General features: G+C 45.1%; 7 protein-coding genes and 1 long non-coding RNA gene across 13 annotated transcripts; 5 read left to right on the forward strand and 3 right to left on the reverse strand.

Annotated features, from left to right (window-relative positions):
- The first annotated feature begins 26764 nt into the window (after nt 1-26764).
- On the forward strand, nt 26765-39440 carry pif1 (PIF1 5'-to-3' DNA helicase homolog (S. cerevisiae)). The gene is made up of 13 exons (XM_088597883.1): nt 26765-26865; nt 28157-28725; nt 29114-29243; nt 29708-29833; nt 30470-30623; nt 31048-31162; nt 31510-31616; nt 32861-33000; nt 33840-33946; nt 34227-34314; nt 34585-34730; nt 37541-37732; nt 38377-39440. Exons 2-13 carry the CDS (start codon nt 28165-28167, stop codon nt 38422-38424), a joined length of 1914 nt encoding a protein of 637 aa, XP_088454009.1. The 5' UTR covers nt 26765-26865; nt 28157-28164; the 3' UTR covers nt 38425-39440.
- A 1104-nt stretch (nt 39441-40544) lies between these two features.
- On the forward strand, nt 40545-52327 carry rad54l (RAD54 like). Of its 2 annotated transcripts, none has more exons than XM_088597885.1 (19): nt 40545-40908; nt 41852-41970; nt 42199-42279; nt 42870-42989; nt 43392-43452; nt 43919-44054; nt 44683-44752; nt 45237-45525; nt 45919-46043; nt 46492-46642; nt 46911-47037; nt 47135-47209; nt 47997-48127; nt 48776-48886; nt 49218-49341; nt 49784-49862; nt 50174-50353; nt 50950-51113; nt 51773-52327. In XM_088597885.1, the coding sequence occupies exons 2-19, from the start codon at nt 41968-41970 to the stop codon at nt 51972-51974; spliced, it is 2229 nt and encodes a 742-aa protein (XP_088454011.1). In that variant the 5' UTR covers nt 40545-40908; nt 41852-41967; the 3' UTR covers nt 51975-52327. The 2 variants fall into 2 exon arrangements, with proteins under 2 accessions (XP_088454011.1, XP_088454010.1); XM_088597884.1 differs by lacking the exon at nt 40545-40908 and adding an exon at nt 41384-41738.
- Nucleotides 50528-58309, reverse strand: lrrc41 (leucine rich repeat containing 41). The gene is made up of 10 exons (XM_088597886.1): nt 58004-58309; nt 57467-57553; nt 56900-56970; nt 55614-56511; nt 55108-55338; nt 54561-54722; nt 54203-54301; nt 53620-53742; nt 53321-53396; nt 50528-52723 (listed from the first exon to the last, which is right to left on the reverse strand). Exons 1-10 carry the CDS (start codon nt 58101-58103, stop codon nt 52504-52506), a joined length of 2067 nt encoding a protein of 688 aa, XP_088454012.1. The 5' UTR covers nt 58104-58309; the 3' UTR covers nt 50528-52503.
- Nucleotides 58310-58407: 98 nt separating this feature from the next.
- On the forward strand, nt 58408-61936 carry uqcrh (ubiquinol-cytochrome c reductase hinge protein). 4 transcript variants are annotated; one of them, XM_088597891.1, is made up of 4 exons: nt 58408-58596; nt 60551-60583; nt 61057-61218; nt 61702-61936. In XM_088597891.1, the coding sequence occupies exons 1-4, from the start codon at nt 58573-58575 to the stop codon at nt 61732-61734; spliced, it is 252 nt and encodes an 83-aa protein (XP_088454017.1). In that variant the 5' UTR covers nt 58408-58572; the 3' UTR covers nt 61735-61936. The 4 variants fall into 4 exon arrangements, with proteins under 4 accessions (XP_088454017.1, XP_088454016.1, XP_088454015.1 ...); XM_088597890.1 differs by having other exon boundaries at nt 58412-58596; nt 60551-60586; XM_088597889.1 differs by lacking the exon at nt 58408-58596 and adding an exon at nt 59136-59293.
- A 1155-nt stretch (nt 61937-63091) lies between these two features.
- Nucleotides 63092-68010, forward strand: nsun4 (NOP2/Sun RNA methyltransferase 4). Its single transcript, XM_088597892.1, has 6 exons — nt 63092-63201; nt 64002-64432; nt 64826-64980; nt 65184-65344; nt 65548-65672; nt 66063-68010. The coding sequence occupies exons 1-6, from the start codon at nt 63109-63111 to the stop codon at nt 66337-66339; spliced, it is 1242 nt and encodes a 413-aa protein (XP_088454018.1). The 5' UTR covers nt 63092-63108; the 3' UTR covers nt 66340-68010.
- Nucleotides 68011-70265: 2255 nt separating this feature from the next.
- Nucleotides 70266-83734, forward strand: faah (fatty acid amide hydrolase). The gene is made up of 15 exons (XM_088597893.1): nt 70266-70604; nt 71756-71869; nt 72190-72330; nt 75370-75503; nt 75895-76101; nt 76561-76601; nt 77438-77562; nt 78115-78240; nt 78672-78769; nt 78997-79096; nt 79586-79629; nt 79970-80009; nt 81553-81661; nt 82220-82365; nt 82505-83734. The coding sequence occupies exons 1-15, from the start codon at nt 70392-70394 to the stop codon at nt 82628-82630; spliced, it is 1764 nt and encodes a 587-aa protein (XP_088454019.1). The 5' UTR covers nt 70266-70391; the 3' UTR covers nt 82631-83734.
- Nucleotides 83735-98840: 15106 nt separating this feature from the next.
- LOC148651776 (diencephalon/mesencephalon homeobox protein 1-A-like) lies at nt 98841-110542 on the reverse strand. Of its 2 annotated transcripts, none has more exons than XM_088597895.1 (5): nt 110259-110542; nt 103666-103831; nt 103011-103189; nt 101846-102236; nt 98841-101399 (listed from the first exon to the last, which is right to left on the reverse strand). In XM_088597895.1, the coding sequence occupies exons 2-5, from the start codon at nt 103817-103819 to the stop codon at nt 100987-100989; spliced, it is 1137 nt and encodes a 378-aa protein (XP_088454021.1). In that variant the 5' UTR covers nt 103820-103831; nt 110259-110542; the 3' UTR covers nt 98841-100986. The 2 variants fall into 2 exon arrangements, with proteins under 2 accessions (XP_088454021.1, XP_088454020.1); XM_088597894.1 differs by having other exon boundaries at nt 110254-110542.
- A 6467-nt stretch (nt 110543-117009) lies between these two features.
- LOC148651777 (uncharacterized) lies at nt 117010-117861 on the reverse strand. The gene is made up of 2 exons (XR_015925067.1): nt 117695-117861; nt 117010-117313 (listed from the first exon to the last, which is right to left on the reverse strand). It is a non-coding gene; the product is annotated as an uncharacterized LOC148651777 (long non-coding RNA).
- Between the last annotated feature and the right edge of the window lie 16368 nt (nt 117862-134229).

The raw sequence follows: 134229 nt of genomic DNA on the forward strand, positions 1-134229 counted from the left end.
CTGCTCTGATCAAGACTTAAAAGGCTGCAGTTCATCCAATCTGTCGGTGACAGTCACTGCCAAGTGTCTTACAATCGGAACAGCCCTAAGATGAGAGTGGGACAGGTTCATAATGGAATAAAGCTGAACTCACATTATCTATTACCAGTCTTACAGTGGGAGAGGATAACAATTGTCTCAACTTTAGACATGTGGAAGAATTTACAAGCTACCCAGCCATGCTGTGAAAGTTGATACTTTGGCTCTGTTCAGAAAAAGGGCTGGATAATATAATTGGAAGAATGAGCTGCAATTAACTGTCTCTTTGTTTCTAAACTTTTTTATGTTCCTGTGCTTCTACCTTTATTTAGTAATACTCTCTTCTCTTAGAAGATTATGAACGTTTTGTGTATTATGGGAGAAAAGGTTTGACTGCAAAGCTAAGCCTATCAGTGTAGGATGGATTCAACCAAGTAAAACAATATTTATAAACATGGGGATTTTTAAGTTTGTTTTGGAAATTATTTCAGCTCAGCAGTTTTCCATATTCCTCCCTGATTTTTAACTGTCTACCTGCTAATGCCTTTAAACGTGTTTCATGCACACAGTCAGCTTCTCTTGCCGTGAAAAATGCTTCTGAGCTGACAAAAGCTGCACAGATAATTGTCTTGTTCATTAACAGCCTTTTTGTTAAAACTACAACAAGAAAAATATTAGGTATTATGCTGTAGCTTTCAGGTTCTTTTATTAATATTTGAATTTGAAACCCACTTTCAGCATGGGTTATTAAAAACTGGAACAGTATGTAATGTTCGCTTTGATTATTAGTCCGAGCTGTTGAAAACAAAGGCATAGTAAAAGTATTATTAACTTCCATGCTTCCCATAAGATATATCAAAACATAATTTTCCTCAGGATGTGCTTTATTGGCTTGTGGATGATATCAGACTGTACTGCTTGACTGACATGCCCCGTTACCACATTGGAACATTATTATTGACTTGAGACTGCAGCAAATGTGGAGAACTAGTACACTACTGTGTCAGCACAAAAATATCGGCTTTGTATTGTTCTCATCCTGTCTTTTCAACACTACTTGGAACGTGCCGATTATTCTGCTATGCTCATAAGTGCAAGCATTAAGCAAGTCGTCATGACAGGTGCCAATTATTAATATTAGCAGAGGAGAACTCCGGAACGTTCAGCAGTTTTCAGACGAAGCAGAGGTGGGGTAGGAGATTTTAGCTCTATTAATGTAATTGGCACGTGAAGGGACGATCTTTGATGAACATTCCAAGCTTTGTGAGAAGTATGGCGTTCTTCTTGTTCTGCCTTTCAAAGTCTTTGAATTACATGAAGAAACGTTCCACTGCATTTTCTCTGAGCGGTCTGCTGTGTTCTTCAAGGGCACTTCATTGTTTTATAGAGCTTAACCACAACAGCCTTTTACGGTATCTAATGGGCTGAACAACACTTAAAGCCTTTAATGGTTTGTTTGTGCAAATCTTCCAGCACCATAAATAACAGTCTTTCAGGAGCACTTTGATCTCAAGATGGAGTTTTCAGGATCAGAACGTTTAGCTTGATGGTGTTGTACTGTCACACAGATGGATAAACGTGAAGGTCAATTTGTTATTTGTTTTGGTTTTTATGATAATGCTCCTAAGGCTTAAGAGGCTTCAGTTTTCAATAGAAAGGCATTTATTACTGTTAATCGTACATGATTCGTGCAAAATTGCTCCGGGATCACATGAATCCGCAGGCATGTTAAACTCGTACCAATGGCTTTGCAGATGTATTGTTGTGCAATAGGATGGCGGTGGACTCTGTGAGGAATGTCAGTCACATTCTTGCTGAATTTGGATCTTTATATTGTTTCCCTTCCAGCAGTTCCTGCCCTGGCAGCCAGCAGGTGTGGGGGTGACCAGGTTTGGGTATGTTATCTCTTCTGGCCCTTGATTGGTGTGGCCACTTCTTTGGATTCGGAATCTCTATATTGTAGTGAGATTAAATGGTCACAGATCAATTCGTAAGAGACGAACCAGAGCCAGAATGACACACTCTTTAATTCTAATTATCATTTACACACCTTTTCACATTAGAGAAGACAAACTTGTTGGTCTTCAGTTATTTACTTCAGTCATGTCATTGTTATGGATGGACACAATATTAGTATTTTGCTGTCAATGACAGGTCTTGACTCCATGTTGGAGGTTATTTTACAATCTTTGTAAAAGTTTTGGAACAGAAAAAAAAACCTAAGAGTCGTTTTGCAGAATTTTCTTGCTCTGTATCTTGCAAAACATTGTTTTGAATATTTCTGTATTGGGACTGTAAGTTAGTTCTACAGTAGAGTATCTGCTGTTGGAAGAGATGCAGTATCTCAATCAGCCTCTAGAGGGGGTGTGCACCTTTATTATATTGATTGTCAGTTTGCAACTTCCTTAGCGTTTCAGAAAAATAGTGTTCATGGAAAAATATTATAAAATAGTTGTGAATACAACCTCCCATTTAAAAAGAGATGAATGTTGTATCTCAAATTTTTTTTTGTTTAGAACTCAAATTGTGATAGAAACTGTAACACCTTGAGGAAACCTTTGAGATATGGTTGGAGGAAAAAAAGCAATCTCGCAGGTCACTCATTAAAAACAGAAAAATAAAAGTTGTATTTCCTGGGAAAGACTTCTTCTGGGATAATTGATGATTTATTGCTGATGTTTAGTCAAGTTCATAGCTGGTGAAGGTAGTTCAGGGTGGAGTAAATACAGAGTATGATTTTGCTAAATCCTGTCCTGGGATTCGGTGGTCAGTGAGGATTATTAGTGAGGATCCAGGGATATCAGCACTGTCACCCTGGCTACATCCTGGATGATGCGACAGCAGCCAGAGTGCGCCAGTATGCTCACCACACACCAGCTCTCAGTGGGGAAGAGAACAGAGTAATGAGGCCAATTCAGAGACGGAGATTTTAGAAGGCCATGAGTTTGTTAACAAAGTATTCTGCTCTGAGCTTTCAAAATGTTTTTTATTATCATCGCGCACCTGGCCTTACATTTCTGGACAACTTAAAAGTGCTCTTTATGTTGATGAAACAATATGTTTGACATATAAATCAAGTCATTTTAGCAAACAGTCTTTCATTTACTACATTTAGATCCCTGTGCAGCTGGTTTCCCCAGAGCACCTCACAGAGTTATATAGTGTCACATTTTAAATTATTGTAGAGAAACAGGTGTCATGTGGGCACAGAGGAGAGGAAAAGGAAAACCCCCTGTAGGAACAAAGAAACCTCTGGGGGGGGTCCCAGGAACATTGTTTGCACTCTTCCAGGCAATCAGTTTGATGGGTTTGTGGTACAATAATCCTAATAGATCATGGTTTCTGCAGAGTCCAGGGTTGGGATCCTGCTGTCTGGTTTGTGTTGTCGGGGATATCTCCGTGAAGGAGCTGAGGTCTTCTGGGTCGGCCATGTTTAGGGTGGCGCTCCAGGCTCTGATGTCACAGACCGCCAGGACATGCAAGCGTGGCGTCATATTCCAGTGCCAGAATCCAGGCTGCAGGGAAATAAAAAGATAGGAAAGCGTGTTACAGTAGCTTGACAGAATGTAGTTTTGTGTAAATACACTATATACATTTCCACTCTATTCTGACAACCACATGTCTTGTCTGAGTGCCTTATGTGACATCTACTATTCAGAATTGGCGTCATCTGCTGTTTATACAGGGCAAAAAACAAACCTGATATATAATCTTCTGCAATGACCTTTCATTGCACTCCATCCCAAAGAGACTCTCTTCTAGGTCAGTGCTAAATGGTGTCTTTATATTATAAGATATATATCAACACCAATGTTGCAATGTTGCAATCTTGCGCGAAGGATTGATTTTTCATGGGATATTTTTCTTCCTCCCATGTTTTTCTCTATGTGTCAGGTGTTTATGTTAATTCTTTCAATGACTACCATGGTAGGGTTGTCTCTTTCTTTGTGTTAGTAGGAAAGGCACGTATTGACAGCAGTGTTACCATTGTGTAATGGCTTAGCTTCCTCTGCCACATCTCGTCAGATCTCTGACGCTAATCAAGGCCGGGCCTGGGCGGACCTCTGAGGAAAATGGTGTTTTTGCTGTTAGTGGGTGTGGCATGATTTGGGGGCGTGCCCAGTGTGGAGGCGGGGCCCTGGTAGAAGGGCGGAGCCTCGCCTTTGTAGTCCCGGCTGTCCCGGCTTCTAGATGATGAGCCCCAGCTGGGCAGGTCCTATAAAGACACACTTGGCTTTTTGTTTATTTTTCCACCTCTTTTTGTGTTATTTTTTGTCCCTGCTAACCTCACGCCGGTCCCTCCGTCCCCTCGCCTGGGGCGTTGACTTTGTAGCGTTTTTTTACATGGTGCTGGTGGAACAGTAGGTGTCACTATTCCCTCTGGACCAGAAATTCCATACCAGTACCCTAATATGGTGACTTTGGACACTCTGCTGTAGGAGGTGACGTTCACTGAATGAAACATTATAATGAGACTATTAAAGATCATTTGGCACTGTTCACAAAAGTAGGGCTGTTAAACCCAGTGCCCTGGCTCTTGTGCATTTGCACAATATGGCCACTCTTAAGATTCCCCTTGATTCAAATAGTGAAGTAATTTCCGGCCTCCTGATGCTGATGCAGTGGAGCTGCTGGAGCAGAATAACTCTCAGGCATCACTTCAGTGGGAATGAGCCGGATGCCTACTGCTGCGGAAAGCTCGTTGGGATCTATTGGTACTGTATGAACAGAGCAACATAATTATCAAACATTCATTCATTTTAAGACACGAAGAGCCTCAAAGACACCCCAAGGACTGTTGTCGCGTTGGCATACGTTCACAATCAAAATTGTGTGACTGAACCTGTCACATTGGTGATAATGCAAATATAAGGGATGTGTATGCAGATGTTTTCTGAACTCAGGAGACTGGATAAAAGGAGACTTTTTTAGAATCTAATCTGGGGAAGGAAGCTTGTCTTCCACAGATAATTCCTGTGGGGCTCCTGGAGGGTCACCTGCTGCTTTTCAAGTTTTTACTAATGAAGTACAACATTGGAAGGTCAACCTGCAACGTGTTCAGGATCTAAAAAACAGTCAAACAGCTCAAATTAGTCTTATTATTACGTCGATGAGGAGTTCAGTAGTGTAACTGAGTGCTGGATTGGAACAAAAACCAACCGGTGTGTGGGTGGGCCTGGGATTAGATTAACATGTTAATCTCACAAGATGGTGAACAAAAAAATGAAAGTATCTTTATACCTTTCCCCTTAATACTGTCATTCCTTCTCTAGCTTTTAAATCCATGGATCCTTATTTAAACCTTAAACAGTCACATATGTTTTATTGCTTGAAGCACTTAATTTCTATTATGACTGATTCAGTTCTTGATTGTTTTATTGATTAACACTGGCAGTAATTCTGTAGTTTGTTCTGCATTCGTGCAGCATAAATCCCTTTTGTTTTGTTAAAGAAAGACCGGAAAAACATACCGGTTCATTAAAAAACAGACTAATGCATACTGTTCTCATGCATTTCAGCCATTTACGTCATCAGCCTTGTCACCTGGTTCGGTAAAGAAAGCACTGTTTTGTTTGGCTCACTTTTAATTAGTCCTAGGATGCAGCTGGGTTTGTCGGCAGCTTTTTTAATTTTTCAATTCATCACAACACTTTTGTTGATAGTTTCAGTCTTGCGGGAATCAGTCCTTTTCCTGTCGTGGGAGCCTTTCCACATGAAGATGATAATGAAATTCATTGATTACAATAGCATGACGCAAGCAGACACAAACAGGCAGCGCACCATCCCAGTGGAATGCAGTGATGATCAATGACTTGGGGTAGGAATGGAAAAGCTGCGTTGTCTTGAAAGGACAATGACAGTGCACAGCCTTAAATATCCCAGCACATGGGCAGGCTTTATCAGTAGAAGAACTACAGTACAAAGGAAATCAGATCTAGAGTGATACTCTGTGTCCTATTCACTCCCTTGTTTGATTGTTCATGTCTTTACTGTCCAACGAAGCTTGCTACAGTATGCTGTAGTGCTGTTACACTCCCTGCATCCTTGAATATCTAATGCATGTTAAAAGGTCTTCAACACGCTGTATCCATGAGATTTGCTTTTTCAAGGTAGATGTGTTGCAGTGAGAAAGATGATAAAGATACGAATTTCGAACCTCCCTCTGGCCTTCCGTCTCTTTGGTGAAACAGGAGTTTGGACACTAGAAGACACTAGAAATTTGGGAAAGGGTGATCGGTTAAAAGGAATGAATTAGTTTGCAATAAAAAGGTGATTTCCTCAGCCTGTTGGATTTTATTTTCAGAGGGACAGCAAAAAAAAGACACTTTTCTACAGCCATCCTCTGTGGAAGCACTGTTATTATATAGATGAGCAGATATAAGGTCTTGTTGTGAATTTTTCCATTTCAGTGCCGTCTTCATCTATTTCCTAAAACAAACACTAGTTCACGTTGGAGGGAATTGCAGCTGATATGCCAACCTTTTTTCTTTTCTGCTGAAACTTCTTCCAGCGAAAGCACCAAGGAGTCTGCTACCTTTACAGATAAGTTTCTGAAAATGAATAAACTTAATAACGTGTTTAAAGCAGGCTGCCTCATTTTGCGTTTTCACATCACAGCCCACAACGCTGAAACATAAGCTGTAATTGGTGTGCTCAGACACCGCACGGAGTCATGAATATGCCAGACAATAGAGCTGGAGATTGTGTATTAGAAATTCAATTTGGCTTACAAAATGTCTTTCAACTAGAGATAATTTGATCCTGTATTTCTATGCGTGGTATAGTTTGCAGTCTTCTGATATCATGCACTAAGCCTTAAGGGAATATAAAATGCTAAGAATTCCTCAAGGTCAGGGTCTTTCCTAATATACGCACTCTCTTGTGGAACGCTGGGTGTAAAGGAGACATGTTGTTGAGGCTTACTGTACATCTAAGCCTGAGACCTGACAGCACTGATTAAGACCTGAGATTAGGCGAGTCTCAGCTTTCCACACTTCCATGGAAAAACCTTGTTTGTTGCATTACTAAAATGGGGTGAAATATTTTGAAAAAATAGTTTTTTTATGCATGCCAGAACTAATAAAATGAGCCCTTGGGAGTAACTAAAAGACAAAAACCTATAAGTTTAGACAACAAAAATCTAAGAAATCCAGTCAAAAAGAGAGCATGTTCGTCGCCCTAATAAGTACGGTTAAGTGTTATAATTTCTCAGTATTCATGAGGCGGGGATGCGTGTTTGGAGGGAGCAATGTGCAGACTCAATCTACCTGCTAAATCACTGCATCAGTAAATCATCTCAGATTTCTAAAACGAAAACTGTAATCTAATTCAAAGTAATGAAAGCATTCATCATAGGCAGGGGAAGAGAAGGTTATTTTTTGCAATAGTTGGAGTAAGTAGCAGATTTATCTCTGCGACCAGACACCTTGCTGCCGCCCGTCCTGAGGGCCTTACAGTGTAGTGGGTCCCCCTTTACCACCGCGGCCGTTTTAAAGCCCTGAACCCACAGACAGCAGCTGGTTCTGGTGCAAGAGTCACATCTATAGCAAAAGTCTGTAAAAAGTTCCTGCAATTTAAAACTTTGTCTGTCGTTACCCCTCCCGAAGTTCAGTGAAGCACTTCCATTTAGAAATACCTTCCTGATCAATGATAAACTCTTTGAGAATCAGAGCCTCGTTACTTAATAATCACATATTTGAAGAGAGAAATTTTACTGTGTAAAGGAATATTCCATCACTCTCCTTGTGAGATCTTTAAGCATGCTTGCGACAGGTCACCTCTTTCCTGCAGATGATGCCTTGTCAGTGGCTGGTAGTATTAAGGGGATATTTTATCCCTGTACAGGGAGACAGTGCTTACTGCAAGCTACTCCCAGGCTCTGCATTCCTGTGGAAGAGGTGAATTCAGTCCCTACCTGCACTGAGAGCAATACTGTATCTCTCTCACTCAATCCAACATGGATGGGGACTCATTTTCCATCAGCGTTAGAAGACCTGACCCGGGTCTCCCCGTGCACATGTTTACCTTAATGATTTCTCATTCTGAGTCACATGGCGGTAATCATAGATGAGGGGGAAAAACAGCCATCAATTCTTTCTTGGCACTGGGCTGTGAAATTAGTTCTGTGTTTTACGGGAAGCAGAACTGAAAGAGATAATCCGCCTGCTGAGTGCACAGAAATTGTCTGAGAGTGCAGAGACCTCTGGCTGTGGGGTTTTCTCGTCTTTACAGTGAGTCGTGAGGTACGCCTGTGCCTAATGTACTACTCAGGCAAGGGAGCAGGACTGCGTGTGTATCGTTAACGAACTGAGGGAGATGAAGGGCTTTGCCTTCCTCCTGGGGCCGTAGCCCTTTTGTGTGACTCACAACGCCTGGCTGTTTCACCTGGAACAGGTTCAAAATTTCAAAGTTATTAACTATTATTACTTTTTTAAATGAGGAGGCAGGCTAATGTTATTGCTTACATTTTACTCATGCTGTTATAATAGCTAAATTAAGTGACATAAATTATTGAATGAATCCAAGACCAGCAATAACTGAGTATTTAAAAAAAACAGATATCAATGCAGGATGTTTTAATTTAGGCTTTCACAATCCATATTCCCTCCACTAAAATGATTGAGGGGTGTTTTCATTTTTTACTTGTACAATGAGACAACACACAGTGACAATACACAGTATCAAGCATAGATCAGGAAATAATGTATGTGCAGGTTGGGCTCTGGGCACAAGGTGTGCCTCCCCTGTCTTTTAGATTTCCAGTGTGAAGGTCAGCTTTTTCTGTCTCGTACCCAGTTCTGCCTTCCAGTTTCAATCAGGGATGTCATGCCGTTTAGGTCTGTATGCCATCCCAGTTTTCCTGTACAATAATCCTGTCAAATGCAGTTAGAAAGTTAGCCCAGGAATGTAGACCACCATTTAGAATGTGATGTCCAGTTTAAGAGGTGGCTGGGCATGATATCAAATAAATTGCATGGATTAATCCCAGTGTTCGACAGTAAATATGAGTGTCCTTTGAGCTGGTCTGCACCTTCTGCAATAGCAGAGATAAGACATTTTACTCTTCTTCTTTTTCAGAATGCCATCCTGACTGAAATACAGTACTTTATCTGCTGTGTATGCTGCACTGAACTGTTCTGTCCAATGACAGGAGTTAGGGAAATAGTGCCAGAAGACGGGTACTGAATAAATCAGTAATCACTGTAACAGGGCAATGTAGGACTGCGTAAGTAAGACCAGCCCTCTGCCTTTTGAACTGGTATATCAAGATACTTTGAATTTGATTTTTGGAGAAGCCCAATGCTCATTTTAGAGTTGTGGTTTGGAGTCTGAGGTTATTGCTTGGGTATTTGAGTCATCTAACATTGCCTCTGTGCATGCAGAAAACAAACAACTCCATGACTAGACAAGAGCAAGGGGCCCGGGATGAGAATCCTGAATGAGGAGCTGAAAGGCACACTTCATGGTGCAGAGATGTGTTGAGAAGTACAGTATTATCCATAGAGAAGGAAGCAGTGAGAGACAGATAATGGCCCCACGCACTTGTAGATGCTCAATTATAGCAGAATCAGTGTCTGGAACCAGACATTTTCACCTATAACTCGGTGGTTACAAAACGGCTAAGTGCTTTCAATGGGCACAGTTTGAAAAAAGAACATGACTGCTGTATTTTCAAGGAAGTAATGTCTGCAGACTCTTTCTAAATGGCAGGGGCTTGTCACTTTGCTACTAATGCATGAAAGGTCAGCCCGGCACAATTGAGTAACAGAAGTAATAGGGATGGAAGAAAATTTCGTGCTTTTATATGTTGTCTGTTTATTCGATAAAAATACTTATACTTAGTGCTTATATTAGTAGTGAATAAAATAAAATGGAACCAACACGTTCATGCACACACATTGCAATGACTTGGCATTGTATAGTTTAACAGTATTGCTGGAGTAGCAGGTGGCAGTCCTCTGTCTGGACCTGCAATTGTAAGAAAATTCCCAACTATAGTCCAAGGGACACTGCACTGTATGAGGTGCTGTATGAGTGGCACTGATAACCCTGCTGCGCTGGCTAACTTCCACTCAGGGCTTGTACAATCTGGCTCCCTTACAGCTGTGTTGAGTGCTGGGCCCTATGGTGTAGTCACCTGCTTCCACAAATAGCAAACACGGAGCCACCAAACTGTCTGATCGTGTGACACACTAATGTCTTACAAAAACACTCATAAACCCGTAATTGCCCCCTCAGTTCAAACAGGCACATCTGGAGAGAATGAGTTCTCCTCCTGCAGCAGAATCCATTTCACGGCCTTGTAAAATCAGCATGTTGCTTTTGCATCACATCTGGTCGTTTCATGAGAGACAACAAATGTTACTTATTAGGTCTACAATAATTTCTCCGGGAAATCTTCGGAGGATGACTTTGAAAATGTGCCCCATTTTCTGTAAGGAAAAGCTCCCAGTTTTCCAGTCCAGTCAAGTGAGCATTGTTTTCTTTTCTTCATCGTTATAGTTTCATTTTTCCATAAAATAAAGCCTATTATGCAAATTATATTTAAATGGTTTTAGCTCGTACTTAACTAAAAGGCTTTTTCTACAACTGATTGCCACTGTGCTAATTTATAAGAATTGTCTAAGACGAATTGCTTCTCTTTTCTCAAACACTGCTTTCCTCAACATTTAATTAATGCCTCTAGATGAGAAAGAGTTGGCATGGAGAAAAGCTGAGAAAATTTAACATACATAAACAAGAATTCAACAGTCATTCTGGAGTTTGTTTAAAGCCCCTAAACCAAACTGTAAAATCTAGCCTCCCACAGAACAGACAAGAGGGTGGCGATAGAGCACATGTTAGTAGTCAGTGAAGTCCATGAGGCTTAATTTCAGTCCTTCCCACAGAAAACAACAGGCTAATGAGTCACTTTTGCTTTTGTCCTACTGCTTCTGTGGGCTTCAGAGACCCAGCATGGGCAGAGAAATTTGGCTAGGGGCAGGGTCGTGTCAATAGTTTCAGGGGTAAACATTTTTATATCAAATTTAATTGAAACCTAACTTAAACACAGAGTAACTGTGATTATGGCTTATATCTATAAAATAACGGACCTCATAGAAAAGGCATTGCTACTGTGTTGCAGTAGAAATGATTGCTGCATATGAAATGTTCACTTGAGCTGACATTTTTCTTTTTCAGTTCTGCAATCCAATTGTAGGAGCAGAAAGGAGACTGTACCCTGCAGGTACTTCTGTTGTTCTATTTTTTCCCTAACCTGTTGTAATATTTATGCTGTGTCATTGATTGAGATTCTTAATTGCTCATGTGACTGATTACTTAGCGATCTCTGATTCAATAGTAAAATAGGTCATACCAAAGAGTATGGAAAGCTCCGCAGCCGAAACGTTGTGTTTTCTTTCTTCTCTCTTCAGCGTGGAATAAACCTGTTACTTGTTCCTTTGCAGCCTACGCATGCTGACATAGCTTCCTACCTGAACTATACCAGAGAGTATGGTCTGACTAACTCAACCTGAAAGGAGAGAAAAACAAAGCACAATGTAAAAAACACATGTAATAATATATGAATAAGCACTAATACGCCATTGACACAAATATGTCCTGTTTCAGCTTAATGACATTCAGCATTGTCACACAGACACAACCAATGGAGAGAGAATGTTTAACCTTGTAGAGTCTTTTATTCCTTTTTTGCCTTTTGCTCTCCACAGGACACAAAATACAACAGCAGGCGCCACCAGTTCCCCAGTTGGATTTGAAAGTAGAATTTTACCTTGTTGCTGTGCTGGATCCCCCGGGTCCAATAACACGGACCCTATTTGTCCTGATCTGCCTGCCCTGAGCTGCCTGTCTGGGACTATATCCAGGGCGGGTAACTGGAGAACCCAAAACACAGGCCTGCTGCCATGAATAGTGTTTCCAAATTTCAGCGAGACAAGGATATTCTGTAAGGTCATGTAAACCTGACAGTGCCTGTGCTATTTAAGATATATGTACAGTCACAGTTTTAAGGAAAGCTTCAAAGAACAGTTTCAAGACTTTGCTAACTTCAAAATTCATTGGCAAACCTCTTGCACTGCTCCTCAGTCATGCCCTTGGGTCTTTCTCTTCAATATCATTAGCACACCACACTCTGTTAGCTTGAAGTGACTGTACGCTGTAAATATTGCAAGATAGGAGATCAGTGTTATGAGTGTTTGCTCAGCCTCCATTAGTGCACAGACTGCTGGAATCTCCTCCCTTCATTGTACGGAAGTGTTAGATGTCACAAACCAGCCTCTGACAGCTCTAAGAGCGCATCTGTGCTAACAGGGACCCCTAATGTTGTCTGAGAGTGAAGTGTTAATGAGAACACCCCCCCAGCTTCCAGCCTCAGTGACTTCGCCCCCATGAGCGCTGGGTGATGCTGCTGGGCTTGCTCACACTGGCACTGCGCGCACACAGCCTGCCTTTGAGAAAGGGCAGGTCTGACTCACGGACGACTTTAGGGATCACATTTACACAGAATCTCCACCCCCTGCCCCCCCACCTCGGCTGATTGTTAAAACAAGCCCGCTAAAACACGGGGCTGAGCTTCACAATCTGCATAAAGTGGTTGTGTCTTGTCCCAGTGGCACCGTACTGCAGGTGTTTGTGTGCTCAATCAACATCTCTGAGGAACCGATGTAAAAGTTCTATGCTGGAGGCCTACGTGCGTGTTCAATTCCAAATAATTAACTGCACCTATGTATTATTAAACAATCCATGCACATATGTTTAAATCAAGGCTCTGAAACATTAAGGTGGGAATATCCTACAATACTGGTTTTGGCAATTTAACCTTATTTCAGCACTGAGGCCTACAGTATGTAATGAGACTCATCTATTATTTTGTGGAATATTATCACTGAATAATCAAGAGGGGGAAACCTCTCTGAGCAAGGGTAACTGTGTTTTGGCACAACAAATGTCAAGCTATGCAGCACAGCTATTGTGCACTAAGCAGTATGCCAGAAAATGCAGTTAGTATTTGGAGGTTAACTGCATACACTCTGCCTATATTGAAAGTTTATATATATATTTGGTTTAATTTCTACCATTTTCTAGGATGACATCAACCAAGAGCCAAGAAAAAAACCTGAGGCATTAATTTTCCTCTTGAACATGTTTCATGTGTGCAGAGTTGTGTTGTGATTTTACATTACCGTGAGCACACCGCGGTATTTTCTTGTAACATTTATTAGGATATGTCTCATCTTTTTAGTGCAGGCATGGTGGTGCTCTGGTAGAGCCGCTGTTTCCCGGGCCCTAGGTTCAATGCTGGGCCAGAGAAACTTCTGTGTGGACTTCTAAAGACAAGCTGGCTTGATTAAGGCCGTTTCTACACTGTGCCCCTTGTGTGAGTAAGTCCTGTGGTGGACAGGAGTCCTGTCCAGGAAGTGTCCTGTGCCCTGTGTCTGTTGGGCTCCGGCTCACCATGACCTTCTGTAGGATGAAATGGCAACAGATCCAGCATAGTGGGAAGAGAGTGAGACACCATTAAAGCTATAGGGAACCATAACAACTACAAAGTATGACCAAGTAAAAGTTTAAATGTTTAAATTCAAATGCAAAGCATTCATTGGCTCATTGTTGCTGGTGTGACCACTGGTGTTTAGAGCATGCCACTCCTTTCAGCTCACATCATTGCTGTGCGGGAACCCTTCTTTCTTTCCAGCCCTGAAGACTGAAATGAAGATTATCAGTGAAGTTTCCAATAAGTACGCTGGTGCACACAGGAGCAGGGCTGACCCAGCACCTACAGCATGTGTACCAGAGCCCTCTGTCCCCATATACCCAGCAAGAGCAGGGAGATGGGTCAGCACACTGTCATTTAACTATATTACAGAGACTATCTTAGAGAGCTGTGCTCCATGGGCTGAACAAGGGAAGGCATCCCAGTGTATCTGGGTTTGCCAAATAAATCACCTTCAATCCTCTTGTCCAGATGTCTACAGTTCTGTAGCTTCTCAAGAAGATTTCTGCAAAGAGACTCTGGAAGTCTCCTGTGGTGCAATTTCAAGCACAAAGTATAATGTGTCCACTTTTATTTCTTTCTCTGGAATGAGATTTCCCATCAGTATATTAAGATTATCATATCATTTTCTGGGCACTGAGAACATGATCTGGCCCTGTCTTTTTGAAAATGTAAAAACCTGCAGGTACTGGAAATATAAACCTCTTGTTATCCTCCTGATTATTTTTATAATTTTCTCCTGATTATATAAAAAAATAGATTTGTTCAGGAATTACATAAAATGTATAGATGAGAAGGCCAAGTCCTGTAACAGATGATTAAATTGGTCAAAGTCACGTAGAACAAAATCATATTTATTAGTGGAATCTAAATGTATAATGTAAGAAGTCTTTCATGTCACACGCTATCTTCCATATATCTTCAATTTATTTTACGTTAATGTAGAGAGCAAACAGGTTTAAAAATAAAACATTTTCTTATAAAGTATTAGGTAACCACAAATATGGGGCATTGTTGTGTAACAGATGTACTGCCTCATTTATTTTCCCTTAATTGTAGGGAGATGAAAAACCTCGCAAAGTTGTATAGTAATATAAAGATGCCAACCCATATGGAGTATGGCCACCTGAAGAAGGCTCCACAGCCGAAACGTTGTGTTTTCTTTCTTCCTTTTTCAGCACGGAATAAACCTATGACTTGTTCCTTTGCAGCCTACGCATGCTGACGCAGCTCCCCACCCGGAGTAGAACAGGTTTCCAGAGATTTTTCATTTATTTCGAGGAAGAAGAGGAGTGAGTTGCCTGCAAGTCTTGCCTTCAGGTACAGTGGGCTTCTTAACTCTGTACTGTACAGTATGTGCAAAAACAACATAACACAAACAAACCACCTCCTTCCCAGTAACCCCAAGCCAGAGATCTTTGGAGATTTTAATCATGCAATCCTCATTCTCTCTTGATGGTCTGCCTCTTGTGTGAATAAAATACGGATCAACATGCAGAAGTAGATCAATTCAAACCACATAACTGCAATTGCAAACGAATTACAAGGCCGTGCACTACATTGTCGGTAGGCGTTATTTCTGGGAGTGGAGATGTAATACTTGCTATTTTTTGCTTAGCTGCCCTGGAGAAAAAAGCAACATAAATTTGCACCTTTCTCAGGCAGTTCACTAACCTTATGTGTTCTAGAATGAGGTCCTACCAGAACCATATACATGGAGTTAATTAGTAGGGTTTTTTTTTGCCTCATCTGCCTTAACTCGTAATTATTACTTCCTAAATTTAAAAAAAAACGATGATTACCATAGGGTGGCACACGGTGGCGCAGTGGTCAGCATTGTTGCCTCGCAACGCTGGTGCTCCGGGCCCAGGTCCTGGGAAGGAGGCTGTCCCCCGTGAACTCGGGTCCGAGCAGGAGAAACATCATGTTTCTTGTTGATATCCTGGATGACGGAATTAAACCGAAGCGGGTTTTTGTTTTGTTTTGTTTTGCGGGTTTCGCTTGTTTCAGAGCTGGGCTCATCAACAATTTAATTAACATTACATTGATGGCAGCAGGATGAACGGTTTCCACTGGTGACGGGCAGGTCTGTGCAGCGGGGAAGAGCGGGGGACGGGGCTGTTGAGGAGGTGAAGGACACTGGTTAAATGCCTTTTAACCGCAAAGAGTTGCTGCCTGTAACTGGCAGGATTTGTTAATGCATTCCCATCACTGTGGCTGTACAGACGTAATATGTTATTTCTGAAATAATAAGGCGGTTGGATCTTTATTAATTGACCGATTTAATTTCCTTATTCACAGCAAGGGAAGCCTGCAGTCTCTCAGATGAATTATCTGCTTCTTTATTTGTCTTTCTGGCCTGGCTGTCAGGGGTAATTCAGCCTGAGTTGTTAGCAACTTAATGGGAGGGAACACTGTGCACTTTCTGTCGCTGTCGATCCACGGTGCGAATCTAGTAAAAGGGCAAATATTAACAGACGACTGCGTAAGGGAGAGGCAAAAAAATGAATGGGTAATGATACATAAGTAGCAGATAAACGCTTTGATTGATGCTAGATTAAAACTGACAAGATGCTCTTTTCCCTTTTTCTAGTTACGGTGATTGCTGTACTTTATGTGCTGCTCTGTATTGCAATGCATTAACTTTTCATTGTTTTAATCTTGAAATATGTGGCAAGGAATGTGAGTCAGAAAAATATAATAAAAGGAACGGCATTCAAGCGCCGGTCTAGAGCTGTGATTTACAGAACGTTTCTCATGCAGTACCTAAGCCCGCTACCCCAGTTCTGATCATCCAGACTTGCCTGATTTTTTTGCTATTTGAGTTCTCAAGTAATTGATTCCTTAACTGCACTAATAAGTTGGTTAATTGGAATCTTTTTTATCTATTCGATGGAGATATTAAGTTACTTAACGTTAATTCATCCCATTACTAGTTCAATTAAAGGTTGAATCACATAACAGAAATCATTTGGAACAAGAATGCGGGAGTGGAGGTTCTGAGTATCAGAATCCAGACCCGCTGGCTAATCTGGGTGATTGTGAACTATAAAAATTAAGCAATTTTCTTCAAAGTAATGGGTGGAACAGCCTTTCAGATCAAATAGCTCCTAAGCACGGCAGATGGGCCAAATAGCCTTCTCTGTTAACAGCGCAAACTTCTGTTCTTACGTTCAATAGGGACTTTGTGGATGGTGTTAGCTTTGGCTTGATTAATTGGTTTCACTTCTTTGAATACTAGCTTGGTGAATGCATGCAGTCACCCCTCATCCCGAAGTCCCTACCATACAGATCTTTAACGCCCAGCTTGTGTAGTAGTGCTGAGTCCTCTTCAGATACCGGGAAATACCGAGTATTATCATTGACAGACAACGGCAGCAGGGCAGGACATGTCCTGGTTGGCACGCACACACATACACATGTGCGCACTCAGTGGACAATACAGAGGTGCTGGTCAACCTGGGCATCGTGTCTGGACTGTGAGAAAAAAACCGGAGCAACTGGAACATGGTCAAAAACCCATGCAGCACCTGAAAAGAACATGCAAGCTCTCCACACTCGAACCCGGGACTCAAGAGCTGGCAGCAATGCTAACTGCCATGCCACTGTGCCTTCCCAGCATGTTACATGGGGGCTTTAAGCCGAATAGCAGTTGCATTTCAACCTTTCTTCCAATAGCTGTATATTCCACTTTTGAATTGAACATGCTTGAAGCTGACAGGTACCACCTGGAAATAAAGCAAAGCCATTAAAATACATTACATACTGTATATAGTGAGATTTTTTTGCCTTTTAAAATGATGTTTAATAGACACTTTTTAAGCACCAGTCAAAGATAATGAGAAGAAGTCTTTTCAAAGCCCGGATTAAATCATCTCTCAGTGCAGTTTACAGGGGCTAATTGTCTCTCTCTAACTAGGGCTGGTGCTTTGCTGTCTGCTCAGACACGAATGAAGATGTGCTGAAAAGAAGGATGAGGAAGTTGCATTTCTTTCTGATCAAATGAAATACGGGTTTCGCTGTGGTTATTTTTTTCCGGCAGCAGCATGCTTTTTTGGAATCATAATAATGGGATCGAAAACTTCAGTGTGCGGTACAAAATTACCTATAACCCCACCACAATAAAAAAGTATCCTTTTGTCAATTCAGTCATGGATTTGCAGGGTATTGGTGTGTGACCTCTCTTTTCGAACCATTTATCATCAAGTAAAACGACACAAGGGTGAATCAAAACATAAAATAGACAGAAGTGTGGAACTGTCACTTATCCTATAGATGCATGACAGATATTTCTCGCATTTACCTTTTGTTTTGCAATGTAGTTGCAATTACAGTAATGCTGTTTATTTCAGTATTGCCCAGCCAGCCAGAAGGGTTTTGTCTGCAGAATGTGGTGCTCTGTAAACATTTGAGAAATGCAGGATTGATGGTTTTAATATAGCAATAGTGTCGAACCTCATATAGCTTCTGCTTGAGCCAGGTATTTCATTGCGTTGCCCTACAGCTATCTCTTTTCATACAGCTATTGCCCCTTTCCGTTGCATGAAGTTAGAAAGGGTTTCTTTTGCACAGGGTTGAGTTTGTTTGTTTTTTACCAAGAGCAATATCGAATGAAAAGCTGTTTCAATGCCAGGTGTCATTACTGTTTCAATGAGAAACAATTCTTCATCGGCACATTTACAGCATTAAGGCTAATTTTCGCACAAAGTCAATGGAATGCTGCAGGGAAACATTTGAAAATACTGGTACATCTGTTCAGCAGCTCCACAGTGAGAAATCTAAGCAAATTAAATGTAGACAGAGCTCGTGTATTTCTTGGCATATATAACAAGAGAATAATAGGTAGTGATTGAGATGTGCTTTGTCTGTTCTAACTTTCCTTATGGTGTCTCTGGGCTACAGAATTATTCCTAGCGACGGTAGCAGCAACCTGGGCCCTGTCCCAAAAGGTACAGCAGACAGGGACACTGGGACAGAACATGCAGACTCCTCACAGCAGGTGCCCCAGACTGGAATCAAGGCCAGGATACAAGAACTGAGGCAGCAGAGTGTAAACCCTTCCCCCCCTCCCCCGCCCTGACTCATATAGTGTAAACAGTTTTAAATTACTTTCCAGAATGTCTTACTGTCTAACTCACGGTGACTAAACAATAAAGACATTGACAATAAAATGCATTTCTCATTTCCAGAAGCTTTCTTGACAACATAATGTCTTATACCAAGTTACACGAAATGCTGCTGACTAAAGAGTCTTTTGCTCTTTTTTTCGGAAAATGTATCCTGGATTTAATAAAACCACAGTAAAGTGATAGCTTCCTCTGCCCATCTTCTATTGTAATTACTACTGCAAGTGAAAAAGCTGAGGGAAGCACAGTGATGGCTCGGAATTATCAAGTGCTTATACAGTATGTAGATTCAGCTCCCTCTTGGTGTCGTTGATAAAAGAAACACAGGCTGGGACACACCAGACTGAGGTCCAGGGCGGTGTCTCTGTCAGTGTCATCTACAAAACATGCCTCTGTTACATACAAAGATACAGAAAATGTAACTGCATTTTCTACAATTTGACTGTTTCCTTTAGCCAGGGGACCAGTTATATATGTATTACTTGTTTTGTAATTTCACAGTAATTTAGAAGTAATAGTAGATTAGGCCATCTTATTGAATAGCACTTCCTGTACTTCATACCGTAGATATCAGTGGCCTGTTATATTTTTATCTTACTTTCTACTGTAACTTCTGTATTGTATTATGACAATAAGTGATGTTTAAGGATTTTGATTGCCATACATTCACAATGAAACCCCAAGGATAATATAATGGTAAAAAACATGCTACTGCTTGTTTAAGAAATGATTGAGTTTTCAGCACCATGGATAGTTCTGCTCTCTTGTAATGAGGAGAGCCCCAGAGCTGCAGACAGCTGCAATATTGGGGTTATTATTGCCATCATTTATAAGTGCTGAGATAATATGTTGGATAACAAGAGAAACATTGGCAGTGCTTTATTTGTATGTTTGTTGCATAATGTGTTCATAATCCTTTCACACAACTGCTACACAAGACACAGGGATAATGCTTTGCAGTGACATGCACAAATGACATAAGGTGTGCATAAGAGGTCATAACATTTGTCTTAGCATCATTTCTAGCTCTTGGTACAAGTCCAGAGGTCCAGAGGAAAGACAGCCGCCTACCAACCAATCTACAGCAGCAACCTGATTTTTCCTTAAAGGTGCCTCATGCTCCTACTGTCCAGGCTCAACCTTACTTATCTTCTGAGATCTGATGAGTGCAGATAAGATCTAATGAGCTTCTGCGATCTAAATGGTGTATAAAGAGGAAATAAAATGTTTTATTTTAAGCTTTACATGGAAGAGTCAGCATGATGCTTCCACATGAAAAGGTGCTCATTGATAAAAAGATCTCACGAGATTCTATTTTGTATGCATTTCTATATAATTTGCTTTCTTCCCAACGCAAATTATGTTGGTGATTTAAATGGCAGTGAAGGATCAGGAGATTCATGTTTATGTTTTATTTTCTTTGCCTGAAGATCTTTGCAGTGAGTTTTAAGTCTAGTTCACAACACTGCAGCTGTCCTCCCTATGGTCTTTACCTTTCAACACTGACTTCTGTCTTTTCACTTTTAATTTTCAATCTGGAGAGCTTTGTCATACAGATTGTCATCTTTTCCCTGAGCCTTAACAACCTTCCCATGAAGGTGTGCCATTTTTTCAGTGTGTGTCTTTCTGTTGACTGACCTTGAGTAATGATCGAAAATTAAACATAAGATTTAACAAACTAAGTCCCTTTATACAGTTAAAACTACCCATTATTACATGGTTTATTACATAAACTACTGCCTATGTAACAGGACTTGCGGTAAGACATCAATAAGAATCACTTAGGCATCTCTGGGAGATCATAATGCAACCTCCCTGTGCCTCTGCTACAAAAAATAAGAACAGAGTCACATTACATTTATTCTTACAACCACAGGCAAAAGAGTGTGATGAACTGGTCGCAATGATTTGTGGACGCAGGATTGTCATGTCTTTTTAAAGGTGAAAAAAACTCATTGTTGATTCAGTGACTGAATGTGTACGGTAGAGACCGACTCCCACTTCAAGCCATTGAATACTTTTTTCAGAGTGGGGTGAATCATAAGATCATCAGTTCCTTCTATGGCTCATTACAGGAGTAGAGTAGAATGATAGAAAACCTGTCTAACCCAGAAGGTCATTAATGTAGGCTGAAGGCAGAGGAGCTAGTTGTAGCTTATGAGTGCAGCTTTGTCAGTGACATTTCACAGTATAATTGGGTGTAATGGAATAAGGGCATCTGGCAGATAAACTGAACCAATGATTTGGGTTGCCAGAGACAGATGAACACGTTTTTGAGGTGCAGTTTAATAATGTGCACTCTGCACAGAACTTATATACAAGGGATTTCCAAGGGAATTTAAAACTGAGAACTGGAAGCACCTTTTTGCACAAAGGGTGATGGAAGTTTGTCTGGAACAAACTACCCAGTCATCTCCTCAAAGTTCATATCTTCACCTCTTTCAATGAATAGCTGGTCAAGCATCTGGGATCAATTAGCTACTAAATAACAATAACAACTAAATAACAATAACAGATGGGATGAATGATCTCTTGTTTGCAAGAGGGGCTTACCGTTTGTCTTAAAAAGATTTACTGTATTTACTGTATTGTTATGAACAGGTTAATGGCAATCGCAGACTTATTTTGTGATGCAGAATGGAGAATATGAAGGACTTTATGGGCCTTGTACTCACATAACATGTCTTTTCTTACGCGTTAGGATGCACATTTTGGCAATTTTAAGCAAAGTAGAAATAAAAGCAGACACCCATTCACCTGGGAGGGATTGCACAAGATCTACAGTAAAAAGCTCTTTATAACTGTCCACCTAATTGTGCGTACAGATTGGTACTGTTTGTTGAGGCTTGTTATCATGATTGAGCATGTTTTCGAATGGCTGTATAGTTCTATTCGCTGTGCCTGTGCCAGGGTCACATTCCATGATGTGATTTATTCCTCTCAGAAGAACAACAGATTGTAGCCTCTGAACTGACAGGTTCATGTTTCCATTTAGAAATGTCACCATTTTGCCCTACAGAATGCACAATTTTGGAACACAATTGAGTCCTATAAAATCATTTGGAGATCCAGAAAAGGTATTTTATATTGCATCGATGGATATGAGTATCAGCCCTTAATGATGAGGTCAGAAATATTTGTTTATGACATAATACTTCAAGGTATTTGAACTGGCTCTAAGAAAAGTAATGGAGCCATGAAAACACCACATTTAAACATTGGCTGAACACTGAAAAATGATTCAGTTTTTGTTTAAATATTTTATTGACATTTGATCAGTATTGTGAATAGCCAGAGTTAAGAATAAAAAGGCTGTTTTTTTTTGTGGAGCAGACCATTTTTTTTAATATACCATATTAAAACAATTGCATGATTTGCCTGACGTTGTGGAAAAAAAAACTTTTAATTTCTTCAGTGAGTCATTGGCTGTGATTGAGAGGTTACTGTTCTCGGAGAGAAGCAATATTGTTTCCTTGGGAGCTGACAGCTAAGCTGGTGGTGACTCAGAAGAAAAAGTAAATTGTCCTCTCACTAAAGCAATATTACTCCTTGTTTGTAATATCTTGTTACTGTACTTGTCCAGATTGTAATATTCAAACATATATTTTGAATTTTACTTTTCTGCTCCTTAAACACCTCCATACGGTAACTACAAGATTCAACCACCTTGATCATGTCCTTTAGGTACTGCCACTATCGCATCCCAGTGAAGATTTTAATGAATTTGTGTTAATTGACTTTTTCTTCCAGATTAATAAGCTTCCCATGTAAATGAGATGAATCAAACAACAGAAGAAAATAACAGTTACCCCTCCTGCTCTGACTTAAATAGATGTTAAATATCAGCTGTGTAATTTCTGATCATGATCAAAGAGTTGGACAATAATTTAATGTACACCATTTATATTAAATTTATATGCTGTGTTTCAACTCCCTTGTTCTGTCAAACTCAGCTTACAGCAGACATTTCAATATTTTTTCCTTGCTTCTGTAGGAATGTGTTTTATGTTTTAATTTGGAACGAATATTTTCTTCACACATAAGACCTTTTTTATCAGTTTCCCAGAGAGATATAGTAAACAAATAAAATGGGTCCATCTGTTCTGTGCTCGTTTGAGAAGCTCCTTGCTAGTTTTTGACATTTCACACAAACTATCCGATCTTCTCTGACTCTTAGACGATGCAATGACATCACGCTGCTGAAATATGTAGCTTCAGTTTGGGTTCTCTGCTGCTACAAACATTAACAGTAATGCGTCTAAATGCACTGCTTACAGGAAGGCAAAAGTTTAATTGGAATTGTTGCTAACGGTGTAACTGCTGGCTTACTGACGCGATGTATTCCCAGTAGTGTTCAATAACACAGCTGTCAGTTAAGTCTCTCCTACACGGCCCACTTGTCAGAGAGAATTAATAGCACATAGTGGCTGTCAGTAAATAATTCTGCATGTTGTAATCAATACATTAAAAACCAGCTCTTCCTTGCCTCTGTTCCTGTAACTATGCAATGCTGGCTTTCATCACAGAGGCAGTTGTAAAGCAAATGGGAATGTGTGGCAATCTCTGATCACCCGATGACCTGTTTTGAGTTTCAGCAAGAGGATTCCCGGAAAAGGTCGATATTGCAGGGGGAGATGATCAGTTTACTTTTTTGTTTTTTTATTCAGGAACTGTGTTGGCGTGCTCAAGAGGAAGGGGAAGCTAACAGATGAGCGCAGATCCCAGCCCCTGTTAAGCAGACAACCCAGTAAGGCCAGAGCATGATGGAGATCCACACTTGTCATCTGAACGGAGGCTCAGTGTTCTCACAGCGGGGCAGAAGCAATGGCAGGATCTCCTTGAGGGGTCTCTGCTGGGCGATCACAGGGGCTCTTATTTGTCAGCCACTGCACCGTCCCCTCCTTGGCTCTTTGGTCTGATCGGCTGGCTGCAAGCCTCTGTTCCGCACACGCTGACCTCCGAGTGGACAATCAATACTGATTAGGGGTGAGGGAGAACAAGCCTGGGCACAGACACTCGGCAGAGCTGGCAGGCAGAAGCGTTATGCTCTGCCAGCTGGTGCCACTCAAGCATGTCTCAGCCCTGAACCTTCTGATGATGATTAATGGCCCCTCCCAGGGTCACTGGAGCAGGCAGAGCTGTGCTGTACAGCAGGGCTTACTCTAAAACCTCCTGTTCTGGGCTTTTAAACGCATCCATATTGGCTTACGCTCTGTATATGTCTGCGTCTCTGATGTGACATTCTTTCCTGTAAGGCGTACGTTGTGTGATGAATTGCAGTTTGGCGTGAGGGATTCCTAGCAGGAGAGACCGTGGTGTAGCAGAACGTGACGTTTGAACAGACAGTAAGTCACTCAGTATGGTCCCAGGTGGGCCTGTGCTGCGGCCCCCTTGAGCAAGGTACTCCTCTCAGATTGCTCTGGTCAGTGCTCTGCTGTAGAAATAGGTCTCCAGGGCTTTCACTGTAGAATGGGAATTTGCTCCATGTGACCTATCTAGTAAAATAAGTGAAGCAATGGTGTATGTCCTGTAATACAGTGAGGTGCAAACACACATGACACCACACACGTGGTACACTGGAGCAGACTGGGAGGTGTTAAAAGGCTACAAACCCAACAAGCACCCTGCCCACACACGTTCCCATCACTGTGCTCAGCACGTGTTTCTCTCCTCGGTGTCCTCTACAGCTCAAAGATGCCACGGTACTTTCTGAAAGTAGTGGGGTGTTAACCGTGGTGCCGTGGCTCAGTTCCTCTCTAGGTTTGAACCATCTGGCCTGATTTGTGGGGTGCAGCAGGGCTGCTGTGTGTCACCCGGGGGGCTGCACCCCAGTGTGGGGTTCAAGGGTTGCCTCTCACATGAAGAGCACTTTGGGATCCTTTTGGATGAAAAGCACGATATAAATGCGAGGCATTATCATTATTACACTCTAACCTTCTAACCCCTTTTAAGCGCTTCTGTGTGTTCAAGACTCCTTCCTGGCTTCTCTCCAGCATCAAATTATTTGTTCTGTCTTCAAAGCAGTTTTTATTTACATACGACTTGAAGCCCTTGAAATAATAAATCTACTGCTACTGCACTTGCTGCCAGTTGTTAACGCAAACCCTCCTTTATCTCACAGTGCTAGGCAGTGAGAACAAAGGCTCTGCTCAAAAATGTGACATTCATCAAGTTTTAACATAGCAAATATTTACCTTCAGAAACCAAAGAAAAAACGCAATTCTGTTTTTCAGCTTTTGGCAAGGAAAACAATGTAATTAACAACCGTGTACGAATACTTTTTGTTTTTTTTTTATTAAATGACTGCAGGCTAGCGAGGTCTTTAATATTTGTTTGTCAGCTTTGGCAAAAAGATTCAATACTCCTGATGAATTCAGACCTGGATGCAATCGTGTACGATATTATTTAATCTAACTTCAATAAGGTCAATTACCAAAGAGAATTTCACAAAATGTTTTGAATTCCCTTTCAAATATTCTTTGAAAATTAGAGGATGAATTAAACATTCACTCACTTCCCACCCTGTCATGCAGCTTGTTTATGTTACGTTATGTTATTTCACTGTTATTGTTATTGTGTTACTGTCTATTGTCTTATCTTCTGTTCTATTTATATACTGCACCTGAGTGACTCATGAGAAACACTTTTCGCTATACTATGCACCTGTGTGCATATAATGACAAATAAAGTTGAATTGAATTGAATTTATACACAGCCCATGTTGCGTTTGGCAGATTTTGGTAGAACACTCACACTGCTGCATGTTCGGTAAATGCAATCATGCCTGTGTTTGCACCAGTACAATCAAATCTTCAACATCTTCAAGTGAGCTGAGGAATCCAGTTACTCTGCAGGCACTGCATTGTAAAGAATAGCTCTTGTCACCCTACGATAGCTCAATACAGATGTGTGGCTCAGCCTTTGACAGCCAAGCTCATATTTCACTAAGTAGCCTTGTTCCAACGTCACAGAGCAGTAACCCATTGAAAACCCAATCACCCTGAGAACTCCCATCATTGCCACCATCCCTGCATGATGAATAGTTGCATAGTCCTGAGCAGGGAGCAAATTTGTGCTTCATTCTCCTCTGCTATGCGGTACATTCAATTCAATTCAACTTTATTTGTGATTGTACTTACACAGGTGCATAATATCATAAAAAAAGAAGCAGGCAAGTAGGTAACAAACGCTGTCACGCTGTCCTTGAATTTGGACCAGTGTTTCACTGGCATTCACACCCAGCAGTCGAATAAATCTACAAATCTGCAGCAACAAGATATTTATTTTATCCAGCGCCGTCCGTGATGAAAACAATTCAAAACACTCATTCAAAAAAAAAACATGACAAATATTAAAAGGGTAAAAATAAAAACCTCAAATTAAATTGAAACATTCTGTTTAAAACGCTGATAACGCTCTGTTTCGGACAGGAGCGTTTTTTTAAAGCGTTCAAGAAGAATGTGATTTTGACCGAGCGACTTAACTCCTGTGCAGTCCGCACCCCTCAATAGGGGTCCATACATTTTGAGAAAGGGGCAGTTTCGATTAAATGCAATGCGTTAGGGACAATACATGAATCTTTGCTGTGTCGCATTTTATTTCGAGTGTGTACATCGTGTCTTATTGCGAGTAATGAAGAGTGCTGTGTGGGGTTACCCAGCTGTGGGTGGCTGTGTTCATGACCGTGCAGGTTATCGGTTCCCCTTAATTGGATTCTAGTTATGAGCTGCTTTACTGTCGCCTCTGGACAGCACAGAGCAGAGCTCCTGTCTCGGAATGTGACCTGAAATAACATTTCCCCGCCGGTTACATTAAGGAAATAAAAGCCACGGCAGAAGACAGATGAAGCTCGTGTGAGTAGCAGGGTTATTCCAATAATTTTTTTTTTAATTAAATCCCACAGCTGATCGTTAACAACCCCTACGCAGACGCTCACACCGTAATTGTCTATTACTGCTTTCGTCAGAGAGGAGCGAGATGCGGACTTAAGAGAGCGCAACACTGACGTCATTTATGACGCGTTTGGAGGCCGGGCTGTGTGACGTCAAACACCGCCCCTTCTTAGCCGAACCCCTTTCATTGGTTGAAGGGTCGAACGCCGCCGATGTTCATTGGCCGAGAGTTTAAATCTCCTTACAATTGGTAGATGCGCTGACACCGGTAGATTTGAAAAGTGCTTCTGAGCTCCGAGACAGTGAGCAGCTAGTTTGTGCTAAGAGTGGGCAGGTAAGACAAACTATTAGGAAAAAAAATAATACAAATTGCCAATTTTCTTGCTAGTCGTAGTACTCGTTTTTGAACCGTCGGTCAGCATGTTTTTTCGATTTGTTAAATGCCACTGTAGGTTTCGTTAATATTTTAAACGAAGGTTAAGGCACTGTTGTCTTACCCTCATGCGATATTAAATCTGATCTGGGAACGTGGTCTTGATCTGTTCTCCTGGTTTAACCCCGTTAAATCTGATCTGCTTATCCCGCTTCTAACAATAACGTGGGAGCTTTTGTGTCATTGTTTAATCACTTAAGATTGAGCTGCAGCCAGCTATCGTCCAGAATCGTAAAAAATGAGTCACCTTCGAAAAAAATTAAATTCTTTATTCTTGTTAGCCTACCACACTGCATCAACTGACCGTCATTTGCAAGACTTGGACAAGACGGTTATCTCCGATGATTTCATGTTTCGTTAAAGTGCCTGAAACATAAAACATTCAAAATGTTCTTCTTGTATACTCGTAATTTGGTTTATCTGTAACAGTAACTGTATGCGGTTGGATGCATCGTGAGGTCTTTAATCTCAAACAAGTTACGTTTTTTTTATGTAGGGTGTTCCTATTATTACTATTTCTATTGCTAGCGTTTAGCAGATGCTTTTATTGAAAGAGACTTGCTTTTTGAGCCCGTTAGCATACACGGGCGTTTTCTCTGAGCAATCAAAGGTACAGTACAACGGCAGTATCGCACCAGGACATGAACCCACAACCTGTATCCTGTATGCTGTATCCTCTGTGCAGCACTGCTCTGGTTTATACTTTCTCACAGAACCGCAGTATGCAAAAGGTTTGATATACATTGCTGGACAGCTCCGAACTGGAGGCTGCGATGCGTTTACTTGGACTGTAAGGTGTCCACTGCGCCTGTGCTCAGGTCTTTACTAAGGAATGAACCGGTCTGGTAGTGGTTTGTGGCTCTGGGTCAGTGAAGAGCAAGCCACCCCTCCATCCATTCGTTTTCGAACCACTTCATCCAGTTGAGGCTTGCGGGGGATCTGGAGCCAGTCCATCACAGGGCAGGTGCAGACACACACGCACTCTCCCACCAGTGCCAATTTCCCCCCCGACGCCAGTTATCCTACAAGTGTGTTTTTGGACTGTGGGAGAACCCAGAGAGAATCCATGCAAACTCTGCACATATAGCACCCCAGATCTGGATTTAAACATGGGGCTCCGGCAGTGGAAGGCAGGAGTGTTGATAACTGTGCCGCCCTGAGAACACATTTATCCATTCCTTCCTCAATACAGGTCCCACGATGCTGCCGGGAGCAGAAAATGCCGAACTGCGGTGCTGTTGCGCCGTGGAACAGCTGAACCCCGCGGGGCAGGCCACCAAGCGGCAGGTCATCCGCAGGGCGGGGGTCACTCTGGGGCGCAACGAGTTCCAGGAGCTGGTCCTGCGCGTGGACGACGGCCGGGCCCCCCAGAGCTTCCTGCTGCGGGAGATCCAGCTCTTCACCCGCTTCGCCCGGGACGGCAAGAGCACCGTCCGGCTGGTCCCGGACAACGTGCAGGTCCTGCTCTCCGACTGCCCCCCCGACCAGCTGCGCGCCTTCCTCAAGACCCTGAGCATCAAGCACCAGGCCTGGCAGCAGGCCGGCAAGCCCCTGGGGGTCCGCGCCAAGCTGCTGGCCGGCTTGCCCCGCAGTTTTGAGACCATCAGCCCCGTGCAGCTGAAGGACGTCCAGCAGGCCAGCAGGCTGCGGGAGCAGGCCGCCGCCCGGCCAGCCGCCAGGGAGCTGGGGCACAGGTCGGGCAACGGGGCCGGCTCCTTGCAGGTGAAGCGCAGGAGGCCCGAGTCGACAGACGGCAGCCCGGTGAGGGGCCCGTGGCAGGGGTCCGCGGCCCCTGGGGGGGGGGGGATGACCTCAGCGTTGGTGTCCACGAGTGGCAGGGGCTGTGCTCCTGCCTGATCAAGCAGCACGGTTTCAAGAGCTTGGAGCGGGAAGGGTTGTCCTGCTGGTTTTCAGGCCAGCTGAGCTTAATTAGTTAACTAAGCTGTAACTGAACCACGAAGGAATTACCCGATGGGGAATTTTTTTGAGGCTTGTAACGCCGCTCGGACGTCTGGCTTTTTATTTTATGTAGGGCATGCAGTCCTCAAAAGGCCACTTTCTCCACGTTTAAATAAACACTCGGGTGAACTGAATCTCAAAGCCCGCTCCAGGGGAGCCCTGTTTTATTCCCCTATCCTGTGTGCCCCAGGTGAGAGCCCTCCATCCAGCCAAGAAGCCGATCCTGACCCTGCCTGTCGGGAGGAAGCTGTCCAAGGAGCAGTCGCTGGTTCTCAGCGCTGTCCTCAGCGGGAAAAACGTCTTCTTCACAGGCAGCGCAGGTACCGGCGCTCTGGTCAACCCTGTCTGCTGTCCCCACTTCACACGCAGAGCAGCTGAATGAGCCTGCCCAGGTCTCAGGGCTGCATCTCCCGAGCTCCAGCAGTGAGGTGGACCAGACACTGTCAGATATTCTTACAAGCACCAATGAACACCTTCCAGAAATACTTCCACTAGAATGAACAAGTTTTTTAAAAAACTTGACTGTTTATGTGTCAACACATCTATCTCCATTACTGCATATTGACCAGTGTCTGATTCACATTTCCAATTGTTCTTCAAATGTTAATTGTAGCACTTTCTCACTAGTTTATTACAGTGTACCTCAAGAAATAACATTTTTCATAGCGTCTGAATTTATCACATAAGGTGTGCTATCATGGAAAGACGTGTTTTTTGTTTTCACGTTTCTCTAAATTATTTTCTGAAGCCCCAATATGAGCTCATATTTTTTTTTCTTTCTCAGGTACAGGAAAATCCTTCTTGTTGAAGAGGATTCTGGGATCCTTGCCCCCCAAAAGCACCTATGCCACGGCGAGCACTGGCGTGGCCGCCTGCCACATCGGCGGAACCACTCTCCACGCCTTCGCAGGTGGGGGAGGGTCTGGGGGCGGAGTCTCTCGGCCAGGCAGTGCTTCCCGAGATCGGGGGCTGGGAGATTCAGCACTGCGCTGGTACGGTACAAGACCACCTGCTGTGAGGTTTACCACTTAGGCCCAGATTACCTCCAAAATTTCATCCCCCTTGTAACCGATGGGGATGATCAGGCAGCGGGAAGATACCTCAGACCCAGTCTTTATTAACTGGCACTCGGCAGGATAGATAAAGGTTATGGACAGTGCCTCCGGAGTGCAGTTTGCAGGTGGATCGCTGTCTGGTGCTTCAGTCCCCTCCCACCTCCCAGCATGATGCTGGCTAGCTGGCTTGGCGGCTCTCCATGTTCCCTTTGTACTGGGCAGAATCCTGCATTGTGCCCTGGGTTACCACGATAGACGCCCTTGTTAAAGTTACTAATTATCTTCTTGTGGCTTCTGATTCTCTACCTGTCCTAATTCTCCTTGACCTCAGTGCTGCTTTGACACTGTTAATATCTGACCAAGTGGGAACATGTACTGTAGATGCTGAATAGCATCAGTCCGGCTTACTGTGACCCTCGCCGGGATCTACAGTAAGCCGGTTCGCTCCCTCGGTGTCTCACCGTCTCCCCGTGCCTTCTGCTGCGTGGCAGGGATCGGCTCCGGGTCCGCCCCCCTGGAGCAGTGCCTGGAGCTGGCCCAGCGGCCAGGGGTCCTGCAGCACTGGACCAGCTGTCGCCATCTCATCATCGACGAGGTCTCCATGGTGGAAGGGGAGCTCTTCGACAAGCTGGAGGCCATAGCCAGGTACCTCGGTCCGCGCCAGGCTTAGGGGTCACTCGTGCTTCTATTATTGCCAAACACGCAGTGGTTACTTCCACGCTGGAGAAACTCAAAAGAACACGCAGTGCATCGCTTGAAGAAGGCGGAGAGGGGAGTGAATATTCACTTCTTCCTTTGCAGCCTACACACACTGACAGAGCTCCCCACTCGAGCCCTACAATGCGTCATTACATTGAGGCAGCCAATCCAGTTTTATGGAACTTATCGGCTGTAGGAGTTCATCAGCCTCTGGTTTCACAAGCCTCGGAGTCTTTTTGAGAAATGTCTCGTTCCTTTGTGTTGAAATAAGCGTCCGGGCTGGCGAATCATTGGATCAAGCTGCTGCGTGATGGGCTCTTTCCATGAGCAGACTGTTCACGTTCTCCCTGGCTCTTGTGTGGGCGTCTAGGTCCATCCGGAGGTCACCAGAGCCCTTTGGAGGGATCCAGCTGATCGCGTGTGGAGACTTCCTGCAGCTTCCTCCTGTCACCAAAGGCAAGGTGAAGCCCAAGTTCTGCTTCCAGGTGAGTAGCCTAGGGGCAAGACGGCAGGAAGTGGTCTTGCCATGGTTTGCATACTCTAGAGTTTCACAGGGATTTTAAACAGGGCGACTCCTTCTGGATCTGTCGGAGAATGGATCTGTATTGATTTCCTTTACTCGGGATCTTTATTCTTTAAAAGCATCTTGCCATGAGGTCCGTCGATCTCCCATCTCGATGTGACGCTCTGGACTAGAAGCCAGTGAAACCCGACATGAGCAAGACTGGTTCTCCAGCCACTACAGCTAAAACGTTTTCAGGGCGTGCCGCGGTTTCAAGGTGGCACTTGAGAGGAAAGAAATATCGGAAACCGGAAATGATTTTGGTTTCAGGCAAGAAGCTGGAGGAAGTGTTTCCACCTGAACATGGAGCTGACTGAAGTGCGGAGACAGACGGACAAGACTTTCATCTCTTTGCTGCAGGCTGTGAGAGTTGGCAAGTAAGTGCGGAGGAGGGATCTTAATGGTTTATCCAAGTATAGAAAGGCTATACTTTCTACAGAGAAACGGCCAGATTCCATGATGCATAGTCCCATCTTTCTTTGAGAATGGGTAAATGCTTTTCCAGCTTTGACTTCGACCTGTTGTAATATTTCACTTTTTTAAGTTTATTTCACTTTAAGTTCTGTTGAATCTTTTACGATGGTTGTCTTCAATCTTCTGGAGGTGCGGTCGTTTTTGTCTGCATCAAACGTACTGTATGCACTGCGTATGGCAGTCGTTCTCTAGTCCTGGAGATTGGAGAGTGTGATGAGAAGCTGTCTGCGGAACTGCATTAATCTGCTTCGGATTACTGGGTTCATGAAAAGCAGGCGTAGTGGTTAACCCTTTCGTCCAACAGATATTGGAATACAGACTCCCTCTCTATGAGTTTCATGTGCTGCAGATGTTTTTAAACAACACAAAATTCCATTATTAGTCTCTTTCCCCCTGTCATGACAGGTTCAGAAGAAACTCAGTTTTGGGCTCTTTCAACTGGGAAGTTACTTCCTGTTAATACTGCAACAAGAAGCTTTGGCTTGTGATGCATTCGTGCTGGACTAATGTTTTATTGAAATCGCATCCTCCCTTTCCTTCATAGTTTTTCACCCTTTCAATACGTTACCTGTGAAACATTAGGATTCCTCAAGTTCATTTACTTGAAAATCATTTTTCACCCCTTTTCCTTAAAATAAAAACACAACTTCAATTAACAATAGCCTCAAAACTCTCCTTAGCTTGCTTGCTCGCCAGGGCTTGCACGTCAAAACGGTCGGGCATCTAGGTTAGATTATTCTAGCTCTCCTGCATATTGATGGAACTTTAATTACATTACAGCTCCAAGCAGAAATCGATTCCAGAAAGGGCTAATGGAAAATTAAGTGCCGAATCAGGACTGGGAATAAGTTGCACTTCTTTCATGCAGAACTGCCAAAGCTAGGCTGTAGTTGTTTATACAATAGGCTTTCAGGAAATGGAATGGCTTTCTTAGGTTCTTTTAATCAATAATAACTAGGAAATGACCAGCACTGCTCACTTCTCATCTTTATATACCTTCTCTTCCAAGCCAGTAGAGACAGGATACAGACCATTCTCTTGACACTGGGGCAAGGTGGGGGGGAGGTCTTAATATTTTGGCCGGTGAGTGTATATATACTCTTTAAAGAAACTAAGTTACAGGAATGATTTCTTCTCTTTGTCTCAGGATGACCGAGGAAGTCACAGCCCAGTTGATGAACACTGCCTACCACCGTATCGAAAGGGATGGTATCCTAGCAACTAGGCTATGCACACACAAAGATGATGTAGAACTGACCAATGAGACAAAACTCCAGCAGTTACCAGGTAGGTTTGGGCAACTTTGCCAGATGGCATTGATTCTTTTTTTTTTTTTAAGTCATCAGTCCCTGCTGTGTCATCTTCTGTCTGTGAGATGCGATGTTAATGACTAACGTAGCCTCCAGTGTGGAACCAACGGCCTAGAGTACATCCTGGACCTTTCCCCTGTCACAACGGCCATCGCACAGAGCCCAGAAGAGATGAAGGTGTATTATTGTGCTTGAAAAGCCATGGTGATCTGCAGAATTGAGATGCACAGAGTTCCTGTGTGATCCTTTCAGCTGATGAACCACTTGAGCTGTAACAGATGAGAGGAGTCTCTCCGCTGGCAGGACGGGATAAAACTGAAAGCAGGTCTCCTGGCAGCAGCTTTGGCACAAAGAGCAGGTGTTTGTGGCAGAGCAGTAATTCACAGCGATCTCTTTATCACTTCCACCCTTGTTCATTCCTGGATTGAAAGCGTGGTACCTCTCACTTAATCAGCCCCCTGGAAGATGCAAACTGCTTTTTTTCTGGCCGTGTGTCGATAATAATAATAATTGCTTACATTTATATAGCGCTTTTCTGGACACTCCACTCAAAGCGCTTTACAGGTAATGGGGATCCCCTCAACCACCACCAATGTGCAGCCCCACCTGGATGATGCGACGGCAGCCATAGTGCGCCAGAACGCTCACCACACATCAGCTATCAGTGGGGAGGAGAGCAGAGTAATTAAGCCAATTTATAGAGCTGCAGCACTATAAATTGATGTGCCGTGTTGACCTCGCGCCCTCCGTTGGCGTGTCTGAACGGGCGCGCCTGTACCCCCCTCCCGCCATCTGCTTCTCCTGTTCCCCTGGCAGGAGCGGTGAGAACCTTTGAGTCCGCGGACAGCGACCCCCAGCTGGCGACGCTGATCGACGCCCAGAGCCCCGTGGGGCGCGTGCTGCAGCTCAAAGTGGGGGCGCAGGTGAGGCAGCGTTTCTGGGCCGACGGCTGGAGCTGAACTCAAAGCGCCGTGCGTCTCGTACGGGGGGGGGAAAAATACAGCTCATTTTCCCTAGAGACGCAGAACTGAGCCTTCATCGAATTCGAAGATTTTTGTGTTAAAGTAGCCATACCAGGACTACCTCTTGATATAGAATTGATGAAACCCACTATCCCGTAGTGGGACTGGGAGACCTCGGCTCTGTATTCGGTGCCCCGGCTGCAGGCCGGAGCAGTCCTTGAGCGTCCCGTTTCTGCTGCAGGTGATGCTGACGAAGAATCTGGACGTGCAGCGAGGCCTGGTGAACGGGGCGCGGGGAGTGGTGCTGGGGTTTGAGCCTGGGAGCAAAGGTAGGCGGGGGACTCGGGGAACTGGAGGGTTTTACTGAGTCCACGCTACGTCTCTGTTGACGTAAGCTGGTGATGGAACATATTGAGATTCGTCTTTAAAACCTGGCGGTTTGGTCACCTTTACTCCACCACTGCTGAACGACCAGGCAGCGTTCTTCAGGCCAAGGGGAGCTTAAATGTTGTACCCCCGTTGTTTTTGTCGTTTCCTACACCCGACGAGGCCGCTTTCCTTTGCCTTGCCTGAGCTGTAGCCCCTCTCTGCCCCCCCAGGTCTGCCCCGCGTGCGTTTCCTGTGTGGGGTGACCGAGGTGATGAAGCAGGAGCGCTGGATGTTCAAGGCAGGAGGTGGGGTGTACCTGAGCCGTCATCAGCTGCCCCTGAAGCTGGCCTGGGCCATATCCATCCACAAGAGCCAGGTCAGCCGACCTCCTCTCTGCAGTGTGGAGAGACTCCCCCTCTTGGGGAGCCGTGTGTATAAGGAGCTCTTTATGGCTTTCTGGGTCATCTGGTCTGTGTGCAGCACGCTTGCAGAACTCTTAACTTCCTTGACCTAACTGTGTGTGGCAGTGTCTGGTGTTGGACAAACAGCAGCTTTTGTTTTTTTGCATTTAGCCGATTGGCAGCTCTTTGATCACTTGAATTGAACACACAGCGTCGTTTTGTACCTGAACTGTTGCTTTTGTCTGCAATTGCATTAATGCCCAGGAGCCAGAAAACCTGGGCATCTCAATCTGCAAAGTGAGCTGCAATTGCAGTAGTGTTTTGGAGCTGACCAATTACTCAGCCATGTCAGCCAAATGAGACACTTAGTTAAGTCATTTTGGGAGGGGGCTGTATTGTCTGTTTTCAGATCCTTAAAAATAAAAGTACAAATCAATTCCACAGTGTACAATTCCGGAACAAAAGCAACAAAATAGTCCAAGTAAAGACTGAGGGAGTATTTGCATACCTGCTACCTTACCCCAGCTAGGGAGCAGCTGTCCTGCAGGAGAGAGAGACTTCAGTCGTGAGGATTTTGTTTATTGTATGAATGTCTGTGAACCAACGACTTTGTGGACTTTGGGTGGAGGAGAGGAAACAGCTCATTGTCATGTATAACCTTGGGAGGTAGATAACAAAATGCCACACTCCAGTATAAATTATACCCCCAGATATATCCAATATGCCCTATTACATAATGTTATGGGGAATGGTTTAGGTCATGTCATTTACAGGAGGTGTTGCAGTTTACTGTGAGTCTTTGGCGTGCTTTTGGCAGAGCAAGGGTTAATCGTCTGATTGGTCTTTCACCTGTCTGCCCAGTCGCTCTTAGCTCTTTTAATTCCTGCGGTTGTGCTCGGTCAGGGAGGTTTAATACCTGCCCTTGCCTGCAGCCACTGGGAGATACGAGTGCGATTCGTTCAGCCCCTGGGAAGTCCGATCTGGGTGTGCTCTGTGACCACACTGGGCATGAGCCCTGCTTCTTGCAAATCCACTTCCTGCAAACGCTGAGCAAGCTCATGGGGTGACTAGGAAATGGAGAGGATGGGAGCAGAGTGTTTGTGACCACATCCCAGAAACCCTTCTGCTTTCCTGTAAGCCAGTGTAAATTCTCGGCACTGTTAATGCAGGGGCCTTTTATTTGAGTGGCTGATTATCCAGGCTAATCTGTGTTGTGGTGTGATTGAAGTTACGGCCATTTCAATTTGGTATCTGCTGTCACTTCACAGCACTCCATCAGTGAGCTATGCTGTTAGCTTCCTAATTAAATAGGAAAGGCTAAGGTGGTTATTTTTGCTCTGCTGACAATAACAGGGTATTAAGTGCTCAGTGCCAGAACTAAGCAGACAGAAACACAACAGATGTGACTTGACATCACAGTACTAGAGTGTGTGGCTGTAAAGAGAATGAGCCTTAATAAAGGAGATGTAATGTATATAACCCCCCCCCCGTATTTCAATAATAGTTCTGAAAGTCTGAGTGCAGTCTTTTGAATGGGGCATTCTATCCTTTGAAATTGGAAACTTAGGAAGGATTTTGTTATGGAATATGACCTGCGAACACAAATCTATCCTCATTATTACTCGTAAAACTTAATATTGCTACGTACTTGAAATTTCGAGCTTTTTCTTGTGGAGGATCATTTGTCCTGTTTGTAGCAGCATCTTTGGTATATATGATGTGATCTAACAGAATGACTTTCTTTTCAGTTATAAACACAGGCATAACCACTAATTGGCCTTTAGGGCTTTTGTCTGTTCCTGGTTTCAAAGAGCCATGTTGATCAGGACACTGCTGCTGTTGTGAATATTCATTAGTTGTCCTGCACTAATGAAAAGCCAAGGCAAACTCATTTTTTTTTTCTTCGCTGCGCAGGACTGTCTAAACATTAGAGCTGCCTCAAGGCTTCTAAAATTAGGGAAAATAATTGCAAGCAATTCAGCAAACAATATTTGCTTGATTGCTTTGGTATGCATGCAGGTGTGCAGTGATGGTGTGAGTGATCTAATTAACTTTTTCACTTTAGTGCCATCTTCTCCAGCTTCAAATGAGAAGCCTAAGCTATTAATAACCCGAATCAAAATCGCAATGAGTTAAATGTTCTCCTGGGAAAGAGAGCTTCCAAGGCGGGAGAGATTTTTTTTTTACCATGTTATATTACTGTGTGGTTAATGGACATTTTTAAACTCTAGTAGTTCAGGTGGGTAGCTGCGTCAGCGTGCGTAGGCTGCAAAGGAACAAGTAACGGGTTAATTCCATGCTGAAAAGAGAAGAAAGAAAACGCAACGTTTCGGCTGTGGAGCCTTCTTCAGGTGTGAGGGCTTCTTCACAGCTCACACCTGAAGAAGGCTCCACAGCCGAAACGTTGCGTTTTCTTTCTTCTCTTTTCAGCATGGAATAAATCTGTTACCTGTTCATTTTAAAACCCTGCTTTTCGGTGAACACTTTTCAGAGCGGCTGTGCATGTCTCCAGTCTTGGAGGGCCGCAGTATCTGTGGATTTTCTTTCCCCCTCTGCTCTTAAAGGTGGAAATGGGAAATGTTCATCCCTGCTTTAGAGTGATCAGCACAAAAAAAAAAGCTTAATTTCTTAATAATGTTTCCTCTCAGCGGCATCAATGATAACATAGCTTCCAGCATGAAAACGGGGGTGTTTGTCTGTTTTGTTCAGCCTGTCCTGAATTGGAAGTGCGTGTCGTGTACAGTAGTGGCGCTGGCGTAGGGGCTGACTGCCGGTCTGTGTGCAGGGGATGACCCTGGACTGCGTGGAGATCTCTCTGTCGCGGGTGTTCGAGAGCGGCCAGGCGTACGTGGCCCTGTCCCGCGCGCGCAGCCTGGAGGGGCTCCGGGTCATGGACTTCGACCCCCGTGTGGTCTGGGCCGACGCCCACGTGCTGCAGTTCTACAGCCGGCTGAGGAAGGAGCGCCTGCTCGCGCAGGTAGGAGGGGCGCGTTACTCCCGAGACGGGCGCCAGGCTTCTGTAGCGTCTTCCCTGGAACTGCTGGGATCCAAGGAGTTAAGGCAGGGGTAGGAGAAGGAGACCCCCTAGCTGCAGGTTTGCAGGCTCCCTCTCACGTGATGCTCAAATCTCCTAGTGAGCACTAAAGCCCTGTGTATTGCTAATGCAGCAGCAGTATACGAAGTATATTGGTGTCTCTTTAAGTTAGGTGGGGAGCTGCGTCAGCATGCGTAGGCTGCAAAGGAACAAGTAATAGGTTTATTCCATGCTGAAATAAAGAAGAAAGAGAACACACCTGAAGAAGGCTCCACGGCCGAAAAGTTGTGTTCTTTCTTCTTTTTTTTTCAGCATGGAATAAACCTATTACTTGTTCTTTTTAAGTTGGCATTTCACATCTATGCACCATTCTCCTCGACCTTGTTTTGGGGTCTTTTCCTCCTGCATTTCCAAGCAGGAGCCTGTTCCGTATCCCTGCCGGAGCTGCTGGCCTGTGTTGGAAGCCCTCCCAGTTCGGTCACACGCCCTGCCTGCCCAGAGTTCAGTATGATGGGGGACCAGTGTTGTATAGGGCGATGGTGGCTCCAATAGTTAGTGCACTACACCTGCACCTCTTTGTCTTCCAGGCCTCGATGGATGAGTATCTGAGCAGCGAGAACAAGGAGAATCGATGACGACAACCACGGCTGCCCTGCACTTTGTACGCCACTCCTGTTCCAGGAGCCTGCAAGACCCGATCCTGGAGAGTCGCCATCTCGCAGTACAGTACAGGCAGCCTTAAAAGAACACTGAGCAGAGATCTGGCACATGTGGTAAATTCAAATGAAGCACTTGGGTGAACAGTTAGGTCTCTGAGCTCAGAAGGAATGAGGACAAGAGGATAGGGTGGCTATCCTGGACCGGAGTTGGAGACCCATGTCCGACACTGATGAACAATATCTTTGCATTGTGTATACTGTATATATATACTGTATATATTTTTCAGTTTTCTATGCCTTTTTATATCCATGTTTCAGTGTAGGCAATTCTGCTTTTCCTTGTAAGTATTTATAGTAGGGATGCTCAGCTTGCTACCTATCCATTACAGATCTTGGTCACAATCAGCTCCTTTTAGTTGGTTGTTGGCATGACTGACATGCCAATTAAAGAGCTGGTTGCATGAAAGTGCTGACATGAACTGGATTGAAGAGGTCTGAACATGAATATCCGTTATTTATCAGTATTGATCAGTGTCGTGACATATTTTAAATGGTGGAAAAGGCATCCATTTCCAGTCACTGTACATGGTAGTCCCAAGATGAGGACCTATGGTCTTTCTGTCCATTGTAATTAAACAAAGTGTAAACGAGGAAGTCTTGTGAAAAATGGTATTCTACGGTGGTGCAGAATAACCCAGGGTGTACCCTGCCTCGTGCCCATTGCTTGCTGGGATAGGCTCCAGCTCCCCCACAACCCTGTACTGGATGAAGTGGTTAGAAAGTGGATGGATGGAAACTGTCTTGACTTGAGGTTCTGCATTATTTGTTGTCGAATATTTAAATTCTGGAAACTTTCTTTCTATGAAAGATTTAGAATGAGTGTGACAGTTCAATTGTACATTGAATGAAGATATCCAACACAACCTGACGGTTTAACTTGGAAACCAGACTATGTGGAATAAACATGCTAATAAACTGAATATTTTAACCCATCGCATTTTGTTGTTTGTCTAGAGCTGTTGCACCGAGAAAATATTGGTGTAAAACGTGTCGCGGAGCTAACTTGTAGGTTTTGTGAACATTATGGTGCCCTGTAGTGGTGTAATTAGAAAGGGAAATAACCTTCCTTATTCAAACCATTTAAAGCCTTTTCTGTCGGGTAGCTGATTTCAGGTTACTTCTACAAGGCTGAAATGTCCCGTTTCATATCTGGGACTAATGAAAGCCTTACCTGAACTGAACTGCCCAACCTCTAGTGACATGAACACCATAGAGGACATCGCAGCCCTCCAAAGCCCAGGACTGCAGAACCCTGGGTTAACTAGATCAGTTCTTGACAGGAAACCTTCATGCTAATTAAGCACATTGGTTTGTTATTGTCAACAGGGGGACAATTGATCAAGTTTTCTAATTCTTTGGCAGCTGCTACTTGAAAGAGGCCCAGGATAGCACCAGAGGCCGTAATCCTTCAGGACCAGTTCCACAGACTTGATTTAGATTCGTTCTGCCTGTCTGTTCTGAAACGTCTCTGAATTAGTAAGCAAATATTCGTTCACTAATTAAAACGCTGTGTTGGTGAGGTCAAAGCAGAAACATGGAGGATGCAACTTAAACCACATAGGGAGATCTGTCAGTATTTTACTGCTAGTGCCTGTCTCCAAGGCATAAGTAATATAAAATCCAATCCTATGTAAGAAAATTGATATAAAAGGTATTTTTCTAACCTGGAAGGCATAACATCTTTTGTGTGGGTTTTATTGATGATTTACAGCGTGAACTCTTCTGATGTTCTCTAAATGAAATGAAACGTGTCACTAATTTCCTTGAGGTCATGTACGCTGCATTTGAAATTACTTGAACGAGACACTTCCTGTTAAGACTCCTGTACGAGTTTTTTTTTTAACTGAGGGGATTGAGAGAAACTTGACTTTTTGCTGGGGTTCAATAGCTGCTACTCAGCACGCCCTTTAAGTTGTTTTCAACAAAACCGGACGTCTGCTGCCACCTTGTGAAGACAACATTACATAACATCCCCAAATTCTGACGTTTTTTTTTGTACTTCTCTCCACAAACAGAATTGAAGACCGCGAACGCGGTTGTTTATTCATCCGGAGAAGGACTATTTTTACTTCAGTTTAGCGGCGTTAACACTTCATTTGAAATTCAAACCCAATTCAGCAGCAAATGAACGCAGCCCGTTGTGCTTTCGTAAAGCATGAAGTTTCGAAATTCGCGGAGAAATCATTTCAAATGTCAGAATAAATTAGATTCACTACGTCCTTGATGCAGTGCTGCGGGTATCAGCGGGGCGCATTGCAATGAAAGGAAATGGGGCGACTCCCGTTTTGCACCTGCACCCGGGCTACGGCCGGGTCCGACCTCTGTTCACTTGCTGCTTGTGCTGGGGTCCTGGACTGAGGTGTGCCAGTCACGGCGCTCAACAGCTCTGCGGAACACGAGGTATCATCATCATCTACCTCTGCAAAACGGTGTCTTGTAGTGTCTGATTTCATTGACACATTTAGAGTCTATTAATACCTCCAGCGTTCTGACGCAAAGTGCAAAATCTGAACAGGAAGAGGGCCAGAGCAATAAACCTCATGACCTGCATTTTTACCTTCTTCTTTAGAAGAGCCTTTACTTAACTGGTGCTGTTCTTTACCCCTCTGCTCCTACTGTATTCAGTGCTCCCATCTACTGTCTCCTCTCACTGTGTATTCTAATTGTGCATGTCTATTTTTTATTGTTGTTGTCATTCTGTAAAGTGCTTTGACAAGCCCACTTTAATATATAAAAATAATATATAATATATAAAATACAGCCTTGCAGCCTAACACACCAGCCACAGCATAGACGCGGATTTTGAAAACGCTGTCAACGGTTTTGTCCTTGTGCGCTTTCCGTACGGGTAGGTGCTACGTCACCAGCGCGCGGAATGTTCAATAACTGCACAGGGAAACAGAGTGGCTGTGTCCCGGAAAACTTAAAATATCGACTATTTTTATTTAATGATCGCTGTGTCAAGCGGTGTACATAAAATTATATGTTAACACCGCCCGGTCAAACGTCAGCGAGCAAGGAAACCAGATATAACCTGGAAGTAGGGTTATAAAAGGCTTTCCGATGCTGAATTAGGAATTAAGTCGTCTTATTTTAGGTTGTTAATGTTGCTGTTGACTTGTTGAACTCCATGTGGGGATCGAAATGCCTTCATATTTTTATTAAGAAGGCTGGTCTTCAATTTGTGGACAGACGCATTATTAACGAATTAAAACACTAGATGTGAACAGGTTAGTTCTAGTGAAACCCATGCAAGCTTCGTTTTTTTAAACTTTAAATTAAGATACGTCTTGCGCTACACATTTATTTTTCGTTTCATAATAAGATGATGTTTATGTTTCAGACGAATCCAAAGCCAGTCCTAGTTGGCAACACTGTGGTGGAGATTCTCTGATTGCCCAGGAAACGATGCAGACAGAAGTCGACATAAAATCGCGTCAAACCTAGAAGAAAGAGACAATGGTAAGTGGAGCTGCTGTAAAACGTTGCGTATTTTCCTTCGCTTGTTGCACGGGGCTGCTGTTCTTGACGTCCAGTTCAAACATCCCTGATCCCCAACAATCCCCAAACTATGCTGTAGCTGAAAAGGTGCCAGCGATGCCGGCCGCCTGCTTGAATTCAGAGCTCAGCTTTTATGTACAGCTGTGAAACGCTGCATTTACCCGTCTGACTCGCCCGCTCTCTGCACAGAGACGGAGCCTCGCTCCCAGTCAGCTGGCCAAGAGGAAGCAAGGAGATTCCTCTGAAGATGAGGACTGGCACCCGGAGGCGGTAAGTAATCATGACAATAATGAACTTGAACTTTATTGCCATATGTAACCGGCACATGTACTGGTACAAGGGGATTCTTACTGACAGAAAGTCTCTCGATTGTTAAAAAGTGTAAAAACACACATTTCAGACAGTGCATCAAGACAATGTACAAACACTTGACAATGTACAAGTAAACAGTTTGAATGTAAACAATGCAGACATGTAAACAGTGACTGCAGATGTGCAATAAATAAGAAATCATGATGAGGTAGATGGTGTAGGTGTGGTCCGAGGGCCGTGGTCAGATGTGTTCGCCAATCGCACTGCTTGTGGCTAGAAGCTATTGAAGAATCTGGTGGTCAGTGGCCAGATGCTCTTGTATCTCTTGCCTGAGGACAGTGGGGTGAAGAGCTCAGGCCCGGGGTGGTGACTGTCCCCTGTGATGGCCAGAATTCTACCACGGCAGCGGTCCTCGTAGAGCTGTTTAATCTCTGTGAGACCATGGCCGAATCGGGTTCCAGGTTCGTTACCTTTCGTTACCTTTCCCGAGAGACGAACGTGACTATTCAAGGAGTGTCGTTCCGGGTGTGTGCTTGGTGTTTTTCCAGACCCCGAAGCGCAGGAGAGGTGGGAGTGTGAGTGGAAGAAGAGAGAGCTACGTCTCCCCTTTCCGTAAGCCCCTCACCCCGCTCACCAACCAGCCCGTCTGTCTGGACAGCAGCGCACATGTGAGTTCTGCTTCTGACCTGCTGTTACAATAACCCAGTATGGACATTGTTTCCCATGGATCTCCATCATTCCTTCATTCTTTCAGCTGAAAATGTGAGGTGTTGAAAAGTGAGAACTTGTACTGTTTATGAAAGGTACACAAGCAAGTAAAGGCCAATGTACGTCTCAGCTGCAATACAGCTAATAGCAGGGATATCATAAGAATCTGCTTTTAGAAGCTTCGATGCTCCTTTCAGATATGAAAGTGAAAGGCACAGATTTCTGGCTACCTATATTTGTCACTGAGCCTTTTGTAAACTATAGTTTTGTGCCGTGATTTGAATCCTGTCAGTGATTTTAAACCATACCTGCTTCCAGGAACAATCTTTGCTCTACAATGTCGTCTTGTTGTGTATTTGCAGGAAGCCTTCATTCGCTGTATTCTCTCAAAGCCGTTTAAAGTTCCCATTCCAAATTACACTGGTGAGTTGCTTGTGTTTGTCACCGCAGGTCCTTCACCTATCATGCAGGGTGGATACTCAAATTAGTGTGATGTAATTAGTGGACTAGCTCAAGGATCTTCGTGAACTAGACTGTGGTAATTGGCTCTATTAACTATTAAGCGCCAAACAAGCCAGATCGGCCTCCTCTTACCATCATCTCTTTTGCAATTCATGAGAGATGGTGTTGCTTCACCTTAACAACACACATAAGCCCCCATGCTGACCTGGTGCTCACTCCAAGCGTTCCATGTGTTTAAGCCCAGACATTTCATCTAATGAAAAAACTTACCTGAGCATCAGTTCATTAAATCATTCCTGGCTTCACAAACTGTTTCAGAGAACTTACAGAGTAGAAGGCAACTGTGCCTTGATTGTAGCAGACGGTGCTGTGTCTCTGGCCAGCTTGAGATCGTTCCCAGCCCGTCTAGTGACTTATCTCTCTACAGGCCCGCTTGGTATCAGAGCTCTGGGTTTGAAGCGAGCTGGAGTCCGGAAGGCACTTCATGACCCCTTTGAAGAAGGAGCGCTGGTGTTGTATGAGCCTCCCCAGCTGAGTGCTCATGAATTGATCAAGGCAGACAAGTGAGTGTAAATCTGATTTATTGGTGAAACAGCCACTCAATGCACATACGTTCCATACGTTTTACTGCCAAGAACAGAAAATGCTTTTGTTTTATTAACTACATATTGAGTGGCTAAGCATGCATTACTGTTACAGAACTCTATAAATACTTCTGTCGTAACTGGTTTTACTGGTTTTCGTCTTGTTGAAACATTAAAATTTCAAAATGCATACCTTTTATTTACTTTGGATCAAGTTCAGCATCTTTCACATAAGCTGAAAAGCGTCCACTTTGCATCAGATTAATAAAACAGATCTCAGATGTAACGAATGGTAAATGAATATGTCATTTCATCAGAAATATAAGTATTGGTTGTGTTTTGTGCACAAAACTTGTTTAGTGATCAATAAAATTCAGAGGATGTCTCTTAAGTAATCAGCTGCTGTAATAGATAGTACAGCTTTCTTTGTTTTCTCACTAGGGCACAGAAGTAAATGAGTAAATTCTGGTCTGTACTTTAATTCTGTTTGCGGTTTGAGAAATGGAATTTCCATGATCATTCAATCAATGATGTGGGTGACAGTATATGTGGCAAACAACATCTTCTTTTTTTGTAATCTTTATCAACTATTCTCTTTTTTTAAAAGGGAGAAACTCCCTGTGCATGTTGTTGTGGATCCCGTGTTGAGTAAAGTGTTGAGACCCCACCAGAGAGAGGTGAGTCTGGGAACAACAGCTTATAAAAATATAGTGTTACAGGAGCACTTTGTTACCATAAATACTGTTTCTAGAAGTTTCTAATCTCAAGTGTTCGGGTTTCCAATAAAACATGGAGGTAAATATTCATCTATTGGGAAAGGCTAGCTGTTTCTGGGTACAGATATTGGCATGCTTGGATTGCTGCCTCACAGCGCTGGTCAAACAGGAAATCCATTGCTCGGGTTAAGGTAATGGGAAATCGTACTACATGCGTCAACATTCTGAAAACATAACCGTGTCAGGCTGAAAAAGATGTTATCCATCGTCTCTGGATGGTTGACAAATTTTACGACGAACGTCCCTGCCTCCCATTGAGGTTTACAGAACTCGCAGCTGTAGTGGAGCACTACTAAGGGCATCCCCCAAGCTGAGCTTCAGGCTGGGAAATGTTCGTAATGGGATGTGAAAAGTATTTCGCTGAAGCAAACGCTGTGCTCCGCAGGGGGTGAAGTTCCTGTGGGACTGTGTCACGGGCAGGCGCATTCCTCAGAGCTACGGCTGCATCATGGGAGATGAGATGGGGCTGGGAAAGACCCTGCAGTGCATCGCGCTGATGTGGACCCTGCTCAGGCAGAGCCCCGACGCCAAGCCGGAGATCGACAAGGCCATCGTGGTGGCGCCCTCCAGCCTGGTGAGGAACTGGTACAACGAGGTGGGGAAGTGGCTGGCAGGGAGAATCCATCCGGTGGCCATCGACGGGGGCTCGAAAGAGGAGATCGACCGAAAACTCGGTAAGCGCCGGTCGTGATGCCAGCGTGACGCTCCACTTCAGCGGTATGTTTTAAAATATCTCCCACATGTCGCCTCGTCCCAGCCGTGGACGTGTTCAGGCAGGGTCTGGTCAGTTCCCATCAGAGGGAGTCACAGACCTGACTGGAGTCACTCTGTTTTGAGCTCAGTTTGCCTGGTTGTAATAAAAACACTTGAGCTCACAAGTGAGATTCTTGTTTGTGATGTCTTTGACATATAAAACAAAACAAAACAAAATACGGTAGGCCTTGCTTTTAATTGTGTTTGATGTTCTTGTGGATTTTCTATTTATTTAGCACAACAAATCCAAAACGTGATTTTTAAAATGCAATGGTGCAGATCGAACCAACAAAGTCTCGTTTGTCCATTGGCAGTCAATTTCATCTCGCAGCAAGGCCTGAGGGTCCCATCTCCTATCCTGATCATTTCTTACGAGACTTTCCGTCTGCATGCTGCTGTCCTGCACAAAGGCAAGGTTGGACTGGTCATCTGCGATGAGGTAAGGGAGTCCTCAGCTCTTCTTAGAACTGTGCAGTATCGTTCGCTTTGCACGGCTGCCACCACAGGCAGGGTTGGAAATCAATGTAATCGATTTGGTGTGTTGATTCACAGTGCGGCGTAGATCCATTGTTTTTCTTTTAACTTGTGTTTAACTACAGTTAGGCACCCTAGCATTCCTACGCACTCTCTAAAGCCAGGCGATCTGTGGACACAACTTCAAGAAGCATTCTGAAAGTATAGCAAAACTCCTATAAATGAGATGGGTGAAGACTGGACCCATTGCTTTTGAGAGAAAACTTCCAGGCTTGTGCACGGATTAGTTTTCCAATGGAATGCCGCATTTGTGTAGTGCGGTTTCAGCTGTCCTTCAAGATTTTAACTTTGTCCTTTTTTCCCTTTCTAATTCTGCACGTAGTGACTCACAGATCTGCCTCTTTGCTGTCCAGGGTCACCGTCTAAAGAACTCGGAGAACCAGACGTACCAGGCTCTGAGTGCCATGAGTTCCCAGCGCCGTGTCCTCATCTCCGGGACGCCTATCCAGAATGATCTGCTGGAGTACTTTAGCCTGGTGCACTTCGTGAATGCTGGTATCCTCGGTGAGAAAGCATTGGTGTTCACTCTGCTTTTCAAAAGATCATGCAGGGCCAAAGTACAGGAGAACTGTGTTGCAGCCAAATCTTTTTTTCAGGCTTTTAAAGAAGAGGAAGATGTATCCCTAAGGTGCTGCACAGAGCATCTGCTTTTGTGCTGGTCTTCCTTATAAAATACTGTTGGAGCTTAAGTAACTCACAACCTAATCAATTACCGAGACTGTGTCCATTTCAGAACACACCCAGACAAGGTTGCTTTGCTCTGTTTCTTCAGGGACTGCTCAGGAGTTTAAGAAGCGCTTTGAAATCCCCATCTTGAAGGGACGTGATGCGGATGCCAGTGACAAAGACAGGCAGTGTGGGGAGGAGAAGCTCAAAGAGCTCATCTCCATTGTCAACAGGTTGGAAGCAATTTGCAGTTCCTTGCCGTCTCTGTAGGTTGGTAACTGAATTGTCACCAGTGTCCAGTAAGAACCTTCTTCATGTTTTTTTTTTCAGGTGTTTAATCAGAAGGACGTCGGATATTCTTTCGAAGTACCTGCCTGTGAAGATCGAGCAGGTCGTCTGCTGCAGGTACGGGCCAAAGGCACATCCGAAAATGTCATACTAGGTTTGCTAGGTATTGCCTTTGTGGAAAGATCCTTGATAATCCCCAGCAAATGCATTTCACTAGGCCTACAGACAACACCTTTACATGGCGAACCCGAGACACTTAGGAGTGTGAAGATGATCGTCGTCCCTTGGGTTGCTGTGGTATCAAGTGTGGGGCTCTGTTTAACAGAGGTGCCTACGCTTCAGTGGGTGCTGAACCTCCTGGGTGGGGCTGTGTAGCCTGTGATGTTTGGAAAGATGAATGGTTTGAAGGTGGGCGTGTCCGAGGAGTCGGCGTTCAGTTCCTCGATTTTCCCCCCCGTGTGTGGCTGCAGTGTTCAGGACTGTGAGTCGGGGAGCAAAAATCATTGAACATTGAAAGAATGTTTTTCAGTTGAGGAAATGAGCTGCAGTTGTACAGGGCTCATATAAAACGCTTCTTGTATAGGGGGTGAGACAGTTTATTCCCTGGAGCGTGGCTCCTGTCTGGGTGGCGTACAGCACAGCAGATCAGGCAGGGAAGTGAGAATTGCTTCCTCGGTAGGATTAAGGGGGCGATGCTTAACGCTACACAGTGGCCCCAGTCACCACACTGGGGCCCAGGTTTGAACATGCTGGTCCGGGGGGAACAGCGCCACCTGCTGGTACACCAACAGCAGCTTCAACCAGGTCTGGCAAGTTGGTAACCCTGATGGAATTGCGCAGTTTTATATGTTTATGTACTGTATATACGCACAAACGTGGTTTTGTGGTGATTCTGTGCGGCCAGGCTGACCCCTCTGCAGACAGAGCTGTACAAGCTGTTCCTGCAGCAGGCCAAGCCTGAGGAGGAGCTGCAGACGGGCAAGATCTCCGTGTCCTCGCTGTCCTCCATAACCTCTCTGAAGAAGCTCTGCAACCGTGAGTCCCCACTGCTTACTGCTGTCTTCCTACATGGAGTTAATCTATGGGATCTCTTTCCTAGCAGAAGCTGAATGTATGCGGCCCCACTTTTCATGTATATTCAAACATCCCAGTTTGAAAAGGAGAGGACGTTGTACAGCCAGTCTAGTTTTCAGTATATGTTAGTGGCAAATTCATTGGATGATCTCGTCCAGCTGTATCTCGAAAGAAACTGTTAACTCTGTCAATGATCTGTCTTGGTAACTTGTTCCAGATTTCCACAGCTGTGGAAAAGTGCCTTAGTTTACATTTATGTCCTCCAGTCCATGTGTCTCTGTTTAACCTGAATTTCATTGAGTTGAAATAAAATAACTCACTTGGCAAGTGCACAGGTTCATATTAAAAAAGACTGCAGTGTACACATAAGCAAGCCATTGAAGAAACTTAATGAACTTAACAGAATAACTTCTGACATTGGAAACAACACAGCACAAGTTTTATTGTGTGATTAAAGTTGATCAGTATATACAGTCATCTGATAACTTTATATTCCTTAGCTAAACTTTTCTGTGTAGATTTTATGGTATACATAATGTCCTTGTTGAAAAGAGAAGTTAATTTCAGAACAGGCAGAGATATTTATTCAAGACCCTTTGCTGTTTCCAGACCCGTCTCTTATCTATGACAAGTGTCTTGAAGGAGAGGAAGGCTTCGATGGTGCCCTGGAGCTGTTCCCCCCAGGGTACAGCCCTAAGGCTGTGGAGCCACAGCTCTCCGGTAAGCCAGCAGTGATCAGGTCCTGCACATCTCAGCCTCGCCTGTTCAGTAAATCAGTAACACTGGGCCAGTGCCAGTACCAGCAATACCACTGCTCTCTGGGGCTTCCATCCTGTGTGAAGTAACCTTGCGTGTACTGTCTCTTGGTTTGTGTGTATCCAGGAAAGTAAACCTCAGTCATTAAGGGATTAGAAGACGCTTTTCTCACACTCTGGTTTCAGACTGAAATGTTTACTTATTAGGTACATGAAAAATGCAACAAGAGTTCTAGACAGATGTCTGCCTGTACCTCACTGGAAGCATTTTCTTGAAGGGCTGTGTTGTTTTTTAGGGAAGATGCTTGTGCTGGATTATATTCTGGCCATGACAAGAAGCACCACCAGCGATAAAGTGGTTCTGGTATCGAACTACACTCAGACTCTGGACCTCTTTGAGAAGCTGTGCCGATCTCGGAGGTGAGAGCAGTCAGCATCAAAGCACACCGATCGCACTGTCAAGCAACTGCTGCAATGTTACTTAATGCTACATTCTAGAAAAAATATCAAATTAATTAATGTTTCATGTGATGTTGATGGCACTGTTTTTTCATTGCTAAATGAGTTATTGCTAATTATCCACACCGTTTCCTTTATTGTAAAACCTCCGGCCATCAGAACCATCAGTGCTTTATGAATGCAAGTAGTTTAAAGTCCCTTCTATTAGCTTTAAATCAAAAAAGGAAGTCTTTTATTACTACCTTTATATTTTGTATAAGATACACATATAAAGATCACCAGTCCTTCATTCAGTTTGGTTTATTTATGTACACGCTGGTTAAGAGATGGAATTTTTTATTTGCATTTTTAATTAGAATAGAAATAGTTCCAACACAGGGCTGTGTTTTTTTGTGTTGGACAGGTACCTCTATGTTCGATTGGATGGTACCATGTCCATTAAGAAGAGGGCGAAAATTGTGGAGAGATTCAACAGCCCCTCTGTGAGTACTGCGCAGTTGTATTGTTCTGTGACTCGTGACTGTTATACAGAGGACAAGCTGTCCTTACAGAAAGATCCATGTGAAATTAATCTATAGGCCTGCAGGATCCGACGGAACAATTTCACATCAGGACTGATGCTGGTACCAGTGCCAGTACCAGCAGGACTGGGGTGACAGGCAGAATAACATTTTGCAGTTGAGTTCAGATGAAATCCGTCTGCAGTATGAAGGCTGACCTGTGTGATTTTTTTTGTCCTTGCTTCATGAGCAGCACGCACAAGGCTCTGTTCTTCTCCTTTGCCTCCACCCAGAACCCAGAGTTCATCTTCATGCTGAGCAGCAAGGCTGGGGGCTGTGGGCTGAATCTGATCGGCGCCAACCGCCTGGTGATGTTTGACCCGGACTGGAACCCAGCGAACGACGAGCAGGCCATGGCCCGCGTGTGGCGAGACGGGCAGAAGAAGACGTGCTACATCTACAGGCTCCTCTCGGTGAGCAGAGGGAGGAGGCGTGGGGCAGGGAGCTGTTTGATGTAACCTACCATGAATGTGAATGACTGACGAGCACGCTTGAACCTGAGAAAAGCACCGCCTGCTCTTGACAACTAACAGCAGCTGACATCCCCTGGTTAACTGGTCAAATTCTCTACGTCACTGCAGGAAGCATTTTGATGTTCCATTTGTTTATTGGTTTCTCAGGGAAAGGAAAGAATATTACATGGTACCATAGACAATAATGAACAAATGTGAATAATGATCATGGCGTGAAAGACCTGGTACCGAAACAATAATATCAAAACAAGGAATAAAGGAGTAGAAACAAGGAAACCAGAGATTTGGAAGGGATAAACAAAGGAAGTCACAGTCCTCATGGTCTTTCATGTGTCTGGGTCGAGCTGCAAGCTCTTAAAGAAGTTTAAAGGGGGCTGCCAGGCAGAATACAATTTTGCAGTTGAGCCACGGTCAGTTCGGCCCACCTTCCTTCTGTGATCATGTCCTCGCTGGCAAAACGGCGCCGGTGCGTTCTCGGCTGGTAGAGCCACCGAGAACAGCGCTGACGTTGGACGTTGGGGTGTGTGTCTGCACAGACGGGGACGATCGAGGAGAAGATCCTCCAGCGCCAGGCCCACAAGAAGGCCCTGAGCAGCTGCGTGGTGGACGAGGAGCAGGACGTGGAGCGCCACTTCTCCCTGGAGGAGCTGCGCGAGCTCTTCTGCCTGCGCGAGGACACGGCCAGCGACACGCACAGCAGGTACCTGCCCGCCTCCGAGACCACGCCTGCGTCCGAGGAACTAAGGAATGGTCAAGCGTTCAACTTTGTTGTTTTTTTTGTTTTTTTTTTAGTCAAGGCGACGGGTAAGTTCCCCAGTTGTGTAGTTGTGTAGTTATGGGCGGAGCGGTGGCTCTGTGGCTAAGGATCTGCGCCTGTGACTGGAAGGTTGCCGGTTCAAATCCCGCGGCCGGCAGAGGAATCCTACTCCGTTGGGGCCCTGAGCAAGGCCCCTAACCCTAACTGCTCCAGGGGCGCCGTACAATGGCAGAGCCTGCGCTCTGACCCCAAGCTTCTCCCTGTCTGTGTGTCTGTGTCTCCATGAAGAAAAGCTGGGGTATGCGAAAAGAGGGATTCCTAATGCAAGAAATTGTATAGGGCTAATAAAGAAACATTAGAATGACATTTATATGTAAAGTCCACAGCATCTGAATTGCTTCATTATTTTAAAAATGAGAGGCTTTCGGTTTTTCAACAGGGTTAACTTGTATGGGTAACCGCGCGGGTGTTTGCATCCACTGGTTTCTAACTTGGCCCCCATGTAAAAGCGATCACCTTGTTGATATTGCAATGATTGGGCGCGTGGGGTTGAACTTTGTTCTTGGGACACGTACAGTGTGACCTAACCTGATGTGCCCTAGGTTCCGCTGCCGGCGCTGTGTGAACGAGCGGCAGGTCCGCGCCCCCCCCGACGCCGCCGACTGCACCAGCGACCTGTCCCAGTGGCACCACGGCTCGGACAGGAGGGGCTTGAGGGACCCGGTGCTGCAGGCGTCCTGGGACGCGGGCGTCTCCTTCGTCTTCCACCAGCGGTCCCACGAGGACCAGAGAGGGCTGCTGTGACAGGCTGGCTCGGCCTTCAGCGGGACGAACCGGAGCAGAGCACGTCTTCCATCTGCCGGCAGGTGCTGCTCTCTCCGACAGTCCTCTCCCCGGGAAGGACCACTCACGCTTTGGACTTGGATCCGCGTTATCCTTACACTTTGAAAGCAGAACGGGAAGATGGGAACTCCGACACCTTTATTTTTAATTTAAAGACAGAGGCATCTCATTCGGACTTAAAACGTTTCTTTTTTGAGGGCAAAAAGGAAATGCCCCTACCCCCATCCCCCCCTTTTTTTTTTAAAGCTTCAACTCTGTGGTGTAAATAGTTTGTGTCCCGCAATGGCACCGTAATAAAAATCAGAACTGTAAGCGCCGCGGTGTTGTGCGTATAATGAGATTCGAAAGGGAAGAGTCTTCCAAACGGTCAACTGAAGAGCACGTCTGACATTTCTGTTGGGGTTGTTAGGTTCAGAAACGAGCACTTCCCAAGATCTCAAATGGTAATGTGAATTAGTGGGTATAAAAACGCCCGCCCAGCTTGCTCTGGTCACATGACACTGATGTGGTCTGCGAAGGTGGTCCTGGAGTTCCAGCAGTCTTTGGTCACGTGGCACAGTGCCTGCAGCTGCCGCATAGCACGCTCGGTTTTCTGGGGGTCTCTGTCCAGGGGGTTCTCTCGCACATCAAGCTTCAGATGAGGCGAGGGGGGGTGTCTTCCCAGCAACCTCCCAAACTCCAGCAGCCCGTCGGGCAGGATGTAGTTAGAGCTGTGCAAATAAAACAGGAATTCACACGGCATCTTGACATTCGCCAGCACTGTCAAAGTTAGAGCACCTGTTGCAGAGCTCTGCAATAATCCTGTTTTGCAAGTTTGTTTTAAATATACAGTACATAAATTACTGATTTCAGTTTTGGTGTGTTTATACCGTACAAGTATGGAAATTCAGTTCTTTAAAGGTAAAATGGGATTAGTGATAAGTATCAACCCTGTACCATTTTCTGAGTTTCAGAACTGCCCTTTTTCAGGTGTGTTGCCTGAAATGTAACCAAACGGAATCTCTACAGTAGGAAAAAATGCTCATTGTGGCTGTGTCATTCCTACTATGGGTGTCACATGCATCATCACTCCAACCTGTGCCTGTTTTTCGTCAATTGATCAATTGGGGCCGTGTACATTTCAGTGTGCTGGTGTAAGGTATTATCGATAGTCAGTACTGACCGAAGAAACAAACTAAATTAAAAACTGAAAAAAGCCAGCAGATCAATTAAAATCATCGACAGCACTGCAGATTTAGAGCTCAGCTGGAATGAAAACCAGCAGACACACAGTTCCTCCAGGACCACGGCTGGAATAATATAATTACCTGACGTTTAAGTGCTGAATTCTGCCCAGAGAATTTTCAGAAAACAGATCAGCAAAGGCTATCAGGCCCTGATTACCTGTTTGGAAAAAAAAAATCAAACAGAAAAGGATTAAAATGTGCAACAGGAGAACCTCAGTCTGGAAGGGAAAAGAACCTGAGAACAGTCACAAACGAAAGGAGGCTGTCAACCTATTTAGCTTATGTGGTAGTTATTGATCCAGGGATCTCATCCAAAAGTTTCCTTGAAAGAAGACAGGGTATCAGCTTCAGCGAAATGGAAAAACTATTCCAAAGCTCACCCAGGCGGTTTTTTGACACAGAAATTGATCTGAGGGATGTCTGTGCCTTTACTGTGTCGACGAAGCGGCCCAGAAACTCCTCTTTGTTCCTTTCAAACAGGCGGCAGTCCGTGAAGCGTACCTCTAAAATGGAAAAAAATGAATCACTGACGACTGACGTCAGAAATTACGATTGTTTTTTTCTGCTATGGCCCATCAATGCCTCAGTTTCCTCAAAGACCTCAGCTGTAATTACTAAAGAAACATCATGTCGGGATATTTTTTAAGTGGTAAATGTATTCAGCAAGACTTTGAACAAAAAAAAAACATAAATGACTGTTTATGAACATGAGCACCAATGTCAGCATGAAAGAAGTCAATCGGGGGGGAAAAAAAGGGCAAAATTAAAAATGTGGGTAACGAAACCTTCAGCGTGCGTCAATATTGTTGACTGTATCGTTAAATAAAGTGCTTGTGGGAAATTGTTGAGGGGAGAGCTACGGCAAATAACATTTTGACACTGTCCGTACACAGAGGTGATGATCTCAAATCCACAGTCGTACAGGAAGTTTTCTTCACTTGTCGCCGACCGAGGGAACGTTACCTTGCAGAGCAGACCTGTTCAGGAGGTGAAGCACTTCATCCTGACAGCCCGAGAGGCAGAGTTCCTCCAGGGACAGGGTCAGCAGGCGGGGGTTTGACCCTACCACACACAAACAGGACAGTTTTCCGTTCAGTCTCCTATCTGCGTTATATAGGCAGCTGCAGGGTTGGGATACTCAATCGAACAACAAGGGACGGTGACATGCCAACACTGAAGGGGTTGAAGTTGTGAATACTCCAGGTCTTGGAACTGCACGAGAAATTTAACCCCGGAACCTCTTTCCCCCTGCAGGGCGGTGTCTAATGGCCATGTTTCATTCAGAGCAGCAGGGCGACAGAGGACCAGAGGCTGTTGGTACCTGGCAGAGCTAGCAGCAGTGCGCTGAGTTGGGGGGTCTTGCAGCGGAGCCCTTTCAGGTGGAGGCTGGTCAGGCTCTGCGCCCCCTGGAGCACGGTCACGAAGCCCTGAAGGTGCACAGGTTCGACTGGGAACTCCACCTGCAGAGTCTTTAGAGAGCTCTCTGGGGAACAAAGGCCATAATCCAGTGTCGGTTTCGTGGTTTGAGTGAATTTGCCCTCGGTTTAAATAGTCTTCAAAATATTCAGCAGGCCCCGTACAGTAAACATACGTGGCTCGTGTGTTTGCCTCTCAATTTAAAATTTTTTTTTTTTAAGTATGCTAGTCATTTTCTATCCCAACTACGAATTTTCAACCAGATACATTAGGCTTGTTGGAGAACACCAGCTCATTTTGATTATTACATTTTGTCTGTCTGGTTTCTGTTGACCAGCGAAGGGCACGCAGTTCCTAACTTTGAAACATTACGACATGCTGGACAGGGCGTACTTCATGTGATGCAGCACAGTGCTGTCGCTCCGAATGGCCCTGAGAAAGACATACGTTACCTATGGGTGCAGGCTGGTGAGAGGAGCTGCTGTTCCCCTCTGCTCCATAGAAACCAAGCGTAAGAGCCTCCAGCCCAGGACAGGCAGAAAGCAGGCGGGCCAGCAGGGTTGCCACAGACATTCTGCAGCAAACGCTGGTGATGGACAGCACTGAGAGGGAGCAGGCTGGGTTCTGGTACAGCAGGCGCAAGGCTTCCACCATCTCCAAGAGGCTGGGCTCCTCTATGGACCCTGCAGGCAGCACAAAACGGGTAAGAAACTGCAACATGGGGATGCAGGCTGAGAGAGCCGAAAGATCCTAAAATCCATTCTTTTCTTTTTTTCCCCGTTTATAACCAAACATATGGCGAGAGCTTATTCCCTCCCACAAACGTTAGCATCTGTACGTGACAGAGCCCTCTTCAATACATACAGAAGGCCAACGGTCTAGCAAAACTGGGACAGCCTTGCTCAGGGGAGACGGACATGTCGGTCCTTGGCTCTGACGCTGGAGCTGCCCTACTCACATTCACACGTCACCTTTAGGGAGCAAAGACAGAACCAGGAAGAGAGAAGGGGCGAGAGAACTCGGGAGATGACTTCATCGCATACGTCAAGCACCAGAGCAGTGATTCTTCTGACAGGGCAACCTCCCTTCCCTGAGACAAGGGAGGGAAAAGAGGAGAGAGTGCAACCAGGATCCAGGATTTCAGAGTCCACGCACTGGCGGAGTGGTAAATGAGGGGTTCCATCGAATCTACTGCATCCGCCGGGCTCAGCGCCACCCCTGGGCTCCGAGATGTCAAGCCGAGGTAATTTCAAGGCTTTTGCACACAAGTCATCTACCAGTCTCCTTTTCCTGGCTGCACTCTTGTGCTCCTGGTTGCAGCCCTGTGCCTCCTGTGACAGGCCTGTTCCAGCACCAGATGTGTTTGGTCCAAAATCGGAACGCCTCTCATCTTCCAGATCCTGAGTGCGAGATGAAAACGACTGACTGCCCTCCTGTTTCTTGATATCTTGGTGACCAGCGCTCATCCGAAGGATCCAAGTCCAAAGACTGGGGCTGGAGATGCTGCATTTACTCATGACCAGAGTCTGGACCGAGCCGTGGTGGAGGAGGCGATGGATGACGAAGAGCACCGGGCTGAAGTCGTTGTGGAAGAGAGAAAGTCTGATTTCCCGGAGCTTCAGCTGCGTGACGGTGGCCTCCAGGGTCTTCAGGACAGGCCGGAACTCCTCCGAGCTCAGCCGGGACGTCTGCGCCAGGGACCTGGAGAGGATGAGGACCCTGACGTACTTGGCCGCCAGCGAGAGGAGGGAGAAACGGGGGTCTCGCAGACGAGGGTGTTCTTCTTCACTGAAGTGACCGAAAGTGACCATGTGGAAGAGACGCTCCAGGAATTTCTGTCGCCAGTCCTTAATTGGCTGAAAAAAATAAATTAACTGATTAATATATAGAGACTGTATTAGAGGGGGTGGATTTACATGGGGCTGCGTGTATTGTACAGACTGCTGTACATGACCTGCATGCAGAAACCGCTGCTTCACAGATGTCTCTCTAAATGAGAAGGATGTGCAGCTGTACTACCTGTTTATAAGAACACTTTAAAGCTTGTTTGCTTCAAATTAGTCAGATATGGAAGTACGGAGTGTCTCTATCCAAATTTTAAGCACTCCTACAACAAAACCACACTGAAAATGTGTCTTCATTTTTGAAAAGTGCATAATTCGCTGCTCCCTATGTATAATTTTGTATCTATCTTTTTACAAAGTCTAAATTCACTTAAAATAATTGATTCCAAGTGGGTCTGACCTTGTTTCCAGGAGGCCTGATTTTGACCACTTCCATCCAAAGTCCAAACCACACAGAAGCAGTGGACAGGCCTAAAAAGAAAGGCAGCTTTTAACATTTCGTTTAGATGCCTCGCGACACCTGCGCTGATTAGACTGCTTTGCGATAATCCTTTATTTATCCAGTCTGGTCTGTCGAGAACAAAATCTCATTTACAGTCGTAAACCTGGCTGAGCTCACACCACAGCTGCACCGAAAACAGTGAAAGAAAAGGAAAATTGAATAAAATGAAATAAAATACATGCAAAACGGCTCCCAAGGGCTGTCAATATTCTCGTTCCCATGCACCAGGACAGGACAGATTTAGCAAGTGTGGGTGTAAGGCAGTGAATTGCTGACAAACTTGCAACACACATACAGTAGCTACAGAAGTGTTTAGCACGGTCCTCTTAGAATGAATGCATTGCAATTGCTCTGGGTAAGGTGGTGTGTGCTGGCATGTTTTTCCTAAGCCTTGACTCCTATGATAAAGCACAGCTGCACTCCACGGCGTGCCCCAGCCCGCAGAGCAGCCCCGTCTGTACGTGCCTTTGCGAACAGCTACGTCCTCGATCCTCTCCAGGTAGAATATGTTCAAATGCGGCAACAGCTCTTCAATAAGAGAAGACGGTATGTCTGTGGGGAAGGCACAGGGGCGATCAGTAGGAAACAGAAAACAACCAAGCGCATCAATTATAAGTGGACGAATACACCAAGTCCTACCCTTTTACCCTTTTTGTTATTTACTTCTCTGTAGATGTGTAATAACTTGAACGAACGCCGCTTCCCACAGTGAAGTTTACGACGGGAAGGTAACGGCGAGGATCCGCAACTCTGAGCACATTTCGATCACTTGCATTACGTCATGGCGTCAGCGAGACCGTTTCTCAAGTTGCAGGTAGTTCTCACACTTTTCTATCGAGGAAAACTCGCGTGAAAACAAGTTGAAGGACCGCCTCGACGTTTTCAGAATCAGCAATAAACGGTCACCCAGAGATTTAAGTCCTTGTGTCTCAATCACCAGTACTTTAAAGAAAATAAAAGTGATCGATTTTTTCCGCTTTTCTGTTTGATACAGTTTCTTACCCCAGACTTGCTTTTCCAGGACGCGCATGTTTTTGCTGACAGCTTTGATACATATTTTCAAAAGAGGCGCGGCTACATCTGCTTCATGCTTGTTCTCCATTAGTGCACGGCACGTTTATAATAATATATACATACTGTATGTCTGACCTCAGCTAGAAAACTCACATATACTCTGTTCCCCTCTAACCAGCACTACAGTACAGTACATCACTCTCTTCCCAAGTCAACACTGTTTGCACACACCGACTCCAGCAAACACGTGTTCCTCTTCCGCCTACGTCACATGACTCCTCCCCCACCTTATCTGAAATAAAAGGGGGTGTTTGGGTTTGTAAACGATGTTATTATTCTCAAATTACCATGCCATTGCGTGCGACACTTTCGTGGCAGTGTAAATCTGGTTCAGAATTATTCAGTTCATCATACCTTAAAGTAAAGGTGTATTTAACGTATAGTGAATTTATTTTTATTGTGTTTTGAAACTATAGATAACTATAAATGGGGTATAGATAAGATATGAGCACTTTATTGGCCACGATATACACTGATACAAGATCAGAGAGAGCTGAATGCAAATAAGGTTTTACTTTAAGGTAAGTAATTAACTTTATGGAATAAATTGCTCATCTTAATGTTTATATGTGTGTGATGACGGTAACTGTTTTATCAGTACTTGCGAATTACAGAGTTCAGACCAACACGTTTTGCATATTTTATTATTTAAGAAATATCACTTCTTAAATAAAACAACTCTTTTTAAGATGATCTTGTTGTGGATGTGATGTTGTATAATCAGGCAGTCCGTGTTGTGTTTGAACAGTAGGGAATACCTGAAAACATGCCCGGATTTGTGAAAACACGCATTTGAACCTTTAAAAGTAATCGACTTTTTATGAAAGGAAACTTTTTCCAAAGGCCACGTGTTGGCTTTTTTTTTTACATATTGGCAAAATAAGTGTGCGGTAGTTTCCTTATAATTATTACAGAGCAGTACTGAGGTGAAACACCGTGCAATTCTGGAATTCTAAATTGATACCATTTTCATGTCCGACGAGCAAGGAAAGGAAGACGGCGGAAATACGTCAGAAAGCCGGTTGTGCAAAAGCCCTATTGGCAGTATCGCAGCTTCCGGTAGTGTTGTTCGTAGTTTCCGGCGTGTGACCTGAAGGTCCTCCAGACGCACTCGGGTTGTGGTGGAGAGGGAGCGTGATTTAGATCGGTTTGTCACCCCCCACAGTAATCATGGTTTTGACAGAGGAGAAGATGCTTACGAACGGAGAGCCCGACGAGGTACTCATCTGAGATGCGGTTCAATGAAAATAGTTTAAAATGACCGGAAGAGATGTTCTGTAGGCTGTCCGTGAAATGCGTGCGTCCAGTGTCTTCTCGGGCAAGGCCTGGTTACGAAACGGCGTTCAAATGCCGAATGAGGGGCTAGTCCTCTCTTCTTTTTTTAATATATTTTTTTTCAGTGCCTCTAGGATGCCCCGCTGTCTCTGGCAGCATCAGAGCGGCGCCGGCTTCCCTGTGTTTGATGTGTTTGATCCCTTGTCAGTGGGAAGGAGAAGAAAGGGCTGTGATCGTTTTCTCGGTAGTCCGAAAGTCTTGCTGTTTGAAAGCTAAAGTTGTACTAAATGCAAAACAACAAAAAATCAGTGGGGTGGTCTATTCGTGACCGGTACAGTGTGAACTGTTGCATTCCGGATGGTAATTTTAATGTTGAATTCATGGTACCATTACGTGTTCATAGATCTGATTTTGCACATCTCATCCAACTGCTTGTTATCCGCTTTGAAAGCTCATTCGCTCATACGTTACTGCATGCTTCGAATGACATCTGACTAAAGAACAAAGTATGCTTTTTTTCAGTAATGCCTTGTACATGTACAGCGCCTTTCATCCCAAATGGTCTTGTTGCACTTGGCCTGAATTGCACCAACGCCTCTGACAGCCCATTGCCCCCCATTACTGGGCCCCTGGTGTTTGACATTCCAGTGAAGAGCGCCCCCTGCTGGTCCCCCAGCCTGCTTGCAGAAGCTGGGCTTTCCTTCCCAGTTCTCATCAGGCCCGGCCTTGCTTCAGAACCCTGCTCAGTTCTGGGTTATGTCAGTGTCTCCCAGGAAGCATAATGGGGGGAAAAAGAAGGACATTGACTCTCAGCAGCGGAGCACACCAATAAATAAGAAAACTGCAGGGATGTATATTTACTATTGAAACCATGAGCTACTTCTATGCTCAGTGTTGTAGGAGTCTGCAGAAGGCTACCCAGCAGTGCTGTTTATACTGATACCCGGCTTCTTTTAAAGGAACTGCTGGATGGGATCCTTGGGTCTATGGGCTGCTAGCAGTCTAAATGTGGTCAAAACAGGACTCGGCTTCCTGCCATTTCTGAACTTCATGTTCTTGTATCACCACCCCTTTTGTCAGTCGTGGGCTGAGAGGTGGAGCTGCACTGTCTGCAGCAAGTGTTCTGTGGGTGTGGAAGAAAAATGTTGGTGAAGATCTCAAATGTTGTTTTCTCTTAATTGTTTAACACTTTCTCTACAGGTCGAGGAAGAGGAGGAGGAGGAAGAAGAACTGGTGGTGAGTATGCCTCCATTCTTGTCCTTACTCCAGGGGTGAACGCTGATTGATGGCCGGAAGTTCTTCCACAATCTTTCCCCCAGGGGGGCAGTTTGTGTGGCTCTCTCCCTCTCGGTCTGCCTCTGGAGTGCCGACACGCTGGTATAATGGTGTAGCTGGCGTGTTATTATAAATGGGGTGGGGGGAAACAGAAGCAGTAGTTGGCTTCTGCTTTTGAGACCGTTCTTATGTTGAGTTGTGTGCATTTGGGGGATTTTCCCGAAGAATCATTACAATTCGCGTAGCTCTTTTTTTTTTGAGTCTCTGCGAAACCAGTTTATCTCTTTAAAAGACTGTTCGTCAGCACAGTCTGAGGGGGTCATGGCCAGAGGCTCAAGCCTGGTCCAGCCAGGTTCTGGGGATGGGGGGGGGCTGTCTCCTTCTGCGGCAGGCTCGGCGCCCTGACCCCCCCCCCCCCCGTGTCTCTGCAGGACCCCCTGGTGGCGATCCGGGAGCAGTGCGAGCAGACGGAGCACTGCGTGCACGCGCGGGAGAAGCTGGAGGCCTGCGAGGCGCGGGTCAGCTCCCGGTCGCAGACGCTGGAGGAGTGCACGGAGGAGCTCTTCGACTTCCTGCACGCCAGGGACCACTGCGTGAGTCGCTCGCTCGCTCGCCCACCAGCGCGAGCCGCGCGCTGATCGGTGTTTTCCCAGCCAGGGATTTCGTTAATAAGAGCGATCGGAGCAAAACATTCCCGCAGAAAGCTGGGCTTCACTCCCGAACTTGCCTGGCTGGATACTTCCAACTGGTACAGAAAACGGAACGAGCCGTGCAGCTCTGATATCGGAAAGAACACCTGACACACATTCCCATCAGTTTCAGACCAACCCATAATCGTTACATAAGCTCCGAAGTGCTGTTTTTTGTTTGTCTTCTGATCGCACTATTACTTACCTGATTGTAAAGAGAGATTTTCTGTTTTTATTGCCATCAAACATTATCGTTTATGGAACCCTAAAAAAGTCTCCAGCATATCTGGAAGGGGAACTTTATGTGGTAAAATGTGAATACATTTTAAGTTTGAATAAAAGATCTGCTCTGTGCACTGATAACAGATTTTGTTTTTTACCCTGTAGGTGGCGCACAAGGCCTTCAAAATGATTAAGTGAAGTCGGCACAGCTCTGGCGTCAAGCTCCAGTTTCTGTGGTAGATGTCATACAGCTGTGAAGTCTGTATTTAAATAAGAAAACGGCGCCGATCAGAAAAGTTCCTGATGTCCGTTTCTTCCCCATGCAGTTTCAGGAAATGTTTGAAAACCTCAGCTAACTGTGTATGTGTCCACATGTGAATAAAATGACATTCTTTCTGAATCTGCTTTCCTGTCTAAAACATGTGATAGACAACATTTGAAGGACTGACTGTGCGCTTACTTGTGTTATGAAGGTCAGTTTTGAATAATTTTTTTTGGTACGTGACACTCACTGCGTATCATTTGCTTAGAAGATACATACCCAGGGTGACTAAGATCCAGGACAATGAAATGAGGAGTGAGAGCAGCAGGAACAGTAACTATAAGGTGAGTCAAATTAGAACGAGGCCAATACAAGCAGGAAGAGCAGTGCACATGCTCGCCAAACCACGTGAAAGAAAATATACAGTGTGGATAGGAAGCAGTAATATGAACTCGCTTGTACGTATGTTGTGTTTGAGTCAGTGCAATATGGGATGAAGTTGGCAGAAGATAAAGTGAGAGCTGAGAGATCATGGGTCCTGCCTTCCTGAAAGCATCTTGAACCAGTACAGAAAGGTGGTCAGGGGTGGCGATGAAGGTTTTGGGTGATACTCTACAGACCGATATCTTAGCTGGTCTGCATTACTGTGTGCATTGATCCTGTTGCTTATCTGGAGTTTTATCTGACATTGAAAGGCCTAAGCTTTCAGAGTGGGGAAAAGTCTCTGAAAACATCCCAACAGAAACCTGATATCTTCCAAGGATTACAATTAAGTGAGACTAAGAGAATGATGCCATCTTACGCCTTGGAGCATTTCATTATTTATGAGCTTATTAATGCACCACCTTGTGTGATTCGAGTGTCTTGTATTGGTAGACTTATTGTGGCCAGTGCTTTTGAATCTCAAACTTGACAGATTTCTGGAGCTCTCAAATGTTACACTGTTGCAACATCTATAATAAAATGATTTGCATCTGCATAGATCTTATCGTTCCAAAAGACCCCAAAGTATTATATATATATAGGAAAGGACATTTCACCTACCACTGAATGAAGCACCCCCAGCACTGCAGATAAGATAGAGGAGTGAGTTCCTTTACAACTGTACCACTTGTATTAAGAATTTAACCAGAGTATACTGAACATTTCTCCTCAGTGACATATATTGTTTTATGTGTCCATATGTAAGGCAGTAAGTGAATGAGGAGAAAAAATCATTTCCAAGCTCGTAACTCTCAACTTTAACCCGGCGGACCGATCGTTGCGGAAGATTGTGTTTCCCGGGGCATTTTTTTACTGTGGCATTCAATATGGCTGCGCTCACAGACACGAGAGTGTTGCTTCGGAAACTGAAGGGTTTGCCTCATTTTATTCCTTGCAGAAATCGAGTGAAGAAGAAATGGGTAATATAATCCTCAGAGGTCGTTTTATGCCGCTGAAATAGGAAGTCTTCTCTGTTTCGAATTCAGCAAAACGAAGCGCAGACAGGTTTAATTGGACCCGCACTAAACTCTAATGAATCAGATAAATACCCTTGCTATCTTAATGATATTTGCGCGAAATAACGAAAATATTTAGGCAGAACAGCTATGGTCGTTTACTATGACTTATTTAATGTCTATGATATATTTGATTGATTTCTCAGTCAAAAATAACTGTAAGCCTCAATGTCTATTTCCATCCAAGACCGGCGATTTCTTTAGTTTACTATCCCTGATTCTCAAGTGATTTCCGTTTGTCTACTGTAGCAAAATCAAAATTCACTCTACACCTAAAGTAAGCTCACGTAGACTGTACATATAATTAACGGTAACACAGGGAATGCTTTTGTATCGGCATGCGATATATTTGAGTTTTTTTTTATTTAAAAAACATCAAAATCCACAGAAAGTGTGCATGAATGCGCGCTAGGTTTGTTTAGGACTTAGAATGGGCGTATGTTGTGTTATAAACGCCAGCAGGCTATAGTCGTCATAGGGAAAACGGGTGACATTTAAAAAGCAGCATCGTTGCAAATGTGCCGCTCTCAAATTTGGAATGAGAGCACGCTTGTGGAGACGCTTTAAGGTCATTCGGACAGTAAGCAATGACATAAGGACCTCTACGTGTGTTTGCATCTGGTTCTGCATGATTCTTAGCTTCATGTTATTGTCATAGGAATCGGTGCTGAACTGTAAGTCCAGGGTCTCCATTCCCCCGACAGGCTGCCACTCAACCCAAGATCTCCTCCACCAGGCTGGCCTTGCAGATCTTTGACATGACGTACGGCACCCAGTTTGCAGAGCAGTGGCCTCCGGTTCGGGCCAGCCTGCTGTCGGAGCAGAAGTATGGAGCTCTTGTCAACAACTTCTCCACGGCGCAGGAGGTGGTGGCGGGACTGGAGCAGCAGGGGGCGTTCGACTTCGTGCAGGAGGCTTTCAGGAGAGACTGTGCCGCAGGGCCCGGTGTGGACGGGCCAGGCACGAGTCGGGACCCCTCGGTAGTCGCCGGACCTCCGTGCGCTGGAGCCCCGGAATCCAACAGTGAACCCCAGAGTTCAGGATCACTACAGGATGGCAGATTCCCAAGTCTCAGTCCAAATATAAAGTGCTATGTTTTCCCTAAGGGTGACATCACGCGTTTCAGGCCTGCAAGGTGAGAAATTTCTAACCATGCACCAGCTGTGACTGTAGCCTTGTCTTTGTGGTGACAGTGGCCTGCTCCGTGTCTCCAGCACTGATCACAGTAGATAGCCGTTAGTGGTGAGATTGTCTCTAACGTGGGGCATTCACTGCATCTTATCTCACGAAACTGCCCCAGAAATGTAGCTGGATCAGAAAGGAAGTCTTCAAAGTGTCAGCGCTAGGGAGACTTAAAAAGAAAGTTACTGTAGACTGTAGGGCATAGCTCTGCTACATAAGGAGTAGGTGAAACAGGAGGAGGTGAAACATGCCGCATTTTGATGGTTGGATTGACACCGGTCTTTATTTTGAAGGAGGTACAGTTGCACGTCTAGTGCAGAACATGACTGCGGTGGTGTTTTCTCAGGCCTGACCGCAGTGGTTTCCTGGGCTACTACCTGCTGGACGCGGCCTCGGTGCTGCCCGTTTTGGCTCTGGACGTGCAGGAGGGCCACACTGTCCTGGACCTGTGCGCCGCGCCAGGGGGGAAGACGCTGGCTCTGCTCCAGACACAGGCCTGCTGTAATCATTTTTCCTTCGTACAACACATGACGTCCGGGAGATAAAAGACCAAGAAAACTTTTAGTTTCTGTAAGCTTTATGTGGGAAACTAAATGCACGTTGAAGGAACCTTCAGGGAATATATCAGTGTGAGTGATTGATGGTGTCGTTTTAGCCCAGCCGTGATGAAACACGGACACGTGCTGTCGTGTGTGTGTTCACAGGGCGTCTGGCAGCCAACGACGCCTCGGGGTCCCGCACTGCTCGCCTCCGAGGGGTCCTGCAGAGTTACATTCCCAGGGTGCACTGCTCCGAAGACAAGGTGCGCATCACTTCCTTCGATGGCAGGAAGTGGGGTGAGCTCGAGAGAGAGACTTTTGACAGGGTGAGTAATAAGATCAGACTGCCCTGATCTGGGGTCTTATGACACGCAGCACTTATTGAGATCTCGTGGTACATAATCGACAAGTCTGCTTTTGGCAAAAGTAAACGTAATGGTGTCTTTCCTTCACTGTCATTAGAGAAGATGTGCTTCCCTGTGAAGCTGGCAGAGACCTTGTAGTGACTCTCTGTGTTGTGGCTGCCCAGGTCCTTGTGGATGTGCCCTGCACAACAGACAGACACTCTTTGCTGGAGGAGGACAATAACATCTTCAAGAAGTCCAGGACCAAGGAGAGACAGAGACTGCCACAGCTCCAGACAGAGCTCCTGCTGTAAGTGAGACACTTACACACTCTAGTGCCTCTTTCTTTTCTCTCCACTAAACATTTTGCAGATTCGGGTTGTCAAAACATTTTTACCTCTCGAAATCTCCAGACAGCCAAGTTTTCTTTCGAAATACTCCTGTTATTGTTGTACTTTTCAGGAAACAGGCCGCTGTTTCCTAAAATCTTTCCAGTACTTTTTATTGACCACCAGCTTTTTGTCATTGGATTTGCGCTACGCTCCCAAGAACTTGAATTTAAGGTAAGTGAAGCATGCGAGCGCTGTGGCTCGGCAGGCAGTCGTTGTCCTTCTCCCGCCTTGACCCCGCGGAGGGCGCGGAGCAGACCGGCTCCGGCCTCCGGCCCCCGGCGGCGCTGCTGACGGCTGCCTTCTCTCAGGGCAGGGATTCGGGCCGCGCGGCCGGGAGGGGAGGTCCTGTACTCGACCTGCACGCTGTCGCCGCTGCAGAACGAGTGCGTGGTGGAGAGAGCGGCCCAGCTGGCCCAGGAGGAGCTGGGGATAAGCGTCCGCGTCGTGGACCTGGCGCCCCTGGCCGGCCTTTTCCGGGATGTTTTCCACTTCGCCCAGGGTCTGCGCCTGGGCGAGCTGGTCCTGCCCCACCTCGCAGCCAACTTCGGCCCCATCTACCTGTGCAGGCTGCAGCGTGTCAGCTAGAGGCCGGAGCTGCTCCGGGCACGCCTTCTCCCAGCCGGACTCACTGTGAGGGTCAGCACGGCCTTGGCGGGGGACAGGCTGCAGCTGGACAACAGGGGCTTACCTGTGATCGTCAGTCTGTAGTCGTCTCCGCAGGGCGCTTCTAACTGTTGGAATAAAATACATGCATTCAAGTATTCCAGCTCCTCCAGTAATGAATTGTATTCAATCAAAAAGACTGGTCATGCATCATTAAAAACTTATTATAAATATTGAATCAGACAAAAACAAGCTGATTTTGATTTTTCTGGCTGTTGTTTGGTAGGGCTGGTTGATGCTAGTGAAGATACAAGCTCTTTTCCTACAGACTCTTCCTGTAGAAAGTGTTCTTGTTTTCTTGTGGAAGAGTACAAACTCTTGCTAGAGAGACCAGCCCCTAGACGCTGTCATTTTTTGCAGATGTTTTAAAAATATGTTGGACTTGTGGTTGATAGTAGTCAGGGTTTACCGTGCTGAGTTTGGACAAAGGTTTGCCCTTTTTTTCTAGGCTCCTTACACCGTGAATTGGCATGCTTTACTATGATCTTCCATCGTTTTTTTACTACCTCTGCATGCTTTTGCCATTTATAAACCATAGGCGTGAACAGGTTCAACAGGTACCTGCTGTTATTAGTGCATAATGGCAGACCTGAACCTGACATTCTAGGTGGCTGCCTGACCAGTCTGTAAAAGAGTCAATGTCTCTGCTCCTTTCATCTCATGTTGGAACAGCTGGACTTTAAAATGTGTGTCTGCTGAAGTCAGTGGTGGCTTCAACTGCAGATGGGCTGTCCAAAGCAGAGGTATTCTGGGTGCCATCTGGACTTGTCATCAGTAAGGTCAAGTTAGCCCCCGCAAAGCAGGTGCCTTCTGATCTTTGTCTCTTCCAGACATCAGGAAAAATAGACAGTATTTTTATATACACACACATATCCCTGAAATGTAAATCTGTATTTGTAGAGGTGGACAATTGCGTGGTACTGTGATCCTGAAAATGATTTTTGGAGCGTGACTCGGATGAACAGATCACCAGCCCTAAATGATGTGGTCTCTCTTCTCTTGCTTCCTGGGAATGATCCTGGGTTCGTTTGCCTTCTGTGAGGAGTCTGGATTTTTTCCAGGTGTTCCATGCCGGCCAGGTTAACTGGTGTCTTGAAACTGTCCCAGTGCAACTGTGTTTGCACCCTGTGACGGACTGGTGTCCTGTCATTCGTCCTGTGCTTCTGGGACAGGCCCTGACTGGCTGCAGAAGCTTTCAAAATAATGGAGGGAGGGATACAATTCGATATTCTGTCTATAGGTGAAAAATGCAGTAATGGCAATAGCACTTTTTGTAGTTCTCTGTGTGGCATAACATTTCCTGTCTGTCAAGTTCCTGACATTCTGAGGGCTCTGGAGCTAGTCTCAAATTTCCCCACCTGTCTGCCGCTGAACGTTTATTGTTTTATGTGTCCATAACTGTCACTCTCAGGTGTTATGACCTGACATAATTGCTGTGTTCTGTTAATGCTATTGTACTCCTTGACATTTATGCTCACTTTGGAGTGTTTTGTGCTGCAACACACAGCAATATTTTGCGTTTAGTATCATACGCAATCTACTAGGCAAAATGTCAAGCAAAAAAAAAGGTATTAAAATATATCAGAACATTGAGTGCATTCTTTACAGTTGTGTTTCACAGCGTTTTTTCAGTCTTAATACATCATATTCAGTGGTTCCCCACATAATTCTTGATTCACACTGGGCTTTAAACGGGATGCTCAAATAAAGGATACCGCATGAGCTTTTTAATATGAAGCGCACAGTGAATTGCGTTGCACACATTGAACTCTGTATGGGCTCATTAAAGTAGGCGCACTGTGTTGACGCAGAAGATGATCAATAAACTGGTGCAAGTATGACTCTTTATGTACTGCATTTACACCTGCTGCTGGAGAAGACTCTTAGCTCCTTTATTGTCCCACAAGAGTTTAAGATGTAGGCCTACATTAATACCGTAGGTCAGTGAACTCAAAGGTCACCTTGATTTAATCACTTTCTATTTGAACCACATTCGATTTCTTTTTATTAGCTTTGGCAGATCATAGTGTTCACTGGTTTCCCTCTTGTGCTTTTGCTCTCAGGTGCGGTTATATCCCTCATGGAGGCAGAATATCTGATTTTCCTACAGATGTGTTTTTCATGGGCGTGGCTATGGTGTGCTTAGCTGTGCTATTCTGGACGTTGTTGTTTTTGTATTTTAATTTTTAAGAGAAATGTGATTTTACCATTTTCAATTGTAGAGAGGACCGCTTGGTGAAAAACACTGCAGATAAGTGTTCCGCTTTAGCCTTGGCTGAAGAATGATTAACTTTGTTTAACCCTGGTCTACTGTGTGGAGATGTGGAGAGGAACAGGCTCTCCCTTCCACAGATTGACATGCTGCACTACTGCTACTTTGTATTTTGTAGAGTGCCTTTCATCCCAAGGTGCTTTTTCAATAAGACAAGCCAAAGGCAAAGCAACAAAGAAAAAAAATACACGAGAATTTAATCCTATTCATTGTATTATTGTAGGGTTAAAGACCAGACTTAAAGTTGCTATCTGATATGCCTGATCTACTGCAGTCTAGGAGATCATTCACCAGTCCTGGAGCAACACCACCGACAGCAGGGGTTCCCAGAACTGAAGACTCTCGTTCTAGACGGTGACAGAAGGCACAAGCTCACACAATGCAAGCAAGCTGTAGCTGTTTAAGGGGGTTAGAAGTTCACTGATGTCAGAGCGAACTGAACTATTCAAGTCCTTAAAGGCAGGCAGCAGTATTTAAAATGTAATTATGGAATCCACAGGGAACCACTGCGAGGAGGGCAGAAAAGGAGATATTATGCTAATTAAATGTAGTTTTAGTTCAGGTCTAAGCAGCTGTTAAAACGTAAAAAACAACCGCATGAAAAAGAATTTCAGCTTCAGGCCTTGGCCTGCTAACGGGACCTAACTGCAGCACCAGATGTGACCAGCCTTAGAGAGGAAGAACAATGATCTATTTTGTACAAACACCTTTAGATCACGACCAAGCAGTTTCAGTAACACCAACAGCCCTGTTCAGCAAAGACTGTAGAATCGTTCTCGTTCTTAAAGGCATGAAGAAATCCAAAGGTTTAAGAATTGTGTGCTCTGAGAAAAGAACAGCGGGCCTTGTTCTCATAATTATCCTTAGCCTTGGTGAGTAGCTAACTGTTTGCTGCAATTGCTCATGACTCTTTCATCGGGTAACAGACGTTCTGTTTTGAAACTAAATGTTGTCTTGGTATGCAAACAATTGAAACTACCTAAGAAAATATCTTGTAATTTTTTTTTCTGCTGGAATATCTGCTGTTGTTTTGGCTTCCTCTTATACGACTGAATTCGTGTGACTCTCACTGTATAAAAAGGGAGACAGTTGCTGCATGCTCCTGTATGCACGCATAAAGGTCTGCTTTCCTGCTCACTTCAGGAACCTGATCGTTGAGTGCTTTCTACAGGCAAGTACAGTAAATTAAAACCCCATTTAAAATTAAAATCAAGCAAGAGGAATGATAAAGATACCTCAAACTATTTAAAAAAAAAAAAAACAAGTCTGGTGGCCAGTAAACACCCTGTTTGAGACGAACGTCAGCGAAATGCATTTAAATGATTCAACTGCCTGCTGGTGTTCTCGGAGCAGTGTTAAATGACTGATACCAGCTGACCAGTGAAGAAAGATGACGCCTTCTCGCCGGTTTCAGCATTGCGCTCCATATAAAACAAACTACAGCCTGGGAGAAGAGACCTCTACCTGCAGGGCACTGGAAAGGCTACGGGATTGGGTCTCTTTCGTCATTCTGCAGGGACAGACCCGCGTTGGCAGAAATGCCCAAGCGGGGAATCCACTCCACATTTTGTGTTTCGCATCCGGTAGGGCGCTGTCATCCCCCCCCGGTCGGCACCCCTACGTCCTGCGCTACAGTGGTTCGCGCTGCGCTGACACGGTGCGGGCTGCGCTCTCACCTGGGGCTGCAGTTCAGCTGTGCGTGATGGAGAGGCTGGGTTGCAATCATCTGCTGTCCGGCGCCCAGCCGGGCAGGAGAGTTGCGCTCCTGTCCGCGGCTTGCGGGGCCGGCGCGGTCCTTCTGCTGCTGAAGCGCAGGTGGCACCGCGGCGAGAGGGAGCTGATCGCAAACGCCAGAGCAAGGAGGGACAGGTCACTGAAGAGTGCCGAAGAAGCGGTGGAGCAGTTTAAAAAAGAGGTTTGGGAAACGCAATGCCCCCACTCTTTTTTTTTTTTTTTGGGGTGGTTGTTTTTGTGGAGCGTGCCGGGTTTGTGCGAGAAACGAAACTCGGGATGTGATCCACGCGTCGAAAAGCTAGCGTGCAGTTTCCACCGCAGCTGAAAATCAACAAGTTTACTGTCTGCACGTAGGGGGAAGAAAGTTAGTTGGCGAGCCAAACGAGGCTTGTATGTAATATAATACCGCAAGCGCAAGAGAACAGCCCGCGGAACAGGAATCTCTCGCAACATTTACTGCTGACATGACCAAAGTGTAATTGAGTCGAACTGGACATTGAACAGGGCAAAACGCTCATGCTCGCCTGTAATTCAGTACCGGCTTACTGGCTATAAAAAAGAACTACGATCAGGTGCTGTACAGGGAGGTACACTGCTGTACAGTGTTTAGTCTGAAAGTTGTTAGCCTTTTAAGAATGTGAAATAACCTTCTGATCGCATTGCGAAGAATTGTAACACGAATTAAACATGCGCTGCGATATCGAAGGTATTTAACTCTGCGCTTTGCTGTCGAGTTCGTCTACACAGTATTATTCCACATTCATTTAGAGCCCGTATCAAGGGAGTTGCTGATGTGCAACGGTTGTCAGGGAGCAGATATTTCCTCGGAGTCCTGATTAAAAACAGGCGGGGGCACGGGAAGGAACATCCTGCCCGCGTGTCTCTGAGGCCCGAGTGACGCGCTGGACTCGTGTGGACGGTGTGTGTCCCCACAGTAACTACACACACCTCGTTCTGGAAACACGAAAAGCAATGGGGTGGGGAAGTACTACGAAAGAGGAGCGCTAAGTCTTCTTCAGTTAATACATTGACTTCATGTTTTGCAGTGTACTTTGCAAATCGACCTGGATAAGAAAGTCCGCTCATAATAGCACGTCCTTGTTTTTCTTGCTGAAGAAAGGCATGGGAAGTATTTTAAAATGGGGGGTTACTGCCGGCTCTCCTGCCTCTGCTTCTGAATGAATGTCTTTTTGCAAAGCAGAGTCGAGCAGACTCTTCGTTTCTCCGTTAAAGTCGGAACTAGTTCGCATGAGGCTCTCGCAGAGGCACTGTCTGGGAGCTGGGAGGCGGAGCGGGGCTGTGAAGCTGCTCAGTGCTGCCGGTTCTTTGCAGCACCCCGGGACTGAGAGTGCTGTCATCCTGTCCCTGCCTCTGGAGGAGCTGCGCAGGAGGCTGAGGGAGAAAGAGCTGAGCCCCGAGGCCGTGCTGTACACCTACACGGAAAAGGTGAGCTCACGCAGGCTGCTGGCAGCGGTGTCCTCTTCATCTACCCCATGGGGTCATTCTAAATACCCCAGCGATGTGCGTCGGTTTGAGTCATTACAACGCTTTCTTTTGCCGTGACAGCCAGGAGAATTAGCCTGGCAAAGTTACGAAACATCTGCACCATGAATATTCGGTGTAAAGCTGTTGTGCTTTTTAATCCCTTTTATGTCCTATTTGTTTGCTGAAATGATGCTGATCCTAGTCGAATCCAAATCGGCGTGGTGGTGAATGAGACGGAGAGATGTTTGCTCTTCCCGCAAGGCGGTGACGTGTTCCCTCAGGCTCTGCAGGTGACCAGGACGGCGAACTGTGCTACTGCCATCCTGCCGGAGAGTCGAGAGCAGCTGGCCCAGGTGGAGCAGCACAGGGACGGCCTGCTCTACGGAGTTCCCGTCAGCATCAAAGATAACGTCGGGATCAAGGTACGTGTTGCCCGAGACCTCGCGCGGTTGCCGACGAGAGGAAGCTCTTCCTGCCCGATCGGCAGCTGGTACAGTAGCTCATCGGTTCCAGTATCTCATCCGGAGGTTTCTTGAAAGAAGCCAGGGTTTTGGATTCTCCAACGTGGCTGTGAAGCTTGTTCCATGCCCCCACAATCCTTTGGGTAAACAACTGCATGCTGTTCTCAGTTTTCACTTCCACATGGGATCCACTTGGTTAGCATTTCACCGTTTATTCCGCTGGAATGATTTTGGCAGGGATTGACAAAGTCAACCTAGTGAGTTTCTGGACTTGTCAGAACACACTTTTGAAGGCGTTTGAAACTCCTGCCCTCTGCATGTTCATGTAGAACGTTATCAGGGGCGTGTGACTCGTATTTAGGCTGACACACATGGGGAAAATTTCCTTTAGCACCACCTTTACGTCTGCCCTTCTCCAGTCCATGAGATTATTGTCAGTTACTAGAGAAATGAATATTGCAGAAATATTTTGTAGCTTTGAGAGATTCCTCTTAAGAATCAATTCTCAGTTTGGCTCCCTCATCACAAAATGGCACTAATCACACTGTCAATAATACTATCGGTATTATTTAGTATTACTGACTCCTGGATGAATCAGTAGGCTTTGAAGTGAGCAGGAATATTTCAGAAATCGAAGAGGTCGTATTGGAGTATTGGGTGGTGTAGTACATCAAGTTTTGCACCATGAGAAGTTAACAGCAAACTTTTATGGGTGGTGTTATGCAAAGCTACCTAATGGTGTGAACACACATGTCTTAACTGATTTATTGGCATTCAGTGTGAAGGAAATTGGGCGAACTGGCAACCTTCCAGCCACAGGTGTGGTGGCTCTGGCTCAGGATCTGTGCCTGTGGCTGGAAGGTTGCCGGTTTGTATCCCGTGGCCGGCAGATGAATCCTACTCCGTTGGGCCCCTGAGCAAGGCCCTGCACCCCAGCTGCTCCAGGGGCGCCGTATAAGTAGCTGACCCTGCGCTCTGACCCCCAGCTTCTCTCTCCCTGTCTGTGTGCCTGTGTGTCTCATGGAGAGCAAGTTGGGGTAGGCGAAAAGACAAATTCCTAATACAAGAGATTGAATATGGCCAATTAAGTGCTCTTATCTTAAATTCCACTGGTGGGAAAAGAGCACGTGTGATTAGTTCTGTGGGCAATTGGCCACTCCCACAGATTGAAGATCTGGTGTATAAGAGCAGCCGGGAGGAGGCAGGTTAGGAGTCTGTGCCCAGGCTCTTGCAGGAGTACAAGAGAGTGAGGGCTCAGAAATGAAGGTAGTGAGTCTAGGGAGCGCAGGAGTACTCTTTGAGCTCCTGTGCATTACCACCTGCAGCAGGCTTTCACTCTCCGTGTTGGAGAGGATCTAATTGGAGTGAGAGTATGAACCAAGAACTTGCGAGGAGTGAGATGAAAGATTTGTGGTGATTTATTGAAAGAAAAATCCAGGGTTCTGTGTAGCTTATTCATAAAGGATTAGTCGGGCTAAGTTAAGAGCACCAGGGTGTGTCTGAGTTCAAGAGGGACAGATCTGTGTCTCGTGTACTGCAGGCGTTTTCCCGGGACTGTCTGAAGAATGGAGGAGGGGTTAAGGTGACTGTGCCAGTGAAAAGCTCTGACGTAGGAGCGATTGAACAGTGGGCTGTGCAGACCCCTCCAATTGGGGACCACCCTTACATTTAGGGGGTTTCACTCGCACTCAGATGTGCTCCATGTTGTCACTTGCGGCTTGGCACTTGTCCCAGTTTGGTATTATAAAAAAGTCCATTTAAAACTCGAAAGACCTGTCCTTAGCAGTTCCGTTTGCAGGTGGCAGGGTGCTTGCAATCCGTGCACAGGAGGGCTCGGTATGCTCATATGCGGGCACTGGGCTCACTAGGACACTCCCAGCACACTAGGTGTGTCAAAAAGAAGACGGGTCACTGTTTCACGGAGCAGGTTCAACTAATTCAGGATTTTCTCAAGTTGTCCAGATAGAATTAACCCAATAACTGAGTTCGGGTTAACTCAGTTTCAGGAAGGCAAACTCCGTTTCAGGTTATCTGGTTAAAGTAACTCAGAATTAAACTATCTGACTAACTGTGCGTTCACGTTGCAGTTCATTAGGCAAGGAGATCACACAGCTTAAGAGATTGTGAATGTGAAGTACACCCTGCTGAAACGGTATCCTTCAAGCAAAAATAATCACTGAACTGTAAAGGGCAATATTGAAACTTTCGCTCTCTCTGTAAAGAGTTGAGCTCTTACCCTCGAAGTCAGGTTAAGTCTGACTTCACCCGCCCTGGAGCAGGTTTAGAGTAAAGTTACTTAACTGGATACCATTCTGTTCTGCTTCATGAAACCGAAACCGAAAAATCCAGCTGGGTAATCTCACTCAGCTATGGTGAGCTATAGTATAGTCAGCAGCTATATCACCCTGCATCTCACCACTGGCAGCCCACTGAAGCCCAGCAGGTGTGAGCCTGGACAGTACCTCCTGAGAAAGCTAAGGCTGCTGCTGGAAGTGGTGTCAGTGGGGCCCAGTAGGGGGCGCTCAACCTGCAGCCTGTGTGGGTCCTAATGCCCCAGTATAGCAACGGGGACACTAGACTGGAAAAAAATCGCCGTCCTTCGGATGAGACGTAAAACCGAGGTCCCGACTCCCCGAGATCATTAAAAATCCCAGGGCATGTTGCCCCCGGAGTCCTGGCTAAATTTTCCTTTGGCCCTTATCAGTCAGGGCCTCCTAATAATCCCCATCTCCGAACTGGCTTTATCACTCTGTTCTCCTCCCCACTGGTGTGTGGGGAGCGTACTGGTGCGCTCTGGCTGTCGTCTCATCATCCAGGTGGGGCTGCACACTGGTGGTGGTGGAGGGGGTCCCCATGACCTGTAAAGCACTTTGAGTGGAGTGTCCGGAATAGCGCTATGAGTCTTAGCAATTATTATTATCTCTCTTCGTGAAACCGCCAGTCTGATGGGCCGAATGCCCTCCTCTTCTCGGGCCTGTAACCCCTCTGGCCCTCCTCCAGGGCCACGACTCCACGTGTGGGACCGTGCAGAAGCTGGAGCACCCCGAGGTGCAGGACAGCGTGGTGGTGCAGGTGTTGAAGAAGCAGGGCGCCATTCCCTTCGTGAAAACCAACGTGCCCCAGGGGCTGCTGAAGTAAGTGACGTCCGCTCAGGTCTTCATATTGAGGTTAAAAGCTGAGGTTTTTCTTGCACAGAGGCTCTGGACAGTGTGGTGTGTAACAGCCACTGCTACACACCTGTTTTGATTTAAAGAAAAACGTTCAGATTTATTATTGCTGCATAGCTTTGCCTCATCACATAGCTCTCCCAGTCAAAGTAGCTTCATTCATTACACTAATCATGCAAATTCTATATACAGTGCCTCTAGAAAAGTCCACACACCCTGACCCAAGTAACACATTTTGTGGCCTAACAGTGTAATATCAAGACACATTGAATCAGAACCTATTTCACCTTTATTAATACTTTGTGACGCACAACCTGCAAGTTCCTGCCTTTGACCTCCCTGTTTTGTTGTTGTTTAGCTATGACTGCAGCAATCCCATATTTGAGCAGACCCTGAACCCCTGTAACCTGCACAAGACCCCCGGGGGATCTTCGGGGGGAGAGGGGGCGCTGATCGGCGCCGGGGGCTCCATCCTGGGGCTGGGGACGGACATCGGGGGGAGTATTCGCATCCCATCATCCTTCTGTGGCATCTGCGGCTTCAAACCCACCTCGGGCCGGCTCAGGTAGGGGGCCCCTGCCCCACCGCCATCTCCCCTTCGGCCAGCAGAGAGTCTGATTTTGCACGTAAAGCAGGTACTTCGGAACGTGGGCAAGCTTTAAAAACCGAGTTATTAAGGTATTTTTGGAGAGTATTCAAATTTGCCTGTGCCTCGCTCTGCTTTCCGTGATCAGGTGAGATAGGAGTATTAGAGGTTACAAGTGAGAGCGGGACCATGTGGCCCATCCAGTACTGCTAGATCTACCAAACAGGCCGGAGTAATATACTGGGGGACTCCCAGAGCTCATTTTTGCTTCCAGAAATGATTTACAACCTGCTTTCTTACATCAAGGCCTATAGATCTAGCAAGCGATCATTTTATCTCGTGTAGAGATAAACCAGGACCTTACCTTTCAGGTGAGCGAAACGGCAGCACGTCTGCGATCTAGTGATTAAGTGACGGGTGTGACTGTTTGTGTTCCAGCGCGCGAGGTCTCGCCAGCTGCTGCTATGGACAGAAGTCAGGTGAGATGGTCCTGGAAGAAGAGTCGAGACTCCCACAGTTCTGGGAGACCAGCGTGCTGCCTTCCCTCTTTCATCAGAAATTTGGTTATTCCTGGTAAGGGTCGAGACGAGCATGGGGCCTGTCCCAGAGGTCACTTCGGACCCTTCAGGGATGCCAGTTAGTCTGCCCAGCAGGTAGGAGAAAACCAAAACCAGGGAAGGCCGCAAGCACCTGGAGAGAACATGCAGACTCCACACGGAAGGATCGTAGTATAGCATCGAGCTCGGGACCTGCGAGCTGTGAGGCAGTAAGGTTAACTGCTGGGCCACCTCCCCAGCTATCGTGTCTTTAACGAATTGCTGCCGCTTTGTTGAACACACCTGTCTGAGGACTAGCGAGGATTTTTGCACTGAATGGAAAAACTGCCCCGGGCCTCTGCTCTGCCCTGATGCAAATCCTCTGATATTTTATCAGTCCGTCGCCCACAGTGTAGTTTCGTCAGGCCGACCGCAGGAAACGTCAGGTTGAGTTGGTCAAAGTCGCTGTCGAACAGTGTGCAATAAAAAAGCAAGGGTAAGACCTGTACATGAAGAAGAGGAGTGAGGGCATGCTTATGAGAGGAAGGCTAATGACCAGACACCTGGTGACCAATCGTTTTATTTGCATTGTTTATAGCTGTTATTTTTTTGTGTGTTCTTACACCTGCACGGATTTGACCTGTTATCACCCAAGTAACTTTTTGCTCTGTGGCCAGCCTGGTGCAGGGAGGATGAGGATGATGAAGGTAGCTCCTGTTCAGGTGTGCTTCAGCCATGTGTTCTGTGCATGTGACGTGCCGGGGGTCTCTGTGTTCCAGTCCTGTCATCAGTGGGCCCAATGGCCCGGGACACGGACAGCCTGGCGCTGTGCATGAGGGCCTTGCTGTGTGACCACATGTTCGCCCTGGACCCCACTGTCCCACCGCTGCCCTTCGACGAGCAGGTGAGGGCAGCTGAGGCACCTGCTGTGGTACACCTGGCCATGGAGTGCTGACGTGGCTGATGCAGAAGGGAGTTATGTTGTGTGCCATTTCACTGCCACACCTCCGTAATACAGCGATTCCTCAATTCCAGTTTTATTTTAAAATGGGGCATTCAGACAAGCTAGTTAATTCCCTGCGTGTTACAGGAAGAAATCCGTGTGTGTCAGATTGAATTGCAGGAATATAATAGCCGTTGTTCGTGAATTGTTGCTTGTCAGGCTTTTTTTCCTGATCTGTGATGAATTAGCTTTTATCTTTAAAAAAAAAAAAGTTTTTTTAACTTGTTGTCACTAAAGAGTGCTTGATCTCTGCCTGTTCTAACATTTCTGCACAGTGAAGAATGTGTGCAGTACTTCCAACAGTGTTTAAAGACTGTGCTGCTGGTTAATGGAATTTTGTGGAAATCATTTTAATCATATTTACAGTTCTCATCGTGAGAGAAGTTCCGGTTCCTTTGGCAGATAAGGGCCTGTCTGCTTTCTTTCCCTCCTGACCTGCGTGTCTTTTTCCAGGTGTACGCGAGCTCCAGGCCCCTGCGGGTTGGCTACTATGAGAACGATGGTAATCTCATGCCTTCCCCCAGCATGAGCAGAGCCCTCAGGGAGACCAAGGTGCTGCTGGAGGAAGCCGGCCACACCGTGAGTCGAGACTCTACACCCACAAGCCAGCACCAGTGTCAGTGCGTCGGGCCAGACAACTTACACTCAATCGTTGGTGATTTTGCGTTGGCTTTTTATACCGAGGTTATAAATCGGTAGCGCTAAAATAAATGAAAAGATCTCGTTTGAACTGGCTCCTCCTCTGTGCTAGCCCTGAGAGTTGACATGTTCATTTAGCCACGCAGGAAAGCATTTAACTCCGCTTAAAAGAAATGGAAGCGGTGTTTGTAAGAGAGCTTTTTGTTTTTACTTTCCAGTTTTCTTTTCTCCTTTTTGGCTTCCGCATTTATGGAGGTCCTTTGTGGTGTCTCGGGCTGAAAGAAGGCTCCCTCAAGAGCCGGGGGTTGCGCTTGCTGCGGTCTTGAGCCGCTCCTCGCAGAAGGCTGAAGCTGTGCCGTCTCCTCTTCCAGTTAGTTCCTTTCCTGCCTCCCCGTCTGGATTCTGTCCTGATGGAACTGGGGTTGAAGGGGCTTCTGGCGGACGGAGGCACCACGCTGCTCGACAACCTGTAAGTGACCGTACCCCCGCAGACTGCGCTCCAGTGGGCCGGGGAGCGGCCGCCAGGGGGCAAACGCGTCAGACCCGTTGTTCCTGTTGCCAGACCGCTGCAGCGGTGGCTGCAAACACACGGATGGCGCTCATCAGGGAGCGAAGTGTTTGCGACGCTGGGTGATTTTATGAATCGGGTCGGAGTCTTGTGAAGATTCGCAGCACGCCTCGATTGTGTCTGTACAGGAAAGGCGGCTGCATCGACCCCACTCTCAGCCCGCAGACCACAGTTTACCGAATGCCCCGGCTGCTGAAGAGAATCCTGGCTGTCCTGCTCAAGCCCCTGGTGAGTAGTGTGAACCCTGCCCTGGCGTCATGTGTTCTAGTTAGGTGGAAAGTAGGAAAAGGAATACTGGCACACTGCGACGGAAAAGTTGAACCAGAAGGTTGCGCCACCAGTTGCACCTTCGTCATTTTGAATTCTTCTGTGTGGATTTGGTCAGAACGCCTCCGAGATTCTGGATATGTATTCCAGTGTTTTCAAGTATCCGTATTTGGCACGCGTTGTTCAAAAAGAATCGCTTACTGCAGAAGTTCAAATTCAGTTAGGTAAAAATGAGACGTTTTGAACCAGCAGTGTTGCAATAGGTTGCAAATGTTTTTCAGCTCTTCTGTAAAAAAAAAAAAAATCCTGTTGCATTAGCTTTCTGAGTAGCGAGTTTAAAGTATGAGTTACATCATTCTTCTCAGAAAGTTAATACATGGGCCCGGGTACAGTTGTAATCATTTCAGCATAAACCTCCCATTTTAACACATTTTTAATTTTTTTTTTCAGTACCCTCGTATGGCCGCTTCATTCCTTGCGCTTAATGGATGCAGGTAAGGGTGCCCAGGTTCTTTTTGCCTAGTCTGTTTTCTAGTTAAAAAAAAAACTACAACTCTCCCAATTCTGAAACAAGGCAGCTACTTTTCACAGAACAGAACATGCACTGGGCGTTTCACCTCATTCAGATCTCCGTCACAGTCCACAGGTGAAGCAGCGCACTAATCCCAGAGCTCGTTTAACTTGTATGGCAGTTCTGCAGTTCGCCTGTTTTTAATTGGATGGTTTTCAGTTTTTTTTCCCCCAACAACAAAGGTTTACGTTAAGTGTTAAGCTAATCTCTTGGCATTTGAGCACCATGTAGATGAGGATCAAGTTTCTCTTGCACTGTTCCAGATCTATCCCGGAGCTCTGGAAGCAGCACAAAGCTGTGCAGGTAAGCTCCTACACTTTTTACACTTACAGCTCGGCCCAAGGTTTTCTCAGCCTTTGTCTGAAAATAAACACATCCGTGCAGTTACTGTACATATTTCCAGAAGCAGCTTATTGCCTGATCTGCAGGCAGATCTGTCTCCTAAGCATTGTTTGGGCCTGGTCAGTACAGGGGTGGGAGACCTCACAGGAAAACCAGGGTGGCTGCTATAAGGTGTGTTGGTGGACCAGTAGGTGGCGCTCTTCCATCTGGAATTTCCAGGCCGATGCCCCAATAGGGAAACCCGGGGAGACCCTGTAGTGCAGGAGGTGCTGTCCTCAAGATGAGATGTTAAACCAAGACCCTCACCGCTTGGTTATTAAAGATCCCGCGACACTCATTGTAGGAGTGGGTGCGTGAATCCTGGTAACTTGGCTAAACTCCTGGAGGTTCCTCCTTCACCCAGCTGGTGGTGCTGTCTCTCGCTCCCACCCCTGCCAGGCTGTGCGCTGGGGCTGCTGGTGCGGAATGGCCGCGCCCCATAACGGGTTGAAGCCGGTCCTCCTCTCTGTAGAAGGAGCGTGGGATTCCCAAACAGATTCCCGAACGCGGGATCCCCGGGTAGACCAGGGGTTGGCGATGGCAGGTCTGCAGGGCCGTGCCGGGCCTCAGAGCAAAGACTTCTGCCAGCTGGGTCATTTCATTTAATTCAACTATAGCCTTGCAGGTCTTGATATGATTTTTTTCCCCTTGGAAGAAAAGGTAGCGTTTCCACACCATGTTGTCGATATTTTTTATGTTTGTTTGTTGCCTGCAAACAGCTTATAATTAATAATAATTTCTTACACTTATATAGCGCTTTTCTGGATACTCCACTCAAAGCGCTTTACAGGTAATGGGGATCCCCTCCACCACCACCAATGTGCAGCCTCACCTGGATGATGCGACGGCAGCCATAGTGCGCCAGAACGCTCCCCACACACCAGCTCTCAGTGGGGAGGAGAGCAGAGTGATGTAGCCAATTCATAGATGGGGATTATTAGGAAGCCATGATTGGTAAGGGCCAATGGGAAATTTGCCCAGGACACCGGGGTTACACCCCTGCTCTTTACGAGAAACACCCTGGGATTTTTAATGACCACAGAGAGTCAGGACCTCGGTTTTACGTCTCATCTGAAGGACGGCGCCTGTTTACAGTATAGTGTCCCTGTCACTACACTGGGGCATTAGGACCCACATGAGCCGCAGGGTGAGCGCCCCCTGCTGGCCCCACTAACACCTCTTCCAGCAGCAACCTTAGTTTTTCCCAGGAGGTCTCCCATCCAGGTACTGACCAGGCTCACACCTGCTGGGCTTCAGTGGGCTGCCAGTTGTGAGCTGCAGGGTGATATGGCTGCTGGCTAGGGTGTAAGGAAGGCTGGGAAACGGGACTCCGTTCGTTTAGCTAACGCGATACTGCAGGAGACGGGAATAGGCAGGAGACCCCTGAACCCGGAGCGCTTGCGGCTGCCGCCCGTGTCTCGCTGAGGGTCCGAACCTGCTGGCTTGCTTCGTCCCTGTCCTGCAGGACTACCACCAGGAGTTCATCGCCGAGTGGAGGAAACGCGATCTGGACGTGCTCCTGTGTCCCGTCCTGGGTCCTGCGTACAACTTGGGATACTGCGGAAAGCTGACCAGTACTGTTCCGTATCCGAGAAGCGGTCGCGCCGTGTGTACATCGCGCGGGCGGTAGCCAGAGGGAGTTGTGCTATTTCTCGTCTTGAGGTCCCACAGCGCAAGGAGCAGGGACACACACACACACACACACACACACACACACACACACACACACACACACACACACACACACACTCTGCTCACTTTCTTCTCTCCTCTGTCCCTCTTGATTCTGATCCCCAAACCCAAGATGTGAGTAGTATGAGTTACATCATCCTTCTCAGAAAGTTAATACATGGGCCCGGGTAGAGTTGTAATCATTTCAGCATAAACCTCCCATTTTAACACATTTTTAATTTTTTTTCAGTACCCTCGTAATGTGAGTAGCAGGCCCTTTCTCCTCCGGAAGAAAGAGGTTCTTCTGCCCACTGTCTTTTTCAGTGTGCTGCTGTGTCGCGGTCCTTGTGGTGCTGCTCTTTTGAGCCCCTGCTGTGTGCTGATGTACCTCGGTGTTAGCTAGCCGACGCGTCTCTCTGCCTGCTGGTCTGAAAATGTTGTTTTTTTTTTTCCCCCGGCAGGCGCTCTGAGCTACACTGCCTTCTACAATCTCCTCAATGCCCCTGCCGGGGTGGTGCCTGTGTCTGTGGTGAGCGAGGAAGACGAGGAAGAGCTCAAAGACTACAAGGGTAACTTCGGCGACCCCTGGGACAAGCTCTTCAAACAGGTAAGCCTGGACCGGCGAAGGTCGTGTGGCGTCGTTTGTCTGTGCGGCCAGCAGGTGGCAGCAGGAGCCAGCGCTGGTCTGTGGCTCGGAGGCCCCGCAGGCTGGGCTGCTGCCAAAAGACGCGCTCTGGTCTTTGCAGGCTGTGACTGGCGGGCAGGGGCTCCCTGTTGGCGTGCAGTGTGTGGCCCTCCCTTGGCAAGACGAGCTGTGCCTGCGCTTCATGAAAGAGGTGGAGACGCTTGTGAGGAACAAACAGGGGAAGTAGCTCCATCATGCTGTTACACGTTGGCCTTTTGCGAGCTCGTGAGTTAAAAGGCTACCGGTACAGAGAGTGTGATGAAATCTTCTGGAACGGCTATAATCTGGTCGTTTTGTAGTACGATTACAGTTTCCATTTAGACACAAATAAAGTGGAAGGGTGTGATTCTTTCTAGGGCAAACCCTCTGGCATGGGTTGGGTTTAGGATGTATCGCTGAATTAGGGAAAACTTTTAAGCTGATGCAGCACTGTAATGAAGCAAAAAATAAATGCAAACTAGAGAGTTTTTTTTTTTTGTGCGTAAGGGATTATAAATAAATGTTTTTTTAGTTTGATATTTTTTATTTTTTTATTACCAAATTGCCTGCAAATCCGCCTCCTTACTTTTCCCCTGAATTTGGAAGGAACTTTTCAACAGTGACAACTGTTTTTAATATTTGCTGGAGGAGACCTGTGCAGAATGAATGAATGAAAATAATCTGCCGTTCAAGTGGCCCTGATATTTTAGAGATGTACAGTAGTTCACTCGCATTTTAGTTCAATGGGAATTTAAGAATAAACCATTTTACTGGCACTTTAACCTTTTACATTTAATCTACTGATATGTTTGTTTGTTTTTATTTTCCTAACCTGCTCTGTACTTTTTGGGTTATGGATATAATCAGTGGGGAAAAAGCCGATACATGCATGAGCTGTTTTATCCAAAAACCAGTCATGTTTTTTGTTCATTATGGTTAATTTGACAGTTTGTGCCTTGCTGCAGTCTGGTTTTAGCACTGTAGTTTAGATTTGCCAGCAAAGTCCTAATCTGACCGATCCGTTCGGCCGCAGTCCTGGCCTGTTCACCTGCGCAGCCCCACAGACTGCTCTGGGAAGGAGCCTGTTCTTCTGGCTGCTGGGCTTTGTGGGTGACCTGTGGGTGACCTGTGGGTGTGATGAGTGCCAGCGTGGGACGCGGCAGACCAGCCCTGGAAAGCTCTTGCCTGCGGCCTCGGCCAGTGGTCTTCAGAGGTCAGCTTGTCTCCGCAGATGAGCAGGCGCGTGGAAAAGGGAACCAGGTGTAATTCTAGGAATTTTGATTCTTTCAATAAAAAACACATGACAAGATTAGTCTGATTGTCGATCTTATCTTTCTGAACCTGGCAGTTTGCTAAGCATAAGATGATAAACACTTTCACGCCACTGGAAAAAGAGTCCGTTTCTGCCTGGTGTGATGTCCCCTGAAACATTTCGTAATATCTCTGGACGTTTATACAGTAGAAGCCCGGTTTATGGGTTAAATTTAAACCAAAAACACTGTCCTTACTTTAAGGGTAATGTTTCTTGTTCGGGGTCCAAGAAACTGATTAACAGATTGATAAAAACTCTTTGCAATGTTTTGCCTTCAGTTGAGCGCTGGACGGAAGAATGACAATGAAGAATATATAGACAATGTGGGAGCACACTTTCTCTGCTCTGGAAGTACTGTGTTTTTTAGCCCAGGTTAGTGTTTCACAATAGCCTTTATCGGGATAAACATCTTTTTGTGTTGATAAGGATCTTTTGTAAATCAGTATTACTTAATTGTTGGCTTTCCACATAAGAGGAGGCTTTTATTTTAAAAGAAGGAGTCATGGAATAAATTAAACCCATCTGACCATAAATATAAAGAGCTAAATTAACTTCAGGCCTGTGAACAAAAAAAATCAAGTAAGCACATAGGTTATTTCTAATTTGTGTATTTTCATGGATTCATGTCATTGATAAATTAATGTTATCAATGCTTAACATTTTATTTATAATCCTTTAAATCTAGTTTGGAGTGAAACAAGTGTGCGACCAATTGATTTTGCTATCTTTACAGGACAGAACCTCAATTTGTGGGTGCACATTCGTTTTCTCTCTTTGGGCTAGTAAAGAACAACAACTGGGGTCTGTTTGTCACTTTGCTGTATAAATGAAAGCTCCTGGTTTCCTTCAATAATACACAGTCTGTTCCTTGTAGAGAACACCTTGTTAACTTATTAGATGCACATCAGACACATGTATCTGCCTTGCGCGGGTGAATCGGGTCACTGAAGACCAAAGTTTGCTTAGCTTTATGCAGATATTTAGTCTGTGTCCTTTCAGAAGTGTCTTAAGAAGTCAGAAAAGATCAAGATCTCAAAAAATGCTTCTGCAAGCCTTTTAAAAGTGTTTACACAGGTTGAAGCAAACCTTTCACCTTTAGTCCCTTCTGTAGCTGATCAAAAAAAAATAACCCGTCTGTCTCGGGCGATGTAGCTCAAATAGGCACATGAACATTAGCGGAGATGTTCTCTCGGTGCATCTGCTCCCTGCTGTCATTAAGCTGCAAGATAACGGCACTCCATTGACACCAGAATCGAAAAGAGAAAGATCTGTTGTTTGTGGCGAGCCTGTGATATGAACATTAAGGACACTGAAGATGCTAAAATGTGATAGTTTCTGTTGTTTTTTTTGCCTTTATTCCACAGATGAGTGCAGATAATTTTCTGTGTGATTGTGAGTGATTACTGTATTATCTGTAGTAATAGAAGGAATATTTGGGAATGTTAGGGGAATTAATGATACATAAAACTATTTCTGTATTGACTGGTTCCATCAGCAGGGCTAGTTTGCTATGCCTGCATCTTGTGATTACCCCAATGTATTGTAAATATACATTTCCAATGGGTTTTACATAAATTTACATTTTTTAAGACTCTTGAGATGAAAGACCATTAGGGACAAGTTGTTTTTTTTTTGTCCACGTCTTTATTAAATTATGAAACGACTGTCATCACTGAGCCTGCTGGTTAGATTGTGATAGGATCTTATAAGGAGAGGGGGGAACGTAAAGAAAGGCTTTGTGTTCTGAAAACCAAGCAGCTGCATAAAGGCGTTTTCTAAGCAGTGTGATGTTTGTGTAGCCAGTGTGGCTCTGGTGGCAGTGATGTTTTGCTCCTGCCACCACATGCTCACTCTGTACATCATCATTGCCCTCTGTCCTCTGGCCTCCGAGAGAGAATGTCGATGCTGCCTTCTGAGTCTCCTACAAACGGTCATTTGCAGTGCCCTTCTTCAGTTCTACTGCGTCTCTTACTCGGTACCATCTGCACTGAATTTCTCAGATTTCCAGCCAATATTACCGTGGGATGAACACTGCATAACAGTTCTTAATGCTAGTGACTCACGAGAGAACGCCTAGCATTGTTGTTTGGTGATGTGCTCTCTAGCTACATTCCTTGGTAGGGAGCACTGTAGAACATAAAACACCACGCTTGTCTCTTGAGCAATCAAACTTTGCAACAAACACTATAGACCAGTCTTACCGCTGTAGCAACTACCCCGCACCTCAATGAATACTCTCATTTTCAGCTGTCCAGCTTTATCAGCCTGGCATAGAAATGCACTACAGTATGTCCAGCCCCGTCACCCTCACTGATGCGAGTTTCTGCCGCACTGCTAGAAGGGCGCTTCCTCCGTCTCCATTAAAAGTACTGTCGGTGGCCACCAGAGGGGGCCAGTGTTCCGTCACTGCTGTCCGGTTCCTAGAGGAACTTGAAGTAAAATGTCAAGATTGCTACATCAGCCGCCGCTTCGCAGGGCTTCGCGGTCAACGGGTGCTTTTCTACTTTGCCAGCGAGTTTTCCGAGATAAGCGCAATTAAGTGCTATTCTCCGTTTACAGTGGTTCTGCTGTGCGTTGTGCACCCTGCGTCCGGCAGGCATCTCAAATACCTAAACTCCATTCTCGAGCAATACCGAGAAGTCCAGTTTGTAACTGGAAAGCTGGCCTGGGAGGGTTATCAGACAAAGGAGCACTAACACACTTCTGTTTTCAGCGTATGTCTGTATAATGGTTGTCTCTTGCACCAGGAGGTAAGTATTCGGTTTGTGTCCCTGTGTCTCCTGCTTGGCTCATGATCCCTGCTTGAGGTACATCCACACAGATCTCTGGAGCATCGTCGCAGTGATTGCTTATGAATGGGGAGAACTGTGAGCACCTTTTAATTATTAGTAATTCCGATTCATATTCTAGCCTCTAACTTTATTTTTTTTAAAAAAAAGACTTAATCTTATTTTGGGCTGCATTTTAAAATGAAACGAAAGTGAATTTAGGCTGTCTGTGTCAGCTCCTTGCGTTCTACAGCATTGTACACCTTTAGTTTTAATTGTTTTAATTTCATCTCATATCTTTAGATTTTTCTTGCTATAAAGCGCTTTGAGCAGCTACTTTTAGAGGCGCAATATTATAGTCATAGCTGTTGTTGTTATTGTTATTTTTATTATTATAAAATGTGGGACGACCAGAGAGTGTGTTCTGGACTGAGCTGCACACAAGTGGGAGCCCCAGAGTTCACGCCAGCACCCCTCCACACCCCTAAACCCTGAGAGCAGAGCAGGGCAGGGGATAAAGCGCCGAGTCGCGGAGATGGCGCGGTGTCTCATCCGCGCTGCGCTTTATTAGCCTCTCATAAGCTCACTGTGGGAGGGGGGAGGGGGGGCTGCCATCGATGTCTTTTCCCCTGCAGCCCATTAACTCTACATATTACGGTGATCCGCGACACAGCCCTTCCGATTTAATAACTTCGTGCTGAGAGCAGAGGCGAATTAGGAAGCTCTTGTTAATGGGGCTAGGGGAGATTGCTGAGTTTAAGTAACACTTAACAGGGGTGGTCCCTTTTGTTTCATAGCGCGGGGAGTTATGGAGGGATGGCACATCTAATAGCCGGTTTCGCCATGAATTGCAGAGGCTGACTTGGCTACTTTCTAAACACGGGCCCGCTGTCAAATTGGGTTGCCCAGTCTTGTGGTTGTAGGCTGATCTTGTTGGCTCTCGGAAGTTGAACAAGGCCTGGGCCCGTCAGCACTGGGATAGGAAACTTCCAGTGACAACCAAGTGGCTGGTGCAAGTACTGTGGTGGACCAGCAGGGGGCGCTCCTCTTACTGGGCCTAGGTTCTTTTGAATCTAATGCTGTACAGTGGTGACTGGAGATGCTGCTGAAGGAGCCGTCCATCAGAGATGTTTAACTGGGGTCCTGGTAACATGGTCATTGAAGATCCCATCCCAGAACTCATAAAGTAGAGGAGTTAACCCCGGTGAGCTGGCTGCATTCATTTCAGGGTGTGGAAAGCTCACCCTTAATCCTGTCGGTGAAGAAAGTTCTTTAATCTGTCTAAATTATCCCCCTGAGCTGCTGTGTGTCTCTCAGGTGGGGATACTGGTGCAGAATGGCCGCAGTGTGTCTCCCAGGTGGGGCTGCTGGTGCTGAATGGCCCCTGTGCGTCTCCCAGACGGGGATACTGGTGCAGAATGGCCGCTGTGCGTCTCCCAGGTGGGGATACTGGTGCAGAATGGCCCCTGTGCGTCTCCCAGACGGGGATACTGGTGCAGAATGGCCGCTGTGCGTCTCCCAGGTGGGGATACTGGTGCAGAATGGCCCCTGTGCGTCTCCCAGACGGGGATACTGGTGCAGAATGGCCGCTGTGCGTCTCCCAGGTGGGGATACTGGTGCAGAATGGTTGCTGTGTGTCTCCCAGGTGTGGCTGCACTCCAGTGAAAAAGGCATTCCTTTAGGGTTAGGGTAATTAAAGGAGTAATTAATCCTTTATAATCACACACAGGTTCAGATCATTGAAAAACAATGTACAAGAAATCACACTTCTAATTCCACTTTCCTTAGAGGGCACAGGATGGGGCAGGGCAGCCCTGCTCATCAGAGCGGGCAGTGTGGTGGACTGCGGTTTGTACTGGGGGAGGCTGTGTTAGAGTCCTACCACCTGAGCAGCAGAGCAGGACAGGGCTTTCTTCTAGAGCGTTTCTCACCGAGCCCGTCTCATTGGAGAAGGACGTCTTCCTCCGTGTCCAGCCCACGTTGTCCTGACAAGGGCAGGACATCTCCCGTGTCCTGCAGCCAGGGGGGGCCGAGAGGAGAGTTTCTGAGCAGGCACAGGTGCCCTCGGGCCTGGTGAGGGTTTATTAGATAATCAGTCCAATGTGAGATGGACTCCTGAACCGCAGAGGATCGCTCTGTGGGGGGCTTGCTTTCTCCTCGGCGCAGCGTGAAATTACAGCCCAGCGGGGAGCCCGGCCTCGGCGGCTCTGCGCACTCCCCTCCCCGCCTGCGTCGCTGGGACACGCTGCCTGCCCCACTCTTCGCACACCGGGGCTCGCCGCCATCGGTCTTCTCCCCCTGACTCTGCGGAGGCGGAAAGCCGTGCTCATGTACAGTATACTGAGAGCTGAGCTCAGTATCTGAGCATGCCAGACTGCGGCTTTTCATTCATCTTCAACAACAACAAAGTAGGTCTGACGCTGAGCACAGGGTCCCACAAGAGTGAGTGGGCAGGAGGCGTAATATTGGGCACCCCACATGACGAGGATGTTGTGGGGTCTCTCCGTAGGGTCAGGGTGTGTTTGCAGCACTGCTGGTGCTTATGTGTGTGTTCATTGCTCAGTGTCGGCAGCACTCATCACATGCACAAGGCACTGGCACAAAGTCAGAACTGTAAATTCACATCCAGCAGGCCCGGGCCTGGCGGCCTAATCACAGTGCAGCTACAGTTCTTACTAAGATAGTGGTAAAGTGATGAGCACCGTAATGGTCTCTGTCGCCGCTCCCGTTTCGCGGTTTTCAGAAGATGGAGGAACAGAATAAAATAACTTTAAAAGAGTGGGGGTGACCTGAGTTCAAGTCTCCCTTTTTTTTTGTTTTGTTTCGTGGGGCTGGCCAAAATTAAATCTTGTGACTTTTTACTTGCCTTCAATTAAATCAGGCCCCGGGTGGTGTAAAGTTTCAAATCCACATTCCTGGGATGGTAAACAGTTTTCCGAAAAAACTTGCACAGAAAGCGAATTTATCAGTTGATCTTATCCCTAATCTCGTGTGTGTGTGTGTATATGTGTGAGTAAGTCTGTGCACTAATCTGCTGGAGGTTTCCAAGAGTCCTTTGATGTGTATCTGGGCAATGTGCTATTAGAGGGATTTTCTGAGGTGACAGCTTGGAGAATACGTTGCGGAATTGCGATGCCAGTGGGCTAAAAGAATGCTGGAAACAGGATTAGGATCATATTCAGGCAGCTCCTGTCACTTTCTCAATGGGCTAAGGTTTCTTATAGTGGCAGCTTTCATTCTCTACTTGGCTAAAACCTTTAGTGGAACCATAAAGGGAGAAAAAAAACACTGATTGAATGGTAATGCTCTTGATTTTTGTGCTCGGCTTGCTCAGGGTGATTTGTATGGGGAGGGGCAGTGGAATTAAAGGGGCAGTGGCCGTTTTGCTAATAGGGAATTGGTGGAGAATAAATGACTCGCTGCTCCTTCAGCGCTGGGGCCAGTTCTCTCTGGCAGGCTGCAGGGTGTCCCTCGGGGAGAAAGGTGCCTGGACAAGCACGAATCGCGACGATCTTGAATTGGCAGGGCGCGCAGTAGAGACGCCAGCGAGCACATCCCCTAAAGCTTTTCTGGAGGCACAGCTCGCGCCTGGTGAGGTTGGGAAGCCGAGGAGAGGTGGCGCTGTGTTTCACTCCTGCATTGGAGCTATCTGGACTTGCTTTCTTCCAGGCCACGATCGTGGGGGACATGTGTCTCCTGCCGGCAGTGCGTTAGAGCACCAAACGCCAAAAGTAACACCTCATGAGACCAGGTTTCCTTTCGCTTCCTTTGTGGCCCATTTAAAAATGGTACACGAGTAAAATTGGTTTTGTGTGCTGTGAGGTTTGTGTTGATTGAAAGTGAACACACTGCAAAAGGCACGCTTGTTAGTCATTTATGACCATCGTTTCAATTGGGTTAGAGCAGATCAAGTACTGTGGAATGTTTGTCCACGATGAAATAATAATAAAGCTATGCCATTTACAGTAGCTAATCTATCTTTTTGTCCCATGAGAAACGGATTTAAATATCCCATCCAACGACCATCAAACTTTAATTCTATGGTAGTGCCCCGTCTTCAGCCCCTGTTGTGTAGTGTTGTGTCTTGCCCTATTCTTACTCATTCATAATTTCACTTCTGTTTTGTGAATCGTAATTAAGCCTCCTTTAAGTCTCTGCGTTGGGAGGCACAACCAGGTTCCCATTTGTTCCCATTGTGATCTGTAACTAAAGCTCCCATTTTTGTCAATGAAAGTGGATTAGGGATTGTGACCCCCCCCACCCCCACCCCAAGTGTCTGCTTTGACCTTTCGACCCTTGCGAAATGAAATGTGTAACCGAGATCTGGTCATCCCTCATAATGCTAGGCTGCAGCGCCTCTCTTGTTCCTCTGCTGTTTAGTGTGGCGGTCCGCTTGGAAGTAGGCAGGCTCTTCATATTTCAGGAACAAAACAGGTTCGTTCTGTCCCTTTTGTTGCCAGTGCTGTGAAAGAGAAAGAGAAAACAAAGTGTATTCTCCGGGCGGCGGCGTTTCTGTCTTGACGACAACCTGAGACCTGCTTGTGCAGAACTCCGGGGGAGTAGAAACCTGCACAATGTACCTGTACCAGGGCTGCTGCTCTGGCTGGAAATGCACATAAACTGTGAAGTGCACTAAAAAACATTCCAGGCACTTGTGTGGCACGAAAGGAGTGAGTGCAAGTGAGCTGTCATCGGGCTTTCCTTAAATGTGTAAAGCTACAGTATGGAGCTTATTTGGCGGATCTTCACAGCTTTTGCTCGGCCAGGAGTGTACAGTAGCAGAGATTTCCGCCTGGCCACATGGCTCTGTCTGTGCTGAGGGTTGCGCTCCTCAGGGATTCGCAGCCCTCTGTGCCCAGAGTAGGGTGGCTCGATGGCTCTTACTGCGCGTATACCGGCAGGAGCCACTGTGTGAGCGCTATCTGCAGGGCTAGGTGCTGGCGGACAGCTGACCTTAAACCAGCACGGGACTGGATCACCAGGGAGCGAAGGCCTCGCGTGACCCCTGGCCTGGGTCCAGCAGGGCTAGGATCACCACTGCAGCAGCGTCTGTGTAACTAACTGAATAAATAAATAAGGCTGGAGGTATTAAGGGTGTTTGAAATAAGGGATGTGACCTCCATTTGCATGCTGGAGGGATCCACTTCGTCATACTGCTGCAGTCAGACACTCGACCGTAGCACATTAAAATCCTTAGCTCTATCCCCATACCCCACAGGCAAGTGGATGTGTGTGGAGTAGTGGTGTTTGGGGAGTGTGGGGCGGGGGTTGTTTGCATACCAGCTGTGAAGAGCTGCAGTGTCTCTCTCCAGCAGCCTGCCCTGGGTGTTGTTCACAGTATTACAAGGATTAGAGCAGCCAGAGCACGGAGGAGAGGCTGCCTGTCCAAAGGCAGGCTGTGCTGGAGAAAACAGCCATTATTTACAGTAGGGGAAGAATGTGGAGGGGGCAGATTCAATTAGCAGGCCTTGTGAAAACAGCCGTCAGTCTGGCGGGCCTTCGGAAACGCGCGGGCCCACGCCGCTGGTATTAGCATACGGCAACAATTTGCCCGCGGAATGTAAACGGGGGAGACCCTCTTTATTTCACTGGGGCTTATACGTTTTGACAAACCACGCTGTTTAAGATATAATAGCGGCATAATCACTGCCCCCGGCTGTCATTCTTCAACATAATAGGCTACTTATTCATCGGGGATAGTTTATGTCCCTACACGGTTTTTATTTCACAAGATTACCTCTGCCTCTCCCTCTCTTCCCCCCACCAGCTCTCACTCCTGCTTTTTTCTCCCTCTTTCTCCTTTCTCCCCCCCCTCCCCTCCCCTCCCCTGTGTTTAAGGTGCAAAGCGCCAGTGTTCTTTTTAATATAGTCCCATCCTGGGGTCCGCGTGCAGGACAGAACCTTTCACGCCATCGCACCTTCAACAGAAGCAGCCGTTGAGCTTTGAGGACTAACGGGGGGAAAAAGACGATCAGCCCTGCGGATGAACAGGCTGAGAATCTTTTAAAAAGAGCTTAATGTGTTTGTACTGCCCGTCCTTTCTTTAGAATTGCCCTCTATGTTTCCGTTTCTGATTTTGGATGTGCTGTAAGGGGGTGAAACAGCCAGGGTGGGCTCCCCAGCTGTAAGTGTTGAAATGACCCCCTCATAGGAGTACCCCCCCAGTTCTGGGCCCAGGCTGCTAGTGATTCTGGATGATGCTTTTCTCCGAAGTGACTTACATTTGTACCCATTCCTACGGCTGGTTGTTTCACTGGAGCAGTTTGAGTGAGGTACCTTGCTTAAGAGTATGACCACTGTGTTTCACCTGGGATTTGAATCCACAACCCCTCAATCACGACTACGGCCCACCCGCCACTGTTGCCCAGGGTCCCTGGCCCTCCTGCAGCCCCCTCACCTTGACTCGAGTTCAGACCTTCGCTGTCGGATAAATGGGATACGTTTCCATGTTTAAATTACTCCAGTAATTTAAACCACTAGGGTTACGACGGGCCAGGAAACATACAATTTTCTTTTCCTTTTTTTTCAATTACAGTTCAGGTAGAACATAAAAACAGAGGAGCCTGCAGCCCTGCGGACCAGAATTGATCACCCCTTGTTATGACACAACCCAGCACTGCTGAGCTTGCAGCTCTACCAGTCCTGTTTCGTTGGAGAGAGAATCAAGACAGCGATTAGGGAGCTTGCTGGATCAAAATCCGGGGCTGCGCTCTGCTAACTGTACAGAAACGTCTGAGCTGTCCTGCGTACCCACTTTCACAAGCAGCCCCCCATGCGTGCCTCTTCTTCATCGCCCATACTCTCAATGCGATCAGGTTAGAGTGACAACCTCGCGTATGCACTCCGACAAGAAAAAATACCCTTTGGCTAGTCTGTTTAGACTGGTTCAAATGTATTTGCACGCACAACTGAAACAGTTTCCCTAGCGGAGTCGCACTCCTCCGTCATCACACCTCAGCCAGGAAGCCTCATCGAAATCTTCTGGAAACAAACTCTCCTGCTCCTGACATCCTGTACCTGCGAGGGTGAGTAGAAAATGACCGTCTGTTGTTGCTGTGACTGACCGCTTGTTTGCTCCTGTTATTTTGGTTTAAATGAAAGGTACTGACAAAAGAGACTGCAAAAAAAGCTAGCGGCGCATGAAAGAGATGTGCAAATCCCTGGTGCCATTATTCCTTCCAGATTAATGATTAGTTTACGTGGGTTTTGTTTCCGGGTGATCCAGTTTCCTTCCACCTCCCAACGACATACTAGCTGGGTTAATTGATGTTGTTTAATTGTGTGTGTGTGTGTGCCCTACGGTGGACTGGCACCTTGACCTGATGGTGTGATTTCTCTCTGTGCCCCGTGTGCTTCCACTAGAGACTTACTGTAGCCCTGACCCTTACCTGGAATAGAGACCTTGCTGTTAATGGGTGGGTGGACATTCCACTGTGTAGACATTAAAGCTGTGATTATGCATGGTTTCATTCTCCATATCCAGGTCTTTCTGCAATTGCAAGGACGTACCATCACCTGGGGGACCAGAAGGACTCTAATGAGCTGGATCCTCAGCTCTCCTCACTATAAGTATGCTCTGACTTTTACCAGACCTTGTCACCATTTACGGTAACCTTCTGACCCTGCTGTCATCCCGACCAGCCTGGCATCCTGTAACCCAGCTGGTGCTTTTGACTCAGCCCTGTCAATTCCCACAGACACCCTGTCTGAGTACGGGGGTCTTCTCTCAGTACCCTAGTCTCGTCTAGGTTTGCCTGAGGCACAGCCATAAACCTGGGCATTGGGTTTCTCCTCACATGATGCTAGCTATCAAGAAATTAGCTTACAAATCCAGAACAGCAGGGCTAGAAAGTTGAAACCTGGTAGGAATAATACACTGTTCTTGTCACTAGTTTTCTTGGTTAGATGAGCTGTAGGCAAGTCAGGGTTTTAAATTGCACGCAGCATGCACAGTACTCTTTGCCTGCTTTACAGTAATAATGGCTACTTTTTGCTTATCGTGGAAACACAATACTCTTTTCCATTTATAATTTAAGTCTTGATCTTGGTAGAAAAATTAAAACATTCTTAGTCACAGTAGAATGAAATTAATATTTGTTTAACACAGCAGGTCAGAAATTTGTCATTTAAAAGGCTGCATGTATTTTGTGACTTTGTTCTTACAAAACAAAATGTGTTTTTGGTTCTTTTTTAAAAACAAAAGATGCGAAGGCTAAACCAAATGCCATCACCATCTTTCTGAACTAGACGACACGATTTGGGGCACAAGGAGAAGACTCTGTCCAGAAATGATTGAAACATTTTCACGTTAAAAACCTCACTTCTTAGCGGCGTGGGCTCTCTGTAAACTACTTCCTCCATCCCTGCAGGCCTGCATTTCATAAGCACTACTAAAACCGCCCATTAGAGTACGCTAATTACAAAACAATACTCTGAAGATATTGTAGGGGTTTGCTTGTGCTCAAATTATATAATTCAAGAATCACAGCCTAGCATGCAAATACTAAATCCCTTCCTTTTTTCTGAAAGGGTGATGAAGAGAACTGCATCAGCAGTCTTCAGGCTGGTTAACTGAGCTTTGTGTTGCACAAACACTCCTTTTTTCAAACTGACTCTGGGTATAATCCCGACATGCACCGTCTGCATTTTTACTGTATTTGTTTAAGCGCATTTGCTGTGTATTTATCTCTTTAATGTAAACCAATTTGGCTATAAGGCTTCGGGGCAGTGTGTCGTCACTGGGAAGAAAGAAAAGCCCAGACCTGGCAGATGCACAGGGATTTTGCAATGAGGTAAGAAAAAAAACATATAAAAAAAACCCCAAAGGAAATGAAGCCAGTCGAGGAGTGAGCCCTGTCCAGAATCAGATGCCTTTAATCCACAGAATAGGGAATATAAGCAGCCAAAGCCCAGATCACCGAATTGTGGAAGTCGCAGATTCTTAAAATCATTATTAGGCTTTATCCTGTGGCACACAAGGAGCTGATGCTTTGACAGTTCTTGGCACCAAGAAACGAAAGATTGAGGCTGCCTCACTGTTAAAAACATCTGTTTATAGCATACTTCCACCTGCATCAGCGATCTAGAAATTCCATATTCTCAGTGACCCTCGAATTCATTCAAGGCATTGTTTTCGCGTCCTTTAAATGAAGTAGTAAATGCAACAAATTCCTTAACACCGGGGGAAAAAAAATTGCCTTTGCAACGGCACCAATCTACACTGGAAAGGGCTTCGCTCATCCACTGATGGCTTTGACTGCCCTGTCGCTGTTATTACCTCTCAGGCTGGGAGTGCTTGCTGTGTTGTGCTTTATTTCCTATAACCTTCAATCCGATAGTGCCATCAGCCCACATTGGCTGCCTTCGTCTTTCTTCTCCCAAGATTACGCCTGAAATTGAGCATTTAGATAGATTCATCCTGGTTTAGGTGAAGCCATAAATGACCATCGCTCTGCTGCAGTCGGAGTGGAAGGTGATAAGAGGAGGAGTCTGGCTGAGTTTATGGAGACAGAGCCCAGTGTGTTTCTCTGTCAAAGGCATCATGCAGAACCCCATTTTGCTAAATAGCTAAAACAGCAGTTTAGATTGAGCATTCACCTACATCTTAGGGGCTTATCTCCTCAGTTCCGCTTGTCAGTGAAGGTTAAACAGTGATAAGCGTGCAGTTTAATCTGTTTCTAACGGTATTTAGAAAGATGTTTAAAGGGTATTCTCTAGCTAATTGTCTGTATTCTCACCTAAACTTGGTTTAGTAATTAGGATGAGCTTCACTCTGCTCTGGGAGTTTCTCGCATTACTGCATTTATCGCAGGACCTGCAATAACCCAGTATTCATCCTTGATACCTGCAGTTACATTTCTTTGTTACTGAGGCTGGCCCAACGTGTACAATGTGCTCAAAGCTCATCTTCCTGGCAGGCAAAGGCATTTGATGTGTTTTCTTCGATCACATCGTCCCGTTTGCGTGCTGTTCTGGGTCTTGCAATTTGTTTTCAATCTCCAGCTGAAATGAACCCCCGACCAGGAGTCCTGGTTCTGAAGGTGGGAAGGAAAGAAGCTGAGGGGACAGTGCGTCCGCTGGGCGGTGGGTGTGGCGCGCGCCGCGCGGCGCTCTGGGCGAGTGTGGAGGACGGGGAGAGGGGAATTCCGTTTGTCCCAGGCGCCAGAGGGATGCCGTGTGAGCCGCAGAGCCAGGCAGATGTTCTGAATGTGTGGTTTGTGGAGAGGAACACTTCTGGTTTGTCTGGTTCGAAAACTGGGAGACCAGCATCATCAAATGCATTTCACAGCGCTGGAAGTGCTTGTGCTGTACATATACAGTCAGGGGACCAGCTGGCAGTAGATCCACCTTTACAAAGAAGAAGGAGCAAGCAAGTCAATTTTGCCCTTTTTTTCCCCTTCATCTGGGGGCCCCGGATGAGAGTTCTTGACTTAAAGAACTAGTAAAACACTCTGATTTTGAGTAAAACACTTTCCCCCAAAAATAAGGAATCACAGATTTTGAAAACCCAACGAATAGGTAAAATTATATATGTGCACCACATGCATCTTGGTCTGGATTGGTTTTGCCAGGGCTGCGGATGTTGATCACAGACCTGATTTGAATGCATTTGATGATTTTTGTGTATTTTAAAAGATGGCTGTGGTTGGGGCTGTTTGATTGTTGAAACATGGAGGCCTACATCTCGGAGACCCAAGGGGTGAGAATACCTAAAACTGGGTTCTTTTAAATCTATGAAAGTGTTATGTGTTACCTCGCCCATGTTTAATTCAGTGCTTTTGTCACATGAGAATGCAGTGGACACTTTCAGTCCTAATGTTACTGCATTAGCACCATGACAACTGGCTTTGTGTGTGTTGTGCAGCCTGTGGCCGAGACTGGCCATGACCGCAGGACAGTGGCGTGTCTGGGGTCACTGTGTGCGCTGATGCAGGGAAGCGGGCTATAACATGAGAGATAAACACTGAAAGCTGGTGCACAAAATTGTCTTCTGATAAAATCAGGTTAAGTAACACGACAGAGGTTAATCTGATGTGCACTGGCTTAAGGTGGGGTGAAGACTTCGCTGAATACGTTGAATAGCCTCCGGAGTGCCTGTTGTTCTTGCTGACAGACTGGTAGAAATCTTGTTAGCTGAGTGGGTGTCGCTGTCCCATCTCTGGCGTTCTCATTAAGCACAGGTTTCTCGGGGATTCACAGTGAGAAGGTGGGTGCATCTGTGTGAGCTTCTGTTCGGACAAAGCTGATTCAGCACAGGCTCTCCTATACTGAAAGACATTAGAAATGCAACGACTGAGCATTGGAACCAGTAGCTTTTGTTGCGGTTTCAATACCTCTCAGTGGAGAAAGAAAACAGCAGCCTGCAAGAGATTTTTTTTTTTTGCATTACACTCTGAATTGGAGAATTTGCTCTTTAAATTCCTCAAGAAGAAAAGAGAATGGACACATTAAGGTACAATTCGGCTGCTGGAGTTACTTATACCCATGTTTTCAAAGCCTGGTTCATTGTCTGCCAGTGGTCTCTCAAGCAATTCTGACAGGCCTCTGCAGTAACCTTACAGTAATGTGACTGACTGAATTGCATTCCTGCTATGGACTGACTTTTAGCCTAATTTGCCCTCAAAGGAGGAGGATCTTGTCCTCGGTACAAAAAGGTTTCGAATCACTGCTCTATACAAACATGGAAGAGAAGCAGCAAGCCTCAGTTCACTGTAATTAAGACTAATTTGTAAATTGAACAAGATGACAGGAATAAAACTTAAGTGCATTTTCACTTTTCTCCAAGTCTGATTTTCTTGCAGTTTACATGATAGTAATGTGCAGCTCACAAAGGCTTTGGAGCTGTGCTTTCTTTGTTATTTTTTGTAATCACACTGTTCTTGCACTGGAAGTACACACGAACGCACATGTAGTCACCAGTGTTGTCATTTACTGCAGTAAATATCTGTACAGTATTTTGAGTGATGTATTCGAATGGCAAAACTCAAGAATGTTATTTTATACTCACACTTCACATGCAAGTTAAAAAACTGTAGGCATTGTAGAGAAGTTTAATACATATCTGTGTGGTATTTATAGTGTAATCCTTCCATAGTCACAGTGAACCTGCTCTATATAAGAACAGAGGCATGCTGACAGGTGAGCTAACAGCTGAGAGCAGTCGGTTTGGTTGGCATCAGGCTTCAGGGTGCCTCTGTGTGCCAGGCAGCAGTGTGTTCCTCTGGAGCCGATGCCCCCAGTCTCTTACCTTGCGGCGTCTTCAAGACATAGCTTGCAGACCCTTCCCCTGGCTAAAGACACCCCAGAAAAAAAACAATACAGGTCAGAGGACGACTGTGTATAAATGTCTTCAAACAACGCTTTATTGGAGATTTTTTGACATATCACTTTTAAAACCTACTTAACCAATTTAGGAAAACCGTAATTAATCCCAGTCGTTTGCCATTTAAATTTCAAATCCACTTCTTCGTGTGGTGGCACTTGGGGATTAATTGTGGTTACTCTTCTCTAAAATCACTGCCACAATGAAAACGGCTTAGCAGACGCACATAGACACCCAGACCACGGCATTTGGAGATTTGATCGCTTTGCCAGTTAAGGTGCAGACGGATGCCGACTCAGTCCAATCTGACTTTGGGAGTTTGTTTTTGGATCCGCCATCCCGAAGGTTTGTCTCAAGCTACAGACAAATGAGAGCCTTAAGCAGGCCTATCCCTTACCAGTTTACATTTACAAATAAAGGCTTTTATTTCTTTATGTACATATAAAATAATTTACATTATTTTAAAGGAAGAATTCAGAATCCTCAACAAAAGGAGCAGAAGGGCAGGATCCAGATTCACTTCTGGATACTTTGGAAGTGCTCGGATGGGGAAGTTCACATTCCCACAGGAAGTGCTGCGTGATCCATCTAACCTAAGATCTACCATGTATTTACCACACTGCTTGTCAGGTGAGCAGATATAATCATACAGTAAAATCCAAATTGAACAGGTGATTAACTCCAGGAGTCTGATTGCATTAAATAGACTAGATGAACAACCAATCAAATCATTGAGGGTAGGACCGCAGCTGACAGACTTCATAAGGCTATCCTCACTGTCTCAAGGGTGTGATTCAATTTTCATTTAAACCTCTAGCTTGTCAGTAAGCATACAGAATCTAGAAATGTTCATAAAGGCTGAGGGTTAGGTGAGGTGGAAACCTTTATGTTAAGTACATGGGAATCACCATGCATTACAGCACTGCATTGCATGTGAAAATGTCATTAAACAGAACGTATTCACCATCTATATGTTTGGTCGTCAAAAATTATTACATCATCAAGTTATATACTGTCCCTTACATCCTATTTTATCTCGGATTTTAGATATTTTAGTCACATATAACCTTGGATATTACTTAATATACATGGCTCAGAGTCACACTTTTCATTTCTGAGGATAAATTACACACGTGCATAAAGTTAATTGGGATGTATCTGGAATAAGAGCTTGGTGCTTGTACTATAATTGTTGTTGAAGAATCTGGGTTCTTGTTTTATTGTGTCTTATGCATCCTCTTTCTCCCTTTGTCTCAGATTACAATGTTGAAATGAAAAAATAATTAAATATTTGTTTTCACAGTCTTCTTCACAGAAGGCAACACTGACTTTAAAACACTGACCAGAGAAATGGGAACTAACAGAGTAGGCTATTTACAAAGCAGGAAAGGTCCTTGATGTGTGAGTCCACACATTGTCATTGTGTCACATTCTGGACAGTTGAGGACAGGAAGAAGAGCAGATGGAACCGTGCTGAGCTCTGTTCAGGGCGAGCCGGCTCAAGAGCAACAGATAGTGGGACTGAAACGACTCCCTCTCCCTTCTGATTGTAGATGCAGCTGTGCCTGAGGGAGTTTCAATCACATCAGTCCTCTTGGTTTCCAATACTTGCTAATGGTAGCAGTTGCTTTAAACATTCTAGGTTTCATTGATATAGTTACTCATTTCCTTTTCGAAAAGAACTGCAGTCCTTATAATCTTTTGTGGACTTGATAGGGACTTCTTTTCACTAAAACTCTCAGTTGTGTCTTCAGAGGGGCAAACTATGTCTGTCTCACAAGAAGACCTAGATGTGGTAGCAGAATCTAGGTCAAGCCTTGGACACTGAACAGGAGCATTGATGTCTCAACAGTGCATTCTCACGGAGTGTCTTTAGTACTGTTTAAGCATTACTATTCAAAGCACTGAAACGGCAAGGACGAGTCAGACAGCTTTTGTTAAGTCCGCTGTCGTATGCATCAATGGAACGCAGGTTTCTTTTGAAAGCAGTTGGTTGTGTATTAGGTCTTCCTCAGACAACAAAGACAAGTGTTAAGCCCTAAGTGTTAAGTGAACAGATGCAAGAGATCTGGACCAAAAGCCTGGGCACGTGTCCTGGATTCGGGAGTACTGGTATCAGGGCAGGTCAGGGAAGGCAGGGCAGGTGACCACGGCGCAGGAGGTCAGTTGGGCAGAGTGTCCAGGCCCAGCGAGGCGGCATGCTGTTTGGCACGGAGCCGCAGGTTCTCAATGCTGGTGGTCTTGCTGTTAAGGCTGGGCAGGCTGCCTGACGCCTGCAAGATGGGGTTGTTCCAGACTTGCTGGGCGTGAGACAGGGACTGGTAGTAGGACTGACAGTGCAGGGAGCCCAGCGGTGCCGCCATGTTGACGTTCATGCCTAGGTAAGGCATGGAGGAGGGTGTGCCCATGTCAAAGGAAGAGTAGTGCACCAGGTTGTTGGTGGCTGCCATGTGTTGGCGGAACTGCTCCTGCAGGCGGAAGAGACTGAGCGGGGACGAGGAATATGAGTGGCTCTGTGCCATCCCACTGCTGACACCACTGGAGGATGGGATTGCCGAAGAACTAAGAGGAGAGTCTGGAAAAATGGAAAGACAATTAAACGATGAAGGCGCTGTAGTAGATAGAATAGTGCTGACTGTGCTTCTTGGGCATTGTAAAATCAGAAGGGCAAGCTTCAGAGACGATAAATGGAATACTGTAAGAAACTTGGATTTTATTCCAATCTGAGTGATCATAAACCTACACGTTATGTGTTGCTCAACACATTATAACTGGAAAATTCTATTTGCTGCAGTGTATTTATGTGCAGCCTGATATTAGACAGCGTGATCTTAAAGACGTTTTCCAGGATTTGCCCATTTAACTTTCTTGGCTTACTTTGGGAAGCAAAACATTCTGAGAAACTTGAAGTTCAGATAAATGGCGGACTACCCGAATGGCTCACTGAAACACTCATTTTAGGCAGTAATCATAATTGTGGGTCCATAAACGTGACCCCAGGACGTAACGGTCTTGACTCACCTGCTTTGGGACTCATGCGTTTGCACGGTGGGGATTTGTTGCCAGGGGCGTGGCTCTTGTCGCCTTTTGGCTCCTCCCTGTGTTGCTTGAGCTCCTCCCCCTCGTCTGTCTGCTCCTCTGCCGCGGACTCGCTGCCCGACTGCTCGGCCGAGGTGACGTTCACTTCCACGCTCATCTCCGCGGCCAGAGGGTGCGGCGGGCGCTCGGCCTCCGAGGAGGAGGACGAGGCAGAGGAAGGGGGGTTGTGGGCCTCGGAGGCGGCGGCCGCGGGCGGCTCCCCCTTGCCCTCCTCCGGCCCCGCGTCGGCCACCTCCTTCTGCTTCTGCAGCTGCTCCTTCTGCAGGCTGCGCTGCTTCTTCCGGAACTTGGCGCGACGGTTCTTGAACCACACCTGGGGGAACAGAAATCCCCGCTGGGGGCTCAGTTCGTGCTCTTTATGAACGTGTCGCCGCGTCCGCTAAAACAGCAAAATCATGTTCACAGCCTCAATACTGAGGTTCACCCCTGCTGGGGTTATGTTCCTGCTGCGTTCAATACGTCATCGAACCCCCCCCGATTAAACTGAGCTGCTTCATTAGAACTTCTGAAGGTTCTTTTTATTCTACTGGGAAGCCGGAGTGACAATATCTGCCATATTTTAAGTTGCACATAAACCACAATAGTTGAAAGGCAACCTCCAACGAGGTTTGACAGCAGAAAACAATTAAAGAACCCAAATTAGTTCGAAGTGTGGGGAAGTGGTTAGGGCTTTGAACTGGTAATTTGTAGGTTGTGGGCTCAAATCCCACGTTGGGCACGGTTGTTCTACTCGTATGCACTGCATATTATTCAGATTTCTTCACTCAAACAACAATCTGCTAAAGTTGACACAAACACTGCCTTGGATAGAGCACGTTCGAGTCGGGAGCTGCGTCTGCATGCGTAGGCCGAAAAGGAACAGGTAGAGGTTTATTCCCTGCGGAAAAGGAAAGAGAAGGGACCCAACGTTTCAGCTGCGGGACCCGAAGAAGGCTCCACAGCCGAAAACGTTGTGGCTCTTTTCTTTTCGGCAGCGAGCCATCCTTCACCTCTTGCTTTGCTGCCTCGGACGAAGGCTTCTACAGAGCTCTAACGCTCCTGTCTGCGTGCGCTCGGCTGGGCCGCATCAGGCCGGCACGGGGCGCACCTGCACGCGGGCCTCGGGGAGGTTGGTGCACATGGCCAGGCGCTCCCTCATCACCACGTCGGGGTAGTGGGTCTTCTGGAAGGTCTTCTCCAGAGCCTCCAGCTGCTGGGCGGTGAAGGCGGTGCGACTGCGGCGCTGCTTGCGGTGCTGGGAGCCGTAGCGCGCCTCGAGGATGATGTCTTGGAATGTACAGCCGTTGGAAGAGAAGAGACCGGTGGCCATGTTTAATTAATGGACAGGTCAGGAACTGGTTTCCCCGTCTAACTTTTCCCCACTCTGCTCTTCCCTCACAGCCTGGAATCCGGGCTACCGAGTAACGTCGGAAATCTCAGACTGAGGACAGTATCCAGGACAATCCAGGCTGTGAGCCCCTGTGACCGTGAGGGACTGTACCCCAGTTTGTGCAAGCGAACCCGAGCTACAGCCTGGAAAACTACTACAGGCGTATTTTGCCACCTGTGCACTGGTCGTAAAGGAGCGGGGACACTGAACAGAAATTGGGGCTTGCTTTGCACATCCCCTTCCAAAATCCCTTTATTATACAGACAACTCGCCATCCTTAATCACGAAATAATCGCCAAATACCGCTTTCAGCAGGTCAATAGAGCAAGAGAGAACTCGTCTTGTGCCGTCCGTGTGTGCTGCTGTCTCTTACCAGCCAGTCTCTCCGCCAGGGTGAGAGCGTGCACTGAGGGCCTGTAGTCAGGGGCGTGCTGGGCCTGCTGCGCCGCCTGTTGGTGCAGGTTGTACATTGCACTCAGGGAGTTCATCGCGTGGAGGGAGTACCCGTTCACTCCATAGTGCTGCATGGTGCCTGGCGCCTGGCAGACAAGGAAACAGGTACGTTTCAGGGCGACAAAGAAAAGGAGACGCCAAGTACGACCTTGTAAATCAAACAACCCCAGTACATAAACCCTCCACGCACTCGCCAGAAATATAAAAAAAAAACCAACAAAAACAATTCGGAGCTTTATCTGCGCCTTAACTTCCAGATCCCCCGCGTTGAACATCACTGAGCCTCCCTTCTCAGTTAATCGTTTTAACAGTTATATGAAGTGACCAGTCACAAAAATAATTAAAGACGAGGCTGAAGCTTAAAAACAGTTCAGGAGCGGAGTGAGCAGTGTGGTCCCGGCGAACACAGACACTCAGGCTGAGGCACTGAGAGAAGCGGTGCGCTGTAGGTCCGACCTCAAAAGGCTAAAATTAGAGCGGGTTTTATACAAAATGTGGAAAACGACAAATCTAGGCATCTTGGCTCTTTACATGCAACATGCGAGCTTTTGACTGTAATCGAAGGGGTTTGTGTAACGCTAGAGTTGCACGTTTCAGGTGTGTGAAATGTTGTTGTTTTTAAAATAAACAGATTATCACCCCCAGTGAGACGGCCGAGTTCAGCGGCGTTAGTGTCGCTCTCTTCACTGACGACAGACTGCAGCCGCGCCCGTCTCCCTGTGCAATAACGCTTTCTTAATTTCACCATCAGCACGACCGGTCGAAATGCCTTTTTCTTAATACAAAAAAAAAAAACCCACAATTACTGAAATATTAGAAATACCACACGCAAGCACTTTTTGCTGGTGTTGAAATTAAAAAGTAATTTATCAAGAGGGTGGCCTATCCTTCTTTAAGACAAATTGTGCTTACTGTTGTTAAACCGTCTTTATATATCATTAAGCAGGCAGGCAAGCCAGTCCTCGCCAAGAGCGCCTTTAATTTCACCAGACCTACAAAATAATAGATTTTTAGGTACTTTAATACAACACCTCCTCCAACTGTGAAGTGTGTAATAATTTACGTCCCAATGATGAATATCTTAACTTTAAAAAAAACATAACTTTATTTCACCTCTCCGTGTTAAGATTTTTTGTTTTGTTTTGTTTTGTTTTGTTGTTGTTGCTTTTCGGCGATTATCTTCTACTGCTACGTTAAAGTACACCCCCCACTCCCTTAAAACGGTGTCTCTTTTCTGGGTTCACTGTGATTCAACAGCGCCTCCCATTGAGAGGGGTGTCCCAGAACGGGCCTACGCGTCACCGAAGTCGCCTGCTGTCGCTGCCCCGTCCCCCTCGTCTGGTACCCCCGCTTCGCCCTGTGCTCTCGGGCCGCCTCCTGTCGCTGACCCGGGAGCGAACAGCCCACCAACGGCAAGTTCAGCTCTCATGCGGAGCCCGAGGCTGAAGGTTGCATCTCCAGCAAATCCCCCCCGAGCTGACGTCCTTTTAATTGTTTGCAATGAATCGGCTAATAACGTTTTGTTGGTTGCAAAAGCAAAGCAGGCAGCTCGCCTTTTGGGACAGTGCGAGAGACAGCTTAAACCTTCTTTCTTTCTCTCCCTCCCTCTCTCTCTGACAAAACCGTTATCCATTAACATCCAATTATTACTTGGCCCAAGCCATTAATTATAAATCAGGCTTCTAATTGGGATAATTAGCTCTCTTTCAGTTAATGTAGTGTGACTGATGCTTTTAGAAATAATTTAATCACTCCATTTGCTCGTGATTGCAGTACCTTTAAATCCCCCTAAACCTTATTTTTTTAAATAACAAAAACATGAAACAAAAATTGCTAAAAAGCTATTCAATTTATTTTTAAGTATCTGTGGTAAGAGCGCTTATCGGACACGCCAGGATTCCAGATCAAAGCTGGTATTCCCGTTCACTCAAAATAATTAAGTGCATTTGAAAGAATTTCAATCGTTTGAAGAGTTTATGTGAAACTTTCCCTTTCTGTCCACTTCAAGCTGATCGCGGGCATCGGTCCTATGAGAACTCGCAACCAATGCAATATATTTATATATTTATATATATTGCGGACTGTTTTGCGTACTATTTCCATCCTGGTGATATATGCCTCACCTGTCATCCCGCTTAATGTTTTTCCTTTTTTTAAATAAAACAGTCGTAGAAAAATAAAAGAATCTCCAGCTGAAGTGAAATCAAATAAATCTTAAATTAAAAAAAAAATCAAGTGTGAACGATGACACCACTACCGATGATAATAATAATGAGCTAATAGCCATTGCGGTGATGACAGACAGCGTTAAATGCACCTGTTTGTATAAGACATACCGCTGTAAGAAGCGAACTCGCTTATTAAAATCTAGGGCATCTCTAGACTAGCAAATCAAAAACAGATGAAACACCCGACTCAGTGCGGGCATTAACTGGCCCAACTGAACTTCACGAAGTATCGAAATGCGAGAAAATTAGATCACAGCCAAAACGAAACAAGCATCTTGAAGACGATTTCCATACGTAGTCTCGTACAAGATACTCAGACACCCTCGTCTCCGCTGCGAACAGCCCACTTCTTTAAAGAACCGGTTTAAAACAGTTCTTGCAGGAGTTTTAGGGGCCTGTTTTTTTTTCCGAGGTAGAATTTGCTCCAGCGCTGCAGGACATGATTAGATATGTATTACTATCATGGTCTTCGGCAAAAACGAATATCTTAGAGCATCAAGCAGCTGGAACTGTGAAAGGACCCCGAGGAAAACGTGCAAGTCTTCCCTCGCTTGCTTGGTGTCTGGAGACCCGCGGATGGGCGCCGGCTGGTTCGAAGTATTTCCTTTAGAAATTGTCATTTTCCTATTTATATACATGCATAACAGGGAACGTGCAACCCGTTAAAACATGCTTAGTATCATTCAAGTAAAATAATATCTTTTTTTATGTTAAACGTATTTGCAGTGGCTATTAGGACTTTCGCTAAGGCGTATTTGATACAGTAGTTTTAGGCCTGCAACTATCTCGCTTATTCCTTACTTCATTTATAGTTTTTTAATTGTTTGCTAATTATTATTGCTTGGCCCTTATATAGCGCTATCCATCACAAAGGACCCCAAAACGCTTCACACATTAAGGGGGAACACCCTCGCCCGCCACCGAAGTGAAGAGCCCAGAGCACATCGACCAGAAACAGTCTGGTTCGTCTTAAATTCCACTACCGTTTTTGTAAACTAGTGTGTTTTAAAATCAGTCATTACCTTAAAACATATATCAAAAATCCAAGAATCGGTTCGTGCTAAATAATTCTTTTTTTTTTGCTACGTTAAAACGGTGTGTTCTTATTGCTTTTAATTTTAATAATTAGATTTTAATTAATTCCGTCTCAGTCCCCAAAAGGAACGGGATATTCAAATCTGCTAATTTGCATTAATAGAGATATTTAGCGGTCTGTCAGGTTTGGGGTGAGAGACAATTAGAAACAATGTCCTCACTGGAATGTAAATGTTAACAACAGAGTTTTTGTTTTAAATTAAACAAATCTGAAAACCTCCCACGGGCATAACAAGGGCATTTGATGTTATATCGGTGTCTTAAAGACCATACTGTAAATTGTTTGTATTCATGAATATATTAATTATTTTAATAACCAAAATATTGGGGGGGAAGTGTAATAAATACATCTATAATTAATTATAAGGGCTTTAATTTATTTATTTAAGCTTTCCTTGGTGGCAATTCAACGTTTTCCCATGGAAATAATCTCGTTTTCAAAATAGTCCTTAGAGGAACAGCGGGAAGCAGATTTTCATACACTTAACGCAACTTGTGATATTTCTTTTAAATAACACACGGCTCATTAAGGTTAACAAATGCTAGAATTTATGTCAGCAGGCACACTGGAAAGACGATCTGCTGTTCATTATCATCACAATTATTATTAAAGAAGCCGAAGTCCTAAATCTAACCACTGTTTTAAATAGTAGCCAAACCCGCAATATTTCAGTTTGGGTGAATGCATCAGGGTAATCGGAAGCCAAAAAAAATAACACAACAAAATAAAAGTCATTAATCTTTCTTTTGGTAAGGGTTTGTATAATATAAGTCTGTTATATAACAGATTGTAGTAATTGAATTTAACCTGTAATTGTGCGTAGGGATGTTTTCAATTAACTCTTGATTTCCACTAATTGCTTTCAATACTCTCTGTCACACCATAAGCCACGGTGTAAATTTTTCTGGTCTAATCCTATTCAGATATAAAGCCTCCTTTATTTATCAAGCCTTTAATTAACAGAAAATGGCACAAATACAATTCCAGAATTGTGACGCATTTATTTCTACGCATCCATTAAGTGCTTATAAGCTTGTTGTACGGTTGTATATCTTTAAAATAACTTAATAAGAGATATTTGTTTCGCCACCAAACCACAAAGCTTTAAAATAGCAACCTTTAATTTCTACCATTAAAAAATTCATTCAAATTTGTTCAATGATTTCTGCGGTAAAATGCGATTGAGTACCTTGTTTAATAGTCATCCTATTACTTACATGTCTAAGAGGAAACACCGAGGCGGTCCAGTGTACCAGGAAAGATCTTTTCCACATCTAACACACGGTATATGGTTTTTGTAGTGTTTGTGTAAACCGTTTACGTTCACGTCATGTTAGCAGTGACAGTCAAATTTCATTACCTTCCCCAGGAGCTGGACAGACTGGAATTAAAATGTGGAGACATTGTCGCTTTTGGAGCAAAACAAAAAAATATATATATATCTTGTTTGCTCTTTGCCATATAATTGATTGAGGATTAAAAAAAAAACATGTACAAATCAAACTGACAACATACATATTCCAGAACAAATCCCATGCTAAAGGCATTTGGGATTTTCTCTTTGGAGAATGACAGTACCGATGTTATTATACACTGCCGAAGGAAAATTGTCTTAAGACGGTAAACCTACAAAAAGTCGGACTGATCAGTTTTGTTTCCGGATATGCAGCACAGGTGTCCCGGTATACAGATTTAGATCCTATTAACTATAAGTCTGCCTAGGAAACCAAAATTCCCATCTCCCTCTCTTCAGATTCACCCAGGAGTTTTTCTCCGATTCTCCGTCAGTTACGGCGCTCATTTCCAGCCTAATAATAATAATAATAATAATAATAATAATAATAATAATAATAATAAGTCACGGCGGCGGCTGACAGAAGTGGCCATTGCGCAAAGGGAATAACTGTATTGCGCCTGGACAGAAGGTGCTTTGCTAAACATTAACTTTTCTCCCCAAGTGTTTGACTTGAATGGAAGCCGTTTCTCCCTCTCTTTCTCCTGGCCCCTACCCTATTGCCCGAGGGCTTCGTGTGGCGGAGATGCATGAGATCTGTGCTGTAAAATATGCATGCTGATCCCCACTTGGTTCCCCATCTAATGGAGGTGCAAATAGGTTTCGACTGCGGCGTCTTTCATTTATCATCGGCGCTGACGCGAACTTGCAGCGTGCAGCTCTTTCCCCGCGTGTAAAACGCTGTGCTTCAGTTCCGCAAAATAGATACGCTACTTTAAAAAAAAATGCAAAGCGATCGATTCGGAAAATCCCCCGTAAAATGTTAGAACGTTTAAATCAGTGTCTAACGTCTCCTCAAATACGACACAGCTCCCTAGGTACACACACATGCAACACACAGTAATATAAAATATATTTGGAAGTAAGTCGTTTTGCAGATAGGTAAATTATTATTATTATTATTATTATTATTATTATTATTATTATTATTATTATTATTATTATGACATCGTCAGCTGCAGCGCATGAACACTCCGCTAATAATAAACTTTTCTTTTCTTTGGACGCAACCCTGGAGTCTAAGCCCTGCACGCCCCGCGGCAGTGGAGCACCAAGCTGCTCGATTGTTAAAGCGTCATTATGTTAATCGGCATGAATTTACAGTGTTACTCTTTGATCCGGTTAAATGAGAAAAAAAAAAGTATTGTAAAAGGCCCCTCACCCTTGGGCGACTCGCTTGGTCTACAGCCAGCGCCAATCTGGGCTCCCCGCACCTCTCCCATTACTTATTCTGATCTGTCAAAAAACTGGGGGCGCAAGTGTCTGATCCGAGCGTCGCGAGAGACCGGGGGGAGACCTCGGACCGATCAAGAGAAAAAAAATCAAAAACGTATTTTTAATACTATGGGTTTTGAAGCAGCGGGGTGTTTTTTTTTATTTCTCTCTTCGCGATTCGCGAGTTAACAGAGCGCGCAGTCCCAGCGGTACTCGGGCGCTTTGGAGCTGGATGGTCTAGGAGTAATATTTCGAGCGCTTTGTAATGTGCTGTTTAAACTCACCCGATCGAGCTGTTTAACAGATGGCCACTACTTTCTTTACGATACCCGCATCCTGTACCATCTATGAGTGTCAAAGAAACCATACGCACGCACCGACCGGTCTGTGACATCGACTTTGTATAAAGTATTCCACAAGCTCTTATCCCACCCCAAAACAAAAAAAAGTTCCTACCTTACTTTCACTGCGTTCCAACAGTCCTAGCAAGGAGTGGGCTGTCGTACTGGTATCCTCTCCGTCCTTTGCTTGTATAGAAAGTTGAGCCGCTTAGAATAGTCTCGCAGTTGTGATTTCCCTCCTCCGTGTTCTGTATGTTCTTTAGCGTCAGAGTCTCCTTATAGTGTCCTGCTGACTAGAATACACGGTGTCCGCGTGTCGCGCTCTCCATTGGTGTATTCGAATTGAACAGAATCTGGAAGCTGCCATCTACCGGGCCTTGGGTTGAAGAAGGATTTTAAAGAGCGCCCTGAGGAGACATACGAGATTTCTAATGGTCCTTTGGCGTGTCAATCAAACTAGAAAGGCTTAGTATCCCCCCCTCCCTCCCCTCTCCGGACTCCTCTGTCCTATACGCTTACTTCATTTCCAGTCCTCTCCATGTGTAAATACCGCTGTTAATGAGCAAACACGCACACACTCAAAACGCCGTACGTTTTTCATCTGTGCGCAAAGTGCGTTACAGTGCCGTTTATAGGACTTAGAATCCAGTAAGCGCCGTGCGCATTTATTACATACAGCTTTCCGGTGATTTTTCTATTATTTCAAATACGGTCGCAATATAAAAAGTAAGGCGAAGAAGAAAACAGGGACGGAAAAAAAAATCAAACTTTTGGGTTTTTCCGCAGACGAGTTTGTAACTCTCTCCTCTCCTCGGGAAGGAATCATTCCGCAGAATAAACTCCAGTAGTAGAATATCGCTATGCACGTCAGATTCGGACGAGTTTTGGGAGCGTTTGAAAATGATTCACCACAGTTGTCGATGTTTTCTAAAATGAATTCAGACTTTGGAGTTTAAGTAAAGTTTTTAACTTGGGGACACTTTTTAAGCTGCTTAGAGATTGATACAGTATAGCAGGCTCGATGCACACAAATTAGCTGGTATTATCTTCATGTATTCTGGCGCTCAAAGTCTGGGAATGCTGTAGTACACGAACGGCCTGCTTTGAGCGGGGACATCTTTTACAGACGACAAGGGTGCAGTGTATTCTATGTGAATAAGATTTTTCGTATATTAGTTAACACTCGTGTTTGTGTATAGATCCGTGCGCTCATCAAGTCTCATCGTTTCAGAATTGAACGTTAAACAGCTTTTGCAGATCTGGGCTTTAAGTGGACATGCTGCTCCTGCAGACTGCGTGCTGCGGTCCCAGAGCTTGGAGGGGCACACGTTTAAAAACCCAACTGGCGTTAAAAAGACGCCTGCATTATTTACACCAATATGTTTGAAGGTGTCTCAGAAAGAAAATAAACAGAAGGGACCCGTTTGGGGAGGTGGTGGGGGATTGTTTTACACACAGTTCAAAATGATCTTGAAAGGAAAATATCTTGTATTTCTTCTCCTTAGTGGAGTTTTTCTTGTTGCTCTCAGGTATGTATAGATATACATATATAGCCCTCGGCTAGTTACATAGATCCAGTTCTTTGGCGCATAGTAAGTTGAATAACTCAAGCGTTAATTTTATTTGCTTTTCAGCTTTGTCATACTATTGCTGCAGAGAGCGCGGGGCAAAGCCTTTAGAGAGATCTCTAATAGATGCCAGGGTGCTGCCTTTAGAATCTCTCCCGGCCCTGAAGGATTTAGGATGGGATTGGGGAGACAAGACGCCATTTCAGCCTCCAAAAACCCCTGTCTTAAAATGACTGCTGGTAAGAGGATTAAAACAATAATGCCCTTCTCTTCTTGAAGGTTTTTAGAAAAGATTTCTTCTCCCGGAGCAAAACCGTTTAGGCTGGAATTAAGGGCAGCGAAAAGTAGCCTTTTAATGTAAAGCTTGCATATTTTGTTGAGATTCTCCGAGAAAGGGAGAGGTAGGGTGAAAATCCTTAACTGAATTTTATCTTTGGCCGTGTGTGTTGTTTTTTTTCCCCCCATCTTTAGAAATCGAAATTGCAGACAAAACATTTCCTGGAACTGAAAAATATGAATTTCGCCCGCAGTCCGTTTTGTTCTATCTAACCTTGTCTATCATATCCCGCGAATAAACTGTTACACATAAAGTTTAATACATAAGAAAACACCTGTAAACCTGACCGGTCTATGGGCTTAAGGGTACTTTATTTCATCATTTTAAATGTCTTCGTTGCTGATTGTACAGTGAAGGGATTGGAGTGCTGTATGAGCCTCTGTAAATATTTTATCTTGGCGTCATTTTGTGATCAGAACAGGTGCTGAAGGAAACTCGGTGTTTTGACAAAAAAATAAATAAAGCAAGCTAATTCGCAATACTGTAGGAAAGTAGTGCAACACACACATCACGTTATACTGTACAGTGAACGCTGGAGGTTGATGACGAGATCAAGTAAGATATTAAGAACACCTGCATAAATACTCTGTGAGACAATGTCTTTTCTTCTGGCTACAGGCTTGGCGACTTTGAAGTTTTGCACGAGTGATGCACACAAAAGGCGCCCTGGTTTTTGGCCATTGACTTCATCCTCTAAACCCACAGAGGAGTTTACTACTTTTGTTTAGAGACGATTCTTTGAGAATTTTGGATTCCTCTTCAGAAAAAATAAATATCTAAAATATTCGTTTGTTAAAACTGGCGGGGGTTTTTTCCCCGTAAAGGGTTTTGCATTTTAAAAGAAACTTTATTATTAGTCACGCAGTTCCAATTAAAAACAAGGGTATTGCAGTGGGTATCTAACTTAATTTACAAATGGCTGAAACCGCAATCTAACAGGTTGATTAAGAAATTCTCCTTTGAACCTCGAATTCCTGAACAAGCCAAGTTCTTTATTATTATTAATATTATGAATTACATAAATTAATTAATTGTGAGTAACAACATTGTGAATTTTTTATTTCATCAGTCAAATAACTCTGGTAATACCTTTTTCATTGCACAATGGGGGAAGTTTGGAAGGATTTAAGGGAAACAGGTTAAATATTAAAGTCTACTTAAATTGCGCATTTCACGTTTTATTCCTATGCAAAGTATAAAGTTATTTTTGTGTACTTTCTGCAAATATGTGTATTATGTGTTATAAGATTTAACATTATCGTGTGATCGTTTCAATAAAAATATTTTTTTGTGATTCCGGTTTAAAATGAATGCTAAGTAAATTCACTATTTTTCAGAGACATTAATTCACTTAAATCATATCTTGTTTTTTCGTTGATTTTTGCACTAGTGTTTAACACGCACAACGATGAGGCTGTTCTGTCACTTCAGTATTTCTTAAAATGCGTGAGGTTATAGTGAAGAAAAGTTTGAGATTCCAGCTAGTAAACTGAACGTGCTATAGATGTTGCAAGACAAATATTGAAAAAATCTTTTTTTTTTTAGTTGGGAATATCTTTTTTCTCTTTTTTTTCTTTTTCTCGGTAGCACTCCGTTTCATTCTCATATAACGAAGTTTGATTTGTATTTTGTGGAAACAAAGTGTAGTTGTCGCAGATATTTTTTTCCCCTGGATACAAACCCTATATAGTACAAAAATCACAGGAATAAAGACCTGATTTTGCACGTTTTAAAGATCTGTTCAACTCAGAGTTTCAAACGAACAACAACTCAAAAATATCGAAATGAGTAAAAGCAATTTCCGAAGCACTGCTCCCTTTGGAGCTTGTGAATGGCTGGTTCTTCAATAATAACGTGAATTAAGGTCCGCAGAAGTTTTTTTTATAAATACTAATACTTCATCTCCCAGTTGTTGTTTTTTTGTGGATTATTTCGCTCAGACTGGTGCATGAACTCAGATGAGCTCTCCTGAGCCGACCCGCCCTCCTCAGTGCCTTTCGTCGCCCCCAATATCGCCGCGTATATGGGGTCTGGGAGAGAAAGGAGATTAACTTGTGAACTGATGGCAATAAGAACCTAAACGAGAGGTAAATCTGCGCAATGCCTCATTGTGGGAACTATTTCTAAAGCAATTAAAGCGAGAAGGAATTCCTCAGCCCCCTTCCTTAAAGCAGCTTTCTGGGCGATTTAATGCGGACTAATGTCCAGCGCATCAGAGGGGTTTAGACTGTCAGCGCAGGTTCTAGAACGGTCTCTTCAGGGCCCCTGCACGCAGTTTTATTACTTACTTTCCTCCGTATGTTTCCTCCGTTTTCAGCTCAGGCTTCCCTTGGCTAAGCTGCCGCATTAATATTTTTTCTTCTTCTCCTGAAACCACGATTAAGTTCTTTTGTTCTGGTCCTGCTGTAACACCGTCAAATCTTCCCTTAATGTGATCTGTCTGCTTCGGTTTCTATCATTCTTAATTAATTCTATTCATTCTGTCCGTAATAACTTTATCCCTTCATCTAGGTATGGCCTTTACCCGTAGACGACTTTTGCAAGTATATTTGGATGTTTTGGTTTTTTTTTGTTTGTTTTGTTTTTGTTTTCTTGGTGCGGCTCAGGTAATAGAAAATATCGGGTTTGGGGGGAAGTTTAATTATGCGTCTTGGTGAGGCGAGTATTGAGGATGTTATGGTTAGGTAACGGTAGCCCATTCACTCTTCAGATTGAACGGTTAATTTGATAAAGGGGATTGAATCGTCTTATTTGCCTCGATAATATATTTTCTCTCTCTATACCCCCGTTATACACCAAACACCAAAAACACCTTGGAGCCAGCTAGAGTTCCTAATAGCTAATTAATAGCCCTAATGATATTTTCACAACTCCATGAATACATTATGTTTGCAATCCAAAACTGCTTTAGCCTCTCAGCCTCCATTCAAGGGTATTCTAGCATCTGCTCATTTAAGGGCAATTAATCATTTTGATGTATGGTTTAAAATTGACTGCTTCCTGGGGACCTTTTTGACAAGAATAACAAAGCAATTTGCCAGGAGCCATCTCCTGGACATGTTATTAGCAGAGCCTTCATCTTAAAGAGTTTTTTTTTCCCCTCCTTCGAATTAGATACCTTATTAAAGAGACCGGCCCCCTTTCTTTTAATTTTCAACACCGCCCTTTGATTCCTCTCAAATCCCTTTATTCATGACAAGAGCCTGCGATCTCGCCTGTAAATCTGTGCACAGAAAGTTTTTACCTGTTCGCAATGTCATTTCTATTTTAAATCTCTCTCCCTCCCTCTCTCATTTTCTCCCTTTCTCGCTCTCTCTCTCTTACACTCTCGTATTCTCCCTATTCATATGCAAGGTGGCTTGAATGTCAGAGTAGTTTCGCGGTTACCAAATATCTGTTATTACCACCAACCACCCCGCTACCAGCTGCTGGAAACGCAGCAAAGACAACGTGTTGCTATCCCCCCCCATCTGCCGACGAGTTTCCAATTCAATTAGAGCACTATTTTATATAGCGCCTTTACAAATAACCACCTCAAATCGGGTTTTGACCGGCCTCTGTCGGCCTTTTCTATTTTTACTAAGCAGCTGATTACAAGATCACAAGCCGGATTCTTTCGGGGTTATCTTTTGATTTCGTACTTTCTCACGAATTATTCTCGTGAATAATATTTTTTTTCTTTTGTTTTTTTTAGACTTCGTGAATACAGGTTTCTTGACAATATAGAACGTGACAGTGGAAATAAGAGTCAAGTCATAGGTCGCCATATAACGATGGCTTTCTTTTACTTATCTGTGAATCTGCGTATAAGTCGTATGCTGTTTTACATTCCTGGCGATATTAAAGTGACAGTTCTTTGGGGGTATCGTATTCGGTATTAATATGAAATGTTAATATGAAAATGAAGACCGGCTACACGAGAGTATAATATAGCACCTGCAGAACACATTTCTCCTTAGACACTTTAAAATTATAACGCTGTTCTTCGAAGTCTTGACCCGAAATGATAGCAGCACAGCCTTTAACTCTCTGCCATACTGAGGGGAAAGAACTTCAGGAGAAAGTGTGACTGAAAGACCGACGGTTTCCAAGCGCCTAAGACCTAGAGGAAGTAGTTTATGGAACGGACTGTAACCGTCTCTGCTTAGACACTGCAGCTGCCTGCGTGTTTATGCAGCTTCATCGTTGTCGAATCCGGTGCGTTACGTAAATACCTGCACAAAACACAGCGTGAAGCGAGTCCGAGGGGGGGTTACATCTCCGTAAAGGACCGCTCACCGGTTTTCTCGTTCCCTCAATTCACAGGGAACACCGAGTCCGACCGTCATTGCCTCGGATGTATTCTTCGTGTGGCGTCGTGTGAGACAACACCCGATTGGATGTGTGCAGGTCTACCTGTTTTGTTTTGTTTTTTATTATTATTTCCTAGCGATGTTGAAAGAGTGCCGCGATGGAAGGAATGGTTGTACAATATCCTGTATCATATTTCCCTCTCTTCACCCCCTGCGTGTTAGTATCCCACTCCGTGTGGATTTGCTCCTTGATAGCCTCGTCTGTGGAGCATAAGCGTTATCCGAAGAACATTCAAGCTATCAGATCCGACCATCACGGGTTTATTGCTTTGGACAAAACATCTCATTGCAGACAAGATGTCTACTTCACTTACTTTTTTTTTAATAATAGTTTTTATATCAGGACTAGGGGCGATTGTAGGAAATAATTCAACAGAGGGGGGATACGACGCCTATTCGGACAAAAACATATTTATGATCTTTATTTGCCGTGTAAGCACCCAGTTGGGTGCCTTCCATCTCCAGACTAATATGGCATAATATATATTTTACACAATCTCTACCTACAGGTGATGTGTTCTTTATTAGCCATTTTGGGCAAAATCGATAGATCTGAAGTAAAGAGGTAATTTATTTTAGCTTTAAAAAAAAATCGAGGAAAGCAGGAAAGAATATCTAATGTATCATGGGGTTTTTATTATTATCGCAGGGTTTGCTAACCAGGTGCGGGAGAGCGGAACGCGCAGTGTCCAGTCGCGCGGTGGTGGTGGTCCCGCAGCAGGAAAGGAATCACGCGGGACCCATTGCGTGGAACTCCTCCACACCTCGCCTCGCACGCGTGTCAGGTTCAGCTTCCTGCGCCTCAGGAGAGACGGCCGCCTTCCACCCTCCCCGTCAACCGCGAAGCTGCCCATCGCGTCTGAGCGCATTTACAAGGGCGGTTCGGTCGGGTTCCTCCCACCCCAGCAGGAAACCCCGCTATCGAAGATGAAATATACAGGAAGGCACTAAATCTCTTATGTGAAAACACTAGGCACCTAGGTACTGTAACTAAAAATAGCAGGACCTTCCCCTGACTCACGGCGCCTGATCACCTCCCGCATGAAGAACACTGTAGTAATTAGCTGGTAGCTAGGGTCGAGCAAACTCACAACACACCAAGCCCCAAGACTGATGGAGATCTTCCTCCCACGTAGCTTGGCGTCTACTTGCAAACATTTACAGGGGGGCTTTTAACCAGACAGCCAATGATCCAGATTCTATAGTGAACTATTGTCTTCTGCCGTTTAACACTTTCCTTAAGTCTGAAAACTTGCCCTGCTCAGTGAGCTTGTAAATCAGGAGAAGGGTCTCACGTACCATTAACACACTCGTGGGAAGCATTCGCAACGTTTTGGTTACAAGCCTCTTTCCCCTCTGGTAAACCAATGCTAAGTCAAATGACACTAGAAGCCGCAGTCTGCCAGCGATAGTTTCTCGGGCCAGTTTCAATATTTCGAAGCATTCTGGCCACAGAGCTTTTAGCCTCGAAGAAACACGAAACGAAATTTGAGACAAAACCCTCATTTCGTCCGGCTTTTTAAATATCTCCTTTCCCCCACGGCAAATGTGTTCAGCTGTTGTTGATCTAACAGTTGATCATACAAGTCGTATTCATTCTCACGTTCTTTGGATCAAATGAACTTCAGAGTTCAGATGTCAGAGATCCAGATTCTATGGACTACTACTACTACTACTACTACTACTACTACTACTACTACTACTACTACTACTACTACTAATAATAATAATAATAATAATAATAATAATAATAATAATAATAATGATAATAATAATAATGATAATGATGATGATGATGATGATGATGATACTGGTGCGTTTGAATGGTTATTAGGTAGCTGTTGACCCATATGGAAAAACGTGGAAAACATTTCCGTAGTTTTCTGTTAAATGTATCTGGAAGTATAGGTCAGTGAATTTAAATAAAATCAACTAGAGAACAAGTTTTTTGGGGGTTGTGGGGGAGAGGATGGTTATTAACGTGTTGTAACCATTGTTTTCGGTTCAACTGAAATTTCTTTTCAACATTTAAACTTGTGCCTTTGCACTGGCTTACTAAGATTTGTTTTTTTTTTTTCCTAACAACGATAAGAAGCTTTATGACATTTTTTTTTAGATGTCATCTTGAATCTTGTGTTCGCTTTTGGTCACCAAAACCAAAGGTGTAATTACTTTTGATAGTTAATTAATTAATTTGGAAGGAATAGCAAATGAATTTGGAATGAACTAAATGTCTTCACTATAGAACAGAGAGGATCCACCTGTACAAAATCCAAAGAGATATAGGTAGATTCAACCCAGGGAAGGACTGTTTCACACTCAATGAAACCAGGACACGGAGTGACAATTGGAAACTTAGGGGGAAATTCAGAGGACAGAGGGCTGGAAACTCTTCTTTACACATAGAGTTGTGGGTATCTGTGGTTTATGTCTTGATTGAAACCCAAACTCTAGATTTCTCTAAGAAATGGCTGGATGAAATTTTAGTTCACCCAGTTACTACAAACAAGAAAGAGTGAGAGACTAAGAATGCCATTGCATTAAAAAAAAATAATCAGGATTAATCACTTTTGGAGAGTGAAATCGGGCCAACAAAGTCAAAACTGCAGACTTGAGGACAACAGTGAAATTGATGCAGAAGTTTGCGTGAAACTGAGAACAATTCTGAACACAAAGGGTTGCAGGAGTATGGAGCAAGCTAGCCAGTTCCCTGGTGTCTTTCACGAAACAGCTGGATGAGATCTGTGCCTCAGTTAGCTTCTAACATCCAGATGGGCTTGATGGACCGAATGGCCGTCTCTTCTTTGTAATTGCTTTTAAACAATTACAGTTAATTGTTACAGTCCAATTCATTTCCTCGTCTCTGATTGCATGGACTCGCCGGTGGGCTGCAGGTTCAGTCTCGGGTGTGCTTCCAGATTTGGAGAGCGGTGGCGAAGGGAAAGGAGTCTGACCCCTCTGACCTATTCTGCGCCCGGGCCGGGCCTGGCTGTATTCTTCAACACTGAGAGGGATCTGCCGTGGCTGAGATCCTGCAGGCCCAGAAGTGGCTCTGCAGTGAGCCAGGATGGGGCTGGTACTCCTGCATACGGCTCACAGTGTTGTGAACTAACACCGCTCCTGTGAAGAGCAGCCATTCCCAAGAGCTGACTTTATTTGGGGTGGCGGTTGTCTAACATCCTTTTCTGCCCTCTACTCACTTTTTTCTCTCCCCCCCCTCCATTTCCCCAAACCAGACAATTCTTCCCTTTTCTCTTTTTTTTTCTTCCTCTCTCAATCCCTCTCTTTCTCCTTCTCCCCTCTGGCCGGAGCTCCAGCACAAGGGAACCCATTGTGCAGCCCTAATCCAGAAGCAACACAGCTTTAGTAACATGGAGGGATAAAAGCACCATCAAGCCACAACTTTATAGGGGCAAATCTTCTCTAATCCCTCGCTTTATCTAAACAAAGCCCCTTCGTCCTAATCCGCTATCGCTTCAAAAATAAAAAGAAAGGGAAAACAAGAGAAGGGGGAAAAAATTGCTCAGACTTGGGATTGAACTGAGAACGAAGATCCAAAGGAGTAATTTCACTGGAGAAACTAACCACTTCTGACAGGCTTTCACCCCGCAGCCCTAACGCCTACCCCTTCCCCAAAAAAAAGAAAAAAAAAAGGTCTTCAAGGAGCCAAAGGACCCAAAGGGATCTTGAAAATGAGGGAAAGTTTTTTCGTCTTGAACAGTTTAAACTTTGAAGGTACAGAAGCTCCATGTTTGGTGTGGGAAACTGTACTGACTGCTGTACCAGTAGCTGGCATCGAGGGCACAAGGCAGTAAAAGAAGGAAAAAACATCCCCCAAACCAGCATCCTTGATGCTACTGTCCCGTGTCACCTCAGCGCCAGCTCCATTCCGTCTGGCCCCTATCTTTTCTCCTCTTTAAGCTGCAGCTACAAGTCACTATCTGGGTTTTTCAAAGTACAGAAATGTTGTTCAGCTCTACACTTCTACCACCACGCTCCTTGAAAGGTTACTGGGACAGAGAGAGGTGTGGGGTCTTGCTTTGTGTTAGTCCTGTGCTCCAACCTAAAGCACGCGAGTCTAATTAGCTAAGTAAAGTCAATGTCTCAGAATGTCATAGCTCAGCTTCTTCTGAGTAAAAGAATTTGCACATTTCCCTTCACAAGTCACCTGGCTTGTGTGTCCCATAATATTTTCAGAATATTACTAATTACGTAGTCTCACAATAAAAGCCGTGCAATTCGTCCTTACTCTTCCTCTGTCTCAGTAATTGACCAGCAGTCTGCTCTGCTGCACATAGGACATGAATTCCATTGTAGGGTTTCTCCGCAGTGACTTCCTACTACTGACTCACAAGTGTCTCGACAGTCTGTGACTTAAGGCTTCTGTTTCAGACTGGGTCCATGAGCTGCAGCCCACAGAGGCTCCTGGGCCTTGACGTGTCCAGCTCCTGTCTACCCAGTGCTCTCCCTTCTGCCGGCTGCTGTCCTCCAGGTTCTCTCCAGGTGTTCCGCAAGGGGATGTATCTGCTCCCTTTCAGAGGCCCTTTGAGAATTGTAGAGTAGGTCTGACACGTCCCTGTCTCCAAAAAATGCCTACCAACCTGAGGTGGCCAAATTCTACTATCAGGGAAACCCATTGAAGGGTACACACCAGCTTTTCTTCATTAAATATTGCAGTGTTATATTAGGTCATTCTCTGTCTCTTAAGGTTTGACGTACTCCCGAGTGTTGTGTTAAATCGGTAACCTGAACACCACGTGTTAGTATTTTAAGACTGAAACCGCTTGTTGAGTGCGTTCACGCCTTATTAGCGAAACATAGGGAGTATTATTTATTACTTACAGCATGGAAGACCTACAGAGCTGTCTTCCATTTGTTCAGTGTCTTGTAAAGCACTAGCATATGGCTCTCAGGATAGTGCTAAAATACAGTGCTACCCAACAATTAACTAGGCTGCCCCCTGCTGGGCCCCAAGGCTCATTCCAGTTAAGCAGTTAGAGGGATAATAGGCTGCAGAATTTCATCAGTGACTCCTGCATTCATCACAGCAGCTTAGTCTGTGAGCAAGAGATACCATAAGGCTCTGACAGACTGCCAATGGATTTGTCAGGGGTTTTGCAGCCAGCAGATAGTCACAGATGATATGAAGGAATCACCTGTGTTTTACTGTGCAGTGACCTCACAAAAAACTGACAACAAGAGATGGGGAACAACATGTTCAGATTTTGGGGTTAGCTGGGGCATTAAAGGCCCTCTACTCCACCCCTCCTCAGCTGTGTGGCAAACATATTTACAGCTTAATTAGTTAGAAGAGCACCTGGAAAATTGTTTTGGGGGATTTTCGGGGACACATCCTACTTGAACAAAACCAAAACAAAAGGAATTCCTAATTTTGCAGTTAAGGAAAAAGCTATTAGTGCCAGGAGTTTGTATTTCATGCCCCGCTGGAGACATGTATTAGGGAGGATATATGAAGAAACGTTCCTTATCTGCGATGTCTCTTTAAGTGATCTCCTTTTGGGAGATCAGGAGCTGAGGAGTCTGCACGAGTTGGGTCTATACTGATCCTATAGGAAATATAGCGGAATTTTCTGAGCTTTTTGTTATTTTTTTCATACATGCTTAAAATTAGTTGTCAGTTTTTCAGCTCACTTTTTTGATCAATATATAACAGTTCTTCGTAATCTTGTATTCTCATGCACTCAAGTTCGAGCCTTACTCATAAAACCACAGAAGACAGACCATTTAGACACGACCATTATAAGGCTGTGTCATGAAAAAGGCCAGAGAATTACCTTGCCCTGCATGAACTGACATAGATGGAGACGTCTGCACTGACTGTGTGAACTTTAATACAAGCGCAATTCCAGTTTTCCGACATGAAATAATAAATGGAACAACGGGAGTGCTTGTTAGTTTGAAAACATACTGTAGCTCTCTGGTTTCTCATGGCCACCAGCAAACGTTGTTCCCCTGTCAGAGTTGAACAGCCATATCTCGGGAGGGCGGAAGACTCACGCAGATCGCAGATATGCGGATTAGTTGATTTGCTCTTGCTGTTTATCGGATTTGCGAACGCCTTAATACTTCCAAATTCCTCTTTCAATTAAAGGAATGGGTTCGTATGGAAGAGTTCTGATATGTGACAGTACATGCTTGCTACCTTGAGCTGGGTTCCCTTTGTATTACTCATCCGCAACATCTGTCTTTTCTTCTTAAATCCTATCAACAGGGATCTGCAATACCATCGAGTCATCTGATGCTCCATACAACAGAGCTTTGCAGAAGCTCTTCAACTCTCCCCGTATGGACTGTCCCAGTAGGTAATGTACCTGCGTTTTATCTAGCAAACCTACAGTCATTTATCATCAGTAATAACGGATACCTATCCACTATATTTACCCTTGTCATTAAACCCTTCTGTTGCAGTAACATTGCTCTCTATATCAGAAAATTGGAGCAACTGAGTGTCTTCTCTTAGTGTGTCTCTAGCACCCAGACACCAGCACCATGCTGAGATGAAAACTGTTACAAAGCACGCCTCCTTGCAGATATTTACCAGCCTTGTCGTGAATTGCTAACTGTAGAAACAAAACGAATTAAGCAATGGGATATCGTGCACGAAGATCATCACTTGAAGTGAGTTTGCCGCTACTTTGCTGGCAAACCTTTCAGCCTCAAAGATGTGATGTCAGGGTGCGCGCCACCTCGGCTGGCCTCCACGGGCCCACGGTGCAGACGTCTTCTGATCTGAGGACTGTCCCACCGAGCCGTCCAAGGTGCAACTAAATCAGCTGCCAGTGTCGCGTGCTGCAGCTTCCAGGGGCATGGCCACCACCTTGAGGCAGCAAGACATGGCCACAAATATCTTTCAACTGCCGTTTTATAATGTGTAATAATAATGTTTCTTTATTAGCCCTATACAATTTCTTGCATTAGGAATTTGTCTTTTCACATACCCCAGCTTTTCTCCACAGACACACAGACAGGGAGAGAAGCTGGGGCTCAGAGCGCAGGGTCAGCCATTGTACAGCGCCCCTGGAGCAGTTAGGGTTAAGGGCCTTGCTCAGGGGCCCAACAGAGTAGGATTCCTCTGCCGGCCGCGGGATTTGAACCGGCAACCTCCCAGTCACAGGCGCAGATCCTGAGCCACAGAGCCTCCGCTCCGCCCCACCGCGCGGGCCTGTTGGTGTCACCTCCCTGTCCCGAAAGCAGCTGAGTGTTAAACACTGCTGCGGACCGGGGCTTGACTAGACCTGTTGGCACAGGAGGGTAGAGTGGTAGTGGCAGAGGAGCTGAGTGGCATGCAGCCAGTGCACGCGACCCGGGCTCTCGCTGGCCGTGCATGACAGCACGAACAGAAGGGATTGCTTTATTAATGATTCCTAAGCTGGTAACTCCTTGTTTTCCAAATGGCTCTCTAAAAGGTTTTCACCCAGTGCCCTGCAAATCCTATCCAGCATTAACCCCGTGCCCCCAGGCTGCCAGGGGGAGTCCACGGGGTTTGCCATCACCAGGTCATTGGGTTATGAAGAAGCACTGCGGCGGCCAATAGGTAAGGTCAGGGACCGGAGACGCATCCTGTGTACATAAACCAAACCCACGCCTCGCTGTCTTGTAATTTGCAGTATTTAATTGAAAAAAAAAATGCATTGCATAAAACTACTGAAAGAGCTACATATCCTGTAATTAATATGAATATGACCCAATGAGAAAAAAAACCGTGTTGCTGTTGAACAGTATCCCGTCAGGAAAAAAAACGCTGTTCTTGCGTTCAGCTGTTAGTAATTAGTATGCAATATAAACTACTGTGCGCAGAGTTTTCTGTTGTATTTTTTTAATCATGGTCCTACCACAACTAGATTGATTATAGGCCTATTTCAGAACAGCTCAACATCACTGGCACACGTAGCGTTGTTCCGTAAGGGCAGAAAATTATTTTGCTCATTTTCTGTTTAGCCGCGCGTGGGTAAAACGGGCGTTCTGTGGAAACCAGCGGGTCTGCTCTCGTGACGACGGACTGTGACACCTCGTCAGCCCCACGGAAAAAAAAAATCCACTATCAGCCGTGTATTAACGCAAATCGCTGGCAAGCACGGAATGGGTCATCGGTGCTCATAGCAAAATTATTTTTTTAGGGAAACACTTAACATAATTGCTCACCGCAGAGCAAATTGCTCTCTCCTGCGCGTGTGCCTTTTTTAATCTATTAGGATACTGGTTAAGTTTCCTAAGTGGTCGATAAATCATTGATGAGCCGTTCAGCTCTAATGGGTAAGGAGTGCTTCCTTCATACACGCCCAATTGTGGACTTTCCCTTTGATATCCGTGAGCTAATTGGCCAGTAATGTGTGCGCGGGTTTGGGTTTGCGAGTAGCAGCCGATACAATCCTCCTGTTCTCCTCCTGAGCGAGTTTAAAAAAAAAAAGTTTTGCCTGGTGCTTCAAGGTTGCAGTTGTGCGTGCGCCTAGGCGGTAGGTAATTTAGGATGCAGACAGAATTGATAAAAAAGAGAGCCGTCCCTCTTTCTGCTACGTGCTGCCTCTCCTTCTATGGTCTAGTAGGCGCTCGGTTTGGCAACAGGAGCTGCAGTGGTTCTGCTTGGCTGTGTGTGTCCTCCCCCCCCCCACCTCTCCAGATGCCCCTGCAAGTGAATGGAGTCTTGCTGGGACCAACTGGCCATGTTAAAAGGTAGGCAGGTCCCTGGACAGGGAGCCCAGCAGCTACACAGGCCTCGTTAATGGGCCGCTGCTCCCCACTGCTAATCCCCCGGCGCACAACAGAGGGGACTGGGGCGGGGAGGGGATTAATGGACGTGTTTGTTTAGCTATTTGTTCTTAATGATCAATTGATTAAGGGGCTAATTTACAGACACCAGGGGTTGTTAAAATGACATTTAGATGGCGAATGCTTTCTTTCCGCAGCTTGTAGTTGTTTCGGATTTCATTTTCTAAACAATTAAACACACTTTAAAAACGTCGCTTAAGCAGTTTGATTACATATAATTAAGGTAATTGGTGTTAAATTAACACATCTGCAGGACATTTTATATTGGTTTAGGTGACTCTAGAATTATTCAAAAAGTTGTAAAGACCCAGGTATGACCTATAAAAAGACTCTTATTCGGATAATAAACAGAACATTAAACAGGCTTGATTATAGTATTTGCTAAATACTAGAGTATTTAAGTATTTAATAAATTCCCCCAAATAGTTGATCTTTCTTGCAATTCATTTAAACAAAAGAAAAACATGATAGCATTTTCACAGCTAATCCTTTTTTGTATTAACACATCTGTTTTTAGGATAGGGTATGTGTTTTTTTAGATGATATATTTCTTCTGTATCCAAAGTCTTTCTGACTGTCTTTGTTTTATTGTAACTCCATTTCGGCACTATTAGACAAACCAGAGCCGGGAAGTGAAAATAACTGCGAATCAAACCGGAAGATTGAGAGGTGTAGTTCATTCAGCTGTCATTTTCTGTGTTATTAAAATTAATCTATTCTTCCAAAAAACTGCAGACTGTCAAACAATCCTCACGATTTGCCCATTTTTTAAACTACTGCGGTAAAGCATCGGTTTGAGCTCCGAAGAGGGCAGGCGAACCTCCTTGAGCTTGTCTGCTGGTTGTCGGCTCCTGCTGCTCATCGGTGGGGCTGCTGTCTCGAAGACGCTGAGCGATGTGGGCCGCGATCCGCGCGCTGGCGCTCTAGAAAACCACGCTTTGCGAGCCTCCCCTGGGAACTGTGAAAGACCTGGGAAACTGGGCAGCCTTTAAAATCTGCCACCTCAGCTTACGAGGCACTCGGAGAACAAAAATATCTGATGAGCGAGCAGAAAAGTGTATGCCGCAGTGATTGCTTGTCAAACAAGCCTATCATCTGTCTGATAATGAGAGCCTTGTATGTAAATATGCAGAGCTGCAGCTGACAGGTCCCTGTGGTGCTATCTGGCACAGTCTGTCGTGTGGCAGTGGATGTGGCCAGCTGGCCAGCACCACTGGGGAGCCCCGTTTACACAATAGAGCACAACAGTCTGTACCTTCTCTTGGGGGAACCAGGGATGGGCTTTCCTCATCATCACTTAACAAAACACAGTTTAATCAGACAGCTATCACGCAGAGAGGGAGTTAACTAGCCTGGCTCTCTGTGGGAATAGTGATGATAATTACCCCTCTCATGAAGACATCAGTCAGCCACCTCTCACTTTTCAGTTGCATGTCTGCGGGGAAAAAAAAAGGCTGGGCTTCTGAGGCAACTAGGATTGTATTTCTGAGGCACAGTTTAGCTGTTCTAGGAGCTGAGAAGAAAAAGGTAAGATCTTGATTATGGGAAAATAAACTAGAGCTGTAGGACCTCATGTTTTTGGTGGTTAATGCAGGCGGCTTGGCTGAAATCTGGCTTTTTTATCACAGAGGTGAGCTAGCACAGGGTGCGATTTAAAAAAAAAAACAGCACAGTCTCATTCTGTGTGGACAATCACACAGCGCACAAAAAGGGCAAACTGTTCAATGACTACCGTACACGGTTTTGTAATTCAGCCTGAAAAGTCACAGCCCAAAACAGCGACATTCCCAAAAGTTCGTGTGTCTGGATAGTGCATTCTTTAGACAGCCTCTTGAAAATGAAATAAATTGAATGGGTAATGAAAATAAACATTTATTAGCGCCTGATCATCGGTACAGGAAATATCGTGCGAGGCTGTGTGGCATCAGACTGGGGGGGAAAACCTTTCGGTCGCTGACAACTCCAGGATGAAAGCCTTCATCATAAATGTTCTTGAATAGTAACAGGCTGTGTCAGCTGGTCACGCAAACTCTTCTGCGTGAATTGGGTGTCCAGGCACGGCACTAACTTTGCCTCTTTTTCTAGACAGGAAACTCAACACTTTCCCCCGGGAATTACCACCTCGGCAGTTATCGAATGTGTTAATTCACTGTGCACTTTGCATGGTACACGGGGACCATCATTTCCGGTATCCAAGGCCTGGAGCTTGCAGGGGGGCAGTCACTTGCTAAACCACAATCCTTCTTGTGGGGCCGCTGGCCTGAGGTGGACTTGTCCCCACTCAAGGCACTCCAAGCCCCCCGAGCTTCTGTTTGCCAAAGTGGAAGACGCACGCGGTCTGATCGACAGCGGAAGAGCGGCTGGCTGTCGTGCTGTGGAGAGAGACGCCTCCCCCAGCAGGTTAATGGCACGACTGGGGTCCGGCTTGTTAATTATGAAAACGGGGGCATGATGGGGGATGTGACAGGTGTCCCGATGGCAAAAAAACAGCACCTGCAGCTTACAATGCACGTTGTGCGACCTGACGCATATTTCACAGGCAGGAAAACTGCTTCCACTCTTTTAGCTTCTTTCCCTTTCTTGCCCCTTTACTCCAGGGAGCAGGAGCATTCTGTAGTCTGGTTTTTTTTTTCTTCTGATGCTGTGTTCCCATTCGCTTTGACATGTGTTGCCTATAAGCTATATAACCCCCTTCCTCCTGGGTTATGAAGCTGATCTGATAACTCCCCTGCCCTTGCACAAACACACGCGCACGCAGACCAGTACTGGCGCACACACACACGATCAATGGCTGCAAATTTACTTTCTGACAAGCCCTGCAGAGCATCGACGCCCCAGCAGCACCCTCACAGCCCGTAAGAGTCAAGGGCGGCTGACACATTTGTCAAAGACCCCAGCGACCTCTGACCCCCCTGGGTTGGCCTGCTATTGATTTCTGCTTTTTCCTGCATTCAATTGGGCTGAAAAAGGAGAAAGGGAGAATAGCACTGAACAGGAGGGACTTTCTGAATGGAACAGATCGATGGGGAATGATTTAGCACTTGCAGGAGAAAAGGGGAAGCAAAAAAAAAAGCCTTTAAGCCCGTAGCGTGAAAGTTAAGCAATAATGGAGTCACTGAAACTGGAGAGTCAATCAACTCCAAAACCCTCTTGGTGTGATGGAGCGCAGCTTTGCAGCGCTGGGTCACAGGTCGCAGAAATGGCCGGTTTAGTGGGGAACAGAGCTGATCTCTCCAGATTTGAAAACTCAGGTAACAAAATGAAATGCTTTGCAATCCGAAAGAGGGATGAAGTCTGTGGTGGAGATCTCTCCCGGAAGCCCCTAAGGCTATCCTGGTACTTATTCTGATTAATTGGCTAATGTGAGCAGGGGTACTCCTAAAAAAAAAGGTCTGGCAGAAGGTATAGCAATAATTTGCATCTTCTTGTTATTTAATTTGTGATTGAATTTCATACTTGTTGCATGTCCTACTAGTAATTTTTTTAAAAAATAACATTGCATTTCTTTCGTGCGAATTAACCCTTCTCGCGAAAATAACTCGCAAAAAATAAAGAATATAGAAACAACAATAAGAGTAGCAACCAAACGCTTTCCTAGTGGACAATCAAGTGAAGCCCACCAGGAATAGCAACTAGCAACTAGTTTCTAGTGGTCAGAACTGGTATGTGTTGGTATGAACTGATTTAAACTACTCACAGGTTAATTAATAATCCGATGATTATACATTGGATGTAAATAATACAAATTGTCTCTTTAAAAGTGATGATGTAACAAACTGGTCTTTTCTGGGTTATGAAACATTCTGTACTGGTGCTGGTCAGTTGATACCAGTTCAGCCTTTGCAACTGGACTCTCTAGCTCTTAACCCTTTACTGGGAAAGGTATTGAAGAAGCTGACTCATCTCACACTTTGTATCTGTGGGAAGATGTTTCCATTGTTAAGTCAGCGTTCAGTTAGATGAATCAAATGTCCAATAGTGTGATTTGTTCTGTAGCGCAAAAACTTCCTGTTTGAGTTTGTCTCGGTTGTCATGGTGATGAACGGTAGTAAGACCCACCCTGCCTGCTGATAACGTTGCCCGTCTCTCTTCCTTTCTCTATTTCTTTTCCTATATATATATAAGAATGTGTGTATTTTTCTTAAGAAAAAAGCCACTTAAAGAATCCAGGCCCTTTAAATGAGGCCAGGGAATAATCTGTTTCCGTCTTTGCGGTAGATCAGGACTGGATTTGCGGAAACATTCGCCGGTGACACAGATCTACATAATCGTTTTAAATTTCTCCCCATTCCTCACGATTATTCTCCTCCTGTCACTTTAGATACTGCTAAAACTGATTTGGGCTCCCTAATCTCCCAGTATTTCTTAGACTTTAAAATCTCTAATATCATAAGGAGATTATTTCATTTATAATTGATTGAGTGCATTTGCCAGAGCGCTACTTCAAAGTTGCTGAATTAAAGATGTGTTTAAGACGCAGGGCAGGCGCGGGCACGCTAAGTCAGGGGGGGCCAGGGGATGCATTTTCTTGTTGGCAAATAAGGAAGAGGAGTGGGGATGATCCGCTGCTGGCAGAAAATGGGTTTCTCGGAAAGTGCCGCGGCGGGGAGAAGACGCAGGCTCTCCGGATCCAATGGCGTCGCCGCGTCCGCGCAGAAGGCGGAACTCTGGCATAAGACTTTTGACTCGGGAGTCAAGAGAGGAGTTTTCTTTAAGCTAGGAGGCAGATAGGCGCCCCTGCTCTCAGAGAGGCTAATAATCTCCTTTTCTGGGGGCTCAGAGGGTGAGGCAGGGGCTTGTAGCTCCAGCTCGCCTCCCTCCCGACAGCCAATCACATCAGACATACATCGGGGAGTCTGAAAGTTTAGAAGTGCTGTCCTGAGGGACCGTCGAAGTATTCCCCCGTTTGTTCGTTTTTTTTTTACTTCTGATAAACGCAGCGAAGAAATGGATATGTATGAAGCCTTCAGTAATTGAGAAGCTTACAATATATAAAAGTTTTCAGTAATAAAAGTATCTTTGTCCTGAACAACGAACTCCAAATGTACCGTCCTGCTTTAGGTGAAGATGATGCCAGGAGTTTAGCAAACATGGACACCATGTTTTCGAGTCTTTAGCAGCGGGATACTTGGCAGGATTTAACAGTAACGTCCCCACATTCCTACTTAGCATCACAGTAAGAGGTGGTTAATGGTCTGGACTCTCAACTGGAAGGTTGCAGGTTCAAATCCCAAGTATGCACAGCTGTTATGCCCTTGAGCGAGGTTCTTCTCCCAGATGTGCTTCAGAAAAGTGTTCCACGGTGTAAATGAGTACAAACGGTAGTTACCTCGAATAAAAGCCTCAACCCAACAAATGAATCAAGTACATAAATGAATCGGTGCGTTCTGTCAAGTAATGATCAAGCATAATCCCAACATTCCCACCAGTAGTACCAGCATGTACTGTAATCTTGTGAATTTAAGTGCTCAGACCCTTGACATTGGTCACTACTTAGGCTTAGACGCAAGGCCCTGCCTTAAAACCCACAGTTCTCTATGCGATCCGGCTTCTTAAAAGAATGACTAGATAACACCCATAACAATTTTTTCACAAGCATTTGTTAACATCAGATCCACAGATTCTTTCGTTTTGTGTTTGCAGAGACTCTAGAGGTGCATCAACTTCTGAGTAGTTTTCCACGCCATCAGAGCCAGTGAGGGCGCATCATGAGTGTACAGACACAGCCAGGGCTTGGCCCCACAGCGATCTCCTACACCCAAAAAAGGCTTTAAACACTGTGCCTTGCCCTGATTTGGGGGATCTGAATTACTGGGGACCCCCTGGTGTTTGTGCAAAACACAGTTCAATGGGGGGGAAAAATCATATTTGCAGACTCCTTCCCCCTCATTAGTAAAGGCAGATGAGATAGAAGGGCCCCAAAAAGTGGCCAGAGCCATAAATCAAAAGCTCAGTATTCCTGTGATCACGTCTTCCCAAATGAATCCTGACACTGGAGCAGATACTTTTCTGCAGACAGCATGACTGCCCTTACTTCACCCCTATCATCCGAATTACCTTCCCTCTGAGTCTCGGCCCAAACTGATTATAATCCTCTTAACTCTTTGCCTTATTAACTGCTCATCTAAGTGGCATGGAAGGCAGGAAGAAAGCCAATTATTTCCCAAAATAATGCCGGCTCCCTTTCACAGTACAGTATTTTTGTATTTCGTATTTGAATATATGACAAGTGTATCTAAGTCTGCCTTCGGCTGAGAAGAATGTGTTTTTAAAACTGAAAAGCAGCTGGATCAGGTTGGTGATTGGAGCTGCCTTTAGGTTTATTTTCTCCATCAAGTTGAATTCCAATTAATATATTAACGAAAGAATGACACAATTGTATTTTTGTTTGGCATGCTTAATCTTAATCTGTGAAACATTACCTTTTCAGTTAATGGTGCTGAGAACCGCATTCATCGTAACAGTTTCCAGTGTTGACTTTAAAGTGTTCTAATCACATTTAGATATACAATTTGCACAGGTATGTTATGTGCATGCTGATTACACCCTAATGCAGGAATATAATTTACATTCAGTAAAGATGAGTGTGTAACAGGAAAAGGGGACATTTTTAATAAATGGTCATTTGTCAGTCTTGCATTGTTATAAAAAGCAGCATCAAAGGGCCCAGTCATATTTCAGATTTTTTTAATGTGGTTTCTCCTTCTTACCCTGTTTCCTGTGCATTTCTCTGCTTCTTCCTTACCTTGCTAAAGTATACAGCCAAAAGGATAATCTGTAAATTTGTGTGAGCACCAACAGCACAGCCTTGACACAGTACTCTTTAGCTTCAGTATGAACCAGTAATAGTGGCAGGCAGTACTGTATGGTCTGCTAACTCCTTGTAAGTAGTGGTGAAATGCTGTAAAGATCTGTGTAATTGCAGTGCCTATAGATTGGTGGTTATTATTTTAAATTGATATCCCCCTGCTTCCACAACCTTCGTCTTTCCCTCCCTCCTCTTCTCTCTGGGGGGAGATTAACCCCAATTCCCTGGTTCACAATAAATTAATTTGTATTTAACCAAAGGCAGGCTGGTTTTTCACACTTCTCTGGGAGATATAAAGCTCCAGTTTCTTTTTTCAGCTCTCCGTCTCTCCAAAGGGTTTTTTTGCGCAAAAAGGGAAGGGTTGTGGCATCAGTTGAACACTGGGAAAGGCTTTTTGGCATCTGGGGAAAAAGTCAAAAGCTTTGTGGAGCTTGTCAAGTGTCTAGCCAAGTGTTAAACAAGTCTGGAGAAAGATTATTTGAACCAAAAGCCTTCTGTCACACACAGAGGCCCAGAGATCTAGTTATTGGAGTAGTGACTGTTTATTTCAGTTCAGGTAGTTTAGTAACATGCTGGGTGACTTCAGAAGTATATTTGTCCTATCAGTTTTTAATGTTCATCGATTTGGGAGACCATCTGCTTTATCACTGTATAGAGAACTGATGATGTGCAGCATCACAGTAAGCAGTGATCTTCTGAAGATACTAGTGTTGTAATCGCTAAGCTTCAGTCAGGTGAGAAGACATGTTCTAGCCTTTCTTTTAATACTGAGACAGTGGCTACAATAAAGGTCAACCGATTACTAAAACTAAATCTAGTTTTAATCAAAAGAAGATGGGGAAATGTCTGTAACTTTACATCTCCATTCAAGAGCATATGAGTAGTATCATTTGTTGTCAATTAGTTTGTAATCAAGTTAAAACTACATTTCATGTAGTGTTTGCTGATAAAAAAAGATCATTATTCATTTCAGTAATCAGGTAAAAACACTATACAGAAACAAAAACACAAAACCAGTTCTACCTTTTGGTATCGGCATCTTCACTACAGCCAGTGAAATGTTGTCTCGTGACTGATCCACTTTGCATACTGCACAGCAGACAGTGCCAGAGCGAGTCAAGCTGTGTACTTGGTAGCATGTACTGCTGCTGCAGGCTTGAGCCAATAGGAGACATGGCTGAGGAGCTGCAGGTGCCTGCAGGAGCCAGACAGCAGCAGTGCTGTAGTATATCGTGTTAGAAGAGTGGAGGGGAGTGTCAGATGGTGCAACAGGGCGAAGGAAACAATTGTTCTCCTTTTATCTGTCTCCTTAAGTGTCTTGCCGAACCTCATTAACTCCCTTGACAGCACCAAGTGTGACTGCCACTGAGCCACAATATTGATCACTGCCCCAGAAAACCCCTTTAAGAGGCCGTTATCCTTCTTTGAGACAATTTACAGGAGCCTGTTCGCAGGTGAGACAGTACTCTTTCACCCTTGAGCAAGGTACTCAACCCAGATTGCTCCAATGAGATGCCCAGCTCCAAATGGGTGCAGATGTGAGTCACTTTGCCTAAAAACCTCAGCCAAAGAAAAGAATAGTATTTCTAGTGCAATAGGGTGTCTGTCAGCTCCCACTGCTTCCTTTTACTTGTCTGGTTAGTATTTCTGACTGACGTTTAACAACAGACTTACTGAATACAGTTAAAATAAGCAAAGTAAGGCTGATTGGAAGCCACTTTAAATGCTGGTACTTTTAATCTTTTTTGCACGCGAGATTTTGTGATTAGAGCTGGAAAAATTGGATTTGCCTGCTATTTAGTGGATTTATTGGGTAGAAGCTAGAAAATCTAGACATTAACAAAACAAGTAAGTACAAAATCCTAAGCAGTGTCTTGTTTATATTTTGCACCATATGTGGAAAGAAACATTAAATACACTGAGCCTCCTGCAGCAGTCAGTGCTCTGTGTTCGCTTGCTGTCTGTCAGCTTTAACTACTAGACAAAAGTGCCTTCATCCCAGTCCATCTGCTCCAGCCCTCAGACTGTACCAGCCCTGCCACACTGCCGCTCAGTCAGTCTGCCTTCACTGCTGCACGTCTCGGGCTTCGTTCAGGTGTGCTTGAAGACTCGTAGCTGCTAACAGACTGAGCCATTCTGACACAGGAAGCATGAGGTGCAGATGACAAAGTCTTGTTTCATTTACCTTACAGAGCCCATGCAAAAGAAACACTGTTAGACATTTTACGTTTGGGCAAAT

This window comes from Lepisosteus platostomus, chromosome 11 (assembly GCF_059453375.1).
Source record: "Lepisosteus platostomus isolate fLepPlt1 chromosome 11, fLepPlt1.hap1, whole genome shotgun sequence".
In the NCBI taxonomy this organism is placed as follows: domain Eukaryota; kingdom Metazoa; phylum Chordata; class Actinopteri; order Semionotiformes; family Lepisosteidae; genus Lepisosteus; species Lepisosteus platostomus.

Coding starts and splice junctions, on each gene's coding strand:
- pif1 (XM_088597883.1), top strand. CDS start 28,165: ATGCTGCCGGGAGCAGAAAATGCCGAACTGCGGTGCTGTTGCGCCGTG. Junction 29,244..29,707: donor CTTCTTCACAGGCAGCGCAG/GTACCGGCGCTC, acceptor TTTCTTTCTCAG/GTACAGGAAAATCCTTCTTG. Junction 31,163..31,509: donor AGCCCAAGTTCTGCTTCCAG/GTGAGTAGCCTA, acceptor TTTTGGTTTCAG/GCAAGAAGCTGGAGGAAGTG.
- rad54l (XM_088597885.1), top strand. Junction 44,753..45,236: donor TGAGACCCCACCAGAGAGAG/GTGAGTCTGGGA, acceptor TGTGCTCCGCAG/GGGGTGAAGTTCCTGTGGGA. Junction 46,044..46,491: donor GACTGGTCATCTGCGATGAG/GTAAGGGAGTCC, acceptor TTTGCTGTCCAG/GGTCACCGTCTAAAGAACTC.
- lrrc41 (XM_088597886.1), bottom strand. CDS start 58,103: ATGGAGAACAAGCATGAAGCAGATGTAGCCGCGCCTCTTTTGAAAATA. Junction 57,554..58,003: donor CCTGGAAAAGCAAGTCTGGG/GTAAGAAACTGT, acceptor CCTTCCCCACAG/ACATACCGTCTTCTCTTATT. Junction 55,339..55,613: donor CCTAAAGGTGACGTGTGAAT/GTGAGTAGGGCA, acceptor TGCTGCCTGCAG/GGTCCATAGAGGAGCCCAGC.
- uqcrh (XM_088597887.1), top strand. CDS start 59,246: ATGGTTTTGACAGAGGAGAAGATGCTTACGAACGGAGAGCCCGACGAG. Junction 60,587..61,056: donor AGGAGGAAGAAGAACTGGTG/GTGAGTATGCCT, acceptor GTGTCTCTGCAG/GACCCCCTGGTGGCGATCCG. Junction 61,219..61,701: donor TGCACGCCAGGGACCACTGC/GTGAGTCGCTCG, acceptor TTTACCCTGTAG/GTGGCGCACAAGGCCTTCAA.
- nsun4 (XM_088597892.1), top strand. CDS start 63,109: ATGGCTGCGCTCACAGACACGAGAGTGTTGCTTCGGAAACTGAAGGGT. Junction 63,202..64,001: donor ATCGAGTGAAGAAGAAATGG/GTAATATAATCC, acceptor TTCCCCCGACAG/GCTGCCACTCAACCCAAGAT. Junction 64,433..64,825: donor ACGCGTTTCAGGCCTGCAAG/GTGAGAAATTTC, acceptor GTGTTTTCTCAG/GCCTGACCGCAGTGGTTTCC.
- faah (XM_088597893.1), top strand. CDS start 70,392: ATGGAGAGGCTGGGTTGCAATCATCTGCTGTCCGGCGCCCAGCCGGGC. Junction 79,630..79,969: donor CTTGCGCTTAATGGATGCAG/GTAAGGGTGCCC, acceptor GCACTGTTCCAG/ATCTATCCCGGAGCTCTGGA. Junction 81,662..82,219: donor ATACTGCGGAAAGCTGACCA/GTACTGTTCCGT, acceptor TTCCCCCGGCAG/GCGCTCTGAGCTACACTGCC.
- LOC148651776 (XM_088597895.1), bottom strand. CDS start 103,819: ATGCAGCACTATGGAGTGAACGGGTACTCCCTCCACGCGATGAACTCC. Junction 103,190..103,665: donor CCTGGCGGAGAGACTGGCTG/GTAAGAGACAGC, acceptor GTACATTCCAAG/ACATCATCCTCGAGGCGCGC. Junction 101,400..101,845: donor ACGCATGAGTCCCAAAGCAG/GTGAGTCAAGAC, acceptor CCATTTTTCCAG/ACTCTCCTCTTAGTTCTTCG.